Source organism: Saimiri boliviensis, chromosome X (genome assembly GCF_048565385.1).
Source record: "Saimiri boliviensis isolate mSaiBol1 chromosome X, mSaiBol1.pri, whole genome shotgun sequence".
In the NCBI taxonomy this organism is placed as follows: domain Eukaryota; kingdom Metazoa; phylum Chordata; class Mammalia; order Primates; family Cebidae; genus Saimiri; species Saimiri boliviensis.
The window spans coordinates 115,784,146-115,906,944 of record NC_133470.1 but is presented as its reverse complement, the minus strand read 5'-3'; the positions used below and the strand labels follow the sequence as shown (position 1 = coordinate 115,906,944).

General features: G+C 44.3%; 4 protein-coding genes, 1 non-coding gene and 1 pseudogene across 6 annotated transcripts in view; 4 read left to right on the top strand and 2 right to left on the bottom strand.

Annotated features, from left to right (window-relative positions):
• Positions 1-29, top strand: part of LOC120361997 (U4 spliceosomal RNA) — a 141-nt gene extending 112 nt beyond the window's left edge. The window contains exon 1 of the small nuclear RNA XR_005578006.1: positions 1-29. This exon is cut by the window's left edge and continues 112 nt beyond it. This is a non-coding gene — a small nuclear RNA (U4 spliceosomal RNA).
• A 1,294-nt stretch (positions 30-1,323) lies between these two features.
• Positions 1,324-2,529, bottom strand: RNF113A (ring finger protein 113A). Its single transcript, XM_003931082.4, has one exon. It carries the CDS (start codon positions 2,403-2,405, stop codon positions 1,374-1,376), a length of 1,032 nt encoding a protein of 343 aa, XP_003931131.1. The 5' UTR covers positions 2,406-2,529; the 3' UTR covers positions 1,324-1,373.
• An 80-nt stretch (positions 2,530-2,609) lies between these two features.
• Positions 2,610-7,577, top strand: NDUFA1 (NADH:ubiquinone oxidoreductase subunit A1). The gene is made up of 3 exons (XM_039464150.2): positions 2,610-2,805; positions 4,150-4,239; positions 7,421-7,577. Exons 1-3 carry the CDS (start codon positions 2,704-2,706, stop codon positions 7,439-7,441), a joined length of 213 nt encoding a protein of 70 aa, XP_039320084.1. The 5' UTR covers positions 2,610-2,703; the 3' UTR covers positions 7,442-7,577.
• Positions 7,578-11,303: 3,726 nt separating this feature from the next.
• Positions 11,304-49,043, top strand: AKAP14 (A-kinase anchoring protein 14). Of its 2 annotated transcripts, XM_074391994.1 has the most exons (7): positions 11,304-15,741; positions 26,037-26,152; positions 29,678-29,868; positions 29,965-30,056; positions 42,405-42,584; positions 47,526-47,578; positions 48,142-49,043. In XM_074391994.1, the coding sequence occupies exons 3-7, from the start codon at positions 29,688-29,690 to the stop codon at positions 48,239-48,241; spliced, it is 606 nt and encodes a 201-aa protein (XP_074248095.1). In that variant the 5' UTR covers positions 11,304-15,741; positions 26,037-26,152; positions 29,678-29,687; the 3' UTR covers positions 48,242-49,043. The 2 variants fall into 2 exon arrangements, with proteins under 2 accessions (XP_074248095.1, XP_074248096.1); XM_074391995.1 differs by lacking the exon at positions 42,405-42,584.
• A 10-nt stretch (positions 49,044-49,053) lies between these two features.
• On the bottom strand, positions 49,054-71,559 carry NKAP (NFKB activating protein). The gene is made up of 9 exons (XM_003931081.4): positions 71,001-71,559; positions 66,521-66,601; positions 64,398-64,468; positions 63,738-63,878; positions 61,946-62,009; positions 59,337-59,446; positions 59,164-59,239; positions 57,214-57,363; positions 49,054-53,016 (listed from the first exon to the last, which is right to left on the bottom strand). Exons 1-9 carry the CDS (start codon positions 71,384-71,386, stop codon positions 52,842-52,844), a joined length of 1,254 nt encoding a protein of 417 aa, XP_003931130.1. The 5' UTR covers positions 71,387-71,559; the 3' UTR covers positions 49,054-52,841.
• A 9,239-nt stretch (positions 71,560-80,798) lies between these two features.
• Positions 80,799-81,918, top strand: LOC101035692 (N-alpha-acetyltransferase 30 pseudogene; annotated as a pseudogene).
• Positions 81,919-122,799: the final 40,881 nt, after the last annotated feature.

Sequence of the window (122,799 nt, the reverse complement as noted above, 5' to 3'; positions counted from 1 at the left end):
TTGGCAATTTTTGACAGTCTCTACAGAGACTGAAAAAAAAAAAATCATTTGGCCTAACTGGCCTCCCTGCCTCTTGTCTTCCATCTCCCTGTGATCCAACCTATAGCCCAAGACAGTAACACTATAAAAACAAACAAACAAACAAGAAAAAACCAAGTCTGATTGTGTTCTCTTCCCAAATCTCTGCTGTCTCTCCCACTGCCTACAGAATACAGTCAATGCTCCTCAGCTTGGAATCAAGGCTTTGGCTCCAATCTCTCTCTCTCTCTTTTTTTCTTTTTTTTTTGAGATGGAGTCTCACTCTGCCGCCCAGGCTGGAGTGCAGTGGCACAATCTCAGCTGACTGCAACCTCTGCCTCCCAGGTTCAAGCGATTCTCCTGCCTCAGCCTCCCGAGTATCTGGGACTACAGGCAAGTGTCACCATGCCCAGCTAAGTTTTGTATTTTTAGTAGAGATGAGGTTTTACCATATCGGTCAGGCTGGTCTAGGACTCCTGACCTCATGATCCGCCCACCTCTGCCTCCCAAAGTGCTGGGATTACAGGTGTGAGCCACGGCCCCCGGCCCCCAGTCTCTCTTTGTAAACCTCCCTAGGCTTATTTATTAAGCGCTTATCATATGCCAAGCACTAGGCTAGTCACTGAGTTCATAAACCAGTTGGAAAGACAGGTACAGTGACTAATTTTAATAAGGCATGATCAGCGCTATTACACAGTCTGTGAGAACACAGATAGTTTCAGGGAATTGATAAAATATGTTTTCGCCCCCTGCAGGTTCACGAGTTCAGTCTACAACAGCTATGTCCAATACGGTCATTAGCTACGTTTCAAGTGTCCAACAGTCACATGAGGCTAGTGTGTATCTATTGCACTGGATAGCAGAGCACAGATGATTTTTATCATCCATAGAAGAGGGGGTTAACTATAGCTGCTTCCAAGACAGCAAGGAACATTTTCCATACGTGAAGTCTGTGGTACTAGCTACCAATCCCCCAAACCCGACCCCTCTCCCTCACACCTTGGCTCTGATATATTTTGTAGTACAGGCTCCTAAGAGAAAGAATGCATGAAAGTACCCGGTAAACATTAAGTGATATAGAAATGTGATATAATAAGCAGGCTCAGAGTTCTTTCTTTCATCATAGCTTTGGTTACTTCGAGCAAATTCTAACTCTCTTCTCAAACTACTCCCATCTCTATAATTTATGCCGAAGTGTTCTAGGGCTAAAAAATCCCGATTATACCTACCTTGAAGCTTTTAATCCAGGACCCTACTTCACCACCCGCCTTCTGTCACTTTCTCTAAAAGGACACGAATTAAGACTTCCAAAAGAACAAAATATTTATTTTTTAAATTTAAGAATTACGGGAAGCCTAAGTAATGGGAATTGGATCCTCATCGGGGTCTTCTGGGAAGTCGGAAGCACCACCCTCTCCTGTAGCACGATGCTTCTCTAGTTTAGCAATCAATTCTTTCGCTGGATTGAAGACGCCATTGGTCTGCTGGTCACAGACAAAGCAGCGCGGGGTGGTGCGGAAATGCTGCAGTGCACATCTCTCGCAGAAATAATGCCTGCACTTGGTGACAACTGGGTTTTGGAAGCTCTGGCGACAGATGAAACATTTGAATGGTATTTCCTCATCATCGCTTCCCACTTCATAGTTTTCATCCTCATAGACACCATAGCGACCCTCATCAAGCTCACGTTCGATCTGCCACCCATGCTTGTAATCTGAACGGTCATGGAGGAATTTGCAGCTGTCTCCGAAGCCGCAGAAGCCAGTCTCTTTGTAGTCCTTACAGATGTCGGGCTGGTAATCCCAGCGCACGGTGGCACGTAGATGCTCGGGCGCTCGGATGGGGCCCTTCCTCACCATCCCGGAAGAGGCATTGCCCATAGACGTATCCTTGGGCTTCATGTATTTCTGATAATTGTTGATTCCCCGATAGATCTTGTCATCCTCCTTGCCCCTCAGCTCCTCCTGGATCTTCTGGCTGCGCTCAAAGATGGATTGTGCATCGCGCTCTTTCTCTGTGTCCAGCTCATAGACAGCTGTTGCCCCCATATCCTCTGGTCCCACGGGTTTCGCCGAGCGGGTGGATTTATAAACCACGCCGAGACTCTCGGGCTCATTTTCCACCTCCTCCTCGCTGCTCAAGTTGCCGTAAGCCGCCTTCTGTCTACCACTGTCACGGGTCTTCTGTATCATTGGATTGTGGGTCGTCCGCTTCTTTTCCGGTCGAACCACAGTGCAGCCTTCGTCGCTACTGCTGCTGCTTTCTCCAGGCTCTGGGTCGCAGGCCGGGCGCTTTCTGCGTCCGGCAGCCCCTTTCCGCCCAGGCTTTTTGAAAAGGAAGGTGCACACCTGATCCACCGTCTTTCCTGGAGAAAGCTGCTCTGCCATTTTACAGTCCCGAGCTCCGAAACGGCCGTGGCTGCCTGGGTAGCACTTGGTCTCCGCACGTCACTCCACGTTGCGCGCTCCGCCGCTAGTCAAAGCAAAAGTCTGTGACGGAAGAGGACTGCGAGTACGCGAGCGCTAGCCTCTCTTGAGCCCTGGAGGATTCCGTCGCTTCCTCCGGAGCCGTACGTGGCACCGCCCCGCTCGCAGGCGGCCGCGGGGCTTACTGGGAAGATAGCCGAAGATCCGTCACCTTTCAAGGACGTAGAAATAGGGTTTTGGCCTAGGTAACCGGGCAGAGATGTGGTTCGAGATACTCCCTGGACTCTCCGCCATGGCTGTGTGCTTGCTTATTCCAGGACTGTCTACTACGTACATCCACAGGCTGACTAACGGCGGCAAGGTAAGGCGGCTTGAGGGTCCGGGAGCCGACTCCACGGGCTGATTTCCGTAAAGGGGGCAGGGAGGCAGTCAGCTTGCGGACTCTCTCTCCGAGGTCGGCCTTCTCCTTTCTTAGGGTTGCCTAGAAGCTGAGGCTTGCGAAACGAAGCTTGGTAGAAAATACATCCTGCTCTAGTGAAAACCAGCGTTTCAGGGTGGATCAGACTGGACCTCAGGGCTGAGTAGCGACTTGGGGCCCGGAAAGGTAAATTAGAAGAGTTGGCATAAGCCAGTAATCCAGCACTGTGGGAGGCCGAGGCGGGCGGATCACCTGAAGTCGGTAGATCAAGACCAGCCTGACCAACATGGTGAAACCCCGTCTCTACTAAAAATACAAAATCAGCCGGGTGTGGTGGCGCATACCTGTAATCCCAGTTATTCGGGAGGCTGAGGCAGGAGAATCGCTTGAACCCGTGAGGTGAAGGTTGCAGTGAGCCGAGATCGCAGCATTGCACTCCAGCCTGGGCAACAATCACGAAACTCCGTTTCAAAAAAAAAAAAAAAACAGAGATTCTTTTGCCTCACCCTCCCGAGTAGCTGGGACTACAGGCGCGTGCCACCACGGCCGGCTAATTTTTATTTTTGTTTGTATTTTTAGTAGAGGCGGGGTTTCATCATATTGGCGAGGCTGGTCTTGGACTCCTGACCTCAGGTGATCCACCCATCTTGACCTCCCAAAGTGCTGGAATTACAGGCGTGAGCTCCTGCCTACCCCTAACTTTTTTATTTCCCACTTTTTGTTGCAAGCCTTTAGGAATTTACTGCAAGATCTTGTTATTTTGTTTTATTATTTTATCTTTTTGTAGAGACGGGGTTTCTCCATGTTGGTTAGGCTGGTCTCAAACTCCTGACGTCAGGGGATCTGCCTGCCTCGGCCTCTCAAAGTGCTGGGATTACAGGCGGGAGCCACTGTGCCCGGCCAAGATCTAGTTTTTTACATCGGGATTCATTTTCCCCTCTTCTAGCCCTTCACATCGTCTCTAGTACAGAGTATAAATATATTTACATTCTGGTTTTGTGATTGTCCTCCTTCACCTGAGTTTCTTAGTGTTAGAAAGGCGTCCAACACTAGACATTTCTTTACTAGACATTTCGTAAAAAAAAAAAAAAAATTAATGTTGGTTAAGATAGTGTAAGAAGTCATGGTCACCAACTTAATTCTAAAGTTTAGTGGTCTGATTTTATTTAGGAGATTGTGGTCTTGTATTATTAATTTCTCTAGAATGTCTCCTTTAAAAATCGAAATACCCATCAATTGGATCACTCACTTTTATAAACTGCAATGTCAATTCTCTCTTATTTGAAGGAAAAAAGGATTGCTCATGTTTTGTATCCATGGAATTTGATGGAAAGAGATAGGCGCATCTCTGGAGTTGATCTTTACTATAAGTCAAAGGTAAGATGCCATTCTGATGCCATCCTTCTGCCAGGGTTGAGGTGGGTTCTGGTAATACCTTGCCAAGGGTCATACAGTGCTAATAACTAGCATTTTCTTATTTACTAGTGAGGTTGGCATCTTTTTACATATTTAATCTTTTTTTTTTTAGTCTTTCTTACTGTCATATATTTCTTACTCTGTGGATTGTTGCCTATATCCTTTGCCTGTTCTATTGTTTGTCTTTTTCTTTTTGATCTATAGTTCTTTATATATTCTAGACTTTAATTTTTTGTCTATTTTATATTTGACAAAACATTTTTCCCAGTCTGCTGTTTGTCTTTTGCACTGTATGATTTTTTTTATCAGGTAGTTTTAAATTTTGATATTTAATTTATCATGTTTTGTTCTGGATTCTGGGTTTTTATGTCTCCCATACAAAGGCCTTTTCTATCCAAGATCATAAAAATACTTTGAAAAAATAAAATAGAGACAGTCTTGCTGTGTTGCCCAGGCTGGCCTCAAACTCATAGGCTCAAGTGATCTTCTTGCCTCAGCCTTTGGAGGAGTTGGGACTGCAGGTATGCCACTATGCCTGGCTCATAAAAATACTTAAAAAAAATTTCTCCTAATATTGTTTCTTTTTTCTTTTCTTTTTTTTTTTTTTAAACATTTAGTTATTTGGTCCACCTACAGATCATTTTGGAGTATAATGTGAAGGAGGGATTAACTTTACTTTTTTCCAAGAAGTAGCCAGTTATTGCAGTTACACATTTATAGAATGGTTTAGTAGTCCTAGCTACTCGGAAGGCTAAGGCAGGAGGACAGTTTGAACCCAGGGGTTTGGTGCTGCAGTGAGCTAGGATCACACCACTGCACTCCAGCCTGGGTGAGAGAATGAGCCTGTCTCAAAAAACAAACACACAAACAAACAAACAAAAAAACTACCACCAAACACCCAGTTCATCTTTATTTGTAATACCATTCTAGTAAACTAAATTTCCATGTACACATGGGCCTGTTTCACAGAGGTGCTTTTCTGTACTCTATAGGTCTGTCTATTCCTGCAACAATACCTCATTTAAATAATTACTATAATTTTATATTTGATTCAGTTATGACATTGCCAGTTTTGTAGGTCAGAAATGGCCAAGCAGTAGCATTTTCATAAGGCTCAACCTAATAGTATGTTTTTTGGGTTTTTTTGTTTGTTTGTTTGTTTGTTTGTTTGTTTTGGGGTTTTTTTTTTTTTTTTTTGAGATGTGGTCTCACTCTGTCACCCAGGCTGGAGTGCAGTGGTGCACTCTTGGCTCACTGCAACCTCTGCCTCCCAGGTTTAAATGATTATTCTGCCTCAGTCTCCTGAGTAGCTGGAATTACAGGCACCCACCACCATGCCCAGCTAAATTTTTTTTTTTATGTATTTTGGTAGAGATGGAGTTTCACCATGTTGTCCACGCTGGTCTCTTAACTCCTGACCTCAAGTGAGCCACCTGCCTTGGCCTCCCAAAGTGTTAGGATTACGGATGTGAGCCCCTGCGCCTGGCCCTAATAGTATATTTTTATATTTTGTAGGAGTAGTTCATTATCAGAATTCTTTTCAAAATGTTTACTTTTTAATATTTTCTCCTTGCTCATTTATTCTTCACAGCAAACCTAAGTCAATAGTATTTCCATTTTATAGACAAGAGTCAGAGTGATTAAATAATATTATAGGGACTCAGCCTGGGTGATATACCTCTCAGTGGAGGGGTAGTTGGAAATCTAATCTAATTAACATGATAATAATCTTATCTGGAGCCATATTTTCAAGAATAGCCATCAGAATCACCTGGCATGTGAGACAGAATTAGGATTTCTAAGAGACAGCTCCAAGGAAGTTGCAGTTTTAATTTATCTTAAGGCAGTTCTTCATGTAATAGTACACCAAATACCTGGACTATGTTATTTAATACTTAGAAGAAGTGTCACCAATGATTAACCTTTTAACTTATAGCTTCTGAAGTATTTGTTTGTGAACTTAGTAAGACCCAATAGGTATTTTGAATAAATAGTGTAGTGCTTGTCGGAGAAGGGCTCTGGATTTGGGGTCCCTGGACTTGAATTCTGGCTCTGCTAATTCCTTATGGACTTAAGCAGATGACTTTTAACCTCTCTGAGCCTCCATCTCCTCATTTGTAAAAAAGTGGAATGAAGCTGGGCGCGGTGGCTCAAGCCTGTAATCCCAGCACTTTGGGAGGCTGAGGCGGGTGGATCACGAGGTCAAGAGATCAAGACCATCCTGGTCAACATGGTGAAACCCCGTCTCTACTAAAAATACAAAACATTAGCTGGGCATGGTGGCGCGTGCCTGTAATCCCAGCTACTCAGGAGGCTGAGGCAGGAGAATTGCCTGAACCAGGAGGCGGAGGTTGCGGTGAACCGAGATTGTGCCATTGCATTCCAGCCTGGGTAACAAGAGCGAAACTCCGTCTCAAAAAAAAAAACAAAAACAAAAACAAAAAAGTGGAATGAGGAGAACAGTATCTGTTGGCTGTTATTTTTTAAAACAGATTTTACCTTCTGGTCGTCTGACTCACTGAGGTGCTTTGTAAAAGGATCCACGTGGAGGCTAAGCATGGTGGCTCACGCCTGTAATCCTAGCACTTTGTGAGGCCAAGGCTGGTGGATCACCTGAGGTCAGGAGTTCAAGACCAGCCTGACCAACCTGGCAAAAACCCGTCTCTGCTAAAAATACAAAAATCAGCTGGGTGTGGTGGCACATGCCTGTGATCCCAGCTACTCGGGAGGCTGAGGAAGGAGAATCACTTGAACCTGGGAAGTGGAGGTTGCAGTGAGCTGAGATTGTGCCACTGCACTCCAGCCTGTGAGATGGGAGCGAGATTCCAACTCAAAAAAAAAAAAGGATCCAGGTGGTAGAGTTGCGTGACTTTAGTTCTGATTGGGGGTGGGGGAAGATTTTTGTTTTCCTATAAAGCAGTATGTTTGCTGCTGTCAGAAAATGAAAACTAGACATCATTACAGGTTATTCCTTAGTGATTATAAAATTTAATCCAGTGTATTGTTGCAGTTAAAGAAATGTGGGATGTGGAAGCACTCTTTTTAATAAGAGAATGCCATTTGGTGACATGAAATAAAAGCATATGACATGTCTTTGTTAGGAACAGACTTCTCACATTCTCCTTTTTAAACTGTTTTTCAGGGTTTGGAGAATATTGATTAAAGAAGCATTTTCCTGATTGATGAAAAAATAACTCAGTTATGGTCATCTACCCCTGCTAGAAGATCATACAGTATATTATGTAGCATGCAGTGTGTTATGTAGTGCTTAATAAAAATAAAATGAAAAAAAAATCAAAGGCATTTATTTTTTAAAACATACTACACAAAATCAAGCCGTCTACCCAGTGTAGTCTTTATCCTTAAAAAAACTAGAAGGCAACTGTGAGGCTTGTATAATTACAGACATAATGTACATCAAGCACCTATCTCTGTGCCTAGCATCTAATACTTCAAAAATTGTAGTTGCTACCATTGTAATAGATACTAGTATATTTAACTTTATTTATTTACTTTTTGTACAGAGTCTTGCTCTGTTGCCCAGGCTGGAGTGCAGGGGCACCATCTTAGCTCACTGCAACCTGCACTTCCTGGGTTCAAGTGATTGTCCTACCTCAGCCTCCTGAGTAGCTGGGATTACAGGCACACACCACTGTGCCCGGCTAATTTTTTTATTTTTTAGTAGAGACAGGGTTTTACCATGTTGGCCAGGCTGGTCTCGAATTCCTGACCTCAAATGATCCACCTGCCTTGGCATCCCAAAGTGCTGGGATCACAGACGTGAGCCATTGTGCCCAGCTGACACTAGTAAATTTTACAGAGTTTCTTCAGAGATAACTAGAGAATACAGAAAAAATAGTATTTTTTTTTTCTAGTTTCTTTTCTGAGTGGATCCTATAATGTTTAAAATTCCAGTTGGTCAGGTTTGAGTTGGGAGGGGTTTAAAAAACAAATCCCAGGCCGGGCATGGTGGTAGCATATGCCTGTAATCCTAGCTACTCAGGAGGCTGAGACAGAATCATTTGAACCTGGGAGGCGGAGGTTGCAGTGAACTGAGATCGTGCCACTGTACTCCAGTCTGGGTGACAAGAGTGAGACTTCGTCTCCAAAAAAATTCCAGTTGGGAGATGTTTAAAACAGATTGTACCTTGAATCATGCATTCTGTATGGTATCTAACAAATAGTATATGCTTAAGTTAATTTTAGTATATAGCAGCAACAGCAATCATTTGGTTTATTAAAATGAGAGTGTACTGAGCACTTGAAATAGAGTTGCACGAGGCACAGTGGCTTGCCTCTGTAATCCCAGAACTTTGGGAGGCCGAGGTGGGTGGATCACAAGGTCAAGAGTTTGAGACCAGCCTGGCCAGTATGGTGAAACCCCACCTCTACTGAAAATACAAAAATTAGCTGGGCATGGTGGTATGCGCCTCTAGTCCTGGCTACTCAGGAGGCTGAGGCAGGAGAATTGCTTGAACCCGGGAGGTAGAGGTTGCAGTGAGTCGAGATTGTGCCACTGCTCTCCAGCCTGGGTGACAGAGCAAGACTGTCTCAAAGAGTTGCATGTTCAATGTTAAAGGTAACCAAGTAAGATTTGAATTAAAGATGGTGATAACTCCATGTGTACACAGCAACACCACAGATGACACTTCCAGGTGAGAATACCAAGTTGCTTTTCATATCTTACCCAGTTTAACATCTGATCTGGCAATTACCTTGAATACACCTGCACTGTGTGATTGCCATTGACCTCATTTAACAGTACGAGGCTTATAGAAGGAAGTGGCATTTACCCTTACAGTAGTGGCTATGTTGTGCCATCCCTTGATAGTGAGGCAATGACCTTGTACTGTTCAAGGAAAGCCTGGTCATGATTACAAACTTAATACTACCTGTATTATCATTTAGTGCTTCACAGCCTTGTGTAATTTACAGTTAAAAGAACTATTCCTGGAAAGGAAGAAAGAGGGCAGGTAGTACACATAGGGACTCAAGGATACAGAAGATGTATTGAAAACATGACTGATTTATCACTACTTTTGCTGATTTCTAGGTCTGTTATTTCTCCACTTTGTCTCTAGGTGGAAATCATCCCCTGTTTTTATGTCCTTAGCCGACTATCACAACTGTATACTGAGGGGCTCCAAAACGACAGATAGAGTTGGTTAGGTTTACGGTTAGAGTCCAGATTCTTCACTGCCCTTTTTTGTAACATCTGCTATGAAATTGAGCTTTATTTTTGTACTCTACTGCTAGGGAGCGAGCCAGATTAAAACACTTTGAAGATACGAGTTGTATAGTGATGTGTAGTCTGGATTTCTTTTGATTTTTTTTTTTTTTTGAAAGTGCAATTAGAAGGGTGTTTTTTTTTTTTGAGACGGAGTTTCGCTCTTGTTACCTAGGCTGGAGTGCAATGGCGCGATCTCGGCTCACTGCAACCTCCGCCTCCTGGGTTCAGGCAATTCTCCTGCCTCAGCCTCCTGAGTAGCTGGGATTACAGGCACGTGCCACCATGCCCAGCAAATGTTTTGGATTTTTTGTAGAGAAGGGTTTTCACCATGTTGACCAGGATGGTCTCGATCTCTTGACCTCGTGATCCACCCGCCTCGGCCTCCCAAAGTGCTGGGATTACAGGCTTGAGCCACCGCGCCCAGCCTAGAAGGGTGTTCTTACAGCAGCTCTAACAGATGTGGTACAGCTACTGATCTCAGATCCATCTGTCACTGGCCTGTTAAAATGCTGCTTAGGAAACAGTCCCATTTGCTCGGTTTTATTTACTATCATTAAAATTTAGAAAACAGATGTTAGGCAGGGTACGGTGGCTCACGCCTGTAATCCTAGCACTTTGGGAGGCTAAAGCGAGTGGACCACTTGAGGTTGGGAGTTTGAGAACAGCCTAACCAACATGGAGAAACCCTGTCTCTAGTAAAAATAGAAAAATTAGCTGGACGTGGTGGTGCATGCCTGTACTCCCAGCTACTCGGGAGGCTGAGGTAGAAGAATCACTTGAACCTGGGAGGTGGAGGTTGCAGTGAGCCGAGATCACACCATTGCACTCGAGCCTGGGCAACAAGAATGAAACACTGTCTCAAAAAAAAAAAAAAAAAAAAAAAGACCAGGTGTGGTGGCTCACGCCTGTAATCCCAGCACTTTGGGAGGCCGAGGTGGGCAGATCACGAGGTCAGGAGATTGAGACCATCCTGGCCAACATGGTGAAACCCCGTCTCTACTAAAAAATACAAAAATTAGCTGGGGATGGTGGTGCACGCCTGTAGTCCCAGCTACTTGGGAGGCTGAGGCAGGAGAATTGCTTGAACCCAGGAGGCGGAGGTTGCCGTGAGCCGAGATCACGCCACTGCACTCCAGCCTGGTGCCTGGCAACAGAGCGAGACTCTGTCTCAAAAAAAAAGATGTTATGCCATAAGTGCATGCAAAAAAACAAAACAAAACAAAAAATTAAAAAAAAAAAAGTCATATTATTCACCTAGCTCAAAATCCAACAATATGAGGTATGCAGTGAAAATAGTTGCTCTAATCCCCTGCCTAGCACTTGTCAATTGTCACACCACCCCAAAGGTGTGACAATTCTTTTTACTTTATTTATTTATTTTTTTTATTTTTTTGAGACGGAGTTTTTGCTCTTGTTGCCCAGGCTGGAGTTCAATGGCATGATCTCAGCTCACTGCAACCTCCTCCTCCTGGGTTCAAGCAATTCTGCCCCAGCCTCCCAAGTAGCTGGGATTACAGGCACCTGCCACCACACCCAGCTAATTTTTGTATTTTTAGTAGAGATGGAGTTTCACCATGCTGGCCACACTGGACTTTAACTCCTGACCTCAGGTGATCCACCTGCCTTGGCCTCCCAAAGTGCTGGGATTACAGGTGTGAGCCACTGTGCCCAGTGTGGGTTTCTTTTTACTTTGAAAATAGTCCTTTTTGGCCGGGCGCGGTGGCTTAAGCCTGTAATCCCAGCATTTTGGGAGGCCGAGGCGGGTGGATCACAAGGTCAAGAGATCGAGACCATCCTGGTCAACATGGTGAAACCCCGTCTCTACTAAAAATACAAAAAAACTAGCTGGGCATGGTGGCGCGTGCCTGTAATCCCAGCTACTCGGGAGGCTGAGGCAGGAGAATTGCCTGAACCCAGGAGGCGGAGGTTGCAGTGAGCCGAGATCGCGCCATTGCACTCCAGCCTGGGTAACAAGAGCGAAACTCCGTCTCAAAAAAAAAAAAAAAATAATAATAATAATAATAATAATCTTTTTTTGGTGTATGATATACACATTTTAAAAAATCCTTTTTTGCCACGTTGTACTTTGGGAGTCTGAGGGGGTGAATCATTTGAGGTCAGGAGTTTGAGACTAGTCTGGCCAACATGGTAAAAACTTGTGTCTACTAAAAATACAAAAATTAGCTGGGCGGTAGTGGAGCATGCCTGTAGTCCCAGCTACTTGAGAGGCTGAGGCAGGAGAATCGCTTGAGTCTGGGAGGTGGAGGTTGCGGTGAGCCGAGATCACACCATTGCATTCCAGTCTGGACGACAGAGTGAGACTCTGTCTTAAAAAAACAACAAACAAACAAAAAAACACACTTCTTTATTAAACCCAAACCAAAAATGGTCAATAGGGTTTCTTTTTCTTTCTTTTTTTGAGACAGGGTCTCACTGTCACCCAAGCTGGAGTGCAGTGGTGAGATCTTAGCTCACTGTAACCTCTGCTTTCTGGGCTCAAGCGATCCTCCCACCTCAGCCTCCTGAGTAGCTGGGACCACAGGCGCTCACCACCACGCTTGGCTAATTGTTTGTATTTTTCGTAGAGACAGGTTTTGCTGTATTGCCCAGTGGTCTCAAACTCCTGGGCTCAAGAGATTCACCAGCCTCGGCTTCCCAAAGTGTTGGGATTACAGGTGTGAGCAACCGCACCTGGCCAATAGGGTTTCTTTATGCATATACAAATACAAACAAGTTCTTCTGTCTTCTGTTTTGTATGATGGTAGTGCTGACATATACTATTCATTTCTTTGGAAGTTTGGAAGGATGGTTCTTATTTGAAATTACATCTACCAGGCTATTACTTGTAAGGTCAAATAAAATAGTCAATAGGAAAAGACTGAAAAAACAGAGGAAGCCATACATATTCATAAGGAAGAGGAAGAGAATGGTGCTGCCTTGTTTGGGAACCAGATGATCACCTAGCTAGCCAGTGGCAGAGCTGGGATTAGAATCCTGATGTTTTGACTCCCAGCCTAGTGTATTGTTCTCTGTGGTTCACTTCACTAAACACTGATTAAGTAAATGCTACATGCCAGGTGCTGTACCTCAGATTTGAATATGATTCTGCAGGCCGGGTGTGGTGACTCACGCCTGTAATCCCAGCACTTTGGGAGGCTGAGGTGGGCAGATCACTTGAGGCCAGGAGTTCAAGACCAGCCTAGCCAATATAGCGAAACCCCATCTCTATCAAAAAATAAAATAAAATGACATAAAGTAAATGAATGTGACACAGCACTCCTCTGCAGGAGCTCCGTCACTGGGAGTGACAGAAAACTATGTGAAGGATAAGTGCTGTTGAAGCAGGAGCCACCACGAGAAACAGACCTCTTGGACACCGAACTAGGAAGGAAGAGGTGATTTATTCGGCCGGGAGCAAGGCAACGTAGTTGTCTAACAGCCAAGCTCCTCTAACAAAGAGAAGCTCTTCCTAGGCCAGGTGCAGTGGCTCACGCCTATAATCCCAGCACTTTGGGAGGCCGAGGCGGGTGGATCACAAGGTCAAGAGATCGAGACCATCCTGGTCAACATGGTGAAACCCCATCTCTACTAAAAATGCAAAAATAGCTGGGCATGGTGGTGTTCGCCTGTAGTCCCAGCTACTCGGGAGGCTGAGGCAGGAGAATTGCTTGAACCCAGGAGGCGGAGGTTGCAGTGAGCCGAGATCATGTCACTGCACTCCAGCCTGGGTAACAAGAGCGAAACTCCGTCCCAAAAAAAAAAAAAAAAAAAAAAAAAGAAATTACATGTGAAAGATCTTGGTCCATGGAATAGGCATGGGGTGGGGATTTGATCTTGTTTAAGTAAAAACAATGCCTTCTAGAAGGATTCCCCCATAGTATGCCTGCTATCTCTAGGAAGGCGATTAAGGAGGCCCGGCGGCAGCTGGTTGGCCAGCCTTTTCTTCTATTGAAATGCAGCGTGGAAGTCAAGGGGGAGGTGACCTTAGATACCTGGGTCTCTTTCCTCACTCTGACAAATCTGCAGACGGTGCTGTGGGAGCGCAGAAGTGGGGCAACTCAGCCTTGGGTTGGGGGAAAGGAAAGAGCTTAGGGATGTGTTTCCAGGGGATGTGACACTAAGCTGTCTGGAAGGCTGGATGGGATTTATGAGACAAGCAGCTGAGGGGAGGACATTCCAAGCAGAGGGAACAGCATGAGGGTAGAGACACAAACAGGATGGCTGTGTGGGAAACTCTAGAGGCAGTTCTGCAGAGCAGAGTGTGAGGCAGAGGAAAGGGACTAGAGAGGTTGGCAGGGCCCAGAAGGTGAACGGCCTCGGACGTCCCCCTCAGGTGTTGAAATTCCCCCTGAGGGTGACTGGGGAGCCTAGCAGGAGGCAGGAGAGTGATGTGACTTGCGCACATCTCCCTGGCCCTCTGCACAGGGTGGGTTTAAAGCACTGGTTTTCAGCTGGGTGAGTTTGCCTTCCAGGGCACATTTGCTATGTCTGGAGACATTTTTCCTTGAGGCAACAGGAGGTTTGGATAGGGAGGTGTTGCTGACATCTAGTGGACGGAAGCCAGCGACACGTCTAAACATCCTAAGATGTACAGAACAGTCCCACATGAAAGTTTCCAGTAGCCTCAAGTGTCAATAGTGCCAAGATTGAGAAACTCTGAAAACAGTAGTAGGGTCTCCATTAAGGAACACAGTTCTTAAAAAAAATTCTGCCTGGGCGCAGTGGCTCACACTTGTAACCCCAACACTTTGGGAGGTCGAGACAAGAGAACTCCTCGAGCCCAGGAGTTCAAGACCAACATGGGTATAGCAGGTCTACAGTCGTTCTCTATTTTGAAAAAAGTATTAAAGAGGCCGGGTGCAGTGATTCACACCTGTAATCCCAGAACTTTGGGAGGCCAAAGTGGGCAGATCATTTGAGACCAGGAGATCGAGACCAGCCTGGCCAACATGATGAAACCTCATCTCTCCACTAGAAACACAAAAATTAGGCCAGGCGCAGTGGCTCATGCCTGTAATCCTAGCAGTTTGGGAGACCAAGGCAGGCAGATCACCTGAGGTCAGGAATTCAAGACTAGCCTGGCCAGCATGGCAAAACCCTGTCTCTACCAAAAATTACAGAAATTAGCTGGGCCTGATGGTATATGCCTGTAATCCCAGCTACTTAGGAAGCTGAGGCAGGAGAATCACTTGAACCGGGGAGGCAGAGGCTTCGGTGAGCCAAGATTGCACCACTGCACTCCAGCCTGGGTAACAGAGGGAGACTCTGTCTCATAAATAAATAAAATGAAATAAAATAAAATAAAAATATAAAAATTAGCTGGGTGTTGTGGTGGGCACCTGTAATCCCAGCTACTAGAGAGGCTGCAGCACAAGAATCACCTGAACCCAGGAGGCAGAGGTTCCAGTGAAGCAAGATGGCACCACTGCACTCTAGCTTGGGTGACAGAGTGAGACCCTGTCTCAAAAAAAAGCATTAAAGAGAGAAAAAAAAGTTTAAAAAAACCCTAATTATTCAGAAATGTTGAGATCAATTTCTATTCTCCCTCCCTCTCCTGGTTCTTTTTTTCATTCGGATCTCTGTTGGCTCATCTGTAAACTTGAACCATATGCCTTCTCTGGAGGCGTTTGTTTTTCCAAGGAAGTACTTCATATGCTCTCTCTCTATTTATTTATTTATTTATTTTTTTGACATGGAGTTTTGCTTTTGTTGCCCAGGCTGGAGTGCAGTGGCACGATCTCGGCCCACTGCAACTTCTATCTCCTGGGTTCGTGATTCTCCTGCCTCAGCCTCCCGAGTAGCTGGGATTATAGGCATGTGCCACCACACCCAGCTAATTTTTTGTATTTTTAGTGGAGATGGGTTGTCACCATGTTGGCTAGGCTGTTCTCGAACTCCTGACCTCAGGTGATCTACCCACCTTGGCCTCCCAAAGTGCTGGGATTACAGGCGCGAGCCACCATGCCCAGCCTCCCATTGTACTCTCAGTGACATGCCTCAGCCTGAGAAGGCACAGAGTAACATGTTTCTTTTCCAAATAGATGATGTGAGACGTGGAGACACACAACGTTGGGAGCACCTTCACGTCAGAGAGCTGCACCACCTGTGGATTGTGTGGCCTCTGGTAGATCACGCTTCAGTTCTCCCATCTCTCAAGTGAGGACAGTATGCGCTCTGCATATGTTGCTGGGTAGCTGAGAGGATCTTATGAAATCATGTATGTGAAGTAGTTGGTAAGTGTACAGCCTCATGCATGTGGAATGGACCATTGCTGCATTGTGAGCACCGTTTTTTTTTTTTTGTTTTTTTGTTTTTTTGTTTTTTTTTTGAGACAGAGTTTCGCTCTTGTTACCCAGGCTGGAGTGCAATGGCGCGATCTCGGCTCACCGCAACCTCTGCCTCCTGGGTTCAGGCAATTCTCCTGCCTCAGCCTCCTGAGTAGCTGGGATTACAGGCACGCACCACCATGACCGGCTGATTTTTTGTACTTTTAGTAGAGACGGGGTTTCGCCATGTTGACCAGGATGGTCTCGATCTGTTGACCTCGTGATCCACCCGCCTCGGTCTCCCAAAGTGCTGGGATTACAGGCGTGAGCCACCGCGCCCGGCCGTGAGCACCGTTTTAACAGCTCTCCAGCCAACCCTTGAATCCCTCAGGCACTTACACAAAAGTGATGTTGGGAGGACCCTCAGGCCAGGTCTTTGGTCCCCTGTTAGAGTAGTCACAGCTAGGGAATCACAGAGCACTGCCAAGACAACAGATGGTAGGAACTTCAGTGAAGACACTAATTGTTTGAAAGGTGTTTTCTGAAAGCAGAGCTAAAAATGCAGTTTCGTGCCCTGTGAGAACTGAGTGCCTGGTTACACCTCTCAGCTCTTGCTGCTTACTCTGCTGTAAGGGAAGGTGCTGAGTGGATAGGACTGAAGCTGGTCATTGTCACCAAGAAGCTTCTGGTTGAGGGTAAGGGATGGAGGATGAGAGTTAAACATCACTTGGTTTTCAAGATTCCATATTACTCTGATGCTTCTGTGAACTGAGAAATTATTCTCCTGTACTTTTGTGGTAAATAAGACACATGGTACAATTATAGGTTTTTTTTTTTTCTATACCAAGTCTATAGATGTGGATTATAGATACTTAAAGAGATTGGCATTCAGCTTATTGATTTGGGTCTGCGTGTGCTTGTGTAATACTCCCTCTGCCACCTCATCCATACCCTCCTGACCAAATATTCTCTCTCTGAGGTTTGAATACTCTAGAATATTCCTTTTTTTTTTTTTTGAGATGGAGTCTCACTCTGTCCCCCAGGCCAGAGTACAATGGTGCGATCTCGGCTCACTGCAACCTTCACATCCTGAGTTCAAGTGATTCTCCTGCCTCAGCCTCCCGAGTAGCTGGGATTACAGGCACCCACCACCACGCCTGGCTAATTTTGTATTTTTAGTAGAGTTGGGGTTTCACCATGTTGGCCAGGCTGGTCTTGAACTCCTGACCTCAAGTGATCCACCTATTTCAGCCTCTCAAAGTGCAGAAATTACAGATGTGAGCCACCGCATGCAACCAACTGTGACATTTTGATACAGTTTTGATAAAAGGCAGAGAGAAAGAAATTCCTATAAAGAACAAGTCCTGTGTTACATTTACATAATTCTTTTTTTTTTTTTGAGACAGAGTTTCGCTCTTATTACCCAGGCTGGAGTGCAATGGCACAATCTCAGCTCACCACAACCTCTGCCTCCTGGGTTCAGGCAATTCTCCTGCCTCAGCCTCCTGAGTAGCTGGGATTACAGGCACGTGCCACCATTCCCAGCTAATTTTTCGTATTTTTAGTAGAGACGGGGTTTCACCATGTTGACCAGGATGGTCTCGATCTCTTGACCTTGTGATCCACCCACCTCGGCCTCCCAAAGTGCTGGGATTACAGGCTTGAGCCACCGCGCCCGGCCCTACATAATTCTTAATAGTTATTTATTTATTTATTTATTTATTTATTTATATTTTTTGAAGTGGAGTCTCACTCTGTCGCCCAGGCTGGAGTGCAGTGGCACGATCTCGGCTCACTGCAACCTCTGCCTCCCGGATTCAAGCAATTCTGTCTCAGCCTCCCGAGTAGCTAGGATTACAGGTGTGCACCACCATGCCCAGCTAATTTTTGTATTATTATTATTAGTAGTAGTAGAGACGGGGTTTCACTATGTTAGCCAGGCTGGTCTTGAATGCCTAACTTCATGATCTACCCACCTCGGACTCCCAAAGTGCTGGGATTACAGGAATGAGCCACCACGTCCGGCCTTGTTAATAGTTTTTTGGACATATTTCTGTACTCTGTATGTCTTATACTGTTGGGTATAATAGTCCTTCCTCCAACCCCAAAGACTCTTCTGCAACAAAAATCCAAATAATTGCTTTTAGGATTTCCACAAATCTTGATTCACCATTAGACACATAATTGTTCTTTACAGGGGACCACTGAGAAAATGGCCCAGCAGATATCACTTGTATAAACTCAAGTAACTATTGCTTTATTAGTTTGAACACATTTATTATCTGTTGTTTTGGTTCTTGGTAGGTACCTTCTTTGGCTCCAGCAAACATGGAGAGACCAATGATTATATTTGGGCTAGAGAGTGGTCAGACATACAATTTATAAACAACCATGTAAGTTTGATTATGACCCCAAATAATTATAATCCCAAAGGCAACAGAAAGAAGGTAGGGAGAACACTGGGAACACTGGGCATTATTACCCCAAGAAAACAAAGAAATTTCCCTAAGAAAACAAAGAGTTTCTTTGGTATACTGTGCCTATCTGCTCTGTGCCACCCGCCATGTTGCTGGGGAGTGTTTCATTCAGCAGATAGATTTTCCCTCTAAGCCTAATACACTTAGTTTCTAGAGGCCAGAAATCCAGACCGGCTACCAGAAGCTTGCTCTTCTCTCTTACCTCTAAAATCTTAGTATTTGGGGGTGGGGATTGGTCTGGTCTCTAGGGAAATCCTGGAGTTTTCATATAGTGCCTGTAAGAGTAGCCCACTCTAGTTATGACCGTAGATCTGAACATCAAGACATCACTATCAAAAATCCAGCCATCAGGAAGTTTTGACATAGTACTTTTGTTCTGAGGGAGGCACTATTCAATGAGGCACTCATGCTCAAGGATGGCCAGGATATTCTGAGATGTTTTTTTGTGACATTATGACTCTCAATGACCTACCCACCTGGGCCTACCACAGTACTCAGGTCTGTGACCTTTACTGTTAGAAGATGGGCCTCTGCTTGGGAAAGGCCCTGGGTTCCTAGCACCTCCTCCCTCTTTCTTCCTAGGGCAGTCTGGTGGCCTTTGAGATGAGAATCAAAGTCACCTGCTTAGAATTGAGGCAGGAAAATCGGGTCTGGAGGCAGGGAACCTAAGGCTATTTCACGCTGACTTCCTAGAACTAAATTGAAAGGAGAGTTCTAACTTTCCATGCCTAAGTAACAAAAGAACCAGAGGTTGCTCCCTTTGCAAATGCCCACCTTTCTGTGTGGCAGATGGGAAACTGAAAGTACCTCTGATTGGTTGAAAAAAGCAGATGAAAAATTGCTTTTTGCAACCAGACATTTGCAACGTGTAACTTTGTATCTTCACTTCAGCCTCTGGTTACTATCCCGACCAATCAGACTGATTGGGGAACACGTCTTTGTATAGAAGTACAACTTTTTGTAACTTCACTCTAACCTCTGATTGGTTGCTTTCCACAACCAATCAGATGTTTGCATAGGAGTGTGACCTCTGTAACTTCACTTCAGCCTCTGATTGTGGGCCACAACTTCATTTACATGGGGCGAACACCAAGTGGCCAATGGGAAACCTCTAGGGGGTATTTGGACCCCGGAAGATTCTGTATCCGGGCCGTTGAGCCGCTGGTCCGCCTGTTGCCACACTGTGGAGTGTACTTTCATTTTGAATAAATCTCTGCTTTCCTTGCTTCATTCCTTCCTTGCTTTGCTATGCATTTTGTCCAATTATTCGTTCAAAACGCCAAGAACCTGGACAACTTGCAGTCAAGGCCCTCTCCTGGTAACAGAACCTGCCCAAATTCAACACGCCTCATGTTTTTGGTAAGAAAGCATTTCACTGTCCCCTGCTTTGACTTACTTGCTAACTATCTTTTCATGTGAACACACTTTATCTTCCCAACTACATTGTAAATGCATCGAGGGTGGGAACCTTGCCTTAAGTCAATTTTACTTCTCACGATTCCTGCTACCTGTGTACTTTACAGTCACTTAAAAGATATGTGGTGGCTGACTGGGTTCATTTGACAAGCAGAGAATATCAGCGTTTAGCTTAGCCTTGTGGCTAAGAGGCATCAGCCTTGCTAGGCGCATCGCTGGACCACGCATCATCGGGCAGCCCGCGCGGCCTCCCCGCCCCCTATAGTCCCGAAGCTTCCAGAGGCCCATGGCAGGGGTGTGGTGTGGGGGATGGGGATGGGGGATAGGGGATGGGGTGGGAGTTGGGGCTTCCCAAGCAATCAAATCTGTTTCCTTCCCGAGGAGGGCAGGTGCTGAGCTTGGCAAGCCTCTAGCTAGCTCCTCCGCCTCTGCCCCACCTGCTCCTCCCAGCTCTCCCCTCCACATCGGTTTTCAAGCCATTTTCTCCACCTTAACCTGCACTAGCATCCAAGCAGGGAGCAGTATGGAAGAACCTTCCTCGCACTGCGTGAGGATTCAAAAGGTCTCTCAACCTAGAAAGCCCTGGAAGCCAAAATTTGTGCGTTTCAGCAAGGGGCGTGGCTGGGGGTAGGAGGTAAAGTTCTGGCCACAGAATTTAAGCTTCTGCTTCAAAGGAGCCTTTCTAATCTGCTGGGAAATCTCTCCAGGTTCTCTTCACGAAAGCATTTTGCCTGCATTTGTCTCCTCTGGGCAATAACGAATCCTACTCCCAGCCCGTTGGGGTGGCTTATGCCTGTAATTCTAGCACTTTGGGAGGCTGCGGCAGGAGGATCGCTTGAGGTCAGGAGTGCAAGACCAGGCTGTGTAGCATAGTGAGACCTAGTCTCTACAAAAAATTAGCTGAGCATGGTGGTGTGTGCCTGTTGTCTCGGCTACTTGGGAGGCTGAGGCGGGAGGATCACTTGATTCCGGGAGGTCGAGGCTGCAGTGAGCTGTAAACCCACCATTGCACTCCAGCCTGGGTGACAGAGTGAGACCCTATCTCTTCCCCCGCACCAGCACCACCAAAAGAAAAATGAAAACAAAAAAAAGGAAAAAAAAACCAAAACACCTGACCAGGCATGGTAGCTCGAACTTGTAATCCCGGCACTTTGGGAGGCTGAGGCAGGTGGATCCCTTGAACTCAGGAGTTCAAGACCAGCCTGGGAAACATAGCAAAAACCTGTCCCCACAAAAAAAAGAAAATACAAAAATTAGCTGGGTGTGGTGGCGGGCGCCTGTAGTTCCAGCTACTAGGGAGGCTGAGGCAGGAGAATCGCTTGAACCTGGGAGATGGAGGTTGCTGTGGGCCAAGATGGCATCACTGCACTCCAGCCTGGGTGACAGATTGAAACTGTCTCAAAAAAAAAAAAAAAAAAAAATCCCATTCCCCCTCCCACATCAGGTCCTTACCATGTGCCTGTCACCCTCTCACCAGTGGCCTCGGGGATGCCTAGGAGAGGCCTTGGTGTCCTTGCCCACCTAAGCTTGACACGAAGGAAATGGAAGCTCTGCCTTACGAAATGCAGCAACTGTGGGGCCTGTTTCTAACCCCCATTCCAGAAGCAGCACTGCTTCCCAACCGTGGCCCAGGAGGAGGGCAGGGCTGTGGTTCCCGAACTGGTGTGGCACCGGAGGGTTCATGACAGTTGGTGTGATGGGCTTTCCGGGAGTCAGACCAGTGAGCAGAACCGAGGCTAGTCACCATCATCCATCATCCATACCGAAAGCTCTGGAGCTTGCATACTCAACAACAACAGCATCTACACTCCACAAAAAAGTAAGGAAAAAAAATAAGAAAAAACAGCATCCACACCAATCCTCTTGCTTGCTTATTGACTGATTGATCGAGACAGAGTTTCACTCTTCTCACCCAGGCTGGATACGGCTCACTCCAACCTCCGCCTCCTGAGTTCAAGAGATTCTCCTGTCTCAGCCTCCTGGTAGCTGGGATTACAGGCACCTGCCACCATGCCTGGCTAATTTTTGTATTTTTAGTAGGGGTTTTGTCATGTTGGCCAGGCTGGTCTCGGACTTCTGACCTCAGGTGATCCACCTGCCTCAGCCTCCCAAAGTGCTGGGATCGCAGGCATGAGCCACCATGCCTGGCCAATACCACTACTATAAATAATAATAGTATTAAATAGAAATGATATCTAGGCTGGGCGAGGTGGCTCACGCCTGTAATCCCAGCACTTTGGGAGGCCAAGGGAAGCGGATCATGAGGTCAGGAGTTCGAGACCAGCCTGACCAACATGGTGAAACCCCATCTCAACTAAAACGACAAAAAAATTAGCTGGATGTGGTGGTGCTTGCCTGTAATCCCAGCTATTCGGGAGGCTGAGGCGGGAGAGTCACTTGAAAGCGGGAGTTGGAGGTTGCAGTGAGCTGAGATTGCGCCACTGCACTCCACCCTGGGCGACAGAGACTCTGTCTCAAAGAAAAGAAATGGGGTATCACCATGTTGGCCAGGCTGGTCTCGAACTCCTGACCTCAGGTGATCTAATTGCCTTGGCCTCCCAAAGTGCTGTGTTTACAGGCGTGAGCCATCGTGCCCCACTCAGAGTCTGTGTTTCTTCTACTAAACCACAGTCTCCCAAACTCCTCCCACTCCACCCTCCATTCCCCTGCCTCACCACTACACTTCCACAGCATGATCTCTGGGTGTGGAACCCCAAAATATGTGATGTCTTCCAGGCAGCGAGCTCAGTATCTCTTCCTGGATAAAGACACTTATCTTTTCTTCCTTTCTTAGGATTGAGATCCACTGTTTTATGGGGAGCAACCATGCCATCTACAGAACATAGTTAGGGCAGAGGTACTGGGACAGGGATTTTAGAGATTAATAAAATGAAACTGGGTGGTGACAGGATCATCAACTTTTCATTTCACCAGTGAAGACCATTTAAAAGAACACCATTTATAATACCACTACCAGTTTTTGGGAGGGGAGATGGAGTCTCATTCTTATCTCCCAGGCTGGAGTGCAGTGGCGAGATTTTGGCTTACTGCAACCTCCAGCTCACCAATTCAAGTGATTCTTCTGCCTCTGCCTCCCAAATAGATGGGATTACAGGTGCTCACAACTATGCCCAGCTAATTTTTAGTAGAAATGGGGTTTCACCATGTCAGCCAGGCTGAACTTGAACCCCTGACTGCAGGTGATCCGCCCGCCTGGGCCTCCCAAATTGCTGGGATTACAGGCGTGAGCCACCATGCCTGGCCAGTACCACTACTATCAATAATAATACTATTAATGGAAATGATATCTAGGCTGGGCGCGGTGGCTCACGCCTGTAATCCCAGCCTCAGACTTTGAGAGGTGGAGGTGGGAGGATCACTTGAGCCCAGGAGTTCGGGACTAGCCCAGGCAACAAAGAGAGACCTTGTCACTACCAAAAAAAAAAAAAAAAAAAAAAAATGCTGAATGTGGTGGCACATGCCTGTGGACTCAGTTTCTCAGGAGGGGTGAGTTGGGGGGATCACTTGAGGCTGGGAGGTTGAGGCTGCAGTGAGCTGTGATTACACCATTGCACTCCAGCCTGGGAAACATTGTGAGACCCTATCTCAAAAAAAAAAAAAGAAAGAAAGATGCCAGGTGCGGTGGCTCACGCTATAACAATTTGGGAGGCCAAACCGGGTGGATCACCTGAGGTCACAGGTTTAAGACCAGCCTGGCCAACATGGTGAAACCCTGTCTCTACTAAAAATACAAAAATTAGCTGGGTATGGTGGCAGGTGCCTGTAATCCCAGCTACTTGGGAGCCTGAGGCAGAAGAATCACTTGAACCTGGGAGGCGGAGGTTGCAGTGAGCCAAGATCATGCCACTGAACACCAGCCTGGGCAACATGAGCAAAATAATTTAAAAAAAATAGAAAGACTATTTAATCATTACAGAGAGAGATTATGATGTATTAGGCATTGTTCTTGGTCTTCACATGAATTACCTGGTTTGCTCCCCATAAAAACTCCTATTTTATAGGCATTGTTGTTAACCCCATTTTATAGACAAGGAAACTCAGAAAGAAAGATGTTAAGTTGTTCCTGAGTGTAAGCTCATAAGCACTATATCTCTCTCATCCTTGATTCATAAAAGACATCTTTGAAAGCTGTGAAAGGAAAATAAAGCTGGGTGTGGTGGCTCACACCTGTAATCCCAGCACTTTGGGAGGCTGAGGCGGGTGGATCACCTGAGGTCAGGAGTTCAAGACCAGCCTAACCAACATGGAGAAACCCCGTGTCTACTAAAAATACAAAATTAACTGGGTGTGGTAGCACATGCCTGTAATCCCAGCTACTTGGGAGGCTGAGGCAGGAGAATCGCTTGAACCCGGGAGGTGGAGGTTGCAGTGAGCCAAGATTGCCCCATTGCACTCCAGCCTGGGCAACAAGAACAAAGAAAGAAAGAAAAGAAAGAAAAGAAAGAAAGAAAAAGAAAGAGGCAATAAAGAAAAGAAAAGAAAGAAAAGAAAGAAAGAAAAGAAAAGAAAGAAAGAAAGGAAAATAAAAACTTGGGACCCCAATTCACTCTGCCAAAAGGAAAAACAATTTAGCTGAAAGCTGAGTCATGCAAGAAGCTTCCTCTCTTTTTGTTCCTAAACGGACAGCTACACATAAAAGATTAAATATCTCCTCCACCTATAGCTACTCTGTTTACCTTATCTTATGTAAAGTGCTGTTTACTGAGTAGGAGATGAATACATAATTGATTATTCCCCTACCTGCTCTTTTTCTCTTGCAACATGTGGATTCAATAATGTGACCATACCTTCCCTAAGCTTGCATTTCTCCTTTATTATATATTACTTTTTTTTTTTTTTTTTGAGACGGAGTTTCGCTCTTGTTGCCCAGGCTGGAGTGCAATGGCGCGATCTCGGCTCACCGCAACCTCCGCCTCCTGGGTTCAGGCAATTCTCCTGCCTCAGCCTCCTGAGTAGCTGGGATTACAGGCACGTGCCACCATGCCCAGCTACTTTTTTGTATTTTTAGTAGAGATGGGGTTTCACCATGTTGACCAGGATGGTCTCGATCTCTTGACCTCGTGATCCACCTGCCTCGGCCTCCCAAAGTGCTGGGATTACAGGCGGGAGCCACCGCGCCTGGCCTACTACTGTTATTTTTTGAGATTGAGTCTCGTTCTTGTTGCCCAGGCTGGAGTGCAATGGCGCGATCTCAGCTCACTGCAACCTCTGCCTTCTGGATTCAAGTGATTCTCCTGCCTCAGCCTCCTGAGTAGCTGGGATTACAGGTGCCCAGCTAATTTTTGCCTTTTTAGTAGAGATGGGGTTTCACCATGTTGGCCAGGCTGGTCTCCAACTCCTGACCTCAGGTTATCCACCCTTCTTGGCCTCCCAAAGTGCTGGGATTATAAGCATGAGCCACTGCACCTGGCTTTGCACTTCCCCTTTAAATACTGAAGCCTGGCCAGGCGAGGTGGGTTATGCCTGTAACCCCAGCACTTTGGGAGGCCGGGGCGGGAGGATTGCTGGAGCCCATGAGTTCGAGACCAGCCTGTGCAACAGAGCAAGACCTTGTCTCTACAAATAATTTAAAAATTGGCCAGGTGTGGTGGTGGAACACCTATGGTCCCAGCTACCTGGGAGGCTGAGGTGGGAGGATCACTTGAGCCCAGGCAGTTGAGGCTGTGATGAGCTATGACTGTGCCATTGCATTTCAGCCTGGGTGACAGAGTGAGATCCCGTCTCTAGATAAATAAATAAATAAATACTGAAGCCCTCAAAGTCATCTTTGGAGAAAGGCAGAGACCTGTCTCCCAGACACGTCCTTAACTTTGGCAAAATAAACTGCTAAATTGAGACCTGTTTCAGATACTTTTTGGTTTGCAAAGCAATCAAGTACACAAGGGAAGTCCTAACTTCAGAATTTGGAAATGCAAAAGTAAAAGCTCAGCCAATGAAGTCAGACAGCTTTGGGTTTGAGTTTGGGACAGTACTTGCTGTGCCTCAGTCTGTTCAACTGTAATATGCAAATACCAATACCTACCTCATAATGCTATTGTGAGGCGTAAATGACTTCACACACCGAAGGCTTAACACAGTGACTGGCATATCTAGGGATGCTGGATACATACCAGCTGTGAGGCTTATCACCACTGTTCCTGGCATGGCCCTGCAATCTCACAGCCTGTTGAAAAGAAACTAGGTATAGCTACTACAGCTTGGTCCTATGATTGCGGTCAGGCAATTGCTGTGATTGGCTCTCCCCTTCCTCCCTCACCCCCTCCCATCTTGCCCTCTGTTATTAACATAAGCAGTAAAAAACATGTAGGCTCTGCTTCCCATTGGTTGAAATTGGTGTTTCCTTGGCAGCACTTGCAAACATTCCATCTGGCAATCTGAGAGAAGCTACTGAGAGAATCCTTCGGAGACATCCCCAGCTACCTACCACTGCTCCGGTTCCAAGCAAAGAAGATCTGCTTACTCCGGTACTGGGGTTTCTCAGGGGTGGGGGAGTCCACAGAAAGGACTTGCAGTAGTTCTCCGTATTCATCACCCAGACCCCTAACGTCACCATTCCCCTGTCTCTCCCCACCCACCCTGCCTATCTGGCCTCTGAGAAGGGGAGGTGAGGGGAGGGAAGGGGAGACGATGGGACGGGAGGGAAGGGGAGGGAAGGGGAGGGGACCGGACGGGAAGGGAGGGAAGAGGAGGGGACGGGACTGGAGGGGAGGGGAGGGAAGGGGAGGTGACAGGAGGGGAGGGGAGTGGAGGGAAGGGGAGGTGACGGGAGGGGAGGGGACAGGACGGGACGGGACAGGAGGGGAGGGAAGGAAAGGGGAGGGGAGGGAAGGGGAGGAGAGGGAGGAAAGGGGAGGGGAGGAGGGGAGGGGGGGAGGGGAGGAGAGGGAAGAAAAATAGGAGAGGCCAGTGGGAGGGGGGCTTAAGAATGATGTGTGCCCACAGACATTTGAGGGTAAAAATTGAGCTGCTTCCTGGGCTCTGTTCCCCATCTTCCCTCTCCTGTTGGAGCACAGGCTCCCCAGGGAAGGTCTTGAGGAGGTCCTTCCATTAGAAAAGCACCCACCCCATGTGCTTAGTGTTGGAGGTCACAGATTCGACTTCTCCATTTATCAATACGCAATTTGCTGAAAGCCAAGTTACTGAATGTCCAGGTTACCAAACAGGCAATTTTCTTTTCTTTTTTTTTTGAGATGGAGTTTCGCTCTGTCACCCAGGCTGGAGTGCAGTGGCGCAATCTCGGCTCACTGTAACCTACGCCTCCGGGTTCAAGCGATTCTATTGCCTCAGCCTCCGGAGTAGCTGGAACTATAGACATGCACCACCACACCTGGCTAATTTTTGTATTTTTAGTACAGATGGGGTTTTGCCACGTTGGCCACGCTGGTCTCAAACTCCTGACCTCAGGTGATCCTCCCACCTTGGCCTCCCAAGGTGCTGGGATTACAGGGCTGAGGCACCATGCCTGGCCCCAAATGGACAATTTTCTAAAGGATCAAGTTAATATATGGCTACCTCACCAAAGTCTACTGAAATTACCAATTTACCCAGAAACCTTTGTGCAGTTGTCTTTAACTACAGAGTTTATAGTAAGTTGCTCTGGCCAAATTGGCATGGCCTAAGTATGGGCTAGGGAGAGCCAGTTCTCTAGTGTTAAGGGCCTTTACGCCCCTCACTGCCCACTCTATAGCCTCTTGCTGCTCTGGAGTAGGCAGCCTGGAAAGGCTCTGTGTCCTCCAGCAGATGATCTTGTCTATCTCCAGCTGCAACAACAGGGAACTGGGGCAGAGGCAAACTGAGTTTAAAAATGCTAGTATCAGGCCAGGCGCGGTGGCTCACACCTATAATCCCAGCACTTTGGGAGGCCTAGGCGGGTGGATCATGAGGTCAAGAGACTGAGACCATCCTGGTCAACATGGTGAAACCCCGTCTCTACTAAAAATACAAAAATTACCTGGGCGTGGTGGTGCACGCCTGTAGTCCCAGCTACTCGGGAGGCTGAGACAGGAGAATTGCTTGAACCCAGGAGGCAGAGGTTTCGGTGAGCCGAGATCGCGCCATTGCACTCCAGCCTGGGTAACAAGAGCAAATCTCTGTCTCAAAAAAAAAAAAAAAAAGCTATTATCAGTCTGGGCAACATACTGAGACCTATTAAAAAAAAATAGCCAGGTGTCAGCAGGACACAGGGGCTCACTCCTGTAATCCCAGCACACTGGGAGGCTGAAGCAGGTGAATCATGAGGTCAGGAGTTCAAGACTAGCCTGGCCAACATGGTGAAATGCCGTCTCTACTAAAAATACGAAATTCAGCCAGGCATGGTGGCACATGTCTATAGTCCCGGCTACTCAGGAGGCTGAGACAGGAGAATCGCTTGAACCCGTGAGGCAGAGGTTGCAGTGAGCTGAGATTGTGCCACTGCACTCTAACCTGGGTGACAGAGCGAGACTTTGTCTAAAAAAACCCCAGCATCTTTATACTTCTTTTTAAAACTTAAGATGGAGCTGGGCGCGGTGGCTCAAGCCTGTAATCCCAGCACTTTGGGAGGCTGAGGCGGGTGGATCACGAGGTCAAGAGATTGAGACCATCCTGGTCAACATGGTGAAACCCCGTCTCTACTAAAAATACAAAAAATTAGCTGGGCATGGTGGCACGTGCCTGTAATCCCAACTACTCAGGAGGCTGAGGCAGGAGAATTGCCTGAACCCAGGAGGCAGAGGTTGTGGTGAGCCGAGATCGCGCCATTGCACTCCAGCCTGGGTAACAAGAGCAAATCGCTGTCTCAAAAAAAAAAAAAAAAGCTATTATCAGTCTGGGCAACATACTGAGACCTATTAAAAAAAAATAGCCAGGTGTCAGCAGGACACAGGGGCTCACTCCTGTAATCCCAGCACACTGGGAGGCTGAAGCAGGTGAATCATGAGGTCAGGAGTTCAAGACTAGCCTGGCCAACATGGTGAAATGCCGTCTCTACTAAAAATACGAAATTCAGCCAGGCATGGTGGCACACGTCTGTAGTCCCGGCTACTCGGGAGGCTGAGACAGGAGAATCGCTTGAACCCGTGAGGCAGAGGTTGCAGTGAGCTGAGATTGTGCCACTGCACTCTAACCTGGGCGACAGAGCGAGACTTTGTCTAAAAAACCCCCAGCATCTTTATACTTCTTTCTAAAACTTAAGATGGAGCTGGGCGCGGTGGCTCAAGCCTATAATCCCAGCACTTTGGGAGGCTGAGGCGGGTGGATCACGAGGTCAAGAGATTGAGACCATCCTGGTCAACATGGTGAAACCCCGTCTCTACTAAAAATACAAAAAATTAGCTGGGCATGGTGGCATGTGCCTGTAATTCCAGCTACTCAGGAGGCTGAGGCAGGAGAATTGCCTGAACCCAGGAGGCGGAGGTTGCGGTGAGCCGAGATCGCGCCATTGCACTCCAGCCTGGGTAACTAGAGTGAAACTCCGTCTCAAAAAAAAAAAAAAAAAAAAGTTAAGATGGGTTAAGGAGCAGGGAGGTCTCAGTTGCCGAGGCTGGTTTCAAACTGATAGCCACAAGCTATCCTCCTGCCTCAGCCTCCTAAATAGCGGAGATTACAGGCACACGTCACCACACCCACTTTATTTTAACATCATTTAAAAAGAGCCAGGTGCCCTCACTTGCTCCTAGCAGGGGATTGGGTTTCTTATTAAAGATTCAACTGGGAATCAATATTCTTAGCACTCCAAAGAAGTGCTACTTTTTTTCTACTACATTTTGATTTAAGTCATTATGGTTTTGAGAATATGAGAATCCTTGGTTTTCAGGAAAAGTAGATCTCAGCAGCCAGGCACAGGTCTCACTCCTCCCCTTAAATCCCCCATCCCCTCCCTAGAGGCAACAAGTGCTTCCTCTCTCTTGTGATTCTTCAAGAGATGGTCTGTACTTCTATGAGTGTGTTCACATGTGTGTACATACACATGCATGCAGTGAATTACTTCTTGAGGTTTCTTTCTTCCCCAGGAAAAAGAAAATGAGTGAGACTCAAAATTCAACAAGCCAGAAAGCAATGGATGAGGATAACGAAGCCGTAAGCCAAACAATGCCGAATACACAAGACAAGACGAACACACAAGACTACGAAGATGAATTGACTCGAGTAGCTCTAGCTCTGGTTGAGGATGTCATCAATTATGCTGTGAAGTTTCTGGAAGGTAGTAATCCCATTTGTTTGGATGCCTAAATAATTGTCTCATTATATAGTGCCACGCTACCAGGCAACTAACAAATTCACACCTTTGTTTTTGCAGATGAGCAAAACCCTATGAAAAACATCACGTGGATGACTCACGGTGAATTCACTGTGGAACAGGGTCGTAAACAAATTGACGAATATCTTTCGGTAAGTTAGGCCGACCACTTCAGCTTGGTACTTCAGTGTGAAGAACAATAAAGACACTCAGCAGATCAAAAGTTTGAAGTCTGGAAAATCTAGGAGATGGTATCAAAGGGGGCTGACTAGAATAAGTAAACATGGTCTCCATCTCAGTTCCAAAATCAAGGTGGGGTAGTCTTTGAAGGTGAAAAGCACAACCACAGTCAAGTTGCCCTGTGTCTGTGTCATTCTAACCTTCCATTTCCCTGGGAAAACCTGCCCTTCCTACTTAAGCAATTTGGCCATGCTGGTGCATTAAATGGGGGCCTAGTGGCCTAAGGAGGGAGCTGCTCCTCCAAAATAGGAGTTCTCCACCACCAGCATTATTTTGGTTTTTTTAGAGACAGGGTCTCACTCTGTCACCTAGGCTGCAGTGCAGGGGCGCTATCCTAGCCCCCTGCAACTTTGAACTCCTGGGCTCAAGCAACCTTCCCACCTCAGCTTTCCAAGTAGACAGGCGTGTGTCACCACACCTGGCTAGTTTTATAATTTTTTGTAGAGACAGGATCTCGCTAGGTTGCCCAGGTTGGCCTCAAGGGGTCCTCCTGCCTTGGCCTCCCAAAGTGCTGGGATTATAGGTGTGAGCCATTGCACCCCGCCTCCACTACCAATTTTAGAATGCTCCCATTAACAGAGGGGATGCAGATGGATCAGGAGACTTTTTGATTTGGCTTTCGAATATATTGCCTGCATAGTAAGATGTACAATCCCATGAATCCCTTTGTTTTTCTGCCTGTGTCTGACTTTGACTTCTTTGTGTGGCTTATCCTGGCAGCTTTGCTGAGAAGGCCCTGGATTAGTGAGTGGATAAAGGAGAATGTCTTGGGCCAGGCACAGTGGTTCACATCTGTAATCCCAGCACTTTGGGAGACCAAGATGGGAAAACCAATTGCTTGAGCCCAAGAGTTTGAGACAGCCTGGGCAACACAGTGGGACCCCACCTCTATAAAAATAAAAAATTAGGCTGGGCCTGGTGGCTCACACCTGTAATCCCAGCACTTTGGGAGGCCGAGGCAGGCAGATCACAAGGTCAGGAGTTCGAGACCAGCATGGCCAATATGGTGGAACCTCGTCTCTATTAAAAATACAAAACTTAGCTGGGCATCGTTGTGAGAACCTGTAGTCCCAGCTACTCTGGAGGCTGAGGCAGGAGAATCGCCTGAACCTGGGAGACAGAGGTTGCAGTGAGCTGACAGTGACACTGCACTCCAGCCTGGGCAACGCAGCAAGACTCCGTCTCAAAAAAAAAAAAAAAAAATTCACTGGGTGTGGTGGCACCTATAGTCCCAGCTACTTAGGAGGATGAGGTGGGAGGATCACTTGAGCCCAGGAGGTTGAGGCTGCAGTAAGCTATGATTGGGCCACTGCACTCGGCCTGGGTGACAGAGTGAGAGATGGGGGTCTCAAAAAAAAAAAAAAAAAAAAAAGAGTGGCTTGAAATCCTCATTGTGCTTCTAGGGAACAGAGACCAGTTGGAATTGGTGGAGGCAAACTCCCCTACCCCTGGGAAAAATACCAGCTGTCTCTGTTCCCCGGGCCAGCCCTCAAAGCCTACAGCCCTCAGGGCAGTTTCCCAGGCCTTTGGAAGGCCTGGTCAGGTGTGAAGAAGGAAAAGTCAGGGATCTCTGGCTCCAAGCCCTGTACGCTCCAGCGGGCACCACTCGCCGTCCTCATTCGGAGGGGCATCTTGAACATAGTGAAGAGGAATGGTGCAAGTTACTCGAGCCTTCCTGCTGTGGAACACATCTCCACTTGAGGTTGGGCAAAGGCCCCTGCCTACTGCACTCAGGGTTCCTGAATCAAACTAGAATAGAACACACAGCAAGAAGGAAAACTTTCTCTCACAAATCCCACTGGTCATTCTGAGTAAAAGGCAAAAAGTAAGTCCTGACGATGATCTACAAGGCCCGGTATGATCTGAGTTCTCTTTCCCCTCCCAACTTACGGCTCAGCTCCTATCACTTCCCACCTTCCCCACCTCACCTTCCTCCCTCAGCCACGTTTGCCTCCTTGCCCTTCCTCGACTGCCAGGCGTGTTCCCCCACCAGGACCCTTGCTCTTGCTGTTCCCTCTGCCTGGAACCCTCTCCCCTAACATATATGCCTACGGCTCACTGCTTTACTTCCCTTCAGACTTTTGCTAAAATACCACCTGCTCCTGCTGGGCGCAGTGGCTCACACCTGTAATCTCCGCACTTTGGGAGGCCGAGGCGGGTGGATCGCAAGGTCAGGAGTTCAAGACCAGCCTGGCCAACATGGTGAAACCCCATCTCTACTAAAAAATACAAAAATCAGCCGGGCGTGGTGGTGCGGGCCTGTAATCCCAGCTACTTGGGAGGCTGAGGTGAGGCAGGAAAATTGCTTGAATCCAGGAGGCGAAGGTTGCAGTGAGCTGAGATTGCGCCAGTACACTTCAGCCTGGGCAACAGAGAGAGACTCCATCTCAAAAAAAAAAAAAAAAAACAAACAAACCACTTGGCCACCTCATCTAAAATCACAACTCTCTCCACTTCTCTGATTCAGTTTTTCATTCACACTTCTTTCTGCCTAAGATACTAGAGTCGTTTATTTGTCCGACTGCCTGTCTTACACTAGCAGATCATATGGACCATGAGGGCAGATATCTGTTCACTGCTCTGTTCCCAGCCACTAGCAATGTCAGGTACACAGATGCTCCATAAACCTGTGTTGAACACATGAACTTATTTATTTATTTTTTTTGCAGTGGAGTCTCACTTTGTTGCCCAGGTTGGAGTGCAGTGGCATGATCTTGGCTCACCGCAACCTCTGCCTCTTGGGTTCAAGTGATTCTCCTGCCTCAGTCTCTCAAGCAGCTGGGACTATAGATGTGCACAACCACACCCAGCTAATTTTTTTTTTGTGTGTGTGTATTTTTGAGTAGAGACAGGGTTTTACCATGTTAGCCAGGATGGTCTCAATCTCCTGACCTCGTAATCCGCCTGTCTTGGCCTCCCAAAGTGCTGGGATTATGGGCGTGAGCCAACGCAACTGGTTATGAACGGATTTATTATCTCATTACCATATTTCTTCACAAATGAAGAGCCAGGTCAAAGCATTTGTCTTACCTACTTCATAGGGCTGTTGTGAGAATAGAGACAATCAGAAAATAAATGACTGAAAAGCTAAATATGTTACATTAACTCATGATGTAAAATCCTCCTGTTCCCAGTCCCACTGATGCAGCACATCAGTGACATCTCCCATCTAAGTGCCAGGCATTTCTTTTTTTTTTTTTGAGACCAAGTTTCACTCTTGTCACCCAGGCCAGAGTGCAATGGTGCGATCTTGGCTCACTGCAACCTCCGCCTCCTGGGTTCAAGTGATTCTCTTGTCTCAGCCTCCCTAGTAGCTAGAATCACAGGCACCTGCCACCATACCACGCTAATTTTTTTTTTTTTTTGCATTTTTAGTAGAGATGGGGTTTCACCATTTTGGCCAGGCTGGTCCCAAACTCATGAACTTAGATGATCTGCCCAGCTTGGCCTCCCAAAGTGCTGGGATTACAGGCATGAGCCCCCATGCCCAGCCAAAGTGCAAGGCATTTCTGATGGAGAGCTTTCTCAAGCTTCTTGCCAGTTTCCCAGGGTTTACTATACATCAGGGGATTGTAAATTAGGAGTTGTCATTTACTGAGTATTGCTATGTGTTAAGCACTGCAGTGCACATCATCATGCATTATCTCACTTAATCCTCACAACAAAACTGTGTGTGGGTATATCATTGTACCCATTTAACAGATGAGGACTGTTAAATTGCCCAGCCTCTCTGATTGAGCCGCAAAATGACGTTATGATCATATGCCTGTCTGATGTATCCTTTTTTTTTTTTTTTTTTTTTTTTTTGAGACAGAGTATCGTTCTGTCACCCAGGATCGTGCAGTGGCACGATCTCAGCTCACTGCAACCTCTGCCTCCTGGGTTCCAGGGATTCTCCTGCCTCAGCCTCCCAAGTACCTAGAACTACAGGTGCATGCCACCATGCCCAGCTAATTTTTGTATTTTTAATAGAGACAGGGTTTTTCATCATGTTGGCCAGGTTGGTCTTGAACTCCTGACCTCAAGTGATCTGCCCACTTCAGCCTCCCAAAGTGCTGGGATTACAGGCATGAGCCACTGAGCCCAGCCTGATATATTCTTTTAAAAATATATTTATTTATTTATTTATTGAGATGGAGTCTTGCTCTGTTGCTCAAGCTGGAGTGCAGTGGTGCAACCTCGGCTCGCTGCAGCCTTAAACTCCTGGACTCAAGTGATCCTCCTGCCTCAGCCTCCTACATAGCTAGAACTATGGGTACATACCACATTGGCCGACTAAATTTTTTATTTTTTTGTAGAGACGAGGTATCACTTTGTTGCCCAGGCTGGTCTTGAACTCCTGGCCTCAAGTGGTCCTCCTGCCTTAGCCTCCTAAAGTGTTGGGATTACAGGTGTGAGCCACTGCACCTGGCCAGTTCTATCTGATATAGTCTTTCTATCATAGTAGGAAAAATACTTTTTTTTCTTATTTGTTTTTTGTCATCAGGTTTTACTGACCCAGGAAAAGTACTTTTGGATGACAAAAATAATACAGACTTTTATTATCATTTAAAAATACAAATTCAAATGACTTTAAGGTACTACAGTGTGAATAAGAATAATTAAACCTGGTATCAGAAGGCTGGTACAGGCCAGGCATGGTGGCTCATGCCTATAATCCCAGCACTTTGGGAGGCTGAGGAGGGCAGATCACTTGAGGTCAGGAGTTCGAGACCAGCCTGATCAACATGGTGAAACCCCATCTCTACAAAAATACAAAAAAATTAGCTGGGTGTGGTGGCCTGCACCTGTAATCCCAGCTGCTCAGGAGACTGAGGCAGGAGAAGTACTTGAACCCAGGAGGTGAAGGTTGCAGTGAGCTGTGATCACACCACTCACTGTACTCCAGCCTGGGCAACAGAGTGAGACTGTCTCAAAAAAAAAAAAAAAAAAAAAAAAAAGAAGGCTTGTATAATTGATTGTGAGGGAACACTTACATATTGTCAATGGCAAAGTTGGTTCATCCTCTTCAGGAACACAGTCTGGCAACAGGAATATACAAATGGGTTTCTTATAAAAGAAAAATTAGAGAATGTCTATCACCTCACACAGTTAAAATTACTTCTATAATAAAAAGAGACATCACTATAAAAAATGTCCAGTGAGCAAAAAGATACAAATTAGAAAATGAAATTACCCACAATACCCATTTCTTTCTTTCTTTCTTTTATTTTATTTTATTTATTTATTTTTTTTGAGACAGTCTTGCTCTGTTGCCCAGGCTGGAGTGCAGTGGCGTGATTAGCTCACTGCAGCCTCTGCCTCCTGGGTTCAAGCAATTCTCTTGCTTCAGCCTCCTGAGTAACTGGGATTACAGGTGCGTGCCACTGCGCCCAGCTAATTTTTGTATTTTTAGTAGAGACAGGGTTTCACCATCTTGGCCAGGCTGATCTTGAACTCCTGACCTCGTGATCCACCCACTTCAGCCTCGCAAAGTGCTGGGATTAAGGCATGAGCCACTGTGCCCGGCCCACAATACCCACTTCTATTACCCCAAAGGTCACTTACCATGGATACCAGTTTTGTGCACATACTTTTTTTTCATTGTTTTTTGCCTTGTGCATATATTTCTAGATGCCTGTTGATTTTGAGTGTCTAGTAGTATGTAACTGGCTAGGCCATCCATGATCGAGTAGTACAGTGAGATACTGTTTCCTGGAAGTGAGTATATGAAGTGACATTATGCAAAAATCACAAAACACATTCACTGGTGCTACATGAAAGTCTGCTGCCTGCAAACTGATAAAAATGAGAAGAGATTTGCCTGATGGAAACAGTTGAATTTAATGTCATGTTAAGGCTGCCTTCATTCACAAAAGCGGGGGAACCACTAAGAGCTGAGAAGACGAAACTCTTAGAATGGAGGCTTCTGGTGGGGTGGAGAAAGCACTGAGCTGGCTGCTCAGGAGTCCTGGGTACCAGTCCCCCTTTATTGTGTTAGACTGTCCCTACCCACTTCTAGGATCTGCTATCCTCATCTGCAAAGTGAAGAGCTGCATCAGATTATGTCTAGGGACCAATTCAATGTTATAAAGTCTGTAATTGTTTGGCAGATTAAACATTAGGGCTAGAAAAGTATATTGAGTAATATAGAACAGTTGAAAAACAAGGCATGCTCTGGCCAGGCACATGGCTCACACCTGTTATCCCAGCACTTTGGGAGGCCGAGGCAGGTGGATTACCTGAAGTCAGGAGTTTGAGACCAGCCTGGTCAACATGGTGAAACCTCGTCTCTATTAAAAATACAAAAATTAGCACAGCATGCTGGCACGCACCTGTAATCCCAGCTACTTGGGAGGTTGAGGCAGAAGAATCGCTTGAACCTGGGAGGCAGAAGTTGCAGTGAGCAGAGATTACGCCACTGCACTCCTGCCTGGGAAACAGAGCAAGATTCCATCTCAAAAAAAAAAAAAAAAAAAAAGGCATGCTCCAATGGGCCATAATGGGTTGACTGTTTCCATCATTAAAAGGAATAATGATTTTGGGGCCAGGCGTGGTGGCTCACACCTATAATCCCAGCACTTTGGGAGGCTGAGGCAAGCAGATTACCTGAGGTCGGGAGCTCGAGACCAGCCTGGCCAACATGGTGAAACCCCATTTCTACTAAAAATACAAAAATTTGCTGGGTGGGTGGCGCGCACCTGTAATCTCAGCTACTTGGAGGCTGAGGAAGGAGAATCACTTGAACCTGGGAGGCAGAGGTTGCAGTGAGCTGAGATCACATCAACTGCACTCCAGCCTGGGTGACAGAGCAAGACTGTCTCAAAAAAAAAAAAAAAAAAAAAAAAAGGAGGGAATAATGACTTTCGGAGGCCGAGGCCAGTGGATCACTTGAATCCAGGAGTTCGAGACCAGCCTGGGCAATATAGAGAGACCCCTGTCTCTACAAAAAATGAAAAAAATCAGCCAGGTGTGGTGGTGCACACCTGTAGTCTCAGCTACTTGGGCAGCTGAGGTGGGAGGATCACCTAAGCCCAGGGAGGTTGAGGCTGCAATCAGCTATGATCGTGCCACTGAACTCCAGCCTAGGTGACTAAGACCCTGTCTCAAAAATAAAAATTAAAAAAAAAAAAATAAAGAACACACAGTTCCTGATCTCAAGGAATCTTGAGTCCAGTGCTCCTCTCTGGACCCAGCCAACTGGGTACAAGTTTGAAATAAGCTGAGGCAGGCCGGGCACAGTGGCTCACCCGCTTGTAATCCCAGCACTTGAGAGGCCGAGGTGGGCAGATAACGAGTTCAAGAGATCGAAACCAGCCTAGCCAACATGGTGAAACCCCATCTCTACTAAAAATACAAAAATTAGCCAGGTGTGGTGGTGTGCCTGTAGTCTCAGCTACTCAGGACGCTGAGGCAGGAGAATCGCTTGAACCCAGGAGGCAGAGGTTGCAGTGAGCTGAGATCACGCCATTGCACTGCAGCTGGGGCGACAATGCAAGACTCTTGTCTCAAAAAAAAAAAAAAGAAAGAAAGAAAGAAACAAGCTGAGGCAAAAGGCCAGGCTACATTTTTTTTTAAAAGGAGGGCCTGAAATCTTTTTGCTTTCTCCTCCTGTATTCCCTCTCTTCATTAGTGAGATTTGTTAGATTCTCCTAATTCCTTCCTTCTGTGAATCTTCATCTTCATTCAGGCTCTTCTTTGAGTCAGAAGCTTTGTGTGCTACAGTAGCCAGCTCAAGGAGGTTCAGTTGAATAGAATTTGTTGAATACCTGTGACATCCAAGGCCCTGGGCTAGGAATCAGGGATGCATTATGACTTCTGTGGGGCCTGGGCACTCTTCCTTTTGTAGGCCCCTTTCTCCTTCAAAATATGAAAAAATTCAAGACAGCACTGGTATAAAGATGAATATAATCATGACCCTAAAATTCATTTTTTCTTCTAATTTTAAAAGAAATAAACACATTTTTTGTGGGCCCTAGGTATTGAGCCTATTATGCCTTACAGATAAGTCTGCCCTGTTAGAAATGTTTTAATATTGGCCGGGCACAGTGGCTCATGCCTGTAATCCCAGCACTTTGGGAGGTCGAGGTGGGCAGATCACTTGAGGTCAGGAGTTCAAGACCAGCCTGGCCAACATGGCAAAACCCTGTCTTTACTAAAAATAAAAAAAATTTGCTTGGTGTGGTGGTGGGCACCTGTAATCCCAGCTACTCAGGGAGGCTGAGGCAGAAGAATTGCTTGAACCAGGAAGGCAGAGGTTACAGTGAGCCGAGATAGTGCCATTGCAATCCAGCCTGGGTGACAGAGTGAGACTCCTCTCAAAAAAAAAAAAAAAGTTTTAATATGGAGACTACAACACAGACAGCTCCTTACGGCTGCACTATGGGTGGAAGTCTCAAGTGCCATAAGAGAGGCAGAAAGCAAGTTCCACCAGCGTTCAAAGGCAGAGTGTGTGAAGTCACATCTGGTTGGAAGACGGATCAGAAAGACTTCTTGGAGGTGGTAGTTTTAGGGAAAACAGAATTTATCAAGTAGGAGTGATAGAGAGTAGCTTCTCAAGAAATGACAACGGCTGGATCAAAAGCATGGTGTAAATATGGGGAATAGTTTAATGGGAATATGAGCTTTTCATGGAGAAAAGTGTGACATGAAACTATATGTTTTTTGAGACAAGGTCTTGTACTGTTGCCCAGGCTGGCGTGCAGTGGCACAATTATAGCTCACTGCAGCCTCAGATTCCTGGGCTTAAGTGATCCTCCTCCCTTTGTCTCCCAAAATGCTGGGATTATACCACACCTGGCCATTGTGGGAGGTCTTTTTTTTTTTTTTTTTTTTTTTTTTTTTTTTTTGACATGGAGTCTTGCTCTGTTGCCAGGCTGGAGTGCAGTGGCATGATCTCGGCTCACTGCAACCTCTGTCTCCCGGGTTCAAGTGATTCTCCTCCCTCAGCCTCCCGAGGAGTTGGGACTACAGGTGCCTCCCACCACACCCGGCTAATTTTCCTGTTTTTATTTATTTATTTTTAAGATGGGGTTTCACCATGATGGCCAGGCTGGTCTTGAACTCCTGACCTTAGGTGATCCACTCACCTCGGCTTCCCAAAGTGCTAGGATTACAGGCATGAGCCACCGCGCCCGGCCCTAATTTTCCTATTTTTAGTAGAGACGAGGTTTCACCATATTGGTCAGGCTGGTCTCAAACTCTCGACCTTGTGATCTGCCCACCTCGGCCTCCCAAAGTGCTGGGATTACTGGTATGAACCACTGCGCCCAGCCTGTGGGAGGTCTTTTTTTTTTTTTTTTTTGAGACGGAGTTTCGCTCTTGTTACCCAGGCTGGAGTGCAATGGCGCGATCTCGGCTCAACGCAACCTCCGCCTCCTGGGCTCAGGCAATTCTCCTGCCTCAGCCTCCTAAGTAGCTGGGATTACAGGCACGCGCCACCACGCCCAGCTAGTTTTTTGTACTTTTAGTAGAGACGGGGTTTCACCATGTTGACCAGGATGGTCTCGATCTCTCGACCTCGTGATCCACCCGCCTCGGCCTCCCAAAGTGCTGGGATTACAGGCTTGAGCCACCGCGCCCGGCCCTGTGGGAGGTCTTAAATGACACAGTGAAACATTTTCATATTGTTTGGCAGGCAATGGGGAGCTACAGGAGGTGTTTTTTGTTTTTTTGTTTTTTTTCCCGAGTCGGAGTTTTGCTCTTGTTGCTCAGGCTGGAATGCAATGGCACGATCTCGGCTCACTGCAACCTCCACTTCCTGGATTCAAGGGATTCTCATGCCTCAGCCTCCCAAGTAGCTGGGATTACAGACACCTGCCACCACACCTGGCTCATTTTTGCATTTTTAGTAGAGACGGGGTTTCACCATTTTGGTCAGGCTGGTCTCGGAACTCCTGACCTTAGGTGATCCACCCGTGTCAGCCTCCCAAAGTGCTGGGATTACAGGTGTGAACCACCGCGCCCGTGCCTGGCCCAGCAGATATGACTGAAGCTGTGCTTAAGGAAAATAACTCTGGCTTCCCTGTAGGTGATGGATTGGAGAAGTGAGGTTGAGGACAATAGAGTCTAGGTAGGAGGTTATTGCCTAAGTCCAGGTAAGAAACTATGAGAGCTGAAGTAGAGCATTGGCAGTGGGACTGGAGAAGAATGGGTAGATGTGAGACACGTTTGGGTAGAGTAGGTATGACTGAAGGTTAATAAAAAATAGATGAATTAATTAAGGAAGAAATGAAGGACTGAAGGACTGAATGAATGCTACTTTCAATAATGTAGTTAACCTTAGTTGTGTACAGTTGGCTCTCCATATCTGCGGGGGAATGTTTTGGGACCCTCTATGGATACCAAAATCCACATGTGCTCAAGCCCCTTAGTCGGCGCCCCCATCCATGGATTGAACCAACTGTGGATCGAAAAGTTTGGCCCTATGTGTTAGATTCCGCAGCGCTGGGACTGTATTCCCATCTCAACTCCAATAGGCCCAGACAAAGGACACGCCAAGGAAGATTTTGTTTCTCCACTCTCATCACTAAGAAGATTTGTGCCTTGAAAGGGGGAAGTGCCCGGGAGTGGTGGCTCATGCCTGTAATCTCAGCACTCTGGGAGGCCAAAGCGGGTGGATTGCTTGAGCCCAGTAGTAGGCCAGCCTGGGCAACATGGCAAGACCTAGTCTCTAAAATAAATAAAATTTTAAAAAGAAAAGAAAAGGGGGAAGTTTCTCCAAGGGTGCAAACAAGGAATCACTCCTTTCTATAGGATGTGGATTATCCTATTGCCTGACTCACTCCTCTCTGAGCTTATTTTATATACCACCTAGTGGCTGCAATGAAGTGAGCTGGAATTTCACAAATGGCTGAAGCCAGCCTCATTACTTTCTAGTCACATATTTAGGTCTCCTGGGGTGAGCAGAACAAGTGTTCTGATTGCTTTCTAATTTATTTTCCAGTTAATTGAACCTGCCTCCTGTAAGGGGTCTGAAGCAAGGTCTTTGTGTATATGGGTGGTGTGTATGTACACTTAGACATCTAAGTGTGTGTTCTTGCTGGGTGCAGTGGCTCACAACTGTAATCCCAGCACTTTGGGAGGTCAAGGCAGGTGGATCACTTGAGCTGAGAAGTTCGAGACCAGCCTGGGCAACATGGCAAAACCCCATCTCTACCAAAAATACAAAAATTAACTGGGCATGGTGGCGCATGCCTGTAATCCCAGCTACTCAGGTGGCTGAGGCAGGAGAATTGCTTGTACCTGGGAGGCAGAGGTCTTAGTGAGCCAAGATTGTGTCACTGCACTCCAGCCTGCGTGAAGGAGTGAGACTCTGTCTCAATCAATCAATCAATCAGTCAATCAATCAATGTGTCCCTACATAGGGAAAATCGACGTGTCCCCACAGTCCAAGGCCCAACCTCAAGGGATGTTTGCATTCTTCACTTGCTTCATTTCAGCTTAAACTTTTCTCTGCTCCATCCATGGAGCTAACTGGGAGCTGACCCTAGTTTGATCCCAGTGAAAAATATTAGGAGTGGCCGGGCACAGTGGCTCATGACTGTAATCCCAGCACTTTGGGAGGCTGAGGCAGGTGGATCGCTTGAGGTCAGGAGTTTCAGATCAGCCTGACCCACATGGTGAAACCTTGTCTCTACTAAAAATCCAAAAAACAAAAAATTAGCCAGGTGTGGTGCTATATGTCTGTAATCCCAGCTACTTGGGAGGCTGAGGCAGGAGAATCTCTTGAGCCCGGGAGGTGGAGAGTGCAGTGAGCTGAGATCTGCCATTGTACTCTGGCCTGGGCAACAAGAGCAAAACTCCGTCTAAAAAAAAAAAAAAATCAGGAATGGACTCCAGAACAGAGTTATTAACCCCGACTATTATATGCCACATTTATCCTTTGTTTTTATTTATACATTTTTTTTAGGGATAGGATCTTGCTCTGTAACCCAGGCTGTAATGCAGTGGTATGATCACAGCTCACTGCAGCCTCAAACTCCTGGACTTGGGTGATCCTCCTGCCTCAGTCTCCCTAATAGCTGGGATAACAGGTGCATGCCACCATGCCAGGCTAATTAAAAAAAAAGTTTTTTTTTTTTTTTTGTAGAGATAGGGTCTTGCTATGTTATCCAGGCTGGTCTAGAACTCCTGGCCTCAAGCAATCCTCCTGTAATCCTTCCCACAGTGCTGGGATTACAGGCATGAGCCACCGCGCCCAGCCATGCTGCATTTATCTATAGGACTTTTACAGAAGGCTTTTCTTTTTCTGTGTGCTTTTTCTTTTTTCTATGAAACAGACGTGTATTTATAAAAAACGCTGGGCACACACCACAGTGTTTGTAGAGAGGAAAGACTTAATTCACAGCTTCCTCTACATCTACTATGTACATTGGAGTGCCACAAGTGCTGGCATACCCGTAGCACAAATCTCTTCTGGTACCTACTTCAAGCTGAAGGTCTCCAAAACCAAACCTCCGGTAAGTTCTTTTTTTCCTCTTCAGTGAGAATGGAGACTTCCCTTGTCAAGGTCATCAATAACCCCATCTTTGCAAAATGTAATAGTCGTACTTCTGACCTCATCTTACTTGGCTTATGCACAGCACTTGCCATAGCTGATCACTCCCCGCTCCATGAAACTTTCCATTTGGCTCCCAGAACAACATACTCTCCTGGTTTTCCTCCTGCCTCACTGACCATGCCTTCATAGTCAGTCTCTACTGGTAGTCTCCCTGCCTCATACCAACCTCTTCATGTTGGATTGTCTGGAAACTCAGGCCTTGGACCTCTCTATATTCCGTACTCTTCTCTATACTCAGTTCTATGGTCATCTCATCTAGTCTCATAGCTTTAAATGCCACCTAGAACCTATGTATCTCTAGCACAGACCCCTCCCACGTGGATGTTTAATAAATATCTCACTTATTGTATGTAAATCTGAACTTCTGATTTTCCCTTCTAAGCCTATCTACTTGCAGTCTTTGTCTTAGTTGATGGCCAGAATCCTTGGTGTCATCCTTCACTCTTCTCTCATATCCCTCATCTAATCCGTTAGGAAATCCTATTGGCTCTACTTTCACAAACATATCCAGAATCCAAGAATTCTTTTTCTTTTGAGACAGAGTTTTGCTCTTGTTGCCCAGGCTAGAGTGTAGTGGTACGATCTCAGTTCACTGCAACCTCCACCTCCTGGGTTCAAGTGATTCTCCTGTCTCAACCTCCCAAGTAGCTGGGATTACAGGTGTGTGCCACCATGCCCGGCTAACTTTTGTATTTTTAGTAGAGATGGAATTTTACCATGTTGGCCAGGCTGGTCTTGAACTCCTGATCTCAAGTGATCTCCCTGCCTTGGCCTCCCAAAATGCTGGGGTTATAGGTGTGAGCCATTGCACCTGGCCCCCTAACAATTTCTTACTACTCCACTTCTATAATCCTGGTCCAAGACACCATCCTCTCTCACCAAGATCATGTCAGTAGCCTGCTAATCAGTCTCTCTGCTTCCCACCCTTGCCCTCATCATGTTTCTTTTCAATGTTGCAGCCAGCCGAGTGAGCCTTGCAAAACAAATTTTTCTTTTGCTTATTTTATTTATTCATTTTTAAGATGAAGTCTCACTCTGTAGCCCAGGCTGGAGTGTAGTGGCGCAATCTTGGCTCGCTGCAACCTCCGCCCCTGGGGTTCAAGATTCTCCTGCCTCAGCCTCCTAAGTAGCTGGGATTACAGGTGCCTGCCACTGCACCCGGCTAATTTTTGTATTTTTAGTAGAGACGGGGTTTCACCATCTTGACGAGGCTGGTCTTGAACTCTTGACCTCATGATTTACCAGCCTCGGCCTCCTAAAGTGCTGGGATTACAGGTGTGAGCCACTGCGCCCGGCCCTTTTTTTTTTTTTTTTTTTTTTTTTAAGAGATGATGTCTTGCTTTATTGCCCAGGCTGGTCTTGGAACTCCTGGCCTCAGGCTACCTTCCTGCCTCAACCTCCCAAAGTGCTGGAATTACAAGTGTGAACCACCACCCCCGCTGTAAAACAAATCTGTCATTTTTGTGTTTAAAATTTTCCAAAAGTGCTTCTCAAACTTTTTTTTTTTTTTTTTTTTTTTTAAGACAGAGTTGCTCTGTCATCCAGGTTGGAATAGAGTGGTACAATCAGAGCTCACTGCAGCCTCGACATCCCAGGCTCAAGTGATCCTCCCGCATCAGCCTCCCTTGTAGCTGGGACTACAGGTGCATACCACCATGCTCAGCTAACTTTGTGCTGGGATTACAGGTGTGAACCACCACACCTGGCTGTAAAACAAATTTCTGTCTTTCATCTGTTTTATGTCTGTCTGTCTGTCTGTCTATCTATCTATCTATCACCTGTCTATCTATCTACTTATTGAGACAGAGTCTCACTTTGTCATCCAAAAGATAGGCTGCTCTATCCACAGATAGATAGGGCAGTCTATTTATCTATCAATCTATTGATCGATCAACCTACCTACCTACCTACTTATTGAGACAGAGTCTCACTTTGTCATCCTAGCTGCCCTCCTATCTCCATCTATCTATCTATCATCTATCTATCTATCTATCTATCTATCTACCTACCTACCTACCTACCTACCTACCTACCTACCTGCCTACCTACCTTCCTACCTACCTACTTATTGAGACAGGGTCTCACTTTGTCATCCCAGCTGGCAGGCATTGGCATGATCAGGGCTTACTCCAGCTTCTACTTCCTGGGCTCAAGCGATCCTCCGGCCTCAGACCCCCAAGTAGCTGGGACTACAGGGAAGCACCACCATGCCTGGCTTTTTTTTTTTTTTTTTTTTGAGTTTTCATAGAGACAAGGTCTTGTTATGTTGCACACACTCATCCTGAACTCCTGACCTCAGGTGATCCACCCGCCTCAGCTTCCCAAAGTGCTGGGATTACAGGCATGAGCCACCATGCCTGGCCAATTCCTCTGTTTAAAACTTTCCAAAAGTGCTTTTCGAAATTTAAAGTGCTGGTGAGCGTGGTGGCTCATGCCTGTAATCCCAGCACTTTGGGAGGCCGAGGCGGGTGGATCACCTGAGGTCAGGAGTTCGAGACCAGCCTGACCAATATGGTGAAACACCATCTCTACTAAAAATACAAAATTAGCCGGGCATGGTGGTGCATACCTGTAGTCCCAGCTACTTGGGAGGTTGAGGCAGGAGAATGGCTTGAACCCAGGAGACAGAGGTTGCAGTGAGCTGAGATCGCGCCATTGTACTCCAGCTTGGGCAACAGAATAAGACTGTCTCAAAAACAACAAAACAAAACAAAACAAAAACAGAAAAGAAAATTAAAGTGCACACAAATTACTTGGGGATCTTACTAAAATGAAGATTCTGATTTAGCAGGTCTGGGATAGGGCTTGAGATTCTGCATTATTAACAAGCTCACAGGCCATGCTGAGGCTGTGGGCCCAGAGACTACCTTTGAGTAGTAAGGGCCTACAAGGCGTTGTATGATCTGGTCCCTTGTTATTTATGCTTTCCCACTACTCCTTCCCTTCCATGTGCTCTGGCCATTCTCAGCTTGCTTGTCCTCAAATAAGTCAGGTATAGTCCTGCCTCAGGGCCTTTGCGCTTGCCGTTTCTTTTGACTGGAACACTTTCCCCTAGCCATGTGAACTGTCTGCTCCCTCATCACCTTTGCACTCACGTTCCTATGCTTTTTCTTCATAGCACTTACCACCTTCCCTTCTAATATTCTATATCATTTTGTTTTTTAGATGGAGTCTCGCCCTGTCTCCTAGGCTGGAGTGCAGTAGCACGATCTCAGCTCCCTCCAACCTCTGCCTCACGTGTTCAAGTGATTCTCCTGCCTCAGCCTCCTGGGTAGCTGGGACTACAAGGCACATGCCACCACAGCTGGCTAATTTTTGTATTTTTAGTAGACATGGGGTTTCACCATGTTGGCCAGGCTGGTCTCGAACTTCTGACCTCAGGTGATCTGCCCACCTCAGCCTCCCAAAGTGCTGGGATTGCAGGCGTGAGCCACCACTCTTGGTCCTATAATTGTTTTATTATTGTCTACTCCCTCCACCAGAATGTAGGCTCCACGAAGGCAGGGATTTTTGTCTTACTGTAAAACAAGGCCTGGCAAATAGAAGGCACTCAATACATACTTGAAGGAATGATTACTGGTATCCACTAGGTAGACCATGAATAAGAAATATGTTAACTTGATAGTTGTTGTGAAAAGAGTCAAAATAACATTCATGAATCTAGGGGAGGGGTCCTCAGAAGAGCAGGGCTGGCACCAAGCATAATGCCTGAAACACAACAGACATAAACATTTTATTTCCTCTTTGCCTTCCCATCCTTTCCTAAAAGTTATTTGTACCTTGGCCTGATGCTGAGGCTTTATGTATGACCACACAGTCAGTGAGCCATCGATTTCCTATATTCATCCTGTCCTAGTACAAATATGTCTATAACTCTCTGAAATCAAAAAATTTGGAACCTGCAGTATGTGGAGATTTTACTTCTCCTGGTCATATATCCTTCTACCAGCTGTCTTGCTAACTGGGCAGGTCAGAGATCAGGAAGTAAGTTTGGTAGAGGTGAACACGACTACACCAGAGACCACACAGAGAGAGGTCTTGGGAGATGGCTCCTGCTCAAAATGCCAAGTATAATTTTGGAGGCAAGGATGGGGATGGACTACTGAGACAATATTACAACCTACGTGTTTATGCCGCTTTAAAAATGTTTCAAACCTTTTCACCTATATTAATTCAGTCTCATGCTATTCCTAAGAGGTAGAGGTTGAGTAAACTGGAGCATGTAAAGAAGGTTAATGACTTACACTCCTATTAATGAGGAGCATAAGCCTGTCCCAACTTATTTCCAATTTTGTGAAGATTCTTAAGATATTTGTTGTCAAAAAGATCTTTGGGGAACAGAGGTTTAAAGTGACGAAAAAACTATCACCCTCCAGGTGAAGGTCACCCGAAGAAATTTAAAACAAAAAACAAAAAACTATCACCTACAGATTCCCAGTTCATAAGCAAGATGAATTCTAGAAATTCAAGAATATGCATATAGGCAAGTATAGGGAAGATTGGGCTGGGCATGGTAGCTCATGCCTGTAATCCCAGCACTTTGGGAGGCCAAGGCAGGTGGATCACTTGAGGTCAGGAGTTTGAGACCAGCCTGGGCAACAAGGTAAAACACTATTTCTACTAAAAACACAAAAATTAGCTGGGTTTGGTGGTGGGTGTCTGTGATCCTAGCCACCTGGGAGGCTGAGGCAGGAGAATCACCTGAACCCAGGAGGTGGAGGTTGCAGTGAGCCGGAATGACGCCACTGCACTTCAGCCTGGGAGACAGAGCAAGACTCCATCTCAAAAAAACAAAAAGAGTTATGACAGGTCTGGGCTAACAATTGTCCTTCTTTCTTAGGATGCACCCATTGGTGTTTTTTTTGTAGGTGAAGAGCAAGAATTAGTTCACAGGTAATGAACATTTGGAGGTTTGTTTTAAAAGGGTGGGAGAGAGGTCATCGCACACCAGGAATCCAGCAGTTGCACAGCCACAGATAGTTCATATAATGGTCACTTTTCTTCTTTGGACCACCAACCCCAGACACTAAGAAAAACAATTTTCTGGAACAATTTCAGCCCATTCTAATGAAATTGTTTTTCTTAGTGTCTGGTTTTTCAGTCATTATAAGCTTGAAGATTAGTTGCTGGAGTAGGGTAGGGACAAAGTGGGTCATGTCTTTTGTTTCTATGGAAAATTTCAATATCACATAAAATTAGCTTATGTTTAATAATCCCTTTTATAGCAGCTCTCTTAAAGTATCTTTACATATAAGCTCATTAATTTTCATTGATTGGGTTTAAGAAACAGTAAAGGATAGATAGAGAGAACCCCAGCTACCTCCCCTCCCCCACCAATAAAAGAGGCTTCTTGCTTACTAGAAGTATAAAAGAGTAAATAGGAATCCCCTTTGTTTGATTTGAAAAGCTTTTGATTTAAAAATACTTTAAAAGTGTTTGTTTTTCTTCCTCTGTAGACCAGGAATGGTTTGCTTTCGAGAACACTGGCAGAAGAACCTTACTGATGCCAAATATGATTTCATGGCGGCATTCCCCTCCATATTTGATCGTGTCTGATTCTTACAGGATGTCTTAGGATTGTTTTTCTAATCAGGTTACATTAAGAAGACAATGCAGCACATCAAACCACATAATATTTATTAATAAACTTGTGGCACACAATTCAGCTGTATTTTTTTTGCATTCATTTTCCATTCTGCAACCTCCATCACATTAGCAGAGTAACCAATAAGCTGTTTTCTAAAATGCTTTTTTCCATCACTGTATGCATCACTTCTGAGTCTTACAGGTTTAGAGAGTTGCGTTTAGAGAGTTGCTAAAATTCACCTATCAGACCAAACTAAGACTGGTACTTGGCTGTTTGTTCCCCATCTGAGCCTAAGTCTCCAGCTCAGACACATCTTTTATGGGCACAACTGGGAACAACGAATGGCAACAGTTCTACAGCTCATAATATAACCAGACTGAAGGGTTCCCCTACTCACAGACCCCTTCGTTTACTGTGAGTTAAGCCTCACTGCTAAATAATGTATTTTTAAACTGGAAAACCAGGCATGCTGCCTTCCATAATAACACCACTATACTCATGATGGCAGGAGGGTGGCTTGAGGACTAGGGACAATGACATGGGATGGATTCAATCATCGCCCTTACTTATCTCTGATCGTCTTCCCATCCTCACACCAAATGGTCACTTGTTCCTACCTTCCCTGTAAATCTCTCTTGCCTGGCTGCAAAATTTTAAGACACCAAAGACAAAATTACATTATGCTCTGAGTGATGACTTACAAGTACATCAGAATATTTATTTACATAGAAAAGCACTGGAAAGGAGGAACACAAAATATGAAAGACAACTGACACAGTACTGAAATTTTTCTTTTTTTTTACTGCTATATTTGTACAATAAATTAAAAAGGAGGGAAAACCTTATCAGAGAAATGGGCAAGGAGGTGGCAAACTAGGTAAGTCTCCTTGGAGAACAAAAAATATATTTAAAATACAATAGCCCTACAACTGACTTATGGCTCAGGTGACTAAACACGATTTGAAGCAGTAACAACACTCATGAGCTGAAAATAAAATACATTTAGCCCTTTTATTCTTCCTGCCTCTTTCCCAAAGAGTATGCCATTGAAGCTGTTCTTGATACCACAATATTAAAACATCACAAAATTTCTTTTTTTTTTTTTTTCTTTTTGAGACGGAGTTTCGCTCTGTTACCCAGGCTGGAGTGCAATGGCACGGTCTCGGCTCACCGCAACCTCCGCCTCCTCGGTTCAGGCAATTCTCCTGCCTCAGCCTCCTGCTCCTGAGTAGCTGGGATTACAGGCACGCGCCACCATGTCCAGCTAATTTTTTGTATTTTTAGTAGAGACGGGGTTTCACCATGTTGACCAGGATGGTCTTGATCTCTTGACCTCGTGATCCACCCGCCTCTGCCTCCCAAAGTGCTGGGATTACAGGCGTGAGCCACTGCGCCTGGCCAAAAATTTCTGCATTTAAACTACCTTGCCTACTGAAAATGAGAGAACATAATCATTCCATCTCTAGGAACGTAACCAAGAAAAAAAAAAGAGAATAAATTTTTTTTTTTTTTTTGAGACAGAGTCTCGCACTGTCGCCTGGAATTGGACTGCAGTGGCATGATTTTAGCTCACTGCAACCTTGGCCTCCTGCCTCAGCCTCCTGAGTAGCTGGGATTATTCAAGCAATTCTCCTGCCTCAGCCTCCCGAGTAGCTGGGATTATAGGCGCCTGCCACCATGCGCAGCTAATTTTTTTTTTTTTTTTTTAAAAGATGGGGTTTCACCATGATGGCCAGGCTGGTCTTGAACTCCTGACCTCAGGTGATCCACCCACCTCGGCCTCTCAAAGTACTAGGATTACAAGCGTGAGCCACCATGTCCAGCCAATTTTTTGTATTTTTAGTAGAAATGGGGTTTCACTATGTTCGCCAGGCTGGTCTCAAACACCTGACCTTGTAATCCACCCACCTCAGCCTCCCAAAGTGCTGGGATTACAGGTGTGAGCCACCATGCCCAGCCAAGAATAAAATTTGTAAGTGGGTATTATCAAATTCAGGTTTTATTATACAGGGAAGTAGATGGATTGAGACTCAAAACTCTGGGAACTAGTTTCTTTTTTAACTTTTGGAAATTATAGATTTATTAGGCTAGGCAGCAACTATGATTAGGTATAAATAAACAGAAATCATTTTAAATTCAGGGGTCAAAAATGTTGCTACATGCTGACTCTTTAGTTCAGTAGTTGTAGGTTAAAAGTAGACATTTCCTGGAACATACATTTAATAGTATTTAAGACTGTTAATACCATTTAATAATAAAACTTTTGGCTGAGTGTGGTGACTCATGCCTATAATCCCAGCACTTTGGGAGGCTGAGGCAGGTGGAATGCTTGAGCTCAAGAGTTCAAGACCAGCCTGGGCAACAAGGTGAAACCCCGTCTCTACTAAAAATAAAAAAATTAGCCAGGCATGGTGGTGTGTGCTGGTAGTCCCAGCTGCTCGGGAGGCTGAGGTGGAGGATCACTTGAGCCGGGGAGACAGAGGCTGCAATGAGCCAAGATAGCACCACTGCACTCTAGCCTGGGTGACAAATGGAAACCCTGTCTCAAAAATAATAATAATACAACTTTTACTCTATACTTTGAAATATGACTGCCTTATTTAAACACTTTTGAAAAACAACCACTTAAAAATATAAGGCAAGAGGGCATTTTATAATAGTATAATCAGAATTTCCTTATCACCCAGGTAATTTAAATTTACCATGGGCATGTAATAATAATGCAGATCAAACAACCTTAACAAAAATGGCCAGTCATGGCAGCTCACACCTGTAATCCCAGCATTTTGGGAGGCTGAGGTAGGCAGATCACTTGAAGTCAGGAGTTTGAGACCAGCCTGGCCAAGATGGCAAAACCCCATCTTTTTGGGGCAAAACCCCATCTTTTGCCAAGATGGCAAAAGGCTGGTCTTAAACTCCTGACCTCCACTGAAAATACAAAAATCAGCCAGGTGTGGTGGCGAGTGCCTGTAATCCCAGCTACTCGGGAGGCTGAGGTGGGAGGATCACTTGAACCCAGGAGACGGGGGTTGCAGAGAGCTGAGATTGCACCACTGCACTCTAGCCTGAGCGACAGAGTGAGACTCTTGTCTCAAAAAACAAAAAAACAGAAAACCAACCTTAACAAAGACAGCCAAAACTTCCAGGGTTCCCTCCCCCATTCACTCTTCTGATCTAATTAAAACTGAACAAAATAAATGAAGGAAAAAGATCATGAAATCATAGTCCCAACTTTCCATTTCTTCCCAACTTAAAAACTAATAAAGTAAGGAGGTTCTATACATTAAGGATTAAACTGATGACAGATGCAAAAAAAAAAAAAAAAAAAAACAGAAAGGTTTAACAATGTTTAAAATGGAATCTGCTTAGTACATAAAACACAGTTAAAAATATTTAATATCGTTTTAATTTCATCTTTAGAAAACAGTTAAGCTAAAATACTGACTCATTATATTTTTCCTTATCAGAACTCTTGACCATAGTTGACTCATATTCTTTTTGATGTTATCCTATCCCTGAAGAACCTCAAACTCAGATCAGCTCAGGTTAAAACAAAGTACTTAAATGGGCATAAGAGTAGACTTCTCAAGACGTTATATTTGAAAGAACCATTTTTAAGAAACTTATTAAGAATTTAAAAAAGATAATGTTCACATTTCAATTCAACAAGTGTGTGAGTTAGTTTGCTTTTTGGTGTGTTTGTTGGTTTTAGAGTGGAGGTAGGGACTTAAAATCATTTTCAGGGCAGATCACATATTGTAGTGTACAAGTCAGTTTTCAAATTCCAGATTTGCTTTTCGCAGAAATGCCTTCATTTTGTTAACAAAAGTGGACTCCTATACGTTTCTATGAAGTCCATTTATAACACATTCAACACAGAGGAGGGATAATTTCCCAAAAGTTCAGTTGGGGTAGAGGTGGGGGTGGGGCAGGCATCACATATAACTAATAGTAGCAGTGTCTCATGGTCTGAGACTGAAGTTTCTCATCTCACTAACACTTTTTGCCCATGCCACCTCCTCAAATACAGAATTTTACTCATAATTTGGATTTTTTTTTTTTTTTAGATGGAGTTTCACTCTTGTCACCCTGGCACGATCTCGGCTCACTGCAACCTCCATCTCCAGGATTCAAGCCATTCTCCTACCTTAGCCTCCCAAGTAGCTGGGATTACAGATGTCCACCACCATGCCTGGCTAATTTTTGTATTTTTTTGGTAGAGATAGGGTTTCACCATGTTGGTCAGGCTGGTCTTAAACTCCTGACCTCAAGTGATCCACCCACCTCAGCCTCTCAAAGTGCTGGGATTAACAGGCGTGAGCCACTGCAACCAGTTCATAATTTGGATTTTTAAACCAGTAAGTTATTATGGTCAATCCAAAATAACCCAAAGAACTTGTTAAAGTTCTATCAATAAGTAGCTTTTTACTGAAGGACTGAAAGAATTAAATAGAAGGCACAGTAGCAATGTAAAGCTTTCTCAGAGCATGACGATCTTTTTGTATGCATGTGTGGAACCCAGACTTTCGTTTTTGTTGTTAAAAATGTCTCTGGACAATCAGAAAATCCTTATTTGTCATCTTTCCCTTTGGTCTTTCTGTAAACCATTTCTCGAAAACTGGCCAGAATCTTGTTCTCTCTCTTTCGTCTCTCTTCTTGGTTAAAGGATGCAAGGGCTCTCTTCTCATCAGCACTATAAATCTGGTTTTCTTTTCGTAGTCGCACAGCCTCCATTCGGCGATGCCTGGAGAGAATTTTATTTTTGGCTTCATTTCTCAGTAATTATTTTTATAGTATATCCTCATTAATCCTTTCTTAATACAGAGTGGCCTATTTAAGAGCTGACAAATAAAAACTATTTTTTGAAACAGGTTAAGTTTCCAAAAGATCACTTATTAATAGTTTAGCTGCCTGACACGTCCCCCTTTTTTTTTTTTTTTGGGAGACGGAGTCTTCCTCTGTCTCCCAGGCTGGAGTGGGGTGGCATGATCTCGGCTTACTGCAACCTTCACTTCCCGAGCTCAAGTGATTCCCCCACCTCAGCCTCCTTCCTGAGTAGCTAGGATTATAGGTGGCTACCAGCAGACCCAGCTAATTTTTATATTTTTAGTAGAGATGAAACTGATAGTAGGATAGATAAAAGATTTATGTTGTTATTAATCAGGTGGAACTTCCTTCAAGGTTCTAATTTACCATACAACCAAAAGAATCAAGTCTAGGCTGGGCATGGTGGCTCACACCGGTAATCCCGGCACTTTGGGAGGCTGAGGTGGGCAGATCGCCTGATGTCAGGAGTTCGAGACTAGCCTGGCCAACACGGTGAAAACCCGTCTCTACGAAAAATACAAAAATTAGCTGGGCTTGGTGGCAGGCGCCTGTAATCCCAGCTACTCAGGAGGCTGAGGCAGGAGAATCACTTGAATCCAGGAGGCAAAAGTTGCAGTGAGCAGAGATGGTGCCACTGTACTGCAGCCTGGGAGACAAGAGTGAAACTCCATCTCAAAAAAAAAAAAAAGAACGAAGTCTAAATCTATAAATGAAGAGCAGTTTTTGGTCAGTGGATTAACTTCCAAGTCTCCCTCTGTCACCCAGGCTGGAGTATGCAGTGGTGCAATCTTGATTTATTGCAACCTCCACCTCCTCCCAGGTTCAACTGATTCTCCTGTCTCAGCCTCCTGAGTAGCTGGGATTACAGGTCTCACCGCCACACCCAGCTCCTTTTTATATTTTTAGTAGAGATGGGGTTTTGCCATGTTGGCCAGGCTAGTCTTGAACTCCTGGCCTCAAATGAATCACCTGCCTTGGCCTCCCAAAGTGCTCGGAGTACAGGCCTGAGCCACCGCGCCCAACTGCTGCATTGATTTAAAAAAAAATTTTTTTTTTTATTGTTGGCTCTGAGTACGGATGCTGCGTTGCTTTTGATATTTGGTGATATAGGGTCCTACTTTCATCTTTTTCCATATGAATAACCATTTCTTTCCTATTTCACTTAATGAATGGTTCTTTCTTTCCCCATTGATCCGACATGCTCTTTCATACACTGAAGTTCCATACATGTATGGCTGTCTTTGGGCTCTAAATTTTATTTTTATTTGTATACTTTTTGAGACAGAGTTGCATTCTTGTTACCCAGGCTAGAGTGCAATGACGAGGTCTCGGCTCATTGCAATCTCCATCTGCTGGGTTCAAGGGATTCTCCTGCCTTAGCCTCCCAAGTAGCTGGGATTATAGGTGCCCACCACCATGCCTGGATAATTTTTGTATTTTTAGTAAGGATGGGGTTTCATCATGTTGGCCAGGCTGGTCTTGAACTCTTTACCTCAGATGATCCGCCCGCCTCGGCTGCCCAAAGTGTTGGGATTACAGGTGCAAGCCACTATGCCTGGCCTGACTTTTATTCCATTGAACTATTCAGTTGTTATCCCATGCTTTCTAAAGCGCTGTAAGCTTCAAAATAGGTCCTCCTATCTCGTAGGGCAAATCTTACCTTCCTGCTTTTCTTCTGCAGGAGTGACTTGACTATTCTTGTCCTTTCAGTCTAACATAATAAATTTTAGAACTGGCTTATTAAGTTTAATGAAGAACTGTGCTGTGACTTTGATTGGAACTGTACTGAATATACAGATCAGTTTGGGAAGAACTGACAGCTTTACAATACTGCCTTCCTATCCATGAACCTGGTTATCGCTCCAGTTATTTAAGTTTTCTTTAATCTTACCTTCTTGCTCTTCTTCTTCAGAAGGGACCTAGCTCTTCTTGTCCTTTTAGTCTAACATACAAATTTTAGAACCAGCTTAGTAAGTTTCATGAAAAACTGTGTTATGATTTTGATTGGAACTGCACTGAATATACAGACCACTAATGTTTTACATTTTCCCCCATAGAACCTTGGGCATCTCTTGTTAAGATTTATTCTTAAGTCCTTCATATTCTGACACTGCTATAAATGTTTTCTTCTTATTTAGTGGCACTTTCTAGTTTTCTGCTGTTGTTAAATAGAAATGCATTTCATTTTTAATGGAACTGTATTGAATATACAATCTCTTAATAATGTTTTATAGTTTTCCCTACAGAGCCATGGGCATCTTTTGTTAAGATTTATTCTTAAGTCCTTCATATTCTCTGACACTGTTATAAATGTTGTTTTCTTCTTCTTTAGTTACATTTCCTAGTTGTCTGTTGCTGGTAAGTAGAAATGCAATGGATTTTTGTGTATTAACCTTATATCCAAGCATTTGTTAAACCCTCCTCATTTATAATTCATCTGAAGATTCTTTGGGATTTTCTTTTTTTTTTTTTTTTTTTTTTGAGACGGAGTTTTACTCTTGTTACCCAGGCTGGAGTGCAATGGCGCGATCTCGGCTCACCGCAACCTCCGCCTCCTGGGTTCAGGCAATTCTCCTGCCTCAGCCTCCTGAGTAGCTGGGATTACAGGCACGCGCCACCATGCCCAGGTAATTTTTTTTTTTTTGTATTTTTTTTTTAGTAGAGACGGGGTTTCACCATGTTGACCAGGATGGTCTCGATCTCTTGACCTCGTGATCCACCCGCCTCGGCCTCCCAAAGTGCTGGGATTACAGGCTTGAGCCACCGCGCCCGGCCTCTTTGGGATTTTCTATGTAAACAATCAAATCATTCACAAAAATGACACTGTTATATCATCCTTTCCAATCCTTATTATTATTATTTTCAGACTGAGTCTTGCTCTGTCACCCAGGCTGGAATGCAGAGTTGCAATCTCGGCTCATTACAATCTCTGCTTCCTGGGTTAAGCAATTCTTCTGCCTCAGCCTCCCAAGTATCTGGGATTATAGGCACGTACCACCACAACTGGCTAATATTTGTGTTTTTGGTACAGATAGGGATTCGCCATGTTGCCCAGGCTAGTCCAACTCCTGGGCTCAAGCGATCCACCTGCCTTGGCCTCCCAAAGTGCTGGGATTACAGGCATGAGACACCAAGCCCAGCCTTCCTTTCCAACCCTTATACCTCTAATTCTTTTTCTTGCCTTACTGTGTGGGTCCTCCAATGCAATGCGTCAAATATTGGTCCTCAGAATTCCAAGATTCTGGAGTTGCTTTAGGATTTCTGCAAATATTTGCCTTCAATGTCATTTAAAAATAGTTACCTAATTTAAAAAGTTTATCAAGTTTTAAAGAATCCAAAATTCAATTTGATCTAAGTACTGCCACCCTATTAGCTCATTCTCCTGGTTCTTCCTGGTACTTTTTGCTTTTCTAATTTTATATTCTTTTTCTCATGCTGAATCCAATGTCTTTTAAAGATTTATTTATTTATTTATTAGCCAGAACATGTTCTCAGCTGACCAATGTTTTTTATCATCTTTGTCTGTTATTATGTCTCAGAAATCTGGGTCCATAAATAACTGGAGACAAACTTGTAACTAGGAAACACTGTCTAGGAAATACTGTCTAGTGAAAATATTTTTCTAATTGCCACATTCCTCATGGGGCAGTGATAAATAGCTGAATTTAAGTACATCCTCCAGTGGATAAAATATTTGTACCTAAATACCAACTAGGAAAGGACACTGGTTCTTTTTTTTTTCTTTTTTCTTTTTTTTTAATTAAAGACGGAGTTTCACTATATTGGTCAGGCTGGTCTTGAACTCCCAACCTCAAGTGATCCGCCCACCTTAGCCTCCAAAGTGCTTGGATTACAGGCATGAGCCACCACGCCCGGCCAAGATTGATTCTTTGAAGTCAGAGCTATAGCTGAGTTTGAGGCTGAGTTGCATATATACTTGGAATTTCAGAAAACCATGTTATACCAACAAAACTAATATCAAACCAATATTTATACTCTACTTTTCATAAGAAACAGTCACTTAATAAAAATCAATTACCAAAATATAATTCTGGTAGTAAAAAAGAAGAAAAAGATCTAATCATGGAAACTGGGCTTAATGCCAAGAACATACCTGCTACCGCTCATTACATAACCTGAGCATTCAAATGATGCAATTTCTTCACTTGTCAAGCCAATTTCACCTCTTCGTGGGATACGTTTTCCAGCTTTTACATATTCAGCCATAGCTGCACCTTCACCAGGTAACAGGGCATGGCCATAGCTACAAAGTAATTCAGAATTCAGGAAAGGTCCATTAAATCATTTTAATATTAAAAGCTCATAATTTAAAGAGAACACAAACCCCACATTTTCTCTCAGACAAGAGTAGGAATAACAGTGCTCAGCAGTAGAGTGCTAGGAAGCTCAGTGTGAATTACTTTGTCCTAATTAGAGTATTAAACATTGCAGTGCACTATGACCTATACAACTAATCCAGAAATGCAGAGATATTTTGAAAGAAAAGAACTGATGTGAGTATAGATTCATGGTTTACAATTATGGACTAATTTATCCCTACAGGCATTGCCATTACTGGTTCCGCCTCCAGCTGATTCCCTTTCCCTTTTTCCCTTAAAAAAATCCAAAGTATACCAGGCACAGTGGCTCACGCCTGTAATCCCAGCACTTTGGGAGGCGGAGGCAGGCGGATGATTTGAGGTCAGGAGTTTGAGACCAGCATGGCCAACATGGTGAAACCCCATCTCTACGAAAAATACAAAATTAGTCGGGCATGGCAGCGGATGCCTGTAATCCCAGCTACTCAGAAGGCTGAGGCAGCAGAATCACTTTAATATGGGAGGCAGAGGTTGCAGTGAGCCAAGTTTGTGCCACTGCACTCCAGCCTGGGCTACAGAGCAAGACTTTGTCTCAAAAAAAAAAAAAAGAAAGAAAAAAGAAAAAAAGAAAATCCAAAATAGGCCAGGCGTCATGGCTGATGCCTGTAATCCCAGAACTTTGGGATTACTTCTAACTTATCCTGGGAAACATAGTGAGGCAGGTGCATCACTTGAGGTCAGGAGTTTGAGACCAGTCTGGTCAACATGGCGAAACCCTATCTCTACTAAAAATACAAAAATTAGCCAGGTGTGGTGGTGGGCATCTGTAATCCTGGCTACTCGGGAGGCTGAGGCAGGAGAATCACTTGAACCTGGGAGGTGAAGGCTGCAGTGAGCCAAGGTCATGCCACTGCACTCCAGCCTGGGAGACAGACTGAAACTTGATCATGCTGCTGTCTTTCAGCCTGGGAGATAGAGCAAGACTCCATCTCAAAAAAAAAAAAAAAAAAAAAAAAAAAATTATAGGCAGGGCATGGTGGCTCACGCCTGTAATCCCAGCACTTTGGGAGGCAGAGGCAGGCAGACTACAAGGTCAGGAGTTTGAGACCAGCCTGACCAATTTGTGAAACCCTGTCTCTATTGAAAATACAAAAAAATTAGTCGGTGTGGTGGCACGTGCCTGTCATCCCAGCTACTCAGGAGGCTGAGGCAGGAGAATTGCTTGAACCCGGGAGGCGGAGGTTGCAGTGAGCCAAGATTGCGCCACTGCACTCCAGCCTGGGTGTCAGAGTGAGACTCCATCTAAAAAAAAAAAAAAAAAAAAAAAAAAAAAAAAATTCTGCTGATAAAAAAATAAGAGAAAAAAGGAGTAAAAAGTTCTGTGAAGATTAATGAGAAATAGAAATCACACCTACTTGTGGAGGGGAAGTATTGGGAATCAGCATATGCATCTCCTTTTGAAAAGGGCTTTGAAAGATAGCAAGGATTTTAACAGGAAGAAACTGGGGATAGGGAAGAAAATAGAGGGCAGGGAAAAGAAGGGAAGGTATACTGGAGGAAGAAGCAAGCTGAACATGGCATAGAAGTTGGAAAGTGCACAGTAAGCACAGGGAGTATATAGTAGTCCAGCTCAGCTGGAACCTGCAGTAGAAATAAGGGAATAGAGTGAGATAAGCTTGGCAAGATAAGTTAGAACCAGACTTTTTGGAAGGTACTTTAGATATTATAAATACACTGTTACTTACTTCAAAGGTTTATCATCTTGAGAGGTGAGTGTTTTTGGAGCCTCTGGGCCAATTAAATCTGAAGGTTCTTCAGTCTCTGCATGAAAGATATTAAGAAACACATTCACATTTTGACTAATTGGTTAGTTTAAGGTTTCATCTGTTTTGAATTAAAGTCTACCAGAAGAACCTACTTGTTCGATCCTTCCAGGGATTCTCCAGAAACTCTTCTTGGGATTCTTTAGAGCTTGAATCACTGGACTCTTTTCTGCTCTTCTTAGACTTCTTTTTCTTATATTTCTTCCTATAGGGATTATAATTTGATACAAATTCACTTTTATCCTCCTATGTTAGAGGGCATCTTAATTTTTCTCATTTTTCTTTTTAAATTTTGAATTGGTGACTATACATCTTAATTTTTCAAGGCAAAGAAAGGTGATAATAAAATGATCTGAATTCCCAGCTTATTCAAACTTGCTAGATAATTTTACTTAAAAAAATCTTCTAACTTATCCTGGGAAACATAGTAAGACCCTGTCTCTACAAAAATAAAAAAAAAAATAGCTGGATGTGGTAGCACACACCTGTAGTCCAATCTACTCAGGAGGCTGAGGTGGGAGAATCACTTGAGCCCAGGAGTTTGAGACTGCAATAAGCTATGATTGGCCCACTGCACTCCAGCCTGGGCAACAGAGTGAGACACTGTCTCTACACAATTTTGTTTCTAAAATTCTAACTTATTTCACTAACCTAGGCAACAGAGTGAGACATTGTCTCTACACAATTTGTTTCTAAAATTCTAACTTATTTAACTAAATCATTTTTTGCTATAAAAATTATTACTAGGCTGTGCGCAGTGGCTCACACCTGTAATCCCAGCACTTTGGGAGGCTGAGGTAGGTAGATCACAAGGTCAAGAGATCTAGACCATCCTGGCCAACATGGTAAAACCCCATCTCTACTAAAAATACAAAAATTAGCTGGGCATGGTGGTGGGCACCTGTAGTCCCTGCTACTCAGGAGGCTGAGTCAGAAGAATCACTTGAACCTGGGAGGCGGAGGTTGCAGTGAGCCAAGATTGCACCACTGCATTCCAGCCTGGCGACAGAGCGAGACTCCATCTTAAAAAGGGCAACAAAAAAAATTATCACTAAAGGAGACTGGGTAAGGTGTTTCACCCCTGTAATCCCAGCACTTTGGGTGGCTGAGGCGAGTGGGTCACTTGAGCCCAGGAATTGGAAACTAGCCTGAGCAACATGACGAAATCCTGTCTCTACAAAAAATACAAAAATCAGCCAGGTGTGGTGGCACACGCCGATAGTCCCAGGTATGGGGGAAGTGGGAGCAGAGGTGGGAGGATGGCTTGATCCTGCAAGGTCCAAGTTGTAGTGAGCTGTGATCCTGCCACTGCACTCCAGCCTAGGTGGCAGGGTGAGACAATGTCTCAAAAAAAAAAAGAAAAAAAATCACTAAAGGGAACAAGGAAATACAGTTCTCATGTTGTAGAAAGCAGAAATAAAACAGCCTAAAAAGTCTCAACAATTTGAGCATTACAAATAATTTTATGTGTAAAGAATTAAAATATGTCAAATATGTTTAAATCCGTGGGTTCATAATGATACTTTAAACAAATCCAATTCATTATGTGAAAAGTCACAAAACAAAATTATCCTGCTCTTACTATATAAACCATATTTCAGGGTATTTAAGTAGTTGATGAGGGTAAGTTTCTCTTCCAGAATTATTCTGCCTAATAAATGAAGGATAAAGCCAGGATTAGACTATCACCATTTTACAACCCCTAATGAAATAATGGATCGAGATAATGACCATCAATGGCTGTTAATAAGACAAAAAGGGATAACCAGACATTATATGCCTCCTGATAGTACCACCTTCCTTCACAGCACCACTTATGGAAACTCAAATCTGAACCTTGTCAGGCCTCTAGACCTAGCAATCTACTGGAAATACAGAGGACAGAGAACATGCCAAACGATACCATAAGAATACAATCACTGCAAGTTATGGACATCACTTGGATCCTGATTGGAATAAACTATAGAAAAAACTGCTGAGAATTGAGGAATTATTATTAAATGTTTTAGGCATGATAACAGCATTGTGCTATTTTTTTTTTTTTTTTAAATATAGAGACAGGGTCTTGCTATGTTGCCCAGGCTGGTATTGAACTCCTGGGCTCAAGTGATCCTCCTGCCTGGCCTCCTAAAATGCTGGGATTACAGATATGCACCACTGTGCCTGGCCAGTTTTTTGTTTTGTTTTAAAGAATATCTATCTTTTAGAGAAAGGTACTGAACTGCTTATGGATGGAATGATATCTGAGATTGATTCAAAAATAAATGATGGATGGTAGATACTGCCCATCAGCTGATATTTAGATAGCATGATGGGTACAGGAGGGCTCATTATACTATTTTATGTAATTTGATATACATTTGAAATTTTCTGGCTGGGTGCAGTGGCTCATGCCGGTAATCCCAGCACTTCGGGACTCCAAGGGGGGAGGATCCCTTGAGGTCAAGAGTTCCAAACCAGCCTGGTCAACGTGGTGAAACCCCATCTCTACTAAAGTAAACACAAAAATTAGCCAGGCGTGGTGGTGGGTGCCTGTAATCCCAGCGACTTGGGAGGCTGAGACATGAGAATTGCTTGAACCAGGGAGGCAGAGGTTGCTGTGAGCCAAGATCACACCACTGCACGCCAGTCTGAGCGACAGAGTAAGACTCTGTCTCAAAAGAAAAAAAAAGAAATTTTCCATAATAAAACTTAAAAAACTGACGATCTGTGTTTCCTCTTCTTTTCCTTTTTCTTGGCTTTCTTTGCTCTCCTTTTGTTGTCTTCATCTGCAAATTAAAGCACAGTACAATAAAGAAAAAAAAAATTTTAACTCTAAAACCGTAGTACTTTTGAGTAGGTAACTATCCTATTGCTGTCCCATTTATTATTACAAAATTACCTCATTGAAACGTTTATTGCTATTTGTCAGGAACTGTAAGAGGTACTATGAACATAGAAATTAAAGTCACTAGGTATTTGGTGATATAGGGTATTATTATTAATTTTATTGTGTGAGATAGTGTTGTGGTTAAGTAGGAAAATGCCTATTTTTAAGGGATGCATACAGAAATATTTAGGGTGGAAGTGTGATATTTGTAATTGAGTTTGAATATCTCAGCAAAAAGCCCATATTCTGAAGTAAATATGTAAAAATACTAGCAACTGCCAAATCTAGGTGTTAAGTATATGGTATTAATTATACTATTCTCTTCACTTTTCTCAATATTTAAATATGTTCATGATAAAAAAGGAAAGAAAACTATGTGTGTGTTGGAGGTGGGAGATAGACTGCTTTCCAGGAGCTCAGTCTAATGGAGGAGACAGATAGGTAAAGAGATCAATACAGACTGAAGTGATAGAGGGAAGCTTGGGGAGCCCAGACACACAGAGGAGTCTTAAAATCAGACTGATTTGGGGAGGGAGGTTGAGGAATGGTTGACCAGGAAAGGTGACTCTTAAAGTAGTTCTTTGATTACAAAAGTACTACTGCATGCCCATTGGTGAAATGAGTAAATGAAGCTGGATGGAGGAAGGGACTGGCATTGTAGGCAGAGGGCCTCTCTACCAAGTAACAATTAAGAGAAAAAACAGGGACTACTAAGGGGACAGAAAGTAGTTTTAAGATTACACAGGATGGTGCAAGAGTGTAACAGGGTATATGTGATTAGAGAGAGAGGTGAGTCAGGGTCTGAACTTTTATCCTGAAGGCTATGGATTGCTATTGAAGGATTTTAAGTAGGTATTTGGTGACATAGGGTACTATTACTAATTTCATTGTGTGAGGCAGTGCTGTAGTTAAGTATAAAAATGTCTCTTTTTAAGGGATGCATACAGAAATATTTGGAAGTTCTGTCTTCCAGAACTGAGGAAGAGAAGTGATAGGGAGGGCCAGGAAACTCGGTTGATATCAGAGGAAGGTGAACCTTTGTGTAATGCTAACCCCTGAGGAGGCACCTTCTGGTCAATCATCGGCCAGGAGAGTACAAAAAGGAGACTATTGGTGATGCACTATCCCAGATAGGGTGCCTTCCACAAATCAGCAGCCAGCATGAAGGGGGCACTTTATGGCATATCTTTTTGAAAAGTATACAGAGGTGCTCATTGGGCATGAGAATTACATAAAAGAGCCCTTCCACTGATGCAGCCCTGTAAGGCTTACTTTGGTATAGTCCAACCCCCTGACTTGGTCTGGTGGCATATGCCTTGCACAACTATGCACATCCAATCTGGGGTCAGATCGCTTAGGTTTGAATCCCAACTGTGTGACCTTGAGGACAGTACTTATAACCTGCTCTGCCTCCACTTCCTCATCTATAAGATGTACCTTAAAGCTACCGTATGGATTAAATGGCAATAATGAATATAAAGCACTTATCAGGGTACCTGGCACAAGGTTAGCAAGCATTCAAAAACTCTTCAATATTATTGTTTCCAGGAACCTTCTTCTAAAATATGTTTTAAGAAGTAAAAGTAGTTTTGAAGCAAGGCTTGAAGAACGCTGTTGGCTTTCTTACCACTGGAGTCTGTTTCAGAATCAGAGTCACTGTCGCTATCTTCAGAATACTTCCTGTGTTTTCTTTTTGATGATTTTTTCTTTCTCCTTTTCTTGGACCTTTCTTTTGAATGGCTAGGCTTCTTCTTTTTCTTTCTTTCTTCTAAGAAAATACAAATAAAAAATTATATTCTAAAAAATTATTTCTGAACATCAAAAGAAAAAGATGATGGGCAATTTGAGTAAAAGCAAAGTCTAATGTTCAACTATTTACAGACTGATTTTTTAGGCGGGGCGCAGTGGCTCACACCTGTAATCCTAGCACTTTGGGAGGCCGAGGTGGGTGGATCATGAGGTCAGGAGTTCAAGACCAGCCTGACCAACACGGTGAACCCCATCTCTACTAAAAACACAAAAATTAGCTGGGCGTGGCTTGTGCCTGTAATCCCAGCTACTCAGGAGGCTGTGAGGCAGGAGAATCGCTTGAACCTGGGAGGCAGAGGTTGTAGTGAGCCAAGAACGCACCACCGTACTCCAGCCTGGGCGACAAAGCAAGACTCCATCTCAAAAAACAAACAAAACCCCCAAAAATCTGGATTTTTTTTAAACCGCTCAATAAAATAGCTCTGTATTTTAAAAATACCCTCTGGGTTTTTTCTTTCTTTTTTTTTCTTTTAAATACCTTCTGAAGTAGAAGCTGAAGTAGTGCTTTTCTTTGGCTCTTCATCCTCTACTGGTGTATGTTCATCAGAACTGAATTTAAATAAAATGGTTATAAGAATTAGGAAAGTGATGAGATATGGACCATGGAGTGTAAAAATATGAACCCCAAATTTTTCAGTAACAGCACTGATTGTCCAAGAACCATTAAAATCAAGCATTGGAGATCCTGAGGCGGAACTTGGGAATCAAAAAAACCAAAACAACAACAACAAAGCAAGCACTGGACTACTTTCGTAAACATGGAGTTCAAGGGTCTACCGCCTTTGTAACAATAAAATAACTTATCATTTGTATAACACTTTAGAGTTTACAGAGTGCTATTTAAACCAAGCAGCATGGAGGATTTAGATTTTCAGAAGAAACCACAGGGAAAAAGTAGAGAAACAAGAGCCATAAGTAAAGATTAAAGAAACTGGATATAAGAAGGTTAAAGAAAGACTTCATAATTGTATTCTAAGCATGTAAAAACAAATGGTAAAGCAGCAACTGTTCTGTCTCCTCAGAGCAAGAACCTAACAAACTACAGTCTAAAGAGATTTTAATTTGCTGCAGAGAATTGTAAAAATGAGTATTATTCAAACTCTACAATAGTTTAGAAAAGGAGTTTCCACATCATATAATCTTTTCCTCTGAAGATCACACTTGCAGTAATTTAAATATTGTCTAGAAAATTATTTTCCAACTCCAATTCAATGCATTCAGGTTCTTCAAGCATTTTCATTTCTTCTTTTAAACAGAGACGGGGGTCTCGCTATGTTGCCCAGGCTGGTCTTGAACTCCTGGGCTCAAGGAATCCACCTGCCTTGGCCTCCCAAAGTGCTAGAATTACATGCATGAGCCACTGCACCTGGCCTCTTTAAGCATTTTCTAAATGTATCTGTAAGAACAGGTTTCAGGACGGGCATGGACTCACGCCTGTAATCTCAGCACTTTGGGAGGCTGAGGTGGGCGGATCACAAAGTCAGGAGTCCGAGACCAGCCTGGCCAACATGATGAAATCCCATCTCTACTAAAAATACAAAAATTAGCTGTGTGTGGTGGTGCATGCCTGTAGTCCCAGCTACTAGGGAGGCTGAGGCAGGACAACTGCCTGAACCCGGGAGGCGGAGGTTGCAGTGAGCCGAGATTGCGCCACCATACTCCAGCCTAGAGACAGAGCAAGACTCTGTCTCAAAAAAAAAATAAATAAATAAAAATTAAAAAAAGAACAAGTTTCACATAGTAATGCTTTATTATCCCGTCATAAATTACAGGTTTACCTGTGAAGCACATTGTCTCAACCTAAAGTTGGCACAGAAATAGAGGAGAGGGAAGAAGAAACTTAATGAGTAACATCAGAGAAAAAAAATAAGAAAAAAGAAAAAGCATGAAGCCTGCAGATAGCATTAGATATAGGAATATTAACTAAAAAAAACCATACTGGTATATTCATTTTAAAAAGTTTCTTTGTAGGCCGGGTGTGACGGCTCACACCTGTAATCCCAGCGCTTTCGGAGCCCAAGGCGAGTGGATCACGAGGTCAGGAGTTCGAGACCAGCCTGGCCAACATGGTGAAACCCCGTCTCTACTAAAAATACAAAAATTGGCTGGCATGGTGGCAGGCGCCTGTAATCACAGTTACTCAAGAGGCTGAGGCAGGAGAATCACTTGAACCTCGGAGGCGGAGGTTGCAGTGAGCCAAGACTGCGCCATTGTACTCCAGCCTGGGCAACAGAGTGAGATTCCCTCTCAAATTAAAAAAAAAATCTCTTTATAAGGCTAACATCTGACATGCAATCTGCTACTTAGTTGAGAAAAAAACAATTTAAAATAATAGGTGTATTATTTAACAATGAACCTTTCTATTAATGGGAAATTCATGCACCCTGAATTATTTTAGATTATGTTAAAATCTACTAGCAACATGTTTTAATCTTTACATATGTTCTGTTTTTAAAACTTAAGGGGTAGAAGAACATAAACCGCAAAAAAGAAGAAAAATATGAGATATATTTAAAGTTCTTCACTTAAACATTTTGACAATATACTCAGAATTTAAACACATGTTATAACATTTTAAAAAGATATTTTTAAATCACTTACTCTGGTTCAGGATTCTTTGGAGAAAGTCCCCATACTTCAGGAGCTCCCAATTCTCCAATTCTCTCTCTCTCACTTAATCTCCTAGCAGATAAAGACATGTAAATTATAACTCAATGGCTGAGTTGTTTCCTAAACATATAATTCAATTCAATAGGAGTCTAGTTAAGCCTTTTTCCCCTTTACATTTTGAACATGAATAAAAACTTGGTTTAAATAAAAAACTCATCACTTAAGGTCTGATGTTCTGATGATACTACCAAATGGTGCAGACTATAGAAATGATGGTCTGGGTGATTGTCAAGTGCATCCCTTCTGCTGAATGCATGACTTAGCTCTTAACTGCTCATTTCATCATCTGTAATATGTGACAGAAATAGTTTCACATTTGGAAATAACTTCATTTGTTTACAGACTTATGAAAGGTGAAGAGAAGTCTCCTTTGATGTGGTCCAACTCTCATTTTTCAGAAACCAAGGAATTAATGAAAATACAAATGATGCATTAGGCGTAGAAAACAACTGAAGTTCTGAAAATGAAAGAACAGCTTTTCTTTTTTCTTCCCAAGATGGAATCTTGCTCTGTTGCCCAGACTGGAGTGCAGTGGTTCGATCTTGGCTCACTGCAACCTCCACCTCCCGGGTTCAGGATTCTCCAACCTCAGCCTCCTGAGTAGCTGGGATTACAGGCACGTGCCACCATACCTGTCTAATTTTTGTATTCTTAGTAGAGACGGGGTTTTACCATGTTGACCAGGCTGGTCTCAAACTCTTGACCTCATGATCCACCCACCTCGGCCTCCCAAAGTACTGGGATTATAGGCGTGAGCCACCATACCCAGCTGGAAAAAAAAAGTTTTTTATTTTTTGTAGAGATGAGGTCTTGCTTTGTTGCCCCGGCTAGTCTCGAACTCCTGGCTTCAAGCAATCCTTCTGCTTCAGCCTCCCAAAGCATTGGGATTACAGGCATGAGCCACTGCACCTAGTCAAAAAGTTTTATTTAACAAAAACTATACTCAGGGCCAGGCACGGTGGCTCATGCCTGTAATTTCAGCACTTTGGGAAGCCAAGGTTGGTGGGTCACTTGAGGTTAAGAGTTTGAGACCAGCCTGGCCAACAGGGTGAAATCCTGTCTCTACTAAAAAAATACAAAAATTAGCTGGACGTGGTGACAATGCACCTGTAGTCCCAGCTATTCAGGAAGCTGAGGCTAGAGAATCACTTGAACCCAAGAGGTGGAGGTTGCAGTGAGCCAAGATCATGCCACTGCACTCCAGCCTGTGTGACACAGCAAAACTCTGTCAACAAACAAACAAACAAACAAACAAAAAAAACCACCCCAAAAAACAACAACAAAAGAACTATACTCAATGAGATACAAGGTTTGTTCTCTCTTGGTTCCTTTTTGCAAAAGGAGAGCATTTTCTATCTATTCTCTAAAGGACACTAAGCTTTATTTCTTTTGTTTTATGCCTGTGGTTTCTTGTTTTAATGTTTGCTATTACTCATAAACTAAAAACAAAACAAAACAAAGACTAAGGCTAATTCCCTCAAAGTTTAGCTGCTTTTGATACCTTTTTTTTTTTTTTTTTTTTTAAGACAGAGTTTTCGCCCTTGTTGCCCAGGCTAGAGTGCAATGGCACAATCTTGGCTCACTGCAACCTCTACCCCCCAGTTTCAGGTGATTCTCCTGCCTCAGCCTCCTGAGTAGCTGGGATTAAAGGCACCGGTCACCATGCCCAGCTAATTTCTGCATTTTTAGTAGAGACAAGGTTTCACTATGTTGGCCAGGCTGGTCTTGAACTCCTGACCTCAGGTGATCCGCCCGCCTCAGCCTCCCAAAGTGCTGGGATTACAGGTGAGTGTGAGCCACCTCGCCTGCCGACTCCATTTGTTTTTTTAAAATCCTTACAAAATAAATATAATTGTAATGAGTGTTTGAATAAATTGTTTTTGCTTCCTTAATCAGGGGAAAGGTATATCTATGCAGAGTAAGATTGAGAGGGTTTCTTGCCTGAAGTAACAGACAATCTAAAAGGTGACATACTTATAGCCATACTTGGAATTTATGGATCTCGGGGGAGGAAGGTGTCTACCAGACTGTTAACTGCAGGAAGTCCTGTTGTCATACCTGTTGCTCCCTGGTTTCATCTGTATTATTAAGATAAATTATTGGCCAGGCGAGGTGGCTCATGCCTGTAATCCCAGCACTTTGGGAGGCTGAGGTAGGCAGACCACCTGAGGTCAGGAGTTCGAGACCAGCCTAGTCAACATAGCAAAACCCTATCTCTACTAAAAATACAAAATTTAGCTGGGTGTGGTGGCACATGCCTGTAATCCCAGCTGTTCAGGAGGCTGAGGCAGGAGAATCACTTGAACCCAGGAGGCGGAGGTTGTGATGAGCCGAGATCACACTACTGCATTCCAGCCTGGGAGACAGAGTGAGACTCCATCTCAAAAAAAAAAAAAAAAAAAAAAGATAAATTATTTATTTTCTAAATGTACATATGCAAGTTTCATCCAAGCAGTTCTGACATCTTTTGGCAAGGATTCTCCAGGAAGAAACCATTTACTTTTTGATTGACACAGCCTGTGGATACTTTTCTGAAAAATTTACTTTGGAGAGATAAGTCTCCAACCTGACTCAGGACTGTTTTTACTGTTTTTACTCCCATGCATGAAACATTAATAGCTAACACTAATGCAATAGTTATTATGTTCCAGGCACCTAATTATTATAATCCCCAAATCCTTAGTACTTATTTTATCCCCTTTTTAATGATGAAGAAATGGAGCTCAGAGAGGTTAAGTAACTTGGCCAAGGTCACATAGCTATTAAGTGGCAAATAAGGGCTTCATACTCAGTCTGATTCTGGAGCTTGTCCTTTTCCTTTCTTTCTTTCTTCCTTTTCTTTCTTTCTTTTTTTTTTTTTTTTTTGAAACAGGCTCTCCCTGTCGCCCAAGCTGGAGTGCAGTGGTAAGATCATGGCTGACCTCTCCAGCTCAAGCAATCTCCCACTTCAGCCTCCCCAGTAGCTGGAACGACAAGCATGTGCCACCATGCCCAGCTAATTAACAAAAATTTCTTTGTAGAGTCCAGGTGTCCCTATATTGCCCAGGCTGGTCTTGAACTCCTAGATTCAAGTGATCCCCCTGCTTTGGCCTCCTAAAGTGTTGGGATTACAGGCATGAACCTCTGCGCCCAACCAAAAATGCATAGTTTTAAGGAGAAAAGAAAAGGTTCATAATTATTGCTGTGTAAGTCTTAATATCTTATGTTTTCTAACTGTTAAATTATGTATCAGGCACTGTACTAAATTATTTATATGCACTTACACACTTAAAAATGAGAAAATTAGAAATATTACAGGCATTGAGGGGCAGGTTAAAGTTCCAACAGGTGGGATAAGTCTTGATTCTTTTTCTTCCGGCAGTAGGAGGTAATGAAGTATAGTAATGAAAAGGACAGGCTTGGCCAGGCATGTGGTCACACCTGTAATCCCAGCAATTTGGGAGGCCAAGGGAGGAGGATCACTTGACCCCAGGAATTTGGTATCAGCCTGGGCAACAGGGTGAAACCCTGTCTCTACCAAAAAATACAAAAATAAGCCAGGCGTGGTGGTGCACACCTATAGTCCCAGTTATAGGACTATAGGAGCCCAAGAGGTTGAAGCTCCAGTGAGCTAAGATCGCACCACAGCACTCCAGACTGGGCAACAGAGCTAGACCCTGTCTCAAAAACAAAACAAAACAACCCCCAAACTATGCATTCTTCCATTCCAACATTCACTTTCATTAGAAGTCTAGTCTCATCCTAGCATCACTTTTTGTGGTCAAGATTGAGACCACTTAACAAGACTTCTCAAGGTAGGGTTATCTATAGCTTATCAGATCACTTTTCCTACAGGCATCTAATCGTCTTGTCTGAGGGGAAGGTTTATTTCCTATCCAACTTAAACCCTTGATTTCATCCCTTCCTAATTCCCCACAAAACACTTCTACATATATATCCTATTATCTCAGACCTGTCAGTTCCTTCATTGAACGAGCCATGGTTGAGCACCTATTAAGTACTAGGCACGTAGAGTTCTGTGATCAGAACTCTCCTCTGATCACAGGCTCCTCCATGAGCTCAGTCTAGTGGGGAATACAAATATGTTCACGAATGATAATGACACAACCAAGGAAAGGCTACAATTTTGGTAGGTCTGAGGCTGTCAGCATTATCTGCTAACAAGACAGGAGGCGGAAGGGGGTAGCAGGAGAAGAGGGTACCATATGAAAGGGCCCGCGGGTAAGGGAAAATGTAACGGAAGAAAAGGACGAATAAAGGGTTGTCGTGGGTGGATTAAAGAAAGGAATGAAAACGGGCGCAAGGCAAGCAGAGTGAGCGAAATGCGAATAGTCAGAAGCGGAATGAAAGATAGATCGGACTCCAAAGGCACGTAGGCTAGTACAAGACAAAGTGCGGCGGTCTCACTTACTTCTGCCGCAGGCTCTCCTCCCTCTCCTTGTCGAGGAGGCTGGGCCAAGGCTTGTCGCTCCCGTAGGGGCGCGAGTAGCTGCCATAATAGACTGACGAGGAGGCAGAAGCGAAGGGGATGCCCCGGGGCGCAGAGGGCCGCTCTCGAGAACGCGACCGCGAGCGTGAGCGGTAGGATTGGTTTCGGGAGCCTTGGCTGAGGCCACCTAGCTGATGGCTAAGTCCATTCCGGTCCCCGGAGCGAGAGCAAGAGTGCGAGCGAGAGCGGCGGCCCCGCGGGGAGCGGGCAGATTTGCTGGGCTTCGGACTCTTTGACGAACTGCGACGTCTTCCTCCCGCAACTGAGACCTCCCCATCCGGGCTGCGCGAGCCGGACACCGGAGCCATAGCTACTGGTGGAGCCCAGCAGCCGTGGGAGAAGGGGGCGCTCTCGCGAGCCTAGGAAGAGCTCTCTTTCCTTGGGTCCCGGGACCCGCCGCTGCGGAACACCCCCAAATCTAAGGAAACCTTGCAAACAGTTCCCGGTACGTCTGCAAAACCCTTCCCCGGACCTACGCATGCGTCCCCGACCGGAAGCGATGTGTGTATCGATATAAATAAGCCAGTGGGGCAACTAGATTGTATGCATCCTTCCAGTTCCGAGTGAGGCTCCTCAAGTCGAAGAAAAAGACCAAATCCTATCTCAGCCTTGAACTTGAAACACCTGAAAGGAAGTATATTTCATTGAGTATATATTTATTTTTCTTTTTTCTGTTTTTTTGAGACCTAGTCTCGCTCTGTTGCCCAGGCTGGAGTGCAATGGCGCAATCTCGGCTTACTGCAACCTCCGCCTCTGGCATTCTAGCGTTTCTCCTGCCTCAGCCTCCCGAGTAGCTGAGATTACAGGCACGCGCCACCATGCCCGGCTAATTTTTTGTATTTTTAGTAGAGACGGGGTTTCACCATATTGGCCAGGATGGTCTCGAACTCCTGACCTCCTGATCCGCCCGCCTCGGCCTCCCAAAGTGCTGGGATTACAGGCGTGAGCCACCGTGCCCAGCCGAGTATATTATTTCAAACACCGTATACAGTATACATTTCAATGAGGGGTTGTATGAACAACAGTTAATTCTGCTTGTGTTTCATGTGCTTTCTGTGTGTAATTATATATAAATTGTGTGTGTGTGTGTGTGTGTGTGTGTGTGTGATGTATGAAAGTATGAATGTGTCCACGCGTGGTGGCTCATGCCTATAATCCCAGCACTTTGGGAGGCCGAGGTAGGCAGATCACAAGGTCAGGAGTTCGAGACTAGCCTGACCAACATGGTGAAACCCCGCCTCTACTAAAAATACAAAAAATTAGCCGGGCGTGGTGGCGCATGCCTGTAATCCAAGGTACTTGGAAGGCTGAGGCCGGAGAATCTCTTGAACCCGGGAGGCGGAGGTTGCAGTGAGCCGAGATCACACCATTGCACTCCAGCCTGGGCGACCGAGTGAGACTCCATCTCAAACAAAAACTAAAACGAAAGTATGAATGTAAATTTTCTTTTTCTTTCCAATACCAAGCAAATAAGGAGGGTTTTTTGTGACTGGGGATGAGCTATGATGTCTAAGCCCCATATTGCCCTGTTTGCTTAAACGGCGCAAATTTTGTTAATGACTCGTGCCTGATAAACGCCAATTAAGTTTCCGGCCTAGAGAACAAAAACTGCATACTTATCCCTTAGCCACCTGTCTCCACCAATATGCCCCAGCAAAAGGAGGTTTTTGGTTTTTCTGTTTGTTTGTTTGTTTTGTTTTGTTTTGCGACTAGGACTCACTCTGTTGGCCAGTATGGAGTACAGTGCTCACTGCAAACCTCCGCCTCCTGGGCTCAAGCAGTCCTCCCGCCTGCAACACCAAGCCTGGTTAATTTTTTTTTTTTTTTTTTTTTTTTTTTGAGGTGGGTGGAGGAGAGACAACCTTGCTGCCCAGGCTGATCTCGAACTCCTGGGCTCAAGTGATCCACCAGCCTCGGCTTCCCGAAGTGCTGGGATTATAGGTGTGAGCCACCACGTCCGGCCTGTATTTTTTTCCCCAAAACGTGTTATTTATTTTTTTAATTTTTGAGGCAGGGTCTCACTCTGTCACCCAGCCAAAACGTGTTATTTAATTTTTTAATTTTTGAGGCAGGGTCTCACTCTGTCACCCAGGCTGGAGTGCAGTGGCACGATCTCAGCTCGCTGCAACCTCCACCTCCCAGGTTCAAGTGATTCCCCTGCCTCAGCCTCCTAAGTACCTGTGAACTACAGGCCGCTTCACCACACCCAGCTAGTTTTTTGTATTTTAGAAGAGCCGGGGTTTCACCATGTTGGCCAGGATGGTCTTGATCTCCTGACCTTGTGATCTACCTGACTTGGTCTCCCAAAGTGCTGGGATTACAGGCGTGAGCCACCGCACCCAGCTAAGAGCCATCTGTTTGTGCCGCACTGGCTAACTCTCAGAGGATGCCCTATTCACAGCTCCCCTTTATTAAACAGCTCCCTAAAAGTGAACATCAGCCCTGGGCCCAGTCATTGCCATGGATTTCTTTCTCGCCTAGCTTTCCACAGCCTCCTTTTACACTTCTGATTTTAAAACATCTTTTGTTTCATCTTTTTTCCCCTTGTTCAAAAAAGAAATGGACAGAGATTCTTCCTTGCTTTCTACCTTGCTTCCATTTTTTTTTTTTTTCTTAATCCAGAATTCTTGGGCCTGGCATAGGAAAAAGTCATGCTCCAAATCTGCACGTCTCATAGTGGCCCTAATTTTGTCTGGGTGCTGTGCTTGGGATGAGTCTAGGCAAATCAGTTATGGTGCCTATGCCTGAAAGTCACCACTTCAATTTTCTGTGTCTTTTGATTGTGAAAGTCAGAGCATGTGTATGAGGCATCTTTTGTGTTCCCAGAATCTAAAATACTGGCATATACATGTTAGGAATTCACACATTCACTTTAAGATCTACCCTTTGGCTGGATGTGGTAGCTCATGCCTGTAATTACAGCACTTTGGAAGGCTAAGGTAGGAGGATTGCTTGAGGCCAGGAGTTTGAAACCAGCCTGGGTAACAAACTGAGACCTGGTTTCTACAAAAAATAATTTTAAAAAGATGTACACTTTGTATGGGGGAACCCAGCCCATTGGTGTGTAGTTGATAATTAAATTTTGTTTATACCATTGTGTTACCAGAAGAGGGTGTCCAGGTTCCTGGGTTTTGAACAAAGAATTGGACAAAACACAGAAACAAAGCAATAAAACAAGCCACAAAAGCAGAGATGTATTGAAAACGAAAGTACAGTCCACAAGGTGAAGCAGACCCAAGCAGCTGCTGAAGGGCCCAGTTACAGAATCTTCACTGGTCCAAGTACCCCCTGGAAGTTTTCCATTGGCCACTTGGTGTTCACCTTATGTAAATGAAGTGGTGGCCTGCAATCAGTCTGATTGGTTGCAGAGAGCAAAAAAAAAGAGCCAATCAGAGATACTTTCAATTTCCCATCTGCCAGTGCAGAAAAGATGGGGGTTTGCAAAGGGAGTAGCCACTTGTCCTTTTCTTACTTAGGCGTGGAAAGTTAGAGTTTTCCTTTTAATTTAGTTCTAGGAAGTCAGTGTAAATGGCCTTAGATTCTCTGCCTCCAGATCTTATTCTTCTGCCTCAATTGCACTCAGGGTCCCTGCCCCATAGTTCCGTGCTGATATCTGGGATGTGAAGTGTGATACTGACTGAGGCAAAAGATAAATTACCAGTTTCAAAACAAATACTAATTGCATGATAACAGTTTCCAAGCTGTTAGACTGCTTTCCTAAAAAAGCACAGAACTGGCTTTTGCTCATGGGTTATATTTTCGGTTGGCAGATTTTGCTTTGCAAAAAGATTGGGAGAAATGAGGACTGTTGGAGAGGAAGCATACTTGGCCTTTTCTGAAGAGGGTACAAGTTGCATCAACCTCTCAAGGCCTGGAAGTGTTGACACAAGGACACTTACTACCTTCAAGAGAGGTTGTACTTTTCCTAGAGGTAAAATGACCCAGTGCTTCAGCTTGAGTGGGATCCTTGAGTTTTCAGCCCTTTGAAGGAGAGTTTTGTGCAGGATGGAGGTGGTTAAGTGCTGCGGAGCTGAAGCTGGGTTGGTACGCACTGTCCATAGGATTCAGTACCCAGGGAGGGCATGGTCGCTAAATGGCTGGTCTTCTCTGGGATGAACTGTGTGCTTTCTTTGGGAGGCTACCCTACTGCTCTGGGCCTGCACCCTTAATCTGCAAAATGAAGGGACAAGGATCCACTCTCCTTGGGACACCCTACGGCCTTGGCTTAATGGGCTGGAGTAAAAGGAAAGTTTCCAAGGAATCCCAAAATAAAGCTGATGTCATGTAGCATTCTTAGAATGAGGGATATGTAGAGAGGGTTGTGTTATAGCAACTGACTTCAAAGGATGGCCACTTCTTTTTTTTTTTTTTTTTTTAAGACAGGGGTCTTGTTATGTTGCCCAGGCTGGCCTTGAACTCTTGGCCTTGAGTGATTCTCCCACCTCAGCCTCCTGAGTAACTGGGTCTACAGGTCCATACCACTGCCCATGGCTTGTCACCTAGGCTGGGTGCACTGATGCCATTTCAGGCCACTGCAATCTCTACCTCCTGGGTTCAAGTGATTCTCATGCCTCAGCCTCCTGAATAGCAGGGATTACAGGCATACACCACTACGCAGGGCTAATTGTTGTATTTTTAGTAGAGATGAGGTTTCACCATGTTGGCCATGCTGGTCTCTAACTCCTGGACTCAAGTGATCTGTCCCACCTCGGCCTCCCAAAGTGTTGAAACTACAGGCATGAGCCATTCATTATGCCCAGCCACTTTTCAGAGTATTTAAAACTCCACTCCATGCCCTGGACTATAGGAAGTCGAACGAGACCTACTTGGGCTTAACAGTCAGGAAGTCCAGTGAAGGGTTCTATTTAAGCCACACTATTTCACTTCAAGGAGTCCAGTGTTTCTTAGAGGAGTCACCACAGCACCAAATGACTGCATGGGAAAACACCACAACCACAGGTGTGCTCAGAGCATGCAGAGTTGCAAGCACAACACCCTTTGATTAGAATTCAGACAAATGTATTTTTATTCTTTTGAAAACAACTCAGAACAAACTCTATTCCCCTAATTTGTATATGTTTATTGTAACCCTTCTCTTTATTCAAAAAGTCATTTTTTTATACCTGTCTTGAAGGAGACATGTTTTTGATGTGAAACAACCCTAGAAACTTCAAAAAGCAGACCATGCACAGTGGCTCACATCTGTAATCCCAGCAATTTGCAAGGCCAAGGGAGATCACTTAGATCAGGAGTTCAAGACCAGCCTGGCCAACATGGTGAAATCCCATTTCTACTAAAAAATACAAAAATTACCTAGGTGTGGTGGCAGGCACCTGTCGTTCCAGCTACTTGGGAGGCTGAGGCAGGAGAATTGCTTGAACCCAGGAGGCAGAGGTTGCACTGAGCCGAGATTGGGCCAGGAGCCAGTTTGTCTCAAAAAAAGAGAGAGAAACTTCAGAAAGCAAAACCCAAAATTTTTTGATTACTATAGAATGCTGAAGCTACTAGACTCCGCCTGAGATTGTGTTCATAACTTTTCAGCTAACATCTACAAAGATCATCTATCTTGAATGAACCTATTTACTTGTAGCCAGTGTTATATTTTTTAATCAAAAATTTAAAACTTGCATTACAATAATTAATGATCTTTGCCTTTTTAAATATATATTTTAAAATATCTATTTTTGAGAGATGAAGTCTCACTACATTGCCCTGGCTGGTCTGGAACTCATGCACTCAAGCAATCCTCCCATCTCAGCCTCCCAAAGTGCTGGGATTACATGTGTGAGGCACTGTGCCGAGTTTGATCTTTGCCTCTGAAATATTTGAAGTACATTTTAAAATGCATGCTTTTTGTGGGATTATATTTAGAAGACTTCCCTTTTTTGAAACTTAGAAAGAGTGGAAATTATTATCCATAGCAGTGTTTTTGAATATTTCCTCCGTCACATGTCTTAATTCTTGTGGAACCTGGAAAAAGCAGAAATGCATTAAAAATACTATATATATATATATATATATATATATATATATATATATATATGTCAGGCGTGGTGACTCATGCCTGTAATCCCGGCACTTTGGGACGCCGCAGTGGCTGGATTGCTTGAGCCCAGGAAGTTTGAGACGAGCCTGGGCAACATGGTGAAATCCAGTCTCCAGTAAAAATACAAAAATCAGCCGAGCATGGTGGCACATGCCTGTGGTCCTAGCTACTTGGGAGGCTAAGGCAAGAGCATCCCTTGAGGCTGAGAGGTGCAGGTTGCAGTGAGCTGATTGCACCACTGCACTCTCCAGCCTGGGTTACTGAGGGAGAACCTGTCTGAAAGAAAAAGTATATATATATATATGTCTCTTGAAGACCCCATCAATTCTGGGAAAGGATATTCAGTATTCTTTCCCAACAGCATGAGCATGAAAAAAAAGTTCTGTTAGTGTGTGTCAGATTGAATGTTGGTGTTAATTGCAGGATTTGTGGGGAGTAGTTTTCCAGCTTTCAATCTCAATATGGCAAAGCCATGTGCTCAACTGTGGACACAGGTTAGAAGAGGTCAGAACTCAGTCTGATGGTATCCTGTGGCTTTTATCTTTATAGATCCTGCAGTTCTGTTTTGAGGGTACTTAAAACATTGAGGAAGCTGATGTTTAAAAAGAACAGGTGCCCATATTGGGAAATAAGAAATGTTGGTTTCAGAATTATCTGGCGAGGATGGCAGTGGGCATGCACAGGTGCATTCCTAGATGTTCCCCACTCCCGCCAGGTGCTGGGGCCTCTGGGTAGTAATAACTCCTCTTTGTGCAGAAGTCCCACATTACATGCAACTGCTTTGCTGACTTTTCATATCCACAACTGTGAAGGTCCCAGAGTGAAATAGTGGACAACACAGAAAAAAATGCAGCTTTCCTAAGAAAACAGAGCCTTGCTTTACACTGGGAACACACAAATGTTGTGAAACTGGACTTTGATTTAACCCCTGCAGGAGAAAATTCTGATGGAACCATGGCACTTATCTTAGCAATCACTCCATAGTGTAACCTTGGTGCTAACAGTTAAGCCCTTTTAATAGCAAATGAGAACCCTTGTATTGCTAAAGATTGCTCAAAAAGCAAAGTCTATATGAAGAAGAACTTAATGCTTTTTTAAAAAGAGGGCCTGGGCCAGGTGTGGTGGCTCATGCTTGTAATCCCAGCACTTCGGGAGGCCAAGGCGGGCAGATCACAATGTCAGGAGTTCGAGACCATCCTTGCCAACATGGTGAAACCTCATCTCTACTAAAAATACAAAAATTAGCCAGGCATGGAAAATTGGGCAAACTAGGTCTAAATTCACTAAAAGTCACCTGAAGCAGGTTTGCAGCTCCTTTCCAACACGGCACTCACACAAACTGCAGAGCGAGGCTCCTGACTTCATCCTGGATTTTGTTTTGTTTTGGAAAATTCTCTTAATAAAACTTAACTCATGTTAGTAATCTTTAGATTCCATGACCTACAAACTAATCGTCACTGCCTGAGAAAGTGAAAAAGTATTTCAAATTAGCACAGGTAAGAATTTGGTCTAAATTGAGCATGCCCCCCTCCCACCAAACAAATTTCATAAACGCACCTTTTTAGACGGTCCTACCAAAAACATTCCTTAGTTGTCACAAATTCCTCAAGAGAATATTCCCTCATAAAGTTCAATTTGTGCCATATCTTCAAGGTATATATTTGAGTGTAGCAATTCTTCAACCTTTTCACCCTTAGGTGAGTGGAACCTTATTCAAAATTGTTCGTCTCTGTTCCAATTTTTTACACAAATTTTCAGTGTGCAAATATGTTTCACCTCACCCCTATTGTAATGTGAGTATATTAGCAGTGTTTTCAGACTGACACATCGAAGTATTCCAGAAAATTAAAATTTAGGGCTGCCACTTTCTACATGGCTTCATCAGACACTTTAAAACCACAGCAGGACCACCAGGCACTTGGACTTTTAAGCTCTCTCCTTCCCATCAGTCTCTGTGAAACTAAATATACATTAATCACTCAGATAGTGTTCTATCTGTGTGTGACTTATTCTGTTACCTCAATGGCTGAATATTTATGCAAGCACTCATTGATCTAAGAACTTAGCCTGGTTTAAATATTTCAAATACAGTTGAACCTTCTCACATCCTACCACTTTGGTGCATTAATTTGCATACTTCTAAGTCAGACTCAGTCCTAACATAACTCACATCCATGATACTGCAAGTTCCTTTCTGCAGGAGAAAACCACAAAAGTTCAGTATTTGAACTATTTCAGACTTGTGGATGAAATGAAATACACCTGTGAACATTTCATACTTTTTTGAAAATGTCTATCCTCCCAACCTCTCCCACATATTTTCCTGTGATGCCTAGCTCCTGGATTGCCTTGGGGATGACTGTCCTTGGTGTGCAGAATTTAAAAGAGCGCTAAGACACTCAAGAGTCAAGATCTCGATCTCTCTCTCTCTCTCTCTCTCTCTCATTTTAGAGACAGAGTCTAGCTCTTTTGTCGGGGCTGGACGGAGTTGTCGCGATCAAGGTTCAGTGTACTCACGAACACCTGGGCTCAAGCGATCCTTCGGAGTGTTATACCCGAGCGAGTTTAAACAGAAGCACCAAGCACTGAGTTTGTTGAGAGTCCACCTTTATGCCGGTGTCTGAGAGTCAGCTAGTGCTCAAACCTCTCGGACAAGAACAAAGGGCGGTCCACATTTTTATACCAGTTTAGGGTCAGGGGGCAATAAGCAAATTATTGCAGAAGCAGAAGGAACAGGTTTGGGGAGAAGGGGGGCCTAACAAAAAGTTCTACTTAAAATAGTTTTTTTACTCAGGATGTGGAGTTGCAGTTACAGAGTTACAGACACAGGATGTACAGGCCGGTGGGCCCTGTTTCTCAGAAAATTGGTTAAAAAGATGCCAGGTGTCTCAGTCCACAAGCTTTCGGAACAGAATGCCCTACGTAACTCAGGGTGGGCAAAATGGAGTTGGCAGGATTGTTTAAAATGAATACATTATAGCCAAGCTCAAGCTAGGGTATTTCAGGAGTAGCTGGGACTACAGGTGTGTGCCACCAGATCTGTCTAATTTTTAAAAATTTTCTGCAGCAATGGAGTGTCACTATATTGCTCAGGCTGGTCTAGACTGCCAGGATTCAAGTGATCCTCCTGCCTCAGGCTCCCAAGGTGCTGGAATTACAGGCGTGAACCACTGAACCAGCCAGAATATAATTAATTTTGAAGTCATTATTTTAAAAATCAAGTCGAATGAAAAAAATATCCACAAGAACCAAAACGTTCAAATGTTCAATAAAGGCAAGATCCAACCCTGTATGACTCACTCTCCTCATCTCGATGTCAATCACCATTACAATAAAACATTTACAAAAACAGGAATCTGAGTAAAGTTTCCTGGCTTGATTCGTTTCTATATTGTGGGAAAAATACCTTAATGCCCAGAAGGCCCCACCCCACAGCTCAAGAGCAGGCCAAGTCAAGTGGGCTTGGACCCCCGACACAGCTTTTGACTCTGGAGGGGAGGGAAGGAGATTGGGGCAGAGCCAAAGGCGTCCCGGGAAGAGCCCTAGTGTCCTGGGAACTGGGCAAGTCCAGAGCAAGCTGCTTACCCAGCGAACGCGTCGGGATAGTGAGAGCGTCGGAAAATGCTGTCTAGCTACTTCAAGTGCAACCCGCTGAACCCACCGGTGCCAAAGAGATGCTGCTGATCTTGGGGCTGCAGATCGTCCGCGGAGGAGTCCCGGGCCGACTCCTCAGGCTGCTGCTGCCAGGGCTCCTGGTCGCCACCACCGCTCTTCTAGTTCTACTCGAAAACGGGGTCCTCAGCTCCCGCGCAGTCGTAACTTTCTTCTGCTCCTGCTCGCCGCTCGGGTTCCGAATGTATTTTCTTACCGTCTCCTCCCCCTGCAATCACCGAGGTCCCTATAGCCTTCGCATCTGGAAAGAAGGAAAGGCAAAGAGGAAGGAAGAGACATCGCAAAAGATAGAAGAGAGGAGAGAGAGGGAGGACGGGATGGGGCGGGGAGAGAGAATATCAGGGCACTTGGTGCTGACACAGGGTGTCCTAGAGTGGTGGCGGCCACCTCTGACAGAGGCCCCAGAGCGACTACAACAAAAGGAGCCCGAGTACACTCGGGCGATCGACTCCCTCTCTCCCTAATAATGCAAGAACTGAGGTCCCCAGCCCGGTGGAGAGAGCAGCGGCGAGAGATCCCGCGAGAGATGCCGCGGCGGCCACCCCGTAAATGACTGGCTGAGGGCCCCCAACAAGAGGAGGGGGAGGAAGGCGACCAGGTGTGGCTGCTGTCTTCGTCCCCGACCGCCAGCTGCAGCTTAAGAAGCCCTTCAGGCAGGGAGGTTGAATCTGGGGAGGATTGGACACTACGAGGAGCTACGAATGCCCGATATCACGAGACTGATCACCAAAGATCTCTCCGAACCCTACTTCATTTATAACTATAGATATTTTATCCACAACTGGCCACAGTTCTGCTTCTTGGCCATGGTAAGGGAAGGAGTGTGTAGGCTGCCATGGTTTGCAAGTTGGATATGCACAAAAAGATGTTCCGCAGAGGTTATATAGCCATGTTAGCCATGGATTCCAAATACAGGAGAAAGGGCCTTGGTACTAACGTGGTTAAGAAAGCTATATATGCCATGGTTGAGGGAGACTGATGAGGTTGTTTTGGAAACCTAAATAACAAATAAGTCCGCATTGAAAGTTTATGAAAATTCTTGGATTTGTTCAAGATGAGAGGCTGTTCAGATACTATTTAAATGGAGTTGATGCCCTGAGACTTAAACCGTGGCTGCGCTGAGAAACTGGCATCAAAGAACAACTATCAACCACACAGAACTGACCTCTGCAGACAATGCAATTGGTACAGAATTGCTTTGCAGGTGGTTTAGTAATTTCCATGCAGCTCTTATCTGTCAGTGTCTCGTTGAGTGGCGCACAATATTTGTTGCAGTTTGGAATGGCGCATGTGTTCTGAATTAAAAGATTGTTTTAAACTTCAGGAGTTCTTTTGGTATCAAGAATATGTGCCATTTGAGGGCCGACCACGGTGGCTCACGCCTGTAGTTCCAGCACTTTGGAAAGCTAAGGTAGGTGGATCGCATGAGATCAGGAATTGGAGACCAGCCTGACCAACATGGTGAAACCCTGTCTCTACCTAGTATACAAAAATCAGCCGGGTGTGGTGGTGGGCGCCTGTAATCCCAGCTACTCGGTAGGCTGAGGCAAGAGAATCCCTTGAACACAGGAGGCAGAAGTTGTGGAGAGCCGAAATTGTGCCTTTGCACTCCAGCCTGGGCAACAAGAGCCAGACTCCATCTCAAAAAAAAAAAAAAAAAAAAAAAAAGTGCCAGTTGATATCCAAGATTTATGTGCTCATTTGCAAAGTCTGCTGACAATGTTATTTACACAGTGATCATTTTATCACAGAACCAGTAAGTGAGACCTACTGACACACAAAACCTAGTGTGCCCTAGTTTTCTGAAGGGGCTCAGAGAAACGCTTCAATCTTAGGTTTTATTTTATGAATATTAAATTTTCCATTCTTGAATATTGGTACCTCAGTGATTAGTGAATGAAAAAAACATAGGGTGGGGTATGTCTTATAATGAGTAAAGGCAAGGATTAAATTTTGTCTGCCAGTGCCTGTGAAGATGAGTATATTTGTCTTCATTTCTAGTTTTTGAATACATGCTTTCTTTTACTTTTCTCTAAGGCCTTTGCAAGCAAAATTTTGTTTTCATTTAGATTCTAAATCTGCTAATAAATTATTTCAGATTTTTATAATTTGGATACTTTTCTTTCAGGTGAATGACAGAATGGTTTACTTTAGAAGTCAATTTTTCCTTACAATAACAAGTTGAATCTACTTGGAAAATTGAGAAATGGCTCAAAAGAGAAATGAAAAGTCAATGGAGCTGGGCATTGCTGGGTGGGGCGGGGCACGCTCAATTTAGACCAGATTCTTACCTGTGCTAATTTGAAATGCTTTCTCATTTTCCCAGGCAGTGATGATTAATTTGCAGGTCATGAGATCAAAAAATTTCCAAGATTACTTACGTTTTATTAACAGTATATTTTCAAATCGAAAATAAAAATTAGGATGAGGTTATAAGCCTTGCTCTGCAGTTTGTGTGAATGCAGCGATGGGCCTCCCATGACCAAGCCTTTTTTTCAGACCATCTTTTTCACTCTCAAGAGTTTTCAGAGGATGAAGGCCAGCCCAGTGGCTCATGTCTGTAATTCCAGCAATTTGGGAGGCCGGGGCAGGCAGATGACTTAAGGCCAGGAGTTCCAGACCAACCTGGACAACATGGTGAAACCCCATGGTGAAAATACAAAACTCAGCCGGATGTGGTGGTGCACTGCAGTGCCAGCTACTAGGGAGCCTGAAGTACGTGGATCGCTTCAACCCAAGGAGCAGAGGTTGCAATGAGCCGAGATCATGCCACTGCACTCCATCCTGGGTGACAGAGCAAGACCATGTCTCAAAAAAAAAAAAAAAAAAAAAAAAGGGTTTTCAGGGGATGAATGTCCTCTTAGACATAAAGCTGTTTAAAAATCCAGCCTGCGGCCGGGCGCGGTGGCTCAAGCCTGTAATCCCAGCACTTTGGGAGGCCGAGGCGGGTGGATCACGAGGTCAAGAGATCGAGACCATCCTGGTCAACATGGTGAAACCCCGTCTCTACTAAAAATACAAAAAACTAGCTGGGCGTGGTGGTGCATGCCTGTAATCCCAGCTACTTAGGAGGCTGAGGCAGGAGAATTGCCTGAGCCCAGGAGGCGGAGGTTGTGGTGAGCCGAGATCGTGCCATTGCACTCCAGCCTGGGTAACAAGAGCGAAACTCCGTCTCAAAAAAAAAAAAAAAAAAAAATCCAGCCTGCTCCTCCTATTGATGTAGTTTCTTCAGACTGAAGATGGGCTTTGCAAATGCAGTTGCAGTGAGTAAAGATCGTGCCATTGCACTCCAACCTGGGTGACGAGAGTGAGACTCCAACTCAAAAAAATGAAAAGAAAGAGAAACTTTAGAAAGCAAAACCCCATTTAAAAAAATTACTATAGAATGCTGAAGCTACTGGACTCCTCCTGAGATTGTATTCATAACTTTTCAGCTGAAACTAACATCTGCAACAACTGTCTATCTTGGGCGAACCTATTTTCTGGTAACCAGTGTTAAAATATATTTTAGTAAATACAAAAATTTAAACTTGTAGTAGAATAATTTCTCATCTTTACTTTTTTTCCTTTTTTATATGTTTTTGAAAATCCCTTTTCAGAGATGAGATCTCAATATGTTGCCCAGACTGGATTTGAACTCCTGAGCTCAAGCGATCCTCTCACCTCAGTTTTCAAAAGTGTTAGGATTACAGGCCTGAGTGGTGGCAACTGGCCTGATCTTTGCCTTTGAATCATTTGAAGTACATTTTAAAACACACTCTTTTTGTGGGATGACTTTTAAAAGAACTCTCTTTTGAAACTTAGGCTGAGTGGAAACTATTATCTGCAGCACTATTTTTGACTATTTCCTCTGTCCTATGTCTTAATTCTTCTGGAAACTGGAAGACTAGAGAGGCATTAAAAATAATATGTATGTCAGTGGGGAGTGGTAGCTCCGTTCAAGCGATCCCTAGGGGTGGATCGCATGAGTCCAGGATTTCGAGACCAGAGTGGGTAACATGGTGAAACCCCATCTCCACTAAAAGTACAAAAATCAGCCAGGCATGGTAGTGCATGAGCGTAGTCCCAGCTGCAGTGGAGGCTGAGGTGGGAGGATCCCTTGAGCCTGGGAGGTGCAAGTTGCAGTGAGGTGACAGTGGGCCACTGCACTCCACTTTGGATGACAGAGTGAGACCCTAGGTCGGAAAAACAAAACAAAAAAACAAAACAAAAAACCAAGTATATACATGCTTCTTGAAGACTCCATGAGTTATGGGAATGGACATTCACTATTCTTTTCCTGAGAGTGAAAATAACGTTCTGTTAGTGTGTGTCAAATTGAATGTTAGGGTTTACTGCAGGATTTGTGTGGAGTATTTCTTTGGCTTTCAATCACAATATGGAAAAGCCGTGTGCTCAGCTGTGGACAGGTCAGAACTGGGTCTTTTATTTCTAGAGATCCTCTAGTTCTGTTTTGAGGGTACCTATAGCATTGAGGAAGTTGATGTTTTAAAAGAACAGGTGCCCACATTGGGAAATAAGAAATGCTGGTTTCAGAATTATCTGGCGAGGATGGCAGTGGGCATGCACAGGTGCATTCCTAGATGTACCCCACTCCCCCCAGGTGCTGGGGCCTCTGGGTAGTAATAACCTCCTCTCTGTATGGAAGTCCTAAATTACATGCAACTGCTTTGCTGACATTTCATATCCACAACTGTGTAGGTCACAGAGTGAAATAGTGGACAATACAGTGAAAAACGCATGCTTTCCTAAGAGAACAGAGCCTTGCTTTACACTGGGAACAGTTAAGGTCTATGAAACTGGACTTTGATTTAACCCCTGTGAGAGAAAATTCTGATGGAATCATGGCACTTACCTTAGCAATCACTTCATAGTGTAACCTTGGTGTTCCCAATTAAGCGCTTTTAATAGCAAATGAGAAGGCTAGCATTGCTAGAGATGGCTCAGAAACAAAGGCTGTATTGAGAAGAACTTAATGCTTTATAAAAAAGACCTGGCCTCCTTCAACCTCCCATTGTTCTTTTCGTTGTTTTCTACTCTGGCAGTTGCACAGGAAGAAGGCGGCATGAACAAATGGCTGCCTTTTCCAGTGAATCATGAGTCTGGATCACTGCTCAGGGGACCATCTCCTTGCTTTGAGTGCCAATGACCCCAAATATTTCCTTTCCATTTTTAATTAGCAGGAATTGGGGTTCTCTTATAGATGAAGAGAGCAACAAAATACACTGGACGGTGTGTTTGTCCGTTTTGAGTTGGGAAAAGTGCAATAATATGTCTTCTGGGCTGGGGATGGGGGAGAAAAGGGAGAACAGCCTCATTCTGGCTTTGGTGGAGTCTCCTCTCAGGAGTCTTCTGAAGCAGCAGGAACTTTGGGCCAGAATGACTCCTATTCCCCTGTGTCCCGGACAAAAAGTGAGGGCGGTGGACAGAATTTGGAGCATGCTGGATGAATGTTTACCTGCCACCTTTCCATATATACTGAGTAGCCGCTTGGGAAGCTTCCCCTAGAGTCCAAAGTTGGGCCTGAATGTTCCTATTAGCACAGATGGGGCTCTATTGTCTGAAAACACAGTTGTCTCACTAGGGACTCACCCACCTCATCTTGCATATGTATGTGGTCCCAAAGGGTAAGAGTGAGGATGGAGTGATGGAGAGCAGAGGAGAAAATGTGTGGATCAGTAAACACATCACGAGTACCTGGAGAACTTCTGTGAAGTGCAGGGTCCATTCATGCTGACTCAGGGAGGTGACCTGATGAAAAGAGGCCTCCTCACCATTCTGTTTCAATGTCATTCCTTTAGAAATATGCATCCATACATAATCAACCCCATTTCTCACACACACACACGCACACACACACACACACACACACACACACACACACACACGGGGCACTGAGTTTGTGTATTCAATTTATTATTTTTTTTTATTTTTATTTTTTTTTGAGACGGAGTTTCGCTCTTGTTGCCCAGGCTGGAGTGCAATGGCGCGATCTCGGCTCACTGCAACCTCCGCCTCCTGGGTTCAGGCAATTCTCCTGCCTCAGCCTCCTGAGTAGCTGGGATTACAGGCACGTGCCACCATGCCCAGCTAATGTTTTGTATTTTTAGTAGAGACGGGGTTTCACCATGTTGACCAGGATGGTCTCGATCTCTTGACCTCGTGATCCACCCGCCTCGGCCTCCCAAAGTGCTGGGATTACAGGCTTGAGCCACCGCGCCCGGCCGGTGTATTCAATTTATTTAACAAGCATTTGGTGAACTGCTCTTGACGTTGTGCTCTTCACAACCAGTTTGGAAACTGTCATGAAGAATGTACCTTAGAGAAGGGGACTACAAAATAACAGCTGATGACAGGGGATCATTCCAGGCCAACTGGGGCCAGGCCAAAGGAATGCTAAAGCAGAGGAGGTGTGGGTGGTATAGGCAGCCTGGGCAGTGGTGGCTCCAGAAGAGCCCATCTCCAACGGGACTCTGGATCAAGTGTGACAAGATAAGGCCCATCCCATATTAGACATACCCATTCACCCAGGGGTTCAAGGCCACCATCATGTAATTTCTGAACATTAATTAATGCTCCTGACATCTCCTGTACATGGCCCTCCTATTTTTAAAGCAAGCTTTCAATCAGAGGTTTTATAAATGTGGGTAGCCCCCAATATAGGCACCGAGGAAGGAGAGCCAAGCAGAATCCTGGCACAATTAGTGTCTGAAGAATATCTCAGTTTATAGTGTTACTACTCAGTTATTTCCTGTTATATAATCCTATATTACTTCATAGAATGAGTACCTAAAGACTATCTTACTACTCAGTTATTTCCCTAAATATATATAATAATGTATCTTACTTCAAAGTCGGAGGAATGCCTAGAGCAGACACGATACGGAGCATGAATTAAGGAATGAGCAGCTTATAGTCGGAGGAATGTCTGGAGCAGACACGGTGCAGAGCATGATTCAAGGGAAAAACATTTATACCAGGACAAAAATCCATGGCCCAGGCGGCAGCGTTCAGTATCATAAAGATACCCACTGTATGGCAGGCTTGGGGTGAAAGCCACTCCTCCTGATAAAGGAGTTGTAGGACCTTGCTCCAGTTCTTGTGGAAAGTTGCCCTTAGACCTGCACTCCTTCAAGCATCCGAGGGCTCACAACCCCTCCAGATAATCGCGCCTTGGTGACTGTGAACTTTATCGGCTCTTGTTACTGTGCTACTGGAAAAGCATCCTCCTATAGATCTCATTGGAAGCTGCCAGCAAGTGGTGGTAGATCCCGACAGCTCTGTCACTGCTCGGTGACTTAAAGCATCCTCCTATAGATAGTCTTAGAAGTAGCATGCCAATAGTTAAGAGATATTGCACACTGCACCCTCTTCACTGTGCACGGCCCATCTCCTTGCCTCGATGACCTAATGGGGGTAGACCCCTTGCTGTGTGCTGTCTACCTCCTAGCCTAGGTGACCTAATGGGGGTGGATCCCTTGTTTATTGCTCACGACCATCATTATCCTTAAAGACGACTTCACTCACTACCCTGCCCCCTAACCTATACCCAATAAATACAGACGCTTCTGGACATTCCGGCCCTCGCCTGTCTCCGCTTATAGGTGGCGTGGCCCCCCTCAGCCCAGCTGCGCTTTCTTTGTACTTCTGTGTCCTATCTCTTTATTTCTCAGATCCTGTGACTCAGCACAGCATAAGGGACACCCCATGACCCTGTGGGGCCCTTAGCCCTGCAATAAAGGGATAAATTCAGTGTATCGAACAATTAATACCATAAGAAAAAAACCCCACAACATGTAACTCTATGTTATTGATATTTTAAACTCCACTGGGAGAAGCTATTTCCTTATCGGAAAAAATATTTTAGGAAAGTTAATGTTGTACCCCTTTCTCTTCCTTCCCTTCAGTTCTGTTTTAGGCTATACTTATTGCATTGTCTCTGTACTCTCATTTTGAATATTCTTTAAGGTGCTTTGACAGCTCCTGCATGTGAATCCAGTGGACACATCACACTCAGTAACAGCTGTTAATGCTAGACTCCATAAAAAGATGAAGAAATGTCAGTATTCTGACAGTGGACCACTGGGGTGTCCAGCTGCCTCTGCCTCCTCTTCATTAGGTATAGTGTCATCCTGGTTGTGGGGATAGTTGAGCAAGGAATAAGGTGGGCTCCATTTAAAGTTATACTAGGGGAATGCCCCCTCCCATTTGAAAACTTCCATCTTCGGCCGGGCGCGGTGGCTCAAGCCTGTAATCCCAGCACTTTGGGAGGCCGAGGCGGGTGGATCACGAGGTCAAGAGATCGAGACCATCCTGGCCAACATGGTGAAACCTTGTCTCTACTAAAAATACAAAAATTAGCTGGGCATGGTGGTGTGTGCCTGTAATCCCAGCTACTTGGGAGGCTGAGGCAGGAGAATTGCCTGAACCCAGGAGGCAGAGGTTGCAGTGAGCCAAGATTGCGCCATTGCACTCCAGCCTGGGTAACAAGAGCGGAACTCTGTCTCAAAAAAAAAAAAAAAAAAAAAAAAAAAAAAAAAAGAAAAGAAAAGAAAAGAAAACATCTTCAGACTGAAGTGACAAAATCAGTAGGAGCATGTTGGATTTTTAATCAGGTTTCCTCAAGGATATCTAAGGGGCCATTTGTCCTCTCTCTCTCTCTCTTGCTCTTTTTTCTCTTTTCCCAGACAACAGTCTTGCTTTGTCACCCAGGCCGGAGTACAGTGGTGCCATCTCGGCTCACTGCAGCCTTTGCCTCCCTGGTTCCAGGGATTCGCATTCCTCAGCCTCCTGGGTAAATCGCTCTTAATAAAACTCAAGTGATCTTAGTAATCTTTTGATCAAAACAAATTTCATAAAATCCACCTAGACAGTCCCACTAAAATAATTCCTTAGTTGTTAGAGATTCCTCAAGATAATATTCACTCATAAAGTTCCGTTTGTGCCATTTTTTTCAAGGTATATATTTAAGTGTATGCAATCCTTCTTGAACCTTTTCACCCTTCTTAAGTGAGTGGAACTTTATTCAAAGTCGTTCTTGTTTGCTCCAATTTTTAGACAAATTTCCAGTTTGCAAACCTGTCTCCCCAACCCCCATAGTAATGTGAGCATATTTGGCAGTGTTTTTAGGCAGATATATCAAAGTATTCCAGAAAATTAAAATTTAGGGCTGCCACTTTCTACATGGTTTCATCAGACACTTAAAAACCACAGCAGGACCACCAGGCACTTGGACTTTTAAGCTCTTTCCTTCCCATCAGTCTCAGTGAATCTAAACATACATTGATTACTCATATAGTGTGTTCGCTGTGTGTATGACTTATTCCCTTACCCCAGTGCCTGAATATTTATACATTCACTCATTGAGCTAAGAACATAGCCTGGCTTAAATATTTTAAATATAGTTGAACCTTCTCACATCCTAGTTCCTTGGTGAATTAATTTGCATACTTCTAAGTCAGTCTGTCCCAACGTACCTCCACACAGAAGTATCCTCTAAAGGATATCGTCGTTAGAAAGAAGTGAACTTTATTTATACTCAATTTTGTACAGGAAATAGAAGTAGCAGTTTGGTATGTTCCATTTTTCCATTAGAAAGCACATTCCCTCTGGTAATGGGAAATTTCCATAAGCTGGGATTTTCTTATCCCATTTTTCACCCTCTAAAGCTCAGAACTCACTTTGCAAACATAGAAAAGGCAACAAAAACAAGCCAACTGGAGAATGTGTAGGACAAAGGTATCCAAGGACTGAAGCAGGTGTCAGAGTGGCTGCTCTGATCAGTTGCTTTCATCAGGATTACTGGCTTCCACTTTGGCTTCACTCACATCTGTGCATATTGCCAGCTGCTTTCTGGGGAAGAAAACCACGAAAGTTCAGTATTTAAACTTTTTCAGAATTGCAAATGAAATAAAATACACTGATGAACATTTCATGCCCATTTGAGAATGTCTATCCTCCCAACCTGTCCAGCATATGTTCCTGTGATGCCTAGCCCCAGGATTGCCTTAGGGATGGCTGTCCTTGGTGTGCAGAATTTAAGAGCGCTAAGACACTCACGAGTCAAGATATTTCTGTCCCTCTGTCTATCTATCTATTTAATTTTAGAGATAGGGTCTAGCTCTGTTGTCCAGGCTGGATGGGGATGAAGCGATCACAGTTCACTGAACCCATGAACACCTGGGCTGAAGCGATCCTTTGGAGTACCTGTGACTACAGGTGTATGCCACCATGCTGGTCTGATTTTTTTTTTAATTTTTATGTAGAGATGGAGTGTCATTATATTGCTCAGTCTGGCCTGGAACACCTAGACTCAAGTGATCCTCCCGCCTCAGCCTCCCAGAGTGTTGAGATTACAGGCGTGAGCCACTGAAAGAACCCAAAGATTACTAATTGTTAAGGCATTACTTAAAAACCAAGACCAATGAAAACCAAAATCTACAGTAACCAAATCGTTAAAATGTTCAGTAAAGACAAGATCCAACCCTGCACGACTCACTCGCCTCACCCCGATGTCAATCGCGATTCCAAGAAAACATTTCCAAAACAGGAGTCTGGACAAAGTTTCCTGGCTTGATTTGTTTCTATATTGTGGGAAAAATACCTTAATGCCCAGTAGGCATCGCCTCCACCCCACAGCTCAAGAGCAGGCATACTTCAGAGGCCTTGGGCTCCACATGTAGCTTTTGACTATGGAGGGGAGGGAAGGATACTGGGGCAGAGACAAAGGCGTCCCAGGAAGAGCCCTCGCGACCTGGAGAACTGGGCAGCTCCAGAGCAAGCCGCTTACCTAGCGAACACGAACACATCAGGATATTGAGAGCGCTGGAAGATGCTCTCTAGCTCCTTCAGCTGCAACCCGCTGAATCCAACGGGGACAAAGGGATGCTGCTGATCTTGGGGCTGCGGCTCAGAGGAGGAGGAGTCCTCCGACTCCTCAGGCTGCGGCTGCCAGGACTCCTGGTGGCCACTGCCGGCCTTCTGGTTCTTGGTGAACATGGGGTCAGCCTCCCCAGGGCAGACGTGACTTTCTTCTGTTCCCGCTCCCTGCTCGGGTTCAGCCCGTGTTTTCTTCTCATTGTCTCCTCCCGCTTCAGTCACAGAGGTCTCTATAGCCTTTACATCTGTAAAACAGGAAAGGCAAAGTGGAAGGGAGAGACCTCCCTAAAGAGAGGGGAGAGAGGGGAGAGAGGGGAGAGAGGGGAGAGAAGGGAGGGGGGAGGGGGGAGAGGGGAAAGACGGGGGAAGGGGGAAGAGGGGGAAGGGGGAAAGGGGAGGGGGGAGTGGGGGAGAAGGGGAGGGGGAGGGGGAGAAGGGGAGAGGGGGAGAGGGGAGGGGGGTGGGGAGAGAGGGGAGGGAGTGTGGAGGTGGGGAGAGAGGGGAGGGGGGTGGGGGGAGTAGTGGGAGAGGAGAGAGAGGGGAGAGTGGAGGGGGCAGAGTGGAGGGGAGAGAGGAGAGGAGGAGGGGGGAAGGAGGGAGGAGACGGGAGAGAGGGGAAAGGAGATGGGGGAGGGGGGAGGAGAGAGGGGAGAGGGGAGAGGGGAGAGGAGATGGGGAGACGGGGAGGAGAGAGGGGAGAGGGGGAGAGGGGAGAGGAGATGGGGAGAGGGGGAGGAGAGAGGGGAGAGAGGGGAGAGAGGGGAGAGGGGAGAGAGAGATATCAGGGCATTGGGCCCAGAGAGGGGGGAGGGGGGAGTGAGGAGGTGGGAGAGGGGGAGTGGGAAGTGGGGATGGGGGAGAGTGGGGAGAGGGAAGTGGGGAAGGGGAGAGGGAGGTGAAGGGGGGGAGAGAGATATAAGGGCACTGGGCCCCGGGAGGCGGGGAGGGGGAAGTGGAGAGGGGAGGGGTGAGAAGGAAAAGGGGAGAGGGAAGGGGGAGAGGGGAGAGAGATATCAGGGCATTGGGCACCAGGATGGGGGAGGTGGGAGCATGGGGGGAGGGGAGAGGGGTGGGAGGAGAGAGGAGGGAGAGGGGAGAGAGAGATATCAGGGCATTGGGACTGGGGAAGGGGCAGGGGGAGTAGGGAGGGGGGAGAGAGATATCAGGGAGGAGAGAGGAGGAAGAGAGATATCAGGGCATTAGGCCCTGGGATGGAGGAGGGGAAAGGGGAAGTGCAGAGGGGGAGGGGGAGGGGGAGGGGGAAGGGAGGGAGAGGGAAGAGAGAGACATCAGGGAGAAAGACATCAGGGCTTTAGGCTCGGGGAGTGGGGAGTGGAGAGTAGGGAGAAGAGAGGAGGGGGTACGGAGAGGAGAGGGGGAGAGGGGAGGGAGGAGGGAGGAGGCAGGCGGGAGCAAGGAGGAGGGAGAGAGATATCAGGGAGGAGGGAGGAGAGAGGAGAGAGAGATATCAGGGTGTTGGGTCTGGAGACAGAGCAGCCTCCACCCTCGGCCTGAGGGAGGCGACGCAGCAGCCTCGGGTCCAGGCTCCTCTCCCCAGCAAAGTTCCTTTGCTAGAGTTCACCAAATCACTGGTCCGGGTCCCCAGACAGGCACTGACCGTCGCCTTCCTGGAGCTCATGGAACACGAAGTCCAGGCCGAGGTCACCAGTATCTTCGTGTCCGGACCTGGACTGGGACGCCATCTGGGAGCCCAGTGGATGAAGCCTCTGCAGATTCTGCGCTGGGACCCCCCTGGCTCCTGGTCCCGGCACGTGGACTTCCGGTCCGAGGCCTGCACGTGGCGGGGAGCCGGCTGTTGCTTCCGGTCTAACGTCTGTACTTGGCTGGGAGCAGACTGCTGCTCCAGTCGCTTCACGTTGTGGGGTGTGTGTGTGTGTGTGTGTGTGTGTGTGTGTGTGTGTGTGCGTGTCTGTCTGTCTGTGTGTCTGTGGCATGGGAACTTCCCGGCATGCGCTCGCGGTATGTTGGCTGGGTTGGCTGGGTCGTGGCCCTAAAGTCAGCAGCAAGCTCCTGCTCAGGACGAGGGGCGGGGCCGGGCATGTGGGGAAACCCGCGCTCCATTTTGTGCTTCCGTTGACCACTCGCACCCTGGGCAGGGTGACTGCCAAGAGGAAGGGACCGAGCTGCCTGATGCCAACAGATTTGGGGCAGGGGAAGGGGCAGAGGAGCGAGACCCAATCTAGCCCCAGAGCCCTTGGAGAAGCTTTGCAGAATTCGTCTCTGTCCAGCCCTCCAGGCACGCGGGTCGGCCTAAGGCTTCTCCAGGGTGAAGGCGCGACACCCTGAAGGCACTGCACCTTGTGGCGTGGGCTGCTGGCACCATCCTCCCCTGTGGGTAGTTGGTGACTAACACACGGTACTGGTTATGTTCCATTCGCAACCAAAATTCACAAATCGGACCGTAATTAAGATGAAATGAGAAGGTCGGAGGGTGCCTGCTAGGTTTTTTCAGCAATGTCCAGAAAGTTGAGTGGGTCATACTCTCCAGGGGGTCTGGGGAAGCCTGCGTTTGGGGCTGGTTTTGCAGAGTGCTGTGGATGCTCAGATGCAAGCTGCAAGGCCTAACACGCCCCTTGCAAAAGTCCGAAGTACTCCACGCCAGAGTACAAGTGTAGAACCCTGCCCAGTGTTTAGAGACTTAACACTGCAGGTGACCCTTGCTTTGGGTCTTGACGCAGCTGTGGAGCGTGCAATGTCTGCTGAGCTCTGCTCTGCTCCTGCACCTTAGGTCGCAGGCCCTCTGCAGAAGCGCGTGTGTTCCCTGTGCTAGTCGGACTGTGTGGACTTGGGTTAGTTCCCACCCTCCCTTGCTCCTCACCTGCTTCTGTTACCCACCCTCCTTGCCATCCTTCTGCTTCGCCTTTCCTACTTTGTCTAGAACTATCTTTCTGAACTTTTGCTCCCTACTGATAAATGTAAAATAAAGAAGAACCCAGGTTGACTGGGAGCTCTATAGTTCGCCCTTCAAGAAGTGTGCCTCAGGACGATGCAGGTTGTGGGTTGATTAATTTCTTGCATATGCTACGTCTTAATTGAGCCTCATTCCATAAAAATAGGCACCAATGATGGGTTTGAAATCCGAGATTTATGATGGCAGGAATTCTGAAGTCCGAATGCTAGCACCTGCATCATAGCTATGCTTGTCTTTTGCTAGCTAGCTAACCTGGTGAGTGGATTTTTCTCCCTGTGCTTCAATTTTCTCATCTGTGAAATGGGGTAATAATAATACCTGCCACATGGAGCTGTTGTGGAAATTAATTGAGATGATACTAACAGTAGCTCACACTTACTGGTTCTTAGTGTGTTCTAGGCAATGGTCTGGTTCATTTGTTTATATTAACACATGTAATCCTCTCGATAACCCTATAAACATAGATGCGCTATTACTGTCATTTTACAGGTGGCGTTGTTGAGTCACTGAGATGTTAAATACCCTGCTCAAAGTCACTCACTTGGGAAATGTCCAAAGCTGAGATTTGAACTTGTCCTCTCAGTACCATCTTTGACACAGAGGATGTGATCAATAACGTTTGCTATTCTGCTATAATTATTATTCATTTGTAATTAGTTAACTAGAAATAAACAGAAATGAAAGTATCATTCAGCTCAAAATGTCCTTCACTTGTTTGAATATCAAATTAGTGCCATAGATATCTAGTGGTACCTCCCTCATTAGTAACCAAGGGATAAATGATGATATCTAGGATAACCAGGTTGCTGAAGAAAAGTGGTTGAATTCAGGAAGTTAATCATTGTCTCAATACTACACTTTTGTTTCTTGTTGGAATCAGTTTTCCTATAGATAACCACTTGAACACAGGAAACTAGTTAAATAGCAATAATTACAGCTACTAAGTACAAATGAAAATTATAGCATATAGCACCGATAGCAAACATCCTCTGTTTCAAGATAGTACTCAGGATAGGTTCAAATCCCAGCTGTGGACTTTTCCCAAGTGGGTGACTTTGAGCAGATTACATAACATCTCTATGACTCAGTATCATCTAATTCTTTACCTAGAAATAACCAGAAAAAACAAGAATACCTAGTTGAAGGCAGGAAGTTGCCAATCACGTTCTTTTCAACTCTAAATTCTCTGCCGAAGAAAAGTGATCAATCCAGGAAGTTGAATCAATATTCTTTCTTTTCAGCACTACAGTCTGATCTATTGTAGATAGAATGAGTTAGTGCTGTAGGTAACTATTTGTACCCAGGATGCTAGCTAATTGGATATAACTATTAATATGGAAAAGAAGATGAGGTACGATGCCAGCAGAACTTGGTTTTTGGTCACAAGGTCAGGACTCCCATTTATGGAAACAGGATCTGGTAAAAACGGAATGCAGTTGGCAGGGCGTGGTGGCTTGCACCTATAATCCAAGCACTTTGGGAGGCTGAGGTTGGATGATCACTTGAGGCCAGGAGTTCCAGAGCAGCAGCCTGGCCAACATGGTGAAACCCCGTCTCTACTAAAAAAAATACAAAAAATTACCCAGGAGTAGTGGCGGGGGCTTGTAATCCCAGCTACTCTACTCGGGAGGCCGAGTCAGAAGAATCACTTGAAATGCGGAAATGTAGGCTGCAGTGAGCGGAGATTGGGCCCTTGTACTCCAGCCTGGATGACACAGTGAGACTCCCTCAACGACTCCCTCTGCCCGCCAAACCAGGGTGCAGTGAAGAAGCCAGTCAAATCGGCTGATGATGATAAAAGCCACCTCTAGTCTTCACTGCCCATTAGCATCAAGACACTCCTAGTGTAAAGACAATTTACAACTGCCATGGCAATGGGCCTTGGCAGTAGCCAAAAAGTTACCTTGTATTTTCGGGAAACTCCTGGCTCCTTTTCCACAAAGTTCTGAATAATCTGCCCTTTGATTAGCACATAATTAAAAGTGGTTATAAATACAGCTGCCAACAGCCCATCCGCTGCTGGCTCTGGGTTCACTGCCTCTGGCTTAGTGCTGTTTTGCAAGGAGCAGTCCCGGTTCAATACAAGGTGCTCTATCTCACCACCTGCTCACCCTCCACCCGGGCTAAATCCCAAGCTGGGGGTTTGCCTGTCCTGCACCAAAGACAGGGAGATGAGAAAATATTCTCATAAATAACTTTCTTTCATTTTTCTTTCTGTCTTTGTGTGTGTGTGTGTGTGTGTGTGTGTGTGTGTGTGTGTCAGTCTTGCTCTGTCGCCAGGTGCCAGGCTGGAGTGCAGTGGCGCTATCTCGGCTCACTGCAACCTCCACCTTCCGGGTTCAAGCAATTCTCCCGCCTCAGCCTCCTGAGTAGCTGGGACTACAGGCGCGCGCCACCATGCCCAACTAATTTTTGTATTATTTTTAGTAGAGACAGGGTTTCACCATGTTGGCCAGGCTGGTCTCGATCTCTTGACCTCGTGATCTGCCCGCCTTGGCCTCCCAAAATGCTGGAATTACAGGCGTGAGCCACTGCTCCCAGCCATTTCCGTCTTCTTTTCTATTTTGCTTTCTTCTCTTTTCCTTTTCTCCCTTTCTTTCTCTTATTTTTCTTTTCCTTCCTTTTTCTTTCTTTCTTCTTTCTATCCTGTCCTTTCTTTCTTTCCTTTCATCCTTCCTTCCTTTCCTTTCTTTCTTGAGACAGAGTCTCACTGTGTTGCCTAGGCTCAAGTACAGTGATGTTTGAAAGCACAGTCTTCACAAACTCAAATTCTTGGTTTTTGTGTGAAATAATGAGTCTGTACTACAGATATCTGGTGGCACCTGTGTCAGTAGTGAAATAGATTTAAATAGAAATAACTAGAAAACAATGAAGTCATGAAGTTGAAAAAAATCATGATTTACCACTCGAACTTCTTTTTCTTTTCTCCCCCAAAATTGGATGTCAATCAACGTCTTATTTCTTCTTCTTATAACGAGCTAGTAGTATAGAGATCTGGTGATGCCAATTTCGTTACTTAACTCAAAGTAACGAGATAATTAAGTATTGGAATCCTGGGAAGGGAAAATCAAAATCATACAGAAATTTAAATAGTACTGTGTACTATTTAAATTTCTGAAGAGTGTTGACAGGAAAAATGAATATAGACTCTGGAGAAACTTTTATTTCTGCTCCTAACCTCAACTACTTATTCTAGATATCTCTAGCCATCTCCAAGTAAGTAACATCTAAGCGCCACTATTTATCTATACTACCAACATCCTATTCCAACAAGAATTCAGACTAACATTTGAGAATAATTGTAATAGCCTTCTGGCTTCAACTATTGTGCTTTTATCTGGTTCTCTGTAACTTCTTCTCAAGTTCATCTAGTAATCTACATTCCTAAATCCACATTCAAAAACACTTAAGATTTTTTTTTTTTTTTGAGACGGAGTTTCGCTCTTGTTACCCAGGCTGGAGTGCAATGGCGCAATCTTGGCTCACTGCAACCTCCGCCTCCTGGGTTCAGGCAATTCTCCTGCCTCAGCCTCCTGAGTAGCTGGGATTACAGGCACACACCACCATGCCCAGCTAATGTTTTGTATTTTTAGTAGAGACGGGGTTTCACCATGTTGACCAGGATGGTCTTGATCTCTCAACCTCGTGATCCACCCGCCTCGGCCTCCCAAAGTGCTGGGATTACAGGCTTGAGCCACGGCGCCCGGCCCCACTAAGAATTGAGAAGCAGGAGGAGTGTGTTTTTCATCTTCCTAAAGTCAAAGTTTCTCTAGACAGCTAGAAAACAGTTGCCCCCAATTAAATTTACTACTGATATATTCTTTCAACCAGAATTAAGAATTTCACACCTAGTAGATTATGGTTCCACATACTAGCTTCAACCATATATCTGTAGTTAACTAGCTAATCTGTTACTACTAATTATCTGTAGCATAAGATGAAGATTTAGGGTGGTAATGCCAACACTTAGGCTGAGGTGGGGAATTACTCGACAAGAGTTTGAAACCAGCCTAGGCAAATAGTGAGACCTCGTTTCCACAAAAAAAAAAAATGTTTAAATTAGCTTGCTCCTCCTTGTGGTTTCAGCTACTCAGGAGCCTGAGGTGGAAGAATGGCTTCAGCCCTGCAGGTGGAGGTGGCAGTGAGCCGAGATGGCGCCAGTGCACTCCAGCCTGGGTGACAGAGCCAGACCCTGTTTCAAAACAAACAAACAAACAAACAAACTTAGAAGTCTAAGTGCCTGGTGGTCCTGCTGTGGTTTCTAAGTGTCTGATGAGGCCACATAAAAAAATGACAGCTCTAAATTTTAATTTCTGGAATATTTTGATTTGTAAGCCTGAGTACACTGCTAATATACTCACATCACAGTGGGAGTTTGGGGAGGGAGGTTTGCAAACTGGAAATTTGTCTAAAAATTGGAACAAACAAGAACAATTTTGAATAAGGTTTCATTCACTTAAGAAGGCTGAAAACATTAAAGAAGAATTGCATACACTCAAATATATACCTTGAAGATATGGCACAAAGTGAACTTAATGCGGGAATATTCTATTGAGGAATTTCTAACAACTAAGGATTTCTTTTTGGTGGTACTGTTTAAAACTGGTGGGTTGTATGAAATTTGTTTCGTTGGGGGACACACTCAATTCAAACCAGATTCTTATCTGTGCTAATTTGAAACATTTTTTCATTTTTCCAGGCAGTAATGATTAATTTGTAGTTAAAGGGATCAAAAGATTACTAAGATTACTTAAGTTTTATTAAGAAAGTATTTTTACAAAAAAAAAAAAAAAAAAAAGAAAGAAAATCCCAGATAAGTTCATGAGCCTCGCTCTGCAGTTTGTGTGAGTACAGTGATGGAAAGGAGCTTCAGAACTGGTGCTGGTGACTTTTAGTGAATTTAGACCCTAGTTGAGCCAAAATTTCCTTAACTCTGCAGGCTAAAATATCAAGGCAATATCCAAGGCATCAGCAACTCTTCTGTCTTACTTAGACAAGCCAAAAACTCTCCAGGCCCCTCAGGCCCAAGCCTTTTTTTTCAGACCATGTTTTTCACTCTAGGGTTTTCAGAGGATGAAGGCTGAACCCGGTGTCTCATGCCTGTAATCTGAACATCTGGGGAGGCCAAGATGGGCAGATCAACTGAGGTCGGCTGTTCGAGACCAGTCTAGCTAACATGGCGAAACCTCGTCTCTACTAAAAATATACAACTGTAGTCCCAGCTACTAGGGAGGCTGAGGCAGGGGGATTGCCTGAACCTGAGAGGCAGAGGGTGCAGTGAGACGAGATTATCACTGCACTCCAGCCTGGGTTGCAGAGTAAGACCCTGTCTCAAAAAAAGAAAAAAAGTTTTCAGAAGATGAATGGTCCCTTAGGCATCCTTGAGGAAACTTGAATAAGAATCCAACCTGCTCTTAGAGATTTAGTTACTTCAGACTGAAGATGTGCTTTTCAAAGTGGGGGAAGTTTCCCTTCCTATAACTGTAAATGAGGCCCACCTTATAACTTGCTCAACTATCCCCACAACCAGGGTGACACTATCTCTATTGAAGAGGCGGCAGAGGCAGCGGGACACCCCGATGGTCCACAATCAGGATACTGACATTTCTTCATCCTGTTACCAAGCACAGCATTAACACCAGGCACTGATTGCAATGTGTCCACTAGACTCACATCCAGGAACTGGAAAAACCCCCTTAAAGAATATTAAAAATGGGAGAAGGGAGACAAATCAATGAGCAGAGTCCAAAACAGAACTGAAGGGAAGGGGGTACAGCATTAATTTTCCTAAAATACTTTACCAATAATAACTGAACTCCAATATAGAGTTTCTGACCTCTATCATTTTTATTTTCTTTGAAAAACTTTTAACATTAATTGCAAGGCAGTAACACTGGTGACAACTTCTCTCAATTGTGTTTCTCTGAGAAAGTCTATTTCTCCTTCTCTGGAAGGGTAATTTCACTGAATGCAGAATTCTAGGTCGTTGGTGTTTTTCTTTGAATACCTCTTCTTATTCTTCTATAGGTAAGGCATTGCGTTCATCTGTCTTCCTTCAAGAATTTCTCTTTGTTTTTGATTCTCTGTAGTTTGATTATGGTATATTTACATGTAGTTTTTTTGGATATTTATACTGCTTCATCTTCTTTGATCTTCTTTGATCTGTGCTTTGCTCTTTGTATTAACTTTGGAAAATTCTCTGCCATTATTACTTTAATTATTTATTTCTCTCTTCTCCCATTATGCCTATGTTACCCTTTTGTAATTGTCCACGGTTCCTTGATATTCTGTTTAGTTTTTGTTTCCTTATTTTTTCTCTTTGCTTTTCAGTTTGGGAAATTTCTATTGTTATACTGGGAAGTTTTCTTCTCTTTTGTTTTCTTAATTTTATTTTTACAGTTTGAGACAGGGTCTCAGTCTGTCACCCATGCTGGAGTATACTGGCATGATCATAGCTCACTGCAGCCTCCAACTCCTGGGATCATGCAATTCTCCTGGCTCAGCCACAACATCTGGATAATTTTTTTTGGAGATGGCATCTTGTTATGTTGCCCAGGCTGGTCTCAAACTTGCTTCAAGCAGTCCTCCAACCTCAGCCTCCTAAAATGCTGGGCTTACAGGTGTGAGTCACCATGTCCAGACCATATTGGGAAGGTTCTATTGTCATATCTTCTAGTTAACTGATGCTTACCTGTCTTCTCTTGTCTATTGAGCCCATCAAGAACATTCTTCATTTATGTTACAATGTTTGTAATTTCTTGAATTTCTTTCTTTTTTTTTCTTAGAGTTTTTGTCTCTCTATACATCATTCATCCGTTCTTGCATGTTGTCTGCTTTTTCCAGTAGAGCACTCAGCATAATTGCTGTAGTTATTTTTAATTCCCAATCTAAGTATTCTGAAATCCCTTAGGATAATTATTACAGTTATTTTAAATTCCCAATCTGATCATTCTGAAATCTCTGCTATATTTTAGTTGGTTTCTGATGCTTGCTTTACCTCTTCAGAATATGATTTTTTTTTTTTTTGAGACAGGGTCTTACTTTGTTGCCCAGGCTGAAGTGCCATGGCACGATCATGGTTCATTGCAGCCTCAACCTCCAGGACAAAAGAGATCCTCCCATCTCAGTCTCCCAAGTAGGTAGGACAACAGACATCCACGACCATGCCCAGCTAATTTTTCTTGTTTTCTGTAGAGGTAGGGTTTCACTATGTTGCCCAGGCTGGTCTAGAATTTCTGGGTCAAATGATCCCTTAGCCATGGCCTCCTAAGGTGCTGGGATTACAGGTGTGGGCCACTGCACCTGGTTCCACAGTGTTTTTTGACTTTTAGTAGTCTTACACGTTTTTGTTGAAAATCATACGTGACATATTCAGTAGAAAGAACTGAGGTAGGCTGGGTGTGGTGTTGAGTGCTTGTAATCCAAGCACTTTGGAGGGCTGAGTCAGGAGGATCCCTTGAGTTGAGAAATTCGAGACCACCCTGGGCAATTCAGTGAGACCCTATCACTACAAAAAAGGAAAAATGAAAAAAAAATGAGGTAGATAGTTATTTTGTGTGAGGTTTGATGGTTATCTGACTAGTATTTCAGCTATTTACTCCTTGCTGTAGCTTTAGGTGTCAGAAGCTAAAGTTTCTTGTAGGGTCCTTGTCTTCCTCTCCTTTGTTGTCTTTGAGTTTTTCTAAAGGCTCCTTCTTTTTTTTTTTTTTTTTTTGAGACGGAGTTTCGCTCTTGTTACCCAGGCTGGAGTGCAATGGCGCGATCTCGGCTCACCGCAACCTCCGCCTCCTGGGTTCAGGCAATTCTCCTGCCTCAGCCTCCTGAGTAGCTGGGATTACAGGCACGCACCACCATGCCCAGCTATTTTTTTTGTATTTTTAGTAGAGACGGGGTTTCACCATGTTGACCAGGATGGTCTCGATCTCTTGACCTTGTGATCCACCCGCCTCGGCCTCCCAAAGTGCTGGGATTACAGGCTTGAGCCACCGCGCCCGGCCAAGGCTCCTTCTTAAATAGAATCTAAGGTTCACAGTCCTTTCCGCTGTAATTCACCTATAATCCACAGTTATTATACAGGATTCTTACTGAGTGGTGGTAAGGCTGGGAGGAAGGAAGCATTCTATCATCTCATGATTAGAACTCAGTCTTTCACTGTGCCTGTGTCCCTGGGCTGTGACCTTTACAAGTGCTTCTCAGCTTCCCCACCCATCCCATAAGGTTAGACGAAACACTAGACAGGGCCAGAGTTGAGTATTTCCCTTCCCCAAGGTTGGTCAGGCTTTGGTGAAATGCAAGTTGATTAGGGTCTGGTAAAATAGTTTCTTCCCAGGGTAGTCTTGGTTACGAAAAACTACCTTGTCCGCTTGCTGGAAGCAGGGAGGGATTCCCATCCCCTCCCTTCACAGTAACAACTTGGTGGGTCTTCTGGAGATAAAACTCATAAAAGTGTGGAGTTTCCTTAAGGCTGTCCCCATCCTTGGAGTCTTAACTCTCTAGATAGTCCATAAAGAGCTTCTAGAAATTCATCAGTTACAGTTCAAAGTATTCCTACTCATACTGCCTCCAACTGTGGGTTTCTGCTGGTGGACTTCTACTCTTGGTAAACTGTAATTCTCTGTATCTGCCTGACTGTGTCTCTAGTTTTCAGGGCAGCAGTTCACCCTGTGACTGTAATTCTCTGATATATCCAGGAAGAGTTGTTTTTAGCTCGTTAGCTTGTTCAGCTTTTTTTCTTGTTGTGAAGATAGGAAAGATAACTTCCAAGCTGTTTACATGTTGGACTGGAAAGTGCAAGTCCTTGTCTCGCTTTTTAAAATGTGAGTTTCACACACCAGTTAGAATGGCAATCATTAAAAAATCTGGAGACAACAGATGCTGGAGAGGATGTGGAGAAATAGGAGCACTTTTACACTGTTTGTGGGAGTGTTAATTAGTTCAGCCATTGTGGAAGACAGTGTGGCGATTCCTCAGGGACCTAGACATAGAAATTCCATTTGATGGCCGGGCGCAGTGGCTCAAGCCTGTAATTCCAGCACTTTGGGGGGCCAAGGAGGGCGGATCTCCAGGTCAAGAGATCGAGACCATCCTGGTCAACATGGTGAAACCCCGTCTCTACTAAAAATACAAAAAATTAGCTGGGCATGGTGGCGCATGCCTGTAATCCCAGCTACTCAGGAGGCTGAGGCAGGAGAATTGCCTGAACCCAGGAGATGGAGGTTGCGGTGAGCCGAGACTGTGCCATTGCACTCCAGCCTGGGTAACAAGAGTGAAACTCCGTCTCAAAAAAAAAGAAAAAGAAAGAAAGAAAAAAAAACAAATTCCATTTGACCCAGCAATCCCATTACTGTGTGTATATCCAAAGGATTATAAATTATTCTATTAGAAGGACACATGCACATGAACGTTCATTGCAACACTGTTTACAATAGCAAAGACTTGGAACCAACCCAAATGCCCATGGATGATAGACTGGACAGGGAAAATGTGGCACATATACACCATGGAATACTATGCAGCCATAAAAAACGATGAGTTCATGTCCTTTGTAGGGACATGGATGAACCTGGAAACCATCATTCTCAGCAAACTGACACAAGAACAGAAAATCAAACACCGCATGTTCTCACTCATAGGCGGGTGTTGAGCAGTGAGAACACATGGACACAGAGAGAGGAGCATCACACACTGAGTTCTGTGGGAGGGAACTAGGGGAGGGACAGCAGGGGGTGGGGAGTTGGGGAGGGATAACATGGGGAGAAATGCCAGATATAGCTGATGGGGAGGAAGGCAGCAAACCACATTGCCACGTATGTACCTATGCAACAATCTAGCATGTTCTTCACATGTACCCCAAAACCTAAAATGCAATAAAATATATATTTAAAATACTGTGAGTTTCAGGTTTCCATAATATACTGCTTCACACAGGGAAATGGACATTGTATTTTCTTTGAAAGTAGCAGCTTAGTCCACTGTTAATTGTTTTAAACAATCACTTTTCATTTTTCTTTTCTAATTGTATTGTATGCATCTTATTTGTTATATATTCCCTTAAATTCTAAGATGACAGAGAATAAATGGAAGAATAAATGAATAACAAAAAGACAGTTTAAAGCAATGGAAAATGAATGCATTTAGTTGGTCCAGGTATAAGAACAAATGAAAAATATTTGGTCCATTCCCTAAGGTATAATCTGCTTAATTTTTATCCAGAAAGAACGCCATATCTTGAGCATCCTGCTGAATTAATGGTATATTATACCATTATGGAATATTTCTGGATCATAATCCATCAAGTGGAAGGACAGATTTGGTTATGGAGAGCTCAGAAGTCCAAGTCTCTATGCTAAATAAACAGCAGAAGAACCAATTTAACATCTTGCAATATTTCTGCCTTACTCCCTGTTTGGATTCAATTTTTGATGTGGTGAATAGGCCCATAGAATTAATTGGACATTCATAGAAATATTTTCTGATTCAAATGAAGCAACAGGAAAATTCTGTGTGTTTTCCTGAAGTGTTGGGCTTAGGGACCTGGGCCAGGACTAGTCACATTGTGAGATGCCTCTCTCAGTCTTGACTTTCCCTCCTTCTTAACCAATATTTCAATCCTGTTAAGCCCCTTAAGGTAACCAATTGAGTTCAAAGGAGGAGAGAGAAAAAGAGAAAAGATAGTCCTGCTTCTTGACCTTATGATGAGGGCTGTGGAAGATGTTAGAAACTCATTTGCATATGAACCTGAATTCTGTTTTTTTCTTTCATCAATAAACCCCAGTTGACTGGAGCCATCTTTTTGTGCCCCACTAGCTAACATTCAGGGCATACCCTATTCCCAGCTCCCCTTACCGCACAACTCCCTGAAACTCAACAGCAGCCCTGGACTCAGACATTGCCATGGATTTCTTTCTCGCCTAGGTTTCCACAGCCTCCTTTTCTACTTCTGATTTTAAAACATCTTTTGTTTCATCTTTTTCCTTTTGTTCAAGGGAGAAATTAACATAGATTCTTCCTTGCTTTCTATCTTGTCTCCATTTTATTTTCTTAAACCAAAATTATTGGGCCTAGTGTAGAAAAAAGTCATTCTGCAAACTTGCATGTCTCATAGTGACCTTAATTTTGTCTGGGTGCTGTGCCTGGGATGAGTTTAGGAACATCAGTTATGGTGCCTATGCCTGAATGTCACCACTTCAATCTCTGTGTCCCTTGATTGTAAAAGCAAGAGCACGTGTACAAGGCATCTTTTGTATTCTCAGAATCTAAAACACTGGCATGTAAATGTTAGAAATTCACACATTCACCTTAAGATATATCCTTCTGCTGGACGTGGTGGCTCATGCCTGTAATTCCAACACTTTGGGAAGCTGAGGTAGGAGGATTTCTTGAGGTCAGGAATTTGAGACCAGCCTGGGTAACAAAGTGAGACCCAGTCTTTACAAAAACATAATTCTGAAAATATTTACCCTTTGTATGGGGGGATCCAGCCCATTGGTGTGTAGTTGCAAATTAAATTTTGTTTATACCATTGCAGTCAGGGTCCCTGCCCCATAGTTCTGTGCTGATATCAGAAGGAGCAAGTGAGTGTGATATTGATTGAGACAAACCAAAAGTTACATATTTCAAAATGAGTACTAATTGCATCATGACAGCTTCTAAGCTGTTAGCTTGCTTTCCTAAAAATGTTTTTTTTTTTTTTTCTTTTCTTTTTTTTTTTTTTGAGACAGAGTTTCGCTCTTGTTACCCAGGCTGGAGTTCAATGGCGTGATCTCGGCTCACCGCAACCTCCCCCTCCTGGGTTCAGGCAATTCTCCTGCCTCAGCCTCCTGAGTAGTTGGGATTACAGGCATGCGCCACCATGCCCAACTAATTTTTTGTATTTTTTGGTAGAGACGGGGTTTCACCATGTTGACCAGAATGGTCTCGATCTCTTGACTTCGTGATCCACCTGCCTCAGCCTCCCAAAGTGCTGGGATTACAGGCTTGAGCCACCGCACCGGCTCCTACAAATGTTAATTTAACACAAGCACAGAACTGGCTTTTGCTCATGGGTTGTGCCATCGGCTGGATGACTTTGCTTTGCAAAAAGATTGGTAGAAATGAGGGCTGTTGCAGAGGAAGCACACTTGGCCCTTTGTGAAGAGGGTACAAATTGCATCAACCTCTCAAGGCCTGGAAGTGTGGACACAAGGATACTGAGTACCTTCAAGGGAGATTGATTACATTTCCTAGAGTTAAAATGACCCAGGGCTTCGACTCAGGTGGAAGCCTTGAGTTTTCGGCCCTTTGAAGGAGAGTTTTGTGCAGGATGGAGGTGGTTAATTGCTGCGGAGCTGAACTTGGGTTGATGTGCACTGTCCATAGGATTCAGGACCCAGGGGAGGGTATGGTCATTAAATGGGTCTTCTCTGGGATGAACTCTGTGTGCCTTCTTGGGGAGGCTACCCGACTGCTCTGGGCCTGCACCCTGAATCTGTAAAATGGAGGGACAAAGATCCACTATCCTTGAGACACACTACTGCCTTGGCTTAATGGGCTGGAGTAAAAGGAACGTTTCCAAGGAATCCCAAAATAAAGGTGATGGCATGTAGCATTCTTAGGATGAGTGGTATATAGTGAGGGTTATCTTTTTTTCATGAGGCATTTTTTAAAAATTTAATTTAATTTATTTTTTAATTTTTTTAATTGCATTTTAGGTTTTGGGGTACATGTGAAGAACATGCAGGATTGTTGCATAGGTACACACATGGCAATGTGATTTGCTGCCTTCCTCCCCCTCACCTATATCTGTCATTTCTCCCCATGCTATCTCTCCCCAACTCCCCACCCCCCGTCCCTCCCCCATTTCCCCCCAACGGACCCCAGTGTGTGCTGCTCCCCTCTCTGTGTCCATGTGTTCTCATTGTTCAACACCTGCCTATGAGTGAGAACATGCGGTGTTTGATTTTCTGTTCTTGTGTCAGTTTGCTGAGAATGATGGTTTCCAGGTTCATTATATCCTTACAAAGGACAGGAACTCATCGTCTTTGATGGCTGCATAATATTCCATGGTGTATATGTACCACATTTTCCCTGTCCAGTCTATCATCGATGGGCATTTGGGTTGGTTCCAGGTCTTTGCTATTGTAAACAGTGCTGCAGTGAATATTCGTGTGCATGTGTCCTTATAGGAGGCATTTTATTTGTAAATATATGTATTACATCCCTGGAAAAAGAATCCCTGGATTTTCCCTCCTGCGTGTTTTTGTCTCACTTCTTCATGGTCCATGATGCCAGATGAGGCTGTCAGTACAATGAAACCAAACTGGCGGACGGAAGCAGATTATTCTGCCATTTTTCTAGATCTTTGAGTTGTACATCAAATCTGGGGCTAATCACTCTACACTTGACTTGTTTAGCCTGCCTGTGAGGTTCATAACAATTTTTCCAGCTCTGTGATCATTAATGATCCAAATTCGTCAATGTAACCATTCTTCATCATCACAGCAAGAAACCGGAGGATGACTTTGGAGCACGGCCTAACAAGCACCTGGTGTTTTCCTCTCTTTTCAGCATTGTTGATGCTCTTGAGAACATCAGCCAGAACATTCATGTGCAACATTGTGGCGGTGTGGAAAGATGGCGGAAAGAGCTATAGTGGAGGTTATCTAACAGCAACTGATTACAAAGGGTGTCCACTCCAAATTTTGGGTTTTCCTTTTTAAAGACAAGGGTCTTCCTGTGTTTCCCAGCTGGCCTTGAACTCCTGGGTTTGAGTGATCCTCCTACCTCAGCCTCCTGAGTAACTGGGACTACAGGTTCATGCCACCGCCCTTGGCTCTTCTAAGTGTTTTTTTTTGTTTGTTTTTTCTTATTTTCAGAAATGGTCTCATTTTATGGCGCAGGCTGGAGTGCAGTGGCGTGATCACAGCTCACTGCAACCTCCACCTCCTAGATTCAAGCTATTCTGCTGCCTCAGCCTCCCAAGCAGCTTGGATTACAGGCACCTGTTCACCACGCCAGTACAATTTTTGTATTTTTAGGAGAGACAGAGTTTCACCATGTTGGCCAGGCTAGTCTTAAACTCTTGGCCTCAAGTGAGCCGCCCACCTCAGCCTCACAAAGTCCTAGGATTACAGGCATGAGCCACTCCACCTGGCTGCTTTTTAAAGTCTTTAAAACTCTGGTCCATGCCCTGGACTACAGGAAGTCAAATGTTACAGAGTTGTGCTTAACATCAGGAAGTCCATTTAAGCCTCATTGTTTCACTTCAAGGATTCCAATATTTCTTAGTGGAGTCACCACAGCACCAAATGATGGCATGGTAAAACAATACAACCATATGTGTGCTAAGAGTGTACACAGTTGCAGGCACAACATTCTATGATTAGAATTCAGACAAACATATTTTTATTCTTTTGAAAACAACTCAGAACAAACTCCATTCCCCTAGTTTGCACATATTTATAGTAGCTCTTCCCCCCCCCCTTTTTTTAAAGTCATAGTTCATACCTCTCTTGAAGCGAAGAAGGCTTTTTATTTTTTTTAATTTTATTTTTTATTTATTTATTTTTTGTTGTTGTTTTATGTGAAATTAACTCTAGAAACTTCAGAAAGCTGGCTGGGTCAGTGGCTCACGCCTGTATTCCCAGCAGTTTGGGAGGCCAAGGCAGGCAGATCACTTGAGATCAAGAGTTCAAGACCAGCCTGGGCAACATGTTAAAACCCTGTCTCTGTTGGAAATACAAAAATTAGATGGGCATGTTGGCTCACACCTGTGGTCACAGCTACTGGGGAAGCTGAGGCAGGAGAATCACTTGAAAACGAGAGGTTGAGGTTGCAGTGGGCTGAGATCAAGCCACTGCATTCCAGCCTGTGCAGCAGAGTGAGATGCTGTCTCAAAAACAAAGAGAGAGAAAAACTTTACAAGCAAGACTCCAAATTTTTTTATTACTATAAAATGCTGAAGCTACTGCTCCTGAGATTGTGTTCATAGCTTCTCATCTCATACTAACATCTACAAAGTCCATCTATCTTGGGTGAACCTGTATTTTGCTGGTACCTGTAAGGTTGGTTGCCTCGCCAGGAGTTCAGACACGCCCATCTCCCTCACCGCTTGAAAAGTAGAATATGTCAATCATTTAGCTCCGCCTTGGAAATCCCCTTTGCACTCGGCACCTAACCCCCTCCCTTGGAAATCCCCTCTGCACTCAGCACCTAGCCGGCTCACAGGAAGTCCCACCTCCCGCTCACAAGAAGTCCCACCTCCCTACCAATAGTAGCTCCCGCTGTCCACATCCTGTCTCAAATCCAATCAAATGCCTTCACTCCCTATAAAACCCCACTCCTGAGAGGAAGCAGTGCAACTTCCCTGGCCCCTGTTCCTAGGACCGCAGTTCCTTGGCCCGCAGCTGAATAAATCAGAATTGGCATCTAATTTTCTTGTGCTGGCCTCAGTCTCCTCGTTTTTTACTCGGCTCCTGTCTTCAAAGAATAAACTTTACAGTACCTAGTGTTAAATATTTTTTAATAAATCAAACATTTTAAATTTGTATCAGAATGATTAATTTCTGGTCTTTGCCTTTTGAAATACATTTTTAAACCTTTTTTTGAGAGATGAAGTCTCACTCTGTTGCCCAAGCTGATCTCGAGCTCCTGGCCTCACACAATCCTCCTGTTTCAGGGTCCTAGAGTTGGGATTACAGGCGTTAGCCACCATGCCAGGCCTGATTTCTACCTCTGAAATATTTGAAGTACATTTTAGAATCTGTGCTTTTTGTGGGATTACATTTAGAAGACTTTCTTTTGAAACTTAGACTAAGTGGAAATCATTATCTGCAGCAGTGTTTTTAAATATTTCCTCGGCCCCATGCCTTAATTCTTCCAGAATCTGGAAGAAGTGGAGATGTCATAAAAGTAGTATGTATGTCGGCCGGGCTTGATGGTTCACGCCTGTAATTCCAGCACTTTGGGAACTTGAGCCAGGTGGACTGCTTGAGCCCAGGATTTCGAGACCATCTTGGGCTATATGGTGAATCCCCGTCTCCACTAAAAATACAAAAATTAGCCAGGCGTGGTGGTGTCCGTCTCTAGTCCCAACTACTTGGGAAGCGGAGGTTGGAGGATCCCTTGAGCCTGGGAGGTGGAGGTTGCAATGAGACCCTGTCTCAACAACAAAAAAAATAGTATATATGTATCTCTTGAAAACCCCATCAGTAATGTGAAAGAATATTCACTATTCTTTTTCCAGGCAGCCTGAGCGTGAAAAAAATGTCCTGCCAGTATGTGTCAAAATGAGTGTCAGTATTTACTGCAGGATTTGTGTGGAGTATTTCTTTGGCTTTCAATCTTAACATGGCAAAACCATGTGCTCAACTGTGGACACAGTTTAGAAGAGGTCAGAACTCACTCTGATGGTGTCCTGTGGCTTTTATTTTTATAGATCCTGAGGTTCTGTTTTGAAGATACTTATAGCATTGAAGAAGCCGACGTTTATTTTCTGTTTGTGTATTTATTTTTGAGATGGATTCCTGCTCTGTCTCTGAGGCTGGAGTGCAGTAGCACAATTTCAGCTCACTGCAACTTCTGCCCCCAGTGTTCAAGTGATTCTTCTGCCTCAGCCTCCTGAGTAGCTGGGATTACAGGTGCCCACCACCATGCCAGGCTAACTTTTGTATTTTTAGTAGAGGCAGAATTTCGCCATGTTAACCAGGCTGGTCTTGAAATCCTGACCTCAGGTGATCCACCTTCCTTGGCATTTCAAAGTGTTGGGATTACAGGCGTGAGCCACTGCATTTGGCCAGATGCCAATATTTAAAAAGAACATTCCTAGATGTTCCCCCTTCATGCCAAGTGCTGGGGTCACTGGGTAGCAATAGCATCCTCTCTGTGCAGAAGTCCCACATTACACGCAGTCGCATGTGACATTTTATATCCATAACTGTGAAGGTCGCAGAGTGAAATAGTGGACAATACAGCAGAAAATGCATGCTTTCCTTCGCATTGTCTTAGTAATCACTTCATAATGCAGCCTTGGTGCTCACAATGAAGAACTTTAATAGCAAATGAGAAACATTGCATTACTAGAGATGGCTCAAAAGCAAAGGCTGTATTGTGAAGAACTTAATGCTTTTTAAAAAGTGGGCCTGGCCTCCTTCAGCCTCCCATTTTTGTTGTTTTCTCTCTGGCAGCTGCACAGGAAGAAGACGGCATGAACAAGTGGCTGCCTTTTCCAGTGAATCATGAGTCTGGATCACTGCTCAGGGGACCATCTCCTTGCTTCGAGTGTCAGTGACCCCAAATATTTCCTTTCCATTTTTAATTAGCAGGAATTGTGGTTCTCTAAAGGATGAAGAGAGCAACAAAATACGTTGGATGCTGTGATTGTCCATTTCAAGTTGAGGAAGATGCAGTAATATGCCTTCTGGGCTGGGGATGGGGGAGAAAAGGGAGAACAGCCTCATTCTGGCTTTGGCAGAGTCTCCTCTTGACTCTTCTGAAGCAGCAGGACCTTTGGGCCAGAATGACTCGTATTCCCCTCTGACCTCCCAAAAAAGGGAGGGCAGTGAACAGAATTTGGAGCATGTTTGATGAATGTTTACCTGCCACCTTTCCATAAATACTTAGCTGCTTTAGGGAGCTTCCCCGAGTCTGGGGTTGGGCCTGAATGTTCCTATTATGATGGATGGTGTTCTATTCTGTCTGAAAACATAGTTCTCTCACTATGGACTCACCCAGCTCATCTTGCATATGTATGTGGTCCCAAAGGGTAAGAGTGAGGATGGAGTGATGGAGAGCAGAGGAGAAAACGTATGGATCATTAAACACATCATGAGTACCTGGAGGACTTCTGTGAAGTGCAGGGTCCATTCATGCTGACTCAGGGAGGTCACCTGATGAAAAGAGGCCTCCTCACCATTCTGTTTCAATGTCATTCCTTTAGAAGTATCCATCCAGGGCCGGGCGCGGTGGCTCAAGCCTGTAATCCCAGCACTTTGGGAGGCAATGATGTAAGTGATTTGTTTATATTAACATATTTAATCCTCTTAACAATCCTGTAGACATGGATGTGCTATTATTGTCATTTTACAGGTGGTTATTGAGTAACGGAGATATTAACTTGCTCAAAGTCACACACTTGGAAAATGTCCAGAGCTGAGACTAAAAAGGCAATTAAAGTGGCCAGAAATCTTTAAATGTATCATTCAGCTATAAATTTTCTTCACTTACTTGAATATTGAATTAGTGCCATAGATATCTAGTGGTGCCTCCATTGTTAGTAACCAAGGGATAAATAATGATACCTAGAATAACAAGTTTAAATGAGGATGCTTAAGAAAGTGGTGGAATTCAGGAAGTTAACTAGTCATATAGTTACCTGCTTTAACACAGGTACTAGTTAAATAGCAACAACTATAGCTACTAATTTCAAAAGAATATTATGGCATATAGCACAATAGCAAACATTTGAAGCCAAAATTGAAATGCACAGTCTTAATGTTTTTCATTTTTGGAGACGGGGTTTCAGTATGTTGCCCAAGCAATCCTCCTGCCTCAACCTCATGAATGCAAAGCTTATAGCTTGCAGTGAACCCTGAGAATGAGGTACTCAGACAATCCCTGCTGAACGAGGCTGGGGGTAGCTCTTCTGAGAGAGTCTGCCCCATCATCTGTCCACCAAGTATTTATTGCCAGGGGTGGTGGCTCATGCGTGTAATCCCAGCACTTTGGGAGGCCAAGGCGAGCGGATCACGAGATCAGGCATTCGAGACCAGCCTGACCAGCATGGTGACACCCCATCTCTACTAAAAATACAAAAAATTAACCAGGCGTGGTAGTGCCTGCCTGTAATCCCAGCTACTCGGGAGGCTGAGGCAGGAGAATTGCTTGAACCTTGGAGGCGGAGGTTGTGGTGAGCAGTTGAGATGAGCCGTTCCACGCCAGCCTGGGCAACAAGAGCGAAACTCCGTGTCCAAAAAAAAAGAAAAGAAAAGAAAAAAAGAAAAGGAAGAAAGGGCTTGTTAAACCACAAATATCCACTAGATGGCCATTTGAGGTCAGTCACTGAGGCACCTGTGACCTTGTGCAACAATCGAACCACATTTTCAGGAGGCTGATTTCAGCATTCCTTATCACACCACACACTCCACTCCCTGTTCGTTGGTCAAGGAGTTTCATTCTCATGCACAAATAACATACACACAGTGCCTCAGTATTTTTTCACACCCCAACCTCAAATGTCTTGTACATAAGCTTGAATATGTTGCTGTGCACCCCCATATCTCCCCCTTCTTTAATTCTTACACCATGCTGGTCATTCAATGCAAGGTAAGTTTCTATTGTTCTTCCTTGGTCATAGATGCGTTGGGTGGCAGCACAGAACCATCTGCAAATGCCTGGCAAACAGATACAAAAAAGAATAAGTATAGTGTCCATCATCCAAATGCCTATGTTTAACCCAGACAACCAAATATTTGGGTTTAACCATTGAAAGCCTTCTTGGAATTGCTGAAGGGTATTTGTTTGTAATTGCTGCGACCATTCTTCAAGTTGTTTCTTTAATTTACACTCAAGAGTGGAAATTTGAGAAGGCAAATGGTCATGATAAGCCCCTTGCAGATGTGCTTTCAGTCTCTCCCAAGTATATTGGGAGCTATCGTATGGCATGGGTGTGATACAGATAGAATTATATTGCCAATCACAATGTAAATTTTAACGGGTAATGAATGCCTGCTGCTGATCCCCCAGCCCTTCAACAGCGGCTTCAAGAGCCTCCAGGTGATACAGAATAGTTTTATGAATATTTATCTGTTCTTGAAATTCTTGGGTTACATTACATACCATGTGGTTCACCACCAATGCTGTGTGAATAGATTTTGTCAGAGAAACAGCTGCAGTAGCAGCACTTGCCAGCATGATAATAGCTGAGACTAAAAAGGCAATTAAAGTGGCCAGAAAACTTTTTTTCCGAGTATGAGACAGTGCTTTTCTAAATAGCTGCAGAGTGGAAACATTTCCTTCCCAGTTTCAGGCTAAATTTATAGGCAGCCACAATTCTGCATGCCATTTTAAGATCATGACATAGGTTACATTTAACTGTGTAACATTTTGATGAGACAAGCATGTAGTATACCAGCTACTGGAAGAGACTTTAATACTATAAAAGGATTGATTCTGCTCTATGTTAGGAACACCTTGCCCAAAAAGAAGTATACAAGGTGCATAGTACAAATGAGGACTGTATCAGTAACATTATTCTGCAAAGAGAGGGTATAGTTGCCACCACTAGTAATGTACTCACCATGTGAAAGAACCCATTCAAAAAAGGAAGACGTAGTCTCCAAATTTGGGTATGAGCAGGGCTTAAAGCTGGTTTCCCTTTTAGTTGTAATATTGGTCCTGAAAGCCCATACTCTGACCAGGTGATAGAACTATATCCATGAGGATCCCAATCAAGTAATGTGCCGTCATCAAACAGAGGCCCTTGGTGCAGCACAGGTTGTGTGCACGGAGACCACTGGACGGCCTCAAACTTACATCGCCAGTCCCTACTCGGACGCTACATAGGAAGACCAGGCGCTTGTGTAGCTTCATGAGAGACCTCAGTAAGATTAGTGGCAACAGCAGAAATAAAGGTCAAATTTGCAAGCTTAGCATCCCTTTTGGGCTCATAGTAAAGACACTCCTGAGGAATGAGAGTAACACACTTATGTGCTGTGGTGGAAAAACAAAGAGGAGGATTACTAGACAATAAAGTCAAGGAGTCACTAAGTTTAATTCATCCCAAATTTTCAGTTAAGAGGTAAGACAGGAGCATCTATTGACCTCCTGTCCAAGAAATATCATTAGATGACAAAGGCAGGACTCCAATAAACATGTTCTTGAGCTGATCCCACTTGGCAAGGGACAAGAATTATCAGCCACCCTAACATCTATGTTTGTCTTACTTTCTCAGAAGTTTCCCCAATTACTGTTAGATACATAAGAAACTGATTCTCTGCAGTTTTAGGGGCTTCCATGGCTGCAAGCCGGATAGTTGCTTGTTGATCCATTTTCTTTAGCTGTCCTCAAGTAATGTCAGATGCCTTCCGAATCATCACTGTCATTGCTGGTCAGTTCTCCAATGACAGGTCCTGTTCTCAAGAAAATAGCCTCATATTCCCCCTTTTTTGTTTATTAATATATATTTTAATATTTTGATGAGCTTGTTTAATAATGGCCTAACTGGTTCAGTTACAAGGGATGCTAGTTTTATGTTGCCTGTGCCAAAGTTGCGATGCATATGCAAATCGAGAACTAAGATAGCAAGGGCCATCATCAGTTTTTATAGTTTGTGGAAGGCCTAAAGTTCATAATAGATTCAAACAAATGAGCAATTGCATCTTTTTAGTTTTTTCTCCAGTCTGGGGAGTAACATGTATCAGGCCCATATAAGTGTCCATGGTAACATGGAGATATTTAAAATGTTCAAAAGGTGGATACTGAATGACATTAGTTATTAGATTTACCCCCTGTGGGGTCCCTCATTAATGACATACATTGGATTAAAGTGCCAGGTGACAGTACATATCACTCCATTATCCTCCCACTGTGTGTAAGTTATAAAAATTCTAACCCTTACTGTGTACCTGCCCAAACACAATTATGGCTACATCATGGTAAAGGAAATGCCTTAACAACCTTAAGTTGCAGCCTCAAATCAGGCAATGCAATCAATGCCAGTTTCTCAAACCTTCCTTCCTGTGCTAAAGAACAAAGCCAGAAAAGTAACAGATTCCACTTTAGCTGGGAAGTCCTGTCACGGGGACCAGGCCCATAGCCTCCAGTTAGGCAATTATAATATCTTAGACTGAAGCCCCCACAGCCATTTACAGGGTGATCGTACTAATGTCTGCATCTATCGTGGCATCAATGACGGTTTTGTAGCCACAGCCCATTCTCCTATAATTTGGGCCGATAAGGGGATGGGATAGTCCAGACCCCATGTAGAATCCATGCCACCCCAAGACACTCTATGGCACCTGGGACATCTTAGCACCTCCCTTAACACCTGGCATGGGACATATCATAATTCCAGTCACAATTATACTATGACCTTTTTTCATAATCACACTGATCAGTGCCTGATTTGCACTACCCATTCATAGATTTTCCTTATGGGAACTGATATTTCTATTATACCCCCAAACTCCACATTTGTGACCTGAGTGCAGGGACAGGCTCGGTTTGCCTCTTGTATCTCTAATTACAATATATCTAATTTAAATATTACTAGCGTCATGGTATTGAGGAGACAATCTGAGGCTTTCCTACCAGTCAATTTAACACATGATTGGCAAAGTTCCTCTGCCCTTGCCACCTTCGAATGTGCCCTGTCCCAGGTCAGACACAAAAGATTCGTCGTTACACATATAGACTTCATAGTCTCAGCCATAGTCATCCTAGCAACTGCTAGCATTGCTGCAGCATCTATTGCTGAATCAGCGCAAACAGCTCCTTTTGTAGATAATTTGGTCAGAAATGTGTCTAATGAACTTCTCTTACAGCAGAATGTGGATCAAAAAATTCTTGCACATTTGCGAGTCCTCAAGGCTGCTTTGGAATATGTAGGGGAACAGTAAGATGCACTGGCATTCCAACAGCAGCTAAACTGTGCCTGGCAGCATAAGCATATTTGTATCATCTCTCTACCTTGGAATCAATCAATACGTAGTTGGGATAAGGTGAAACAACACCTCTGGGGAACTTTCCACGATCATTTAACAACAGACGTAAAACAACTTAAAACTAAAATTCTAGAATCCTTAAATGCTGTAGATCTATATGTCCAACAAACAGCCATATGGAAGGGTGTGCAAAAACATCTCTCCTGGATTGACGCCCACTCCTGGGGGTTGCTACTTGATTGGAAAAAGATGTTGCTGATCATACTCATGTTTGTCTTATGTTATTTACTAATTCTAGGATGCAAAGCCAGAATACAAGCAGTGACCACTACGCCTGACAGACAGACTTGTTGCTGCACACATCTGTGCTCTTCAATCAACAAAACCTGATGCAGAAAACAGAAAAGGGGGAGATGTAGGCGGTCAGTCGGGGTGGTGGGAAAAATTATAAAATAGACACAAACCTTGGAAGGCTGGAAGATTTTTGCAAAAGCCTCAGAATAGGATTCGGCTGAAGGCAGCCAGATTTTCTTATCTGGTGCCTGAAAGCTTAGATTAGGTACAAAGGAATTTAAGGGAGTTTATTAAAGAGCTTGTTTACTCGTGTGGTCCTAAGACTGACCTTTGAACATCCACAGGTGCATGACTGCTCTGTACTCAGGGAGTCAACAATGTTACTACCCACAAATGGTGTTTGCTTTAGGCCTCAGAATCTGGCCTTTACATTATCCACAAGTGTGTTGATTCAAAGCCTCTGTCATTAAAACTATACTGAATCAATGCCTGGAGTGCCAGCTGGTCAGGGTTGCGGCTACTGACTTTTTATAGCACCCTCCTTGGTGTCTGTAAGCTGCCCGGACCCCCACCCCACTGTTTTACTGGATATCTGTGTCTGAATGCATTTGTTCATCCATCACTGGGTCAGGGTCTGCCAGTCCGACTTGGGAGCAAAGTGCTGGGATTACAGGTGTGAGCCACCATGCCCAGCCATGCCATACTAAATTTTGAACTTGCTTGGTATAAGAAATCACTTTATGCCTCCCATATTAATTCTTTTGTCGGGAGAAGGTCTTGACGTGTGTATGAGGGAGTATATGTTGCTTGCTGAGACGTGATGGCAAGGAACACTCAGCCGTTCCCAGGCAGAAAACTGCTAGAATAGTAGGCAATATATACCGGTCATGCACTAGTTAAACCAGTTCCCAAAACACAGGATATTTGACCTTGTCCCCATTGCTGACTCACAAGGAGTGCTTTCTAGCTTATTTCTATTTTAATAGTGAACAGGCACTATCTGCCTGTTTAGTCTATCTTTATTCTATGATGAAACACTGAGCATCTGCTTATTAAAAATAATCACTTGTTCACAAAGAATAAATACATGGGTCAGAGTCTGCTCTGGGCTTTCAGCTGGGAAATGCTGTCAGTCCCCTGATGGTCCCACTCTGATCCCACTTTTGCACTCTTATCTTTGTTTCTGTTTCTTAATTCCTTCAGCACTGCCTGGGTTGGGATCTCTATGACTGAGCTGGTCTCGGCAGTTATGTCTTGTAAAAGGAAAAGAAATCTCATGACTCAAAAATCATTAAGCCAGAGGGAAAAGTCAAGCTGGGAACTGCATCAGGCAAACCTGCCTCCCATTTGTTCTTAAATAAGATAGCTATAAACAAAGGTACATTTGCCCACTGGGACATTCCTTTTGGGCCCCAAGATGTCTACCTTAAAATGGCCCTGTTGAATTTTACCCTGACAGTGTAAATTGATAACTTATCTTCACAGGTTCTAGACAAAGGACAGAACTCAAAGTCATCCCTCTGCTCATCTGAGACAGATAGATACATATCTGATTGCTTTCTCGAATGTAAAAATGCAGCTTCACTGAGCTGACAAAGGCATAAGCGACTATTCCTCTACCCTTCTCTCACATGTAAATTGTGTATTCAGTGAAAGGTTTCTCACTCAAAAGAATGCAACCATTTATCTGTTATCTACTCCCCACATCTTTAATAAATTTTTTTCCTTTCCCCCCAATATCTGCCCTTTTGCCTTTAAATATTGAAGTCCACAAAATCTTCTTTGGAGAAAGGTATAGACCTGCATTCTAGGTGCTTGTTCTTAACCTTGGTAAAATAAAATTTCCTCAAGTTAATTGAGACCAGTCTTAGATAGTTTTTGGTTTACAAATTCGTAACCACAAAGCGATGCTGAGTTGAGGTGCCCCTGACCTTTGACAAATCTTCTATTAGTGCTTGGTACCAGCTTGAGATATCTTTTCTTTTCTTTTTTTTTTTTTTTGAGACAGAGTTTCGCTCTTGTTACCCAGACTGGAGTGCAATGGCGCGATCTCGGCTCACCGCAACCTCCGCCTCCTGGGCTCAGGCAATTCTCCTGTCTCGGCCTCCTGAGTAGCTGGGATTACAGGCACGCGCCACCATGCCCAGCTAAAGCTTGAGATATCTTTATTGCTCAAACCAATAGGACAATTTGCTGAGGCCTGGGAACTACCCACCCCCGCCGCCGCCCCCCCGTCCAGACAATCCCTGATCTCCCCAGATTTGGTTGATATTTAAGGTTTATTTTGCTGTACAACTCCTTTTCTGGAGGTTTACTCACTTTCAACAAGGAAGGCGAGTTTTCCTGCTTCCATTACGACGGAGGGCAGGCAACTCCTTTCTGGAGTTTGAGCTCACTTCCAACAGGGAAGGCAAGTTGGAGTTTTTTCCCTGCTTTTAGGCTGGTAGAGGGCAGTGTTGAGCCTGGACTCCACTCCTAGGTAAGTAGCTGAATTGGTGATTTATCTTGAAAATTCTCCTTAATGACCTAAAGTTAAAAATAACAACCAGCTGCTCTTAATTTCTCCTTAACCATTAGAGTGCTCAGGAATTGTATACATTGTATAATCATTGTTTTGCCAAACGGTGTTTTCATTTATTTGCTATGGTTTTTTCATTTATTTGTTACGGTTTTTGTTGTTTGGGTCTTTTTCCTATTGGATTTGACTAACTGCTCAACTGTGAAGGAAAGTTACAATTGTGGGGAACAACGCCTCTGCATTAGCTAAATTCCTGCAGCTGCGAGGGAGTGAAGGGAAAAGAATATACAACCAGCAACAGGAAAACAGAAAGATTTTAACTACCTGAGGAGCTTTGTTTGCATAGCAAGGCCATCTTTTGCTAGCCAAGCCAAACTGTGCCCCTCACCGCAGTTGTGTAGCTAAGGTTTTGCCCTTTTTTTTCACCACAGCAGCTTGGGTTTGGTTCCTAAATCAGGCCCTTTCTGGTTTGATATTTGTGTTATTTTTGAAATATCGTTAGTTTGGTCCAGCTAAAATAGGATAATGAGATTTAATACAATTTTTAAAAAACTCAATGGCTCAAAGTCAGCTTAATTAAAAGTTAATATCCACGATGTGTATATGTGTATTTAAAATGCCTTTAAGGTTTTTGTTTGTTTGTTTGTTTGTTTTTTGGGGGAATGGAGTTTCGCTCTTGTTGCCTAGGCTGGAATGCAATGGCGCGATCTTGGCTCACCACAACCTCTGCCTCCCGGGTTCAAGTTACTCTCCTGCCTCAGCCTCCCAAGTAGCTGGGATTACAGGGCATGTACAACCACGCCCGGCTAATTTTTTGTTTTTAATAGAGACAGGGTTTCTCCATGTTGGTCAGGCTGGTCTCAAACTCCTGACCTCCGGTGATCCACTCACTTTGGCCTGCCAAAGTGCTGGGATTACCAGTATGAGCTACTGCGCCCAGCCTGTTTTTTGTTTTTTTTTTTTTTCCTCTCCTAGGACCTTGTTTTTTGAGAAAAAGTATTTTTTCCTTCTCAGTCAAATGAATTTTGTTTTCTTCATTTACTTCTGCCTGTCTCTCCTTTGTCTTGTTCCCCTCTGCTGCATGAGGGACCTAAAATAGTTTCTTTTTTTTTTTTTTTTGAGACGGAGTTTTGCTCTTGTTACCCAGGCTGGAGTGCAATGGCGATCTCGGCTCACCGCAACCTCTGCCTCCTGGGTTCAGGCAATTCTCCTGCCTCAGACTCCTGAGTAGCTGGGATTACAGGCACGCGCCACCATGCCCAGCTAATTTTTTTGTATTTTTAGTAAAGACAGGGTTTCACCATGTTGACCAGGATGGTCTCGATCTCTTGACCTTGTGATCCACCCGCCTCGGCCTCCCAAAGTGCTGGGATTACAGGCTTGAGCCACCGTGCCCGGCCCTAAAATAGTTTCTAATAGCTTGGAATTTCTTAAACAAAACAGAGAAGGCACCAGACTCCTTTTTGTGGAGAAACATGTTTTTCTTTATGGAATCCCAAGATCTAAACAGACAAGTTCTTCCCAGATCTTAAACTGCTTGCTTTTGTACTGTGTTACCTGATTTTTGGACTAAGTTATTACAACAGAGGCTACCTTTCGGGTGTTTAAGATAAGAAAGGGTGTAGTTTAGACACTTAGAGGAAAGTATTTGTAACAAAGTGCACTGCAAAAGCATCCTATGGCCTAGAATCATGATAATTCTATCTTTTGGAGACCCAGGATTCAGCGTAGGCTCTACCCAGAGCTTAAGATCCAGTTAAAAGCTAGAGACTAGGCCAGGCACAGTGGCTCATGCCTGTAATCCCAGCACTTTGGGAGGCTGAGGTGGGTGGATCACAAGATCAGGAGTTCAAGGCAAGCCTGGCCAACATGTTGAAACCCTATCTCTACCAAAAATATAAAAATTAGCTGGACATGGTGGCGTGTGCTTGTAATCCCAGCTACTGGGGAGGTTGAGGCAGGAGAATTGCTTGAACTGGACCTGGGAAGCAGAGATTGCAGTGAGCCTAGATCATACCACTGCACTCCAGCCTGGGCTACAGAGTGAGACTCCATCTCAAAAAAAAAAAAAAAAAAAAAAAAAAAAAAAAAAAAAAGCTAGAGACTTAATTGATAACTATCTATATAAATAAAATTGACTTTCTTTTATAATCTTATGACAGATTTCTATAATTTTATGTTTAATTTGACATTCATTTTTAATCTCTATCTAGCACACCAGACTGTTTCTCTCTGTACTTTTAGATGTTAATTCCTCTAACTGATTTTTCACCTGAGAGTTACTCCTTTAATATGAAGATGTAGGGCTTTCTATCTGATAACTGCTTAGGATAATAAAACAGCTTACCAAGAAATCAAGAGCCTAAGACAGGAAAAAAGAAGTCTTGTGAATATAAAAGATCTACTTTGATCTGTGTGACTAATACATGTGTTTGTTTATGTGTCATTTATGAAATATTTCACTACTAAAATATATATAAAAGAGATCTAATTAATTAGCTTAAAGGAAAAAAGCACTTAAATCAAATACTCTGTCAGAAAATTAGAAATTTGAAGCCAAATGCTTTTTTAAGTTCATGTGACTTAAGTAAATCTTTAAGAAATAAGCTGGTTTTTAAATTACTGGTAAAATAAAATTAGAAATGGCTTCAGAATTGTCAACATACATTATTGCATAGATTTATTGGTCAAGTAGTTTTATATTTATCTCTGCTAGATATTAGGTGTCAAAATTTGGCATAAGG

Bases quoted from the DNA above. Each gene is read 5' to 3' on its own strand.
- RNF113A (XM_003931082.4), bottom strand. From the start codon at position 2,405: ATGGCAGAGCAGCTTTCTCCAGGAAAGACGGTGGATCAGGTGTGCACC.
- NDUFA1 (XM_039464150.2), top strand. From the start codon at position 2,704: ATGTGGTTCGAGATACTCCCTGGACTCTCCGCCATGGCTGTGTGCTTG. The intron at 2,806-4,149 runs GTAAGGCGGCTT...TCTTATTTGAAG, and splicing joins GGCTGACTAACGGCGGCAAG to GAAAAAAGGATTGCTCATGT. The intron at 4,240-7,420 runs GTAAGATGCCAT...ACTGTTTTTCAG, and splicing joins ATCTTTACTATAAGTCAAAG to GGTTTGGAGAATATTGATTA.
- NKAP (XM_003931081.4), bottom strand. From the start codon at position 71,386: ATGGCTCCGGTGTCCGGCTCGCGCAGCCCGGATGGGGAGGTCTCAGTT. The intron at 64,469-66,520 runs GTAAGTGATTTA...ATTTAAATTCAG, and splicing joins CCAAAGAATCCTGAACCAGA to TTCTGATGAACATACACCAG. The intron at 59,240-59,336 runs GTAGGTTCTTCT...TCTTTCATGCAG, and splicing joins TCCCTGGAAGGATCGAACAA to AGACTGAAGAACCTTCAGAT.
- AKAP14 (XM_074391994.1), top strand. From the start codon at position 29,688: ATGAGTGAGACTCAAAATTCAACAAGCCAGAAAGCAATGGATGAGGAT. The intron at 42,585-47,525 runs GTAAGTTCTTTT...CTTCTTTCTTAG, and splicing joins TCTCCAAAACCAAACCTCCG to GATGCACCCATTGGTGTTTT. The intron at 47,579-48,141 runs GTAATGAACATT...CTTCCTCTGTAG, and splicing joins GAGCAAGAATTAGTTCACAG to ACCAGGAATGGTTTGCTTTC.